General features: G+C 31.9%; 3 protein-coding genes and 1 long non-coding RNA gene across 4 annotated transcripts; 1 reads left to right on the top strand and 3 right to left on the bottom strand.

The window, feature by feature from the left end:
* Window positions 1-20,472: 20,472 nt before the first annotated feature.
* Window positions 20,473-22,104, bottom strand: LOC139494976 (uncharacterized). The gene is made up of 3 exons (XR_011657226.1): window positions 21,999-22,104; window positions 21,111-21,148; window positions 20,473-20,542 (listed from the first exon to the last, which is right to left on the bottom strand). It is a non-coding gene; the product is annotated as an uncharacterized lncRNA (long non-coding RNA).
* A 21,935-nt stretch (window positions 22,105-44,039) lies between these two features.
* Window positions 44,040-59,812, bottom strand: LOC139496225 (uncharacterized). Its single transcript, XM_071284705.1, has 6 exons — window positions 59,347-59,812; window positions 57,278-57,421; window positions 49,211-49,358; window positions 47,750-47,962; window positions 44,878-45,064; window positions 44,040-44,425 (listed from the first exon to the last, which is right to left on the bottom strand). Exons 1-6 carry the CDS (start codon window positions 59,787-59,789, stop codon window positions 44,409-44,411), a joined length of 1,152 nt encoding a protein of 383 aa, XP_071140806.1. The 5' UTR covers window positions 59,790-59,812; the 3' UTR covers window positions 44,040-44,408.
* A 6,524-nt stretch (window positions 59,813-66,336) lies between these two features.
* Window positions 66,337-76,478, bottom strand: LOC139496224 (sulfotransferase 1C4-like). Its single transcript, XM_071284704.1, has 6 exons — window positions 76,258-76,478; window positions 71,324-71,484; window positions 70,457-70,780; window positions 69,917-70,020; window positions 68,448-68,616; window positions 66,337-66,658 (listed from the first exon to the last, which is right to left on the bottom strand). Exons 1-6 carry the CDS (start codon window positions 76,263-76,265, stop codon window positions 66,534-66,536), a joined length of 891 nt encoding a protein of 296 aa, XP_071140805.1. The 5' UTR covers window positions 76,266-76,478; the 3' UTR covers window positions 66,337-66,533.
* Window positions 76,479-93,749: 17,271 nt separating this feature from the next.
* Window positions 93,750-100,570, top strand: LOC139496223 (uncharacterized). Its single transcript, XM_071284703.1, has 3 exons — window positions 93,750-95,250; window positions 96,896-97,099; window positions 99,171-100,570. Exons 1-3 carry the CDS (start codon window positions 94,104-94,106, stop codon window positions 100,394-100,396), a joined length of 2,577 nt encoding a protein of 858 aa, XP_071140804.1. The 5' UTR covers window positions 93,750-94,103; the 3' UTR covers window positions 100,397-100,570.
* Window positions 100,571-109,731: the final 9,161 nt, after the last annotated feature.

Raw genomic sequence — 109,731 nt, 5'->3', positions numbered from 1 at the left:
TATTTTTAAAGATTAATTTATATATGCAACAGTAATCATTGAATTTATTCAAAAGTATAAATAAACAAGAGGCTCTCAAGAGCCTGAATCGCTCACCTTAATTCTTTTGGTTAAATCTCTCATCAATGATTATTTTGGCTTTTCAATTTATTTAAATGTTTTTTGGATCGTCCTATTTTCTTCAAAAGCCAAAAAAAATAATCATTTTTTCCTATGTTCTATTTTAGCCATAGGAGCTATGTTTCTTGACATACAAGGAAATAAAATATAAAATTTATACTAGATACTCTGAAACTCATTTAGCCTAAGTTTGGCTGAAATTGATACAGCAGTTTCAAAGGAGAAGATTTTTTAAAGTAAGTCAATATGATGAACAAATTGTGAAAAAAGTCTTTAAAGGGCAATAACTCCTTAAGTGGTCAATTGACAATTTTGGTCAATTTGACTTAATTGAAGATCTTACTTTGCTGAACATTATTGCTGTTTACAGTTTATTTCTATCTATAATCATATTCAAGATAATAAACAAAAACAGCAAAATTTCCTTAAAATTATCAATTCAGGGGCAGCAACCCAACAACAGGTTGTCTGATTCATCTGAAAATTTCAGGGCAGATAGATCTTGACCTGATAAACAATATTACCCACGTCAGATTTGCTCTAAATGCTTTGGTTTTTGAGTTATAAGCCAAAAACTGCATTTGACCCCTATGTTCTATTTTTAGCAATGGCGACCATGTTTGTTGATAGATCATAACTTCGGATACAATTTACAAACTAGATACCCTAAGGAACATTCAGTTAAAGTTTGGAAGTATTTGGCCCAGTAGTTTCAGAGGAGAAGATTTTTGTAAAAGATTACTAAGATTTACGAAAAATGGTTAAAAATTGACTATAAAGGGCAATAACTCCTAAAGGGGTCAACTGACCATTTCCGTCATGTTGACTTATTTGTAAATCTTACTTTGCTGAACATTATTGCTGTTTACAGTTTATCTCTATCTATAATAATATTCAAGATAATAACCAAAAACAGCAAAATTTCTTTAAAATTACCAATTCAGGGGCAGAACCCAACAACAGGTTGTCTGATTCATCTGAAAATTTCAGGGCAGATAGATCTTGACCTGATAAACAATATTATTCCTGTCAGATTTGCTCTAAATGCTTTGGTTTTTGAGTTATAAGCCAAAAACTGCATTTGACCCCTATGTTCTATTTTTAGCAATGGCGACCATGTTTGTTGATAGATCACAACTTCGGATACAATTTACAAACTAGATACCCTAAGGAACATTCAGTTAAAGTTTGGAAGTATTTGGCCCAGTAGTTTCAGAGGAGAAGATTTTTGTAAAAGATTACTAAGATTTACGAAAAATGGTTAAAAATTGACTATAAAGGGCAATAACTCCTAAAGGGGTCAACTGACCATTTCCGTCATGTTGACTTATTTGTAAATCTTACTTTGCTGAACATTATTCCTGTTTACAGTTTATCTCTATCTATAATAATATTCAAGATAATAACCAAAAACAGCACAATTTCCTTAAAATTACCAATTCAGGGGCAGCAACCCAACAACAGGTTGTCTGATTCATCTGAAAATTTCAGGGCAGATAGATCTTGACCTGATAAACAATATTACCCCGTCAGATTTGCTCTAAATGCTTTGGGTTTTGAGTTATAAGCCAAAAACTGCATTTGACCCCTATGTTCTATTTTTAGCAATAACGACCATGTTTGTTGATAGATCATAACTTCGGATACAATTTACAAACTAGATACCCTAAGGAACATTCAATTAAAGTTTGGAAGTATTTGGCCCAGTAGTTTCAGAGGAGAAGATTTTTGTAAAAGATTACTAAGATTTACGAAAAATGGTTAAAAATTGACTATAAAGGGCAATAACTCCTAAAGGGATCAACTGACCATTTCCGTCATGTTGACTTATTTGTAAATCTTACTTTGCTGAACATTATTCCTGTTTACAGTTTATCTCTATCTATAATAATATTCAAGATAATAACCAAAAACAGCAAAATTTCCTTAAAATTACCAATTTAGGGGCAGCAACCCAACAACGGGTTGTCTGATTTATCTCAAAATTTCAGGGCAGATAGATCTTGACCTGATAAACAATATTACCCCGTCAGATTTGCTCTAAATGCTTTGGTTTTTGAGTTATAAGCCAAAAACTGCATTTGACCCCTATGTTCTATTTTTAGCAATGGCGACCATGTTTGTTGATAGATCAAAACTTCGGATACAATTTATAAATTAGATACCCTAAGGAACATTCAGTTAAAGTTTGAAAGTATTTGGCCCAGTAGTTTCAGAGGAGAAGATTCTTGAAATAGTTTACGACGACAGACGACGACAGACGACGACAGACGACGGACGACAGACGACGGACGACGACGGACGCCAAGTGATGGCATAAGCTCACTTGTCCCTTCGGGACAGGTGAGCTAAAAAGTGATTATTTCAGCAAAAAGGACTATACAAAGTTGGTTCAAACGCATCTTGACTAAAATTTTGGTCGACACTTAAAGTCATCAACCATAATTTAACCTTTTATCAACGTTATATTTTCAACCAATTAAAGCATTGAAAGCATCAACTCAAATTCAATGTTGATTCAACGTTGATATTTTTAACCACAAATCCGAGCAAATCAACGTTGATTCAACAACGTATTTTAAACGTTGATAGGATTGACGTTGTTACAACGTTGATTTTACGTTGATCACCGTACAACCAAATTTCATCATATTTTCAACGTTGGTTCAACGTTGTGTGTCTGCTGGGATATTTCCTCATATTTACAAGTTTATTAAACAGTATCGATTTTCTCCGTTATGGGTCAAGGCATGGATGCATGGGATTGTACATTTATAGTCAAAGTAACCATTTCTATCTCACTGATAACGTCTTATACATAAAATATGTGGGAAACATTTATTTAAGGTAGCACAATACAAAGATTTTTAACTCCAACTCCCAAGTTTTAAAATGCTGTAACTTTCTTAATAATGCTTGCAAATTTATAAAAGTGGTAGTTTTGGATAGCTAACAGATTATTCTTTCAAATAAATGCAATGTTAGTATTATGCAACCAATTATGTAACCAATTATAATGTTAACTGTGTCTAAAATATTTTTCACCAAATTTCCACTTTCAAATGAAATTAGCTTCTGCATAGTTATCCCTAGAGGGTTGATTTTATTATATGTTGTTCCTATGGCCATTATCTACAAAAGAGTGTCTCAGATTTCAAATAGAATGTATAGAACAAATTTTACACCTAATTAAACATTATCTTCTTTTATGTGGTTAGGATGTTTACACTAATTAGAGATTTATGAGAGAATGGAATACCATAGAAACAATCTGAGACACCCTTTTGAAGCCCATGATGTGTTGATAAAGCTTCCGTTAAAATTTTCTGTATAGTTAAAGAGATGATAGAGCTAAATTCATTCAAGTTAACTTACCCAGATTTTGTCACTAATTACATAATAATTGATTACATAATGATTGCACAATAAAAATATTGCATTCATTTAAAAGATTAATCTTTTATCTATCTATGTATACCTCTTTTATTATTTTCTATGCATTCAAAAGAAAGTTACAACATTTCAAAGGTTAGTGATTGGAAGTAAAACAATCTTTGTATTGTGCTACCTTAAAACCGTGAACTTGATATAAAACTGTGTGAACATTAAAGATCGATGACTTTCTTTTTAAAAATACAAATGAAAGAATGATATTATGCAATATCGTATTACGAAATACACCATTCGTCTTTTGTATTAGTGGGTAGAGGGGTACATGTTTGTTTACTCTACAATATCATATTACGAAATACACCATTCCTCTTTTGTATTAGTGGGCAGAGGGACACCGGTTTGTTTACTCGAACGCTATTTTCTTTTCGATAACATACTTGTCTGATTATGAGACCTGATATGGGTCATTATAAAAAAAAGTGCAAATTTCGACGAAGTTATATTTTGAAAAATGATGTCATTGTTTAAAACACTTAAATGTGTCCCGCTATTCCATAGTGTGGTAGCTACGATATTCAGAAATATGCAATGGGAAAAATGAAGAGTTTCTTCAATTTTAACAATTTTAGGTAATCCTTTGATAGAATCGTGTCAATGGTGTTACCAATTTAAAGATACATTTAGGTACTAAATATTATTGTTTAACATCAAACAAATGTTCCAATTTGTTGTTTAGGTTTAAATTACGACTTATTGACATTATTCATATAGCTGTGCATTCTATTTAAACATAAATTTCAGAATACATTGTCGTAAAAAAGTTGGCTGTCCTTATTATGGTCGTTGTAAATACTAAAAAATACACTCAAACTAAATATATGTGAATTGTATAAGATTAAATGATTTTTGAAAACTGTGTATATGTAATGCATCATATTGTTGAAACTTTGTTAAATAAGTATTGTTTTACATAAATAATATGATGTTTCGCTTGTTCAACATGAAAGAAACACAAATCAATGCTGATTGTCATGATATATTCAGTGGTGTTACTGGTGTTATTTTATCAAAATGGTCTCACCATTCAATTTGACAGTAACACCAATGATTTAAGATGTATTTTAAGATTCAGTTACGAAACAAGTGCTCCATTCCCCTATTCTATATGCTGTTACTGGTGCATGTTTCTATAATCAATATACTTCATTATTCATTATGTCGGTTATTGATTTGGGGATGTACGTCGGCCGGCCGGTCGGGCGGTCGGTCGGGCGGGCGGGCGGTCGGCAATCAAATGTTGTCCGTGCATTAACTCATGAACCGTTTAACCAAAGGTTTTAATGATATGTTGTTACTGACAACTAAATGATGGTCAAGTTCAATAATGACGGTTTTGACTTTGACCGTTCAGGAGTTATGGTTCTTGAAAGATTGAAAAATGGAGTTTTCAGTCGTGTCCGTGCATTTACGCATGAACTGTTCTACCAAAGCTTTCCAAATTTTCATATGTTGTAACTGATGACTAAATGGAGGTCAAGTTCAATAATGACGATTTTGACTTTTACCGTTCAGGAGTTATGGTTCTTGAAAGATTGAAAAATGGTGTTTCCAGTCGTGTCCGTGCATTTACGCATGAACTGTTCTTCCAAAGCTTCCCTAATTTTAATATGTTGTCACTGATGACAAAATGGAGGTCAAGTTCAATAATGACGATTTTGACTTTTACCGTTCAGGAGTTATGGTTCTTGAAAGATTGAAAAATGGTGTTTCCAGTCGTGTCCGTGCATTTTCTCATGAACCATTCAACCAAAGCTTTTGAAATTTTTATATGTTGTTACTGATGACAAAATAAAGGTCAAGTTCAATAATGACGATTCTGACTTTTACCGTTCAGGAGTTATGGTTCTTGAAAGATCGTAAAATGGCGTTTCCATTCACGCTGTTGCATTTACTCATGAACCATTCAATCTAAGCTTTTCAAATTTTTATATGTTGATACTGATGACAAAATGGAGGTCAAACTTGATATTGACGATTTTCACTTTCACCATTCATCAGTAATGGTTCTTGTGATATTGCCAGGACACAAATAAATGTTAATAAATCCGGTTTGCTGTCGTTGTGACAGCCTCTTGTTTCACTTAATCTTCAACATAATTGTTTGTTTTCTTTTGCATAACATGCTTACAGGTAACATTGCTAAGGGAGAAACTGTTGTAAATGCACAAATTTTGCGAAAGATAACTCTTATCCTACTAATTTGTCCTTTGGTTACACCATTGACTTAAAAAATGTTACATTTCTTTTGGTGAAAATGTTTATCATAAAACCAACATACACCTCCTAAATCATTAACAAATGTTTGTATACATCAAAATGCAATAAAAAGTGATAAATCATAATAACAAATGATATGAATAATATTCCTATTTCAAGTTTGAAAGGATATATAGTAAAAAGTAACAGTTAATTCTGGCTATCTTCAAGGTTTTAAGAAAACATTAAGGATGTTTTTATAAAATTTCATACAGTAAACTGTATATTGTGTATCACAAAACATTTATATCTAACATATGCAAGTTTTATTTTGATATATTTTCATGTCTGTGTCTTAAAAAGACCCAATAACATAGTTTTGCATGATTTTTTTTATAATGACCCATATACTGAACTCTTTAATCTTAAGCTTATTTTCCTCTTTTCTCCAACCCTTCGTATCTTTTTCTTATTTTAGGACCTCGTTGCTCTCTCTCTCTTACCCTTCCAGTGTATCATTTTCTTATATTTAAGCTCCTCGTTGCTCTCTTTATTCTTTACTTGACTTTTTTCTTATTTCTTTTACCAATTCATTTTGTATTCTGTATAAATCCAACCTAGCCCCTCATTGTAAGACCCGGAAGTGTAGTCCCTCATTGTAAGACCCGGAGGTGTAGCCCCTCATAGTAAGACCCGGAGGTGTAGCCCCTCATAGTAAAACCCGGAAGTGTAGTCCCTCATAGTAATAACATTGACCTGTCCAATAGTATGTGTATGGTCTAAATCTATTGATTATAAAATTGAGAATAGAAATGGGGAATATGTCAAAGAGTCAATAACCCGACCAAAGAGCAGACAACAGCTGAAGACCAAAAATGGGTCTTCAACGCAGCGAGAAAATCCCTCACCCGGAGGTGGTCCTCAGCTGGCCTCTATATTATATTGTGTACTAGTTTAAAGAAAATGTTTACTTGCGTATATTTTCTTTATATTTCAATAGTTAATTGTTTTCCAATACGTCCAGTATCATATATCTCAAGAACTTTTATACAAGATGATAGATGTGATAAGATATTGTTTTGCATTGCGTCCAGTAACAAATATTACATGCACTTTAGGAGAATCAGCAATACGTCTACGTTCAGGGTAATTCCATGCATAAGAGAACTGACGATTGTCTCACACTTTTGCTTCAAATCCTCTCTAGATAATAAGATCTAATAAGACATCCGAAATTATTATTTTAGATATGATTTAAGAGAATCAGCAATATATCGAAGTTCCGGCCAATTCCAGGCATAAGAATTGTCGATTTTTTTCACATTTCAGAAATACCATGTGTCACTTAATTTTGCTTCAAATCGTTACTACAGGAGGACATCCGACATATACACAAATCCGGGGACTTATATCCGACATTTCCGGATACTATAGCTTATTAATTTTTAAATACAGCTTTCTATAAATATTGACTATTAGCAAGAACAACAATCATGCATTGCTCATAGATTTTCATTTGTAACTATAATAAGTTGAAAACACAAGCTTGAATATATATAAAGCTGATACATATTTATCCGACTGACTTGTCAATACTATAAAATTATAATTATAATTATAGATCATGCATATTAATAATTTAATATACTCATTCTGTGATACTGTACATATTTTACTATTTGAGTATTTTTATTGATTTTCTAATAAAATATTAATCAGTTCATAATGTAGTTGTTATATTTTCATTTAACATAATTATATTCAAGAAATATTGTGGAAAAAATTGTAGGTATTGATTCAAGTTGGAAGTTCTCTGTGTGGATTTAAAAAAAGAAATATTCATGTTTTTTGTATTTTACGAAATGTGATATTTGTAGGATAGGCTGAATCAATAGTAATTACCCATCTACACTAGAAGTGTAATACTTGGAAACATCATATTTAAAGATTGTGGTTATACTATAAAAACAATTTATATCAGGTTTTGAGATAAAACAATTGTTCCAATTTAGACAGGAGAGATCTCATGTTGACCTTTACGTTCGTAGCATGCAGTGTCTTACATATTTATAGCCTGTCCCAAGTCAGGAGCCTGTATATTCAGCGGTTGTCGTTTGTTTATGTGTTACATATTTGTTTTTCGTTCATTTTTTTTATATAAATAAGGCCGTTAGTTTTCTCGTTGATTTGTTTTACATTGTCATATCAGGGCCTTTTATAGCTGACTATGCGGTATGGGCTTTGCACATTGTTGAAGGTCGTACGGTGACCTATAGTTGTTAATGTCCGTGTCATTTTGGTCTTTTGTGGACAGTTGTCTCATTGGCAATTATAGCACATCTTCTTTTTTATATAGTAAGTGTCGAAGAACACAACTTGTACTGGAACTCCTGTTCTGAGGTCAGTAATTAAATTCAAATGAGGTAAATGTATATAAATATGTATATTTGTATTTTTGAAAGTATTTGTATACTGTTATACCATATGCATGCTCATACATTTCTTGCATTACTATTATTACTATACTTAATCCATAAATTTCATAGTGTTAGCCCAATGCTTATTGTGCCTACTTATTTCACTTGCTTGATTATTGTGCCGCAAGGCAATATTTGTTAAGACCAGTAAATTCACGAAGAAAATAATATATAAAAAAACAGACTTTCTGGATTAAGTGTAACAAACATTCAATCAATTATTCATTTAACCTACCAAGAAATTTTGTAGTTCTTTTATCAACTGGTATGTCAAATGAAATAACAATGATTTCTGATTAATAAAACAGATAGGAATGTATCCCAATTTAAAATACTGTGTATTTTATTAACTATATCTAGCACAGACTTGATTTATTATTCTGAAATATTCAATCCGAGAATAATAACAAAATATAACTCTATAACGTTTTCAATATGTAACATTGTTCTAGGAATGACCATTCATATGATCATTCCACTTCACTATAATCATGAAAATACAAAGGCCATACATACTTTATATTTTACATCATATCATATGGAATCTGTTATAGATTCGAGGTTAGCTGTATTGGACCCGAGACTCGAAGAGTCAATGTTTCAAGTCAATATCATCAATTAAAACAGAGCCAAACTAAAGGTTTGTATGGCACACTCAAAAGGATGAGTTCATCAACATTATCAAGATACCACATACTAATGTTTGCAAAAGAGGGTGTCAATCTTTGCTAGTATCGCCAACTTGTACAGAGTGATTGTTATCAAATAAAGTTGTTATTTTCAAGCACTAGCTTAATTAACAGAACTAAACAGTCAATAGGGGAATGTGTATCATTTTCGAGTGATCCATTCTTTTTTACATGCACTTACTCCTTCCTTTTTGAGTGTAAAGAAACATGTTATTGACAGTTGCTAGAAATTATTTACATAGTAAATAAATGGAAATAAAATAAATTACGCTCAAACAGATACATGTAAATGTCAGGAACATATATATGCATATATGACATACAATAAATGTATATATCAATATTCGTCTAAGGTTAACTGTGGTATGTGGAACTTTATAATAAAAGAATAAGGACTTAGTTTATGAATGGGGAAAAAGTTATGTTATAAGTATGTCAATCCCCCAAAAAAACACTGTCAACAGGACTGATGATTCCAACTAGGAATAACAGTCCACTAGCAGTAGTATCAACTTTACTAATGACAAATTCACAATTATTTAGGTTTCAAACATAGTTTATTAAAAAAATATATATATCTATGCATGTATACATATAGTCGTAACTTAACTTTACTACGTTGAAGTACGTTACTTTGTTATGTTTCAAACGGGTTTTTCTGTTTATGTTGAGCGTTTCATTTTCTATAGATAGATATAGGAAGATGTGGTGTGAGTGCCAATGAGACAACTCTCCATACAAATAACAATTTAAAAAGGAAACCATTATAGGTTAAAGTACGGCCTTCAACACGGAGCCTTGGCTCACACCGAACAACAAGCTATAAAGGGCCCCAAAATTACTAGTGTAAAACCATTCAAACGGGAAAACCAACGGTCTAATCTGTATAAACAAAACGAGAAACGAGAAACACGTATATATTACATAAACAAACGACAACTACTGTACATCAGATTCCTCAGATATACTCATTTCACACATGTTGTAATGTGCTTCAGTGAAACATGTTCGTTCTTTTAAATGATTACATCATGGACATGATGTTTGATTTCCTGAGTTCAAGATGTTAACAAATGCATAATGCCAAAAAAGACAGGCGTTATAGATGTTTACCAACTCAAATGGATTGGTATAAAAAAAAAATGGATAAGTATTGTTGAGAATCCAAACCTAAGTATCCCACCTGAAACGAGATACAAAAACAATTAAAATATAATTCTTTTGGTTCAATCCCTAATTAAATTACAAAAGTAAAATAAAATAATATTGCGCTTTGAGTAGCAATATACACATATTATGATATGCATAAAGAATTTATAACTATTACACACCTTTACAGTAATAATAAATGCTTCCTGTCTTCTTTTGAGCATTATTATTTGGAATAGTACATTGAAAAAAGTGTTCACAAATATTCCTATAATATGCTACACTTCTGTTCGATGAATCGTATTCGAAAGCTGGACATTCTTGGTCGTTATACAATATATCTTTAATCTGAAGGACACTCTTTGCTGGGCAAGTGATGATGGTTGGGTAACCACTATACATTGGCAAACAGTCTAAAAAAACATTGATATAGTAGTTTGTTCTGATCAGAGTGAAACATTATTATGACTACAGTAGCATTTTTTGAAATAGTATATGCATAATTCATATGTATGGAATTTTAGTACATTGTTATCTATGAGTATAAGATGCAACGTTTCGCTTAGAACATTTGTAGAAATGTATATGCCGGATATTGTTCATAATTTTGTATTTAATTCATATTGATGCAATAAAACAAAACAAAAAGAAAATACAAGTAGCACATGGGTTTTTTCACCCATAATTAAACTATAAGTGATATTCATAAATTCAGTACGACGGCTTGTATAAATTTTAAGTGTGTTCAATATTTAAATGCTGCATTTTAATGACAATCGCCTAAATGTGTATTTAGTATCGTTAATTAAAATTATCAGCCTGGTACCTTTGAAAGCTATTTACATCTGAACTGAATTAGTTATAGTTACTGTATATTTCAAAAGTTTTCTTGTCGTATAGCACATCGAGCAGGATCATGGATTGTTCAATAAACAAACCGACCATAATAAGGACTTTCATTTGACATTTCATATATCTCAAGATTTAACATAGGACAAGACAAAGTAAACATATGTTTTATCTGACTAACATACTGTCATTAAATCATATTTTCTGCAATGATTGAAAATGTATTCCATTTTACTGATCTCATTAATGAGAGATACTCTTTAAAAGGTGAAACTAATTATTTATCTAGAAAAAAATGTTTGTAGTCACTGTTCAGTTAAACATCACGGCAAACGTTAATTTTCTTATGACGCAAGAAAAGTAAAAAAAAAAAATGTCTTGGTGTATAAACGAAATTATATGTTATAATACCGTTATAAGAAAGGGGATTATGCAATTTCTATCCCGATGTCTTAAAATGACGAGTTACTGTGTATAAGGAAGCTTCAAAACCAAACATTTGGTAATGATGAAATTCTTTATAAGAACATTGTACAGACGAAATCACAAGTAGGCTGACCGTTATATAATATCTGCCTTGCTATACACTACAGAGAAAGGGAAATCGGATATAGACATATTTTAAATTCGTAAGATGACATATATCCTATATACAGCAATTGTTAAATTAAAGGATAATGACAGCTTTTTATGGTTAAAAACACATCGGGTTTTAATATAACTACTACTGTAGGTGACAGATTTTGACATCTTTTTTTCTTTGAAACCTTTGCAGGGAAATGGGTGTTCTCTAAAAGATGGTTGTATGAATTGACTAAAAAAAAAGAGGTGTACATAATATATGTCATGATAGATATTTTCCCACATTTAATAAGTGATAAAAGAAAAGAAAAAGTTCCTGTCTGGAGTCTCTCTTGCTAAAAACAAACCCGTATGAATGATTCATTCTCTTTCCTATTTCTGTCTTCCATAACCATTTTCAAATCTATTAATTCATTTATTTATTCGTGTGTGCATATTCATCATTGTGTTTAGTCTTTCCGTTGTATTCTTCTTACATGCATGTGTCAATATATGTTCGTAAGCATCTCATTTGTTTGTTTTTAATTTGACATTCACTCAGATCAATGTCTTTGCTCAATGGTTGTGTCTTGACTAGATCATGAAAATCATTTTTCCGTAACAGTTTGACTCAAGTATGTTAAAAATAAAACTAGACTGATTGACATCGCGCAATAATGTACTTTATGATGATCGATGGTTGCTGTTGCATTTGGAATACATTTTGTAGGTTCAAAATGTACCATACATTCCATAAGCATAACCAAATATGTAGTTGTCATAAAATAAAATTGATTGATGATTTTGAGTGAAACGTTTTTGTTTGTTCCTTTGGGTTTTATTTTGAATAATCAAACGACATCACCTTAAAAAAAGTTTATCAAATAGTGAGGCATACACAACGTATCATAAGCGATAAGAAGATGTCCGAAAAAAGAAAAGATTGTAATCAACCAAGTTGCCTACTAATTTAGGAAAATAAGTAAGTACACTGGGAAAAGATCAATAAAAAACGAATAGATGCATCACAATCACTTCTTTACGATAATATGTATTTATGTTCATACGGATGAGATACTACGTTAGTCCGTTCAGTCTAGGTTCAAATATTCGTTTTTGATGCGTTTAATTATTTGATTTTGCCATGTGATTATGGACTTTCCGAATTGATTTACCTCTGAGTTCAGTATTTTTGTGATTTTACTTTTTTCTAAATTGTATCTTCTTTTGAGGCGGGATGTATATAGACACACACACGTCTAAAGAAGTCGCTCTTCACTACCATACTACCTGCCGATACATTTATTTTTGGCATTGAACAAGTCATGTCTTCTCTGACTGTTCATGACGTTAAAATACTAAATCCCTGGGATGTGTTTTAGTTGATTTTAGTATCTGGTGGATTTTTTATTACTAATTATTTTGGGCTTTTAACTAGCTGTCAGCAACTGCGAGTACTCTCAAATCGTATTTTGTTGTAAATTCGACCTGTTGATACTGTTTATATTGTTTTTTTGTTATTTTATATTAATATGTCTATATACCAGCTTTGATTATTTGGAATATCTACTGATTTTCACTTCTTTGTACTACATTTGTATGAACATCAAGATTATTCTCCTTTTATCTGTACAGGGAAATTTAGAACACCGGCTCAGCGTATTGGTCTTGTACGAATCAGGGTTAATATTATATTACATTAACATGTTTCGTCCTGAATACTCATATTTATTTGCAGCTGGACGGTCAGCAGCCATTTATCATCATCATTTGTTTACCGATGATGAAGCCTAATTTGAAATCAATTACGAAGATAAGAACAATGTGACAAAATACACTTGAGTGGCACTGAATATCTCGACAAAATAAGCGTCTCTTGTTTTTGCTTCATCACTCATAATATGAATGAAACATACCAATCAGTAATAAGACATGATTGGTATTCTATTCTAGATTCTTAAACTAATCTTGCATCAAAAGTCCTAGCTAGTACTGAATTTAATAGATCAGGCACTAGAGGCCTTCAACTTACCACGATATAAGAGGAACGATAGTAGCTAAGGATTGTCGAACTTTAACTTCCAACAAATAAATCCAGCTTATATTTAAGTAGGTGTGTACATATAGGTTGTAATTATTTGTTATCTTGCCATTTTGTTCAGAAACTACAGGACTGACTTTGTTAACAAAACTGTTAAACCTCAAAATAAATCACGACGACTAATGCCTATAAAATGCTCATGACTGATGAAAAAAGCCTTTATGAACTATGAAACATGTGAAAGGTAACTAAGTAAGCGTTATTTATTTATAAAAACATTTTTATCTAAATTACAGAATCTGTAGTAAGAGCTTTTTGCCTGTTTACCACCACACTCTTGTTATTTGTCCAGTTCATTTCTAATGTTGGAAATTCACTCAACGTCAAGGTGCCAGTGCTAAATGTAAAAAAAAAAAAAAACGAATAGGAATATTATTGTCTAGAATATAGTATTCTATGAGCATAATGTTGAAATAGTATAAGATTTACGGATAGTGTCGTTATGTATTTAAAACCATATTTTGTGATGTCAGCCTATTCATTAACAGGGAATTCTTTTTTTCTAGAATTAATTCTTCAAAAAACTGTCGTCTAAATGGGCTGACCAAATTATATCAAGTTGTTTCTGTGTGTGCTTAATAACACTAAGTTTCAATTCGCCGTTTCAGAATCTAATGCATTCTGGGTAATATTTTCAAAAGTGTACACCAAAACGTCGTGATTGGTTAAAATCGTCCTAAACAATGGAAGTTCAACCAATGACGTGACGTTATTTTCATTTCTGGGTGCGAACAATGAAATTACCCATAGTCCTTTAGATTCTGAAACGGCCAATTAGTCAATTAGTCAATTGACTGATTTCTACTCATTATTGGAACTTATTTAAAAGATTGTCCTTGTTTTTTTTGTATTTCTTTTTCTATTCCTGAACTGGTACCTTTCCTTTAACAATAAAAAGCATCAAGCATAAAAGATTTATTTACAGTCGGTTATACATATTACAATACAACATAAGCTCTGTAGAGTTTTGTTCGACATACATATAAGACAAGCACAATACATAAAACATAAAGCACATCATGCAAAATAAATAATGTTATCAAGCACAGCAATTCATACGCACAATTAAAGCATATAAGCAAACATAAAATGCAGATAAACTATCATTCATGCAATAGCTATTATAAAGCACTAAAAGTAATTCAAGCATTAAGAACACAAATAAAAAATTATGCCTAAAAATTTAAAAGCCCGAGTATACAAGATAAATAAATAAACTGATCTACAGCTCACTGAGATCTGCAGGAGGAACACTGACACGAACTGCCCTCCCAATTACCAACCAAACTTTTAAACTGACCCAATGGCACTTCTCCCCTCATCTTATTTGGCAGTTCGTTCCAAAGTTTGGCTCCAGCATATCTAAATGAGTGTAGCCCATGGGTAGTTGTTTTTACTCTGGGAACATCTGCTATGTTGTTGTTTCTTAAAGAGTAATTACATTTTTTAATTTCCATTAGTTCATGTAGATATAATGGACATTGTTTATTAAAAAATTTATATACCTCTATTGCTATCATTCTAATTCTCCTGATTTCTAAGGTTGGTAATTTTGATTTAATTAACAGTTGTTGATAAATACTACAATAGTCTTCATATATAAATCTTAGGGCACGCTCCTGTATTTTCTCTATTTTTCTGGTGTAACAATCACAACAGAAGTGCCATATCACAGGACAATAATTAAAATTTGACATTATAAATGAATAATATATAGTAAGTCTACCTAATTTTGTAAAATGTTTACCAATACGTTTAAGTACATGTAATTGTCTTGAAACCTTTTTACAAATGTAGGAATTATGGGCATCAAACTTAAGTTGATAATCAATTGTTACACCCAATAATTTTACTTCTTTTTCACAATGTATAATATTACCATTTATATTTAATCAAATGTTTTTATTCTAAGTTTTCTTGCCTATGGCAATTGCCTGAAATTTGTTAGGGTTGGCCTTCATAATTTAGACTGAACCAATTTATTAGCTCTAAGCTTTTTTTTCTAGAATATTTACCACAGTGTCTATATCAGAGTGTGAATATGACAAAGTATTGTCCTCTTCATAATTATACAATGAACTACTCGAAACAAAATGAAAAATGTCATTCAAGAAAATGTTAAAAAGTACAGGTCCTAATATAGAGCCTTGCGGCACACCTTTATCATGTTTATATATATATCTTTCCAGGTACTAATATCTATACGAACTTTTACACATTGTTTTCCTTTACTTTAATAGCTGTCTATCAAGCTTAAAGCTGTTTCAGATAAACCATATGCCTTTAGTTTTAAAATTAATAAATTATGAGGAAGGCAATCAAAGGCTTTCGAGAGGTCAATCAACACAGCAGCAATATATTGATTATCATCAATAGCTTTCTTCCAATCCTCAATGATTTTCAAAAGTGCGGTCTGGCAGCCGTACCATGCTCTAAACAATGTTTACAATATGTTATCCTGTCCCAAGTCTGGAGCCTCTGGCCTTTGTTAGTCATGTATGATTTTTAATTTTTGTGTCTTGAGTATAATTAGGAGTTTAGTATGACGTCCATAATCACTGAACTAGTAAACATATTTGTACAAGGGCAAGCTGAAGGACGCTTCCGGGTGCGGAAGTTTCTCGTTGCATTGACAACCCATTGGTGTCCTTCGGCTGTGTCTGCTTTATGGTCGGGTTGTTGTCTCTTTGACACATTTCCCATTTCCATTCTCAATTTTATCCTTATTTATTTCTTTTTCTCAATTATTGGGTCATTAATAAACACATATCTTCGCAAACGTGCAAAACCCATATACGAGTAAATTGTAATGTCCAAAGATTATGCTTCTGGATGCATTTGCGGTAGCATGCTTATTATATATTCTTAGAAATAAGTTCGAATATGTCTTATTTGTTAATTATGAATAATATGCAGATGAATACACAGTAATGTATATTCACAACTTTCATAAACAAGACACTTTATTTTATGAATGGTTTATGTTTTACAGTTTTCTAATTAACAGAAGATTTAAAACTAAATACAATATAACAAAAATATACTATCAGTTACTGTTTACAAATTTCTGGATGCATTTGCGGTAGCATGCTTATTATATATTCTTAGAAATAAGTTCGAATATGTCTTATTTGTTAATTATGAATGATATGCAGATGAATACACAGTAATGTATATTCACAACTTTCATAAACAAGACACTTTATTTTATGAATGGTTTATGTTTTACAGTTTTCTAATTAACAGAAGATTTAAAACTAAATACAATAAACAAAAATATACTATCAGTTACTGTTTACAAATTTTTGAATTTTTTGAAATACTAAGGCTTTTCTACCTTAGGCATAGATTTCCTTAGCTGTATTTGGAAAAACTTTTAGGAATTTTTGTTCTCAATGCTCGTCAACTGTGTACTTTATTTGGCCTTTTTAACTTTTTTTTAAGTCTTTTGTAGACGAAACGTGCGTGTCTGGCGTATATACTAAATTTAATCCTGGTATCTATGATGAGTTTATTTATAAACATTTATTTATAATATTAAACTTTGTGAATGAGATCAATATAACATTGCTAGAATCTTCCATTAACATAACATGTAAACACTGGTGGCAGAGTTGTCTCATTGTCAATTATACTTATCTTCTTATTTGTAAATGAAAATAGTATTTAACAACTTATACAATTTTGTCTAACTTACACATCATTTGATTAACTTACGTGGTAGTGTTGTTGGTGTGGTGGTGTCAGGAATAACTATGATAATAATCATATAAATTCATAAATAAGGTTAATAATAATAAAATATTTTCTTAAACAAGCCAATTTTATGCCTGTCAATCTGGATATCATTTAATTGTATTTGAATTTAAAATGACTTAAAACTCTAGAAATGAAACACTTTTACTATTTTGAACATGTATTTTCGTCATAAAAAAAACGTAAATAATATAAAGTTAGTCTATGAGTTTTATATGTTAATTGAAGTCAAATAGAAATAAAAATAAAAACTAAAACATACTTTCGTGTCGAATGTCAACAATTGAAAGCTTATAATGGTGTTTTGTGTTTGTCTCATTGGATTATACCATACCCACTTATGTATTAATATCTGTCATATATTCCAAATTATTTAAGGAATGACTGTCTATGAAGAAATATCATAAAAAATTTGGTGCACACTGAATAACGCACGTAATGGGTTATTTAACAATGAGCACCACATTGTTTATGTTATTTCGAATAGATCGAAAAAAATAGTACAGTCATTTCTTATAATTTAATTCTAAATTCCATTTTAAACCGTAGAAAACCATGAAAAAACGTTGTAAATTATGTCTATGGGCTGATAACAAAATAACGTCAGGCAATCAGAAGACGCGTTACATCCACAATTAAATTATTACCAGTTGTATAATGATCCTTAATTTGACACATGCAATATACAACTATATTTGAAATTGGAGTTGTATTCCTTTGCTCGGTGTTACGATATTTGATTTAAGGAGTATAATCAAAAATAAATTTACTATATGATGTATGCGATGTAGGACATTTAATAAAAATAGTAGAAGTATTGCTTCATTGAAACTGTATATAATGCATTTTTAGATGACAACCAATGATTTCACTATCAAGAATTAAAAAAAAAAGTTGCTAGTTCACAAACACTGGTAATTGAGCTGGTGATGCGAAGTTTTAAAATCGTCGAATGAAGGTTAAAGTTGTGTCAGATAAATCACATAGTATATTTAAAAAATGTTCCAGCCATATACAGAAACGGGTGTCATACAAAGTTCCATATATTGTTCCTAATCAACAAAGACCATTTACAACTATTCGCCATTAACATGATGAGTTAATTGTTGACGGGTGATGTTCAACTGTTTTTGCACCATTTTCTACACAAGAAAATGCCTGTACCAAGTCAGGAATATGACAATTGTTGTCTATTCGTTTGATGTTTTTTATCACTGATTTTGCCATTTGATTAGGGACTTTCTGTTTTTAATTGTCCTCGGAGTTTAGTATTTTTGTGATTTTACTTTTTTGTAGCTATTTTCCTCCCCTGTCGTTCTTGAAACTAATATTTACATCTCTATGACACATGACATGTCTAGTATATTAAAAATTGTAAGAAGAAACTAACCTGGCTGCGACTTGTAATATTTGTTATTACAGTTGACACAGAGATTGACGTCGACTGTTGCAACAAAATATTTTAAACTTTCAGTAACATATAGAAAGAAATGTTTAAAATTAGATTGAAATGATAAAATTCATATACAAACTATTCTGAAGTAATTGCTCTGAATATACATGATATATTAAGGATAATAAAAAAAAAGATTTATTTGTACAGTATAATTTTAAGCGGAAACATATATAATTTATTCATGAGGGGTCAGTGGCTTTCAATTTTTTTTATGTTATTGCTCGAAGTCTTGGAACGATAAACGTTAGCAGTTTGTTATTCAGTAGTTGGTGTTGATTGTTGTCTGATATATTTGTTTTCGTTCATTAATGGAGCATAAACCAAAATAGCGGTCGAACTGTTGCTCTTTTTTGCATGCCGGGGACTTGATTAACTTATTATTAAAGATGTGTTTTGGTCATTAATTTAGACCAACAATGATGCAAGTACTGTAAACCAACTAATTTTCCCGAGCGATTTATTTTCGCGACATTCGCGAGTACAAAAATAACGCGAATATAAATAGTCGCGAATATGTACAATTTGGATCTTTTCCTATTTAACTACAAAAATGTACATCAACATGATCAAGCAAATTTAAAAATCGCGAAATTAAATCGCCGCGAAAAGTGTTAGTAAGGAGTAAACGCGAAATAAAGTATCCGCGAAAATAAATTCGTTTACAGTATGTTGTAGTGGTTTCAGGAAATTACAACACGGTTAATATTTTTTAAATGATATACGTTTGAATATCTCTAGACTGATGAAAGCAAAGTTAACAAATTTATTAAAACGAAACACCACATTGTACATTCAAATAATGAAAGCAGATAAAAAAAATACATAATCAATTATCTATCAAATTGTACATTTTTTCATAAATTGCGTAGTATGTAATAAAACAGATGTATCAGATACCAAAATGATACTCAATCTCATAAGTTAAAAAACTGAACTGACATAACTGTCAAACATACAAATAACGACCTGACGAACAACAGTTGTTGAACGAGGAATACTGCTTTCTCAAAAGTTGCTAAGACAGGGCTTTGAATCAATCAAATTAAGGTCATCACTCAAGAAATTTTACGGTCGCCATCATGAGCTGATTGGCCATTTTGACAAAAGTGTGTCAGAAATCATATCTGATATTCTTCCTCAGTCATAATAACCTTCCATCATCACCGAACTGAACAAATAACACGACGGGTGCCGTATACGGTGCGGAAAATGCTTATCCTTCCGGAGCACCTGATTTCACTCCTGGTTTTTAGTGGAGTTCGTGCTGTTTCTTGATGATTATTTATAACTGTTGATGTAAATGTCCTTTGGTTTTGTGAGTCTTTGTTTACTCCTTGGTTTTGATTGTTAGTGTCTCTTTACAAACACAATATATGGTAAGAACATACTGATCAACATGTGGTACCCGTTGTGGTACTCATGTGCGTTCAAAACACTGTTTTCGTCGGTAGGATTAGAAATTTACGGAATAATGGTAATAGCAATAAGTATATATATGTCGATTAGATAAAATTGTACGTTTAGCAAAAGAAAATTTCAATTCGTTTAAATTGATTTTTCATTACTTTTTTCAATTCTGCAAGTCGTTGATGACGAATATAGTTTTACTAATGTATCCCTATGAAAGACCTTACAACTTCCATTATATATTTGACTAATACGTACCACTGTGACTACCACTGTAACTCGGCATCTTATATTTCCTACCATAGCGTTTTAATCGAAGAAGATTTTTCTAAAAGAGGAACAATACAAATACTCTTCGTTACCCTCCGAAATTACCATGCAGAAATCCACGGAATTTAGTTTACTCTTTCGTTATATGTAAGCTTGTTAGCTAGAATCATATACAAGTACTTAGGAATAATTACAGTTAGTTTAGAATTCAATTGAAACAAAATGAAATCTGTATCTTTTGTATTGCACCTATACATGTCCCAAGTCAGGAATCTGATGTACAGTAGTTGTCGTTTGTTTATGTAATTTAAACGTGTTTTTCTCTTCTCGTTTTTTAAATAGATTAGACCGTTGGTTTTCCCGTTTGAATGGTTTTTCACAAGTAATTTTGGGGCCCTTTATAGCTTGTTGTTCGATGTGAGCCAAGGCTCCGTGTTGAAGGCCGTACATTAGACTATAATGGTTTACTTTTATAAATTGTTATTTGGATGGAGAGTTGTCTCATTGGCACCCACACCACATCTTCCTATATCTATATAACAATTTTGTAAGAAACTTAAACGCATTTCTTTTTACAATTTAACGATTTGGTTGCAATTATCTACAATAACAAACTATGATATTACCTGCAATTCACTGCCGTCAATTGGACTTGTTTGAAGATCTAAAAAATAAAATAAAAAAATAAGCACAAGTAGTAGCTTAACATTTAGGGTCCGTTTCATATATATATTGCTTTATAAATTAGAGTCTTTTGTTAGGTTCTTGTCGATGTTATTTAATTATTGTTTCTAACTTCTATCAACATTTTATTCAGCGTGTACCAAAGCGCAAATGGAACACACATACATGCGATGAGTATAACATGTTTAAAACAGAAAAGCAACAAATATATCTATATAACCAGTAAAACTTTGCAAATATGCATTTCAAATTAAAATCTTGTTTGGTCTATTTACCTCTTATTCGAGCGTCTTAGATGAGTCTTTTGTAGACAAAACACGCGTCTGTCGCACTGGATTGTTAGCTCAAGTGAGTTTTCTTTTAGCGATTACAAACCTATACAGTATTTACTTAGTTAAGTAAACAAGCATTGCCTCTTGAAATTCTGTTTCTTGTCAAAGCAAACGTTGACATTCATATGCTTTCTTAAAATGTTTCTTGATTTAAATCTTTGTCATTGCAATTCTAATTTTCTGAGAATTGAACTTTTGCAAATTAATTTCTTAATAGTTAACTATCTAGTAAAAATGGGGAATCAAATAGTATATTAGCATATCAATAGTTCGAAACATCTTCACAACACGAGGATCCCTCTGCAGGGTATAACTTGTTTTCTTGTATGAAATTTCTTTAGTATGCATTGCATGAAGATAGCTTATAAAACAATCGTTGAGTATATTCTATTCAAAACCGTGACGATTTAAGCGGGGGGGAATGTCATTTTGTTGTCGTGTATCATTTTAATTTTTCTAATTACAGAAATATATCAAAGACATATTAGTTCTACTTACCACCAACAACCAATAGAAGTATCAAGAGAAATATCGGTATTCGAATCATTTTGTCAACTACAGTTTTCTGGTGCAGTATTTGGGAAAGATTATTTTTGGAAAAAAAAGCTTATCGCAATAAAAAAAATTATAACAACGCCGTGCTTTTATACTAAACATGCAATAATATTGACGTTATATAAGAAATATTATTTGAATAAACCTGATCAAAGATAAGTTAGTGCCCGATGAAAAAGAAGAAAAATACACCATCTGCCGTTCCGAGTATGACATTTTATCGGAAATGAATATTTCATACCTTGTTTACTGATGAATTTCACATTACCATGATTACTGCATTGAACAATGTGATAGCAGTAATATAAAAGAAATTAGCATTCAATTGTATAAGATAAGTATAAGAGTACACATACCAAAAATAACGAACTTTTGCCTGAGAGAAAAGCATAGACAAAACGATAGATCAATTTACAAGAAACACTACGACACCAATAACCAAAAGCTATTACAAATCATCATATAGTTGTCTACATTTACAGGTGCATGCGTTTAAAACAATCGTAAACTTTAGACAATAACTGATGAAATTGCATAATTATTCTTCATAGATCTCAACACTCCCCTTTTTCATTGTGATTAGTAGATGAACAAGCAGAAAAAAAAGAAGAAAGAAAGTCACATTCAATAAGTCAAGGACTAAAAAATGACTAATCAAAATATTCACAATTCTGTTTTGAAATTTAATATTTTTTGGAATTAAAAAAAAACCAGACAGACAGACAGACAGTCAGACAGACAGACACACTTTTTATTTGCCAATCACGACACCAAAAATGATATTCAAACATAATATAAATTATAGTAAAATTAAAATACGTTAAACAAAGTACACATTTTAATTTAATTGATTAATATTGAAAATTAATGTAAAAGAAAACAACGGTTGTGCAGCGATCTGGAGATGACAGTAAACAAGGTCTTTGTATTCTGCACAATACAAAGCATTCTTTAAATGAATGTCGAGCGTTCAATAGAGGAACGCAAAGGTCTTTTGAAACAAAACAATGTCTGTTACAAGTATTGCGATTTTGCGTCACACAAAAGTCGGGAATGCAATGCACGTACAAGTTGTAAAAAATGTGGCAGTACGCAACATACAACCGCACACTTCATATAACTAGAAAACGTACAGCAACGTGCAAGTTCCCAGTCTAGCTTGTCAATACAGATCTTTAGAAGAGGGACCAACATAATCGACTGAAACTAAGTCAACCTCAGTTATTTCTACCTGCACCGAAATATGGATACATATAACGGGTAATATTGTAAATGAAACTTGAAACTATTACTAATTGATAATTCTGTATTGATGTAATTTAAGCCATAAACGTAAAGAAGATTTGTTCTTTACACTTGTGTACTTCTCACATTTCGATACTAAATGATGTCGAACCTACTTTCTCATATCATGCAAATTCTGTGTCGGTGTTCTTCGCGATGAACATGAAATAAATCGTAGGCTTTTAAGAAATCTAAGATTGAAAGAAAATAAAATGTTGATCATATAAATACAAAGGTTAGTCTCGAATATTTTTTATTTTGATAATGCAAATGTTGAAATTAAAAAAAGCAAAACTTTGATATGTAAGTTATGCAAATATTCAAAGTCATAAACTATGGTTGAAGGTAGTGAGCTAAACAATTTTCATAGAAATCAGAAGTGCCAATGCTAATTTCATTGCAAAAAAAAAATATCATTGACTCTTACTAAGTCGTTCCCCTCACTCAAACCTAAACACACACATTATGATGTTTCAAAGTCAATGCACCATGATGAGATGGATGAGGGAATGGAACTTTATAATCTCAATGGAAATACAACTTGCAAATCCCTAAAATATTTGCATAATTAATTAATTATTAATTAGTCGTTAATCTAACATTTACCGAGACAAGTACATGTGTTTGAGGAATAGAAATTCATACATTTATGTGTACCTGCTATTACATTTGTAAACTAAGCCTATGCAACCTATAGTTTGGATTATTTTCAATTCCGTAATTCATCAAATTAACACATCTTCAAACTGTAAAATAAAAATTGATACTAAAAACTCTGGGCGTTTGCTTGTCTCATACACGTCTCCAGGTAAACTAGCTATTGTATATTTGTATTTCATATTTGATGAGGTGGCCCATTATTAGCCTGTGAAAATCAACGTGCTTACATGTACCTACTTAATAAATAAGTGTGATAATTGCATATCAAAATTAATGTTTTTGTTTTGTAGATGAATATTGGCTAACATCTTACTTTGTATCAAAATGAAAATAAAAAAACGTAAAAGGTCATGAGGGACTAAAATACTTAAAGATTTAATATTCGAAGTACAAAAATAGATAAACAAATAGATACATTAGAACAAAAAGTAAGAATCTGAACAGTGACCAAAAGGAAAAACACGATAAGAAGAAACTACAGTAAAACCAAACGCTCAGCGTTTCTTTGAATTCATCAATCAACAAAATAATAGAATGGACTTTATCACTTACACTTACTTTGTCGTGGCAAATAAATTACTAGAACAACGATCAGTATCATCAGTGTACATTCCTTTTTGCACAAACACATCAAACAAAAACACAAACTGGTCGGGGCAGGGTTCTTATACATCCCCGCATAAAAAACAACACTAATTACAGATCGCAGAGTACAACATGTTCTAGATAGGGTATTTCGTTTATTTCGTTGTCGGGATCCTCTTTTGTTTTAATAAACTGTAAAACGAAAAGTGAATGTTGGATCTAAAATGAACAAGAGATAGCTACATGCCTTACTATTCATGATTCACTTAATTTTGATATTTCTAACGATAAAGTTTTACATAAACTTAATAACCTCAATGATCCATGAAAATGAGGTCAAGGTCAAATAAACCAAACAGACATATACACCTTACAATCAATGCAAATACCACATATAGTTGACCATTTGGTAGACTTTAAAAATAAGTCCAAGCATCTTCTCATTTATAAAATGAGGTCAAGGTCAAGAAAACTCTGTCTGACAGACACGTTAACCTTACAAGGAACCCGTATACCAATATTGAAGTTAGACAAAGTATGATTAAGGCAACAGACGTTTTTATCTGAACATTCTAATATCGAGACAAATAGATTATTAAACAAATACTAAGGCAATTGCATGACCAGTGAACTCCTACATTTTGCTTGCGTCGCCGAAGTGTAATAAATACCGATTTTTAAATATTTGAACTATGACATGATAGGTTACACATATACTAGAAAAGATTGTTCATATTCTTTTGTATCGAGAATCTATGTGCATTAGACTTTCATGTTTTATCTCAATACAAGAATATAAGTTTCAGAAATGAGCTCTTACTGATTCCTGATGATAAACTAAAAACACACATGTATACCACAACCTCGGTGGTCTCGTGGCAGAGTGTTCTCCTCGAGTTAAGAAGGTCGTTTGTTTGAACCCCGTCTCTGCGTGTCGGTCTTTAACAAATCAAGGTTAATATTCATATTACATTAACATGTTCTCTTCCTGAATACTGATATTTATTTGCAGCTGGACGGTCAGCAGCCATTTATCATCATCATTTGTTTACCGATGATCAAACCTAATTTGAAATCAATTACGAGGATAAGAACAAGGTGACAACATACACTTGAGTGGCACTGAATACCTCGACAAAATAAGCGTCTCTTTTTTTTTGCTTCATCACTCATAATATGAAAGAAAAATACCAATCAGTAATAAGACATGATTGGTATTCTATTCTAGATTCTTAAACTAATCTTGCATCAAAAGACCTCGCTAGTATTGAATTTAATAGCTCAGACACTGGAGGCCTTCAACTTACCACGATATCAGAGGAACGATAGTAGCTAAGGATTGTCGAATTTTAACTTCCAACCAATAAATCCAGCTTATATTTAAGTAGGTGTGTACATATAGGTTGTAATTATTTGTTATCTTGCCATTTTGTTCAGAAACTACAGGACTGACTTTGTTAACAAAACTGTTAAACCTCAAAATAAATCACGACGACTTATGCCTATAAAATGCTAATGACTGATAAAAAAAAGCCTTTATGAACTATGAAAGGTAACTAACAAGTCGTTATTTATTTATAAAAACATTTTTATTCTAAATTACAGAATCTGTAGCAAGATCTTCTTGTCTGTTTACCACCACACTCATGTTATTCGTCCAGTCCATTGCTAATGTTGGAAATTCACTCAACGTCAAGGTACCGGTGCTAAATGTAAAAAAAACCGAATAGGAATATAAATGTCTAGAATACAGTATTCTATGAGCATAATGTTGAAATAGTATAAGGTTTATGGATAGTGTCGTTATGTGTTTTAAACCATATTTAGTGATGTCTGCCTATTCATTAACAGGGAATTTTTTTTCTAGAATTAAGGCCTCAAAAAAACTGTCGTCTAAATGTGCTGACCAAATTATATTCAGCTGTTTCTTTGTGTGCTTAATTTCACTAAGTTTCAATTCGCCGTTTCAGAATCTAATGCATTCTGGGTAATATTTTCAAAAGTGTACACCAAAACGTCGTGTTTGGTTAAAATCGTCCTAAACAATGGAAGTTCAACCAATGACGTGACGTTATTTTCATTTGGGGGTGCGAACAATTAAATTACCCATAGTCCTTTAGATTTTGAAACGGCCAATTAGTCAATTAGTCAATTGACTGATTTCTACTTATTATTTGAACTTATTTAAAAGATTGTGCTTGGTTTTTTTTGTATTTCTTTTTATATTCCTGAACTGGTACCTTTCCTTTAACAATAAAAAGCATAAAGCATAACAGATTTATTTAAAGCCGGTTATACATAAAACAATACAACATAAGCTCTGTAGAGCTTTTATCCGACATACATATAATACAAGCACAATACATAAAACACATAAAACATAAAGCACATCATGCAAAATAAATAATGTTATCAAGCACAGCAATTAATAAGCACAATTAAAGCATATAAGCAAACATAAAATGCAGGCAAATTATCATGCATGCAATAGCTATTATAAATTACTAAAAGTAATTCAAGCATTAAGAACACAAAATAAAAAATTATGCCTAATAATTTAAAAGCCAGAGTATTCAAGATAAATAAATAAACTGATCTACAGCTCACTGAGATCTGCAGGAGGAACACTGACACGAACTGCCCTCCCAATTACCAACCAAACTTTTAAACTGACCCAATGGCACTTCTCCCCTCATCTTATTTGGCAGTTCGTTCCAGAGTTTGGCTCCAGCATATCTAAATGAGTGTAGCCCATGGGTAGTTGTTTTTACTCTGGGAACATCTGCTATGTTGTTGTTTCTTAAAGAGTAATTACATTTTTTAATTTCAATAAGTTCATGTAGATATAATGGACATTGTTTATTAATAATTTTATATACCTCTATTGTTATCATTCTAATTCTCCTGATTTCTAAGCTTGGTAATTTTGATTTAATTAACAGTTGTTGATAAATACTACAATAGTCTTCATATATAAATCTAAGGGCACGCTCCTGTATTTTCTCTATTTTTCTGGTGTAACAATCACCACAGAAGTACCATATCACAGGACAATAATTAAAATTTGACATAATAAATGAATAATATATAGTAAGTCTACCTAATTTTGTTAAATGTTTACCAATACGTTTAAGTACATGTAATTGTCTTGATGCCTTTTTACAAATGTTGGAATTATGGGCATCAAACTTAAGTTGATAATCAATTGTTACACCCAATAATTTTACTTCTTTTTCACAATGTATAATATTACCATTTATATTAAATCAAATTAGTTTTCAAAAAGTTTTCTTGCCTATGGCAATTGCCTGAAATTTGTTAGGGTTGGCCTTCATAATTTAGACTGAACCAATTTATTAGCTCTAAGCTTTCTTTTTCTGGAATATTTACCACAGTGTCTATATAAGAGTGTGAATATGACAAAGTATTGTCATCTGCATAATTATACAATGAACTGCTTGAAACAAAATGAAAAATGTCATTCAAGAAAATGTTAAAAAGTACAGGTCCTAATATAGAGCATTGCGGCACACCTTTATCATGTTTATATATATCTTTCCAGGTACTAATATCTATACGAACGTTTACACATTGTTTTTCCTTTACTTTAATAGCTGTCTATCAAGCTTAAAGCTGTTTCAGATAACCCATAGGCCTTTAGTTTTAAAATTAATAAATTATGAGGAAGGCAATCAAAGGTTTTCGAGAGGTCAATCAACACAGCAGCAATATATTGATTATCATCAATAGCTTTCTTCCAATCCTCAATGATTCCTCAAGTGCTGTCTGGCAGCCGTATCCTGCTCTAAACAATGTTTACAATATGTTATCCTGTCCCAAGTCTGGAGCCTCTGGCCTTTGTTAGTCATGTATAATTTTTAATTTTTGTGTCTTGAGTATAATTCGGAGTTTAGTATGACGTCCATAATCACTGAAATAGTAAACATATTTGTACAGGGGCAAGCTGAAGGACGCCTCCGGGTGCGGAAGTTTCTCGTTGCATTGGAAAACCATTGGTGTCCTTCGGCTGTGTCTGCTTTATGGTCGGGTTGTAGTCTCTTTGACACATTTCCCATTTCCATTCTCAATTTTATCCTTATTTATTTCTTTTTCTCAATTATTGGGTCATTAATAAACACATATCTTCTCAAACGTGCAAAACCCTTATACGAGTAAATTGTAATGTCGAAAGATTTATATGCTTCTGGATGCATTTGCGGTAGCATGCTTATTATATATTCTTAGAAATTTGTTAATTATGAATGATATGCAGATGAATACACAGTAATGTATATTCACAACATTCATAAACAAGACACTTTATTTTATGAATGGTTTATGTTTTACAGTTTTCTAATTAACAGAAGATTTAAAACTAAATACAATATAACAAAAATATACTATCAGTTACTGTTTACAAATTTTTGAATTTTTTGAAATACTAAGGCTTTTCTACCTTAGGCATAGATTTCCTTAGCTGTATTTGGCAAAACTTTTAGGCATTTTTGTTCTCAATGCTCGTCAACTGCGTACTTTATTTGGCCTTTTTAACTTTTTTGGATTCGAGCGTCACTGATAAGTCTTTTGTAGACGAAACGCGCGTCTGGCGTATATACTAAATTTAATCCTGGTATGAATATTAAACTTTGTGAATGAGATCAATATAACATTGCTAGAATCTTCCATTATCATAACATGTAAACACTGGTGGCAAGTTGTCTCATTGTCAATTATACTTATCTTCTTATTTGTAAATGAAAATAGCATTTAACTTATACAATTTTGTCTAACTTACACATCATTTGATTAACCTCCTGGTGCTGGTGGTGGTGTTGTTGGTGTGGTAGTGTCAGGAATAACTAATGATAATAATCATATAAATTCATAAATAAGGTTAATAATAATAAAATATTTTCTTTTACAAACCAATTTTATGCCTATCAATCTGGATATCATTTAATTGTATTTGAATTTAAAATGACTTAACACTCTAGAAATGAAATATTTTACTATTTTGAACATGTATTATAAAAAAAACGTAAATAATATAAAATTAGTCTATGAGTTTTATATGTTAATTGAAGTCAAATAGAAATAAAAACTGAAACAAACTTTCGTGTCGAATGTCAACAATTGAAAGCTTATAATGGTGTTTTGCTGCTATCTATATGTCGTTTTGTGTTTGTCTCATTGGATTATACCATACCAACTTATGTATTAATATCTGTCATATATTCCAAATTATTTAAGGAATGACTGTCTATGAAGAAATATCAATAAAAAATTTGGTGCACACTGAATAACGCACGTAGTGGGTTATTTAACAATGAGCACCACATTGTTTATGTTATTTCGAATAGACCGAAAAAATATTACAGTCATTTCTTATAATTTAATTCAGAAGACGCGTTACATCCACAATTAAATTATTACCAGTGTATAATGATCCTTAATTTGACACATGCAATATACAACTATATTTGAAATTGGAGTTGTATTCCTTTACTCGGTGTTACGATATTTGATTTAAGGAGTATAATAAAAAATAAATTTACTATATGATGTATTCGATGTAGGACATTTAATAAAAATAGTAGAAATATTGCTTCATTGAAACTGTATATAATGCATTTTTAGATGACAACCAATGATTTCACTATCAAGTATTAAAAAAAAATATTCTAGTTCACAAGCACTGGAAATTGAGCTGGTGATGTGAAGTTTTAAAATCGTCGAATGAAGGTTTAAGTGGTGTCAGATAAATCACATAGTGTATTTAAAAAATATTCCAGCCATATACAGAAACGGGTGTCATACAAAGTTCCATATATTGTTCCTAATCAACAAAGACCATTTACAACTATTTGCCATTAACATGATGAGTTAATTGTTGGCGAGTGATGTTCAACTGTTTTCCCACCATTTTCTACACAAGAAAATGCCTGTACCAAGTCAGTAATATGACAATTGTTGTCCATCCGTTTGATGTGTTTTATCACTAATTTTGCCATTTGATTAGGGACTTTCTGTTTTTAATTGTCCTCGGAGTTCAGTATTTTAGTGATTTTACTTTTTTGTAGCTATTTTCCTCCCCTGTCGTTCTTGAAACTAATATATTTACATCTCTATGTCACATTACATGTCTAGTATACCAACAATGATATTAAGAAACTAACCTGGCTGCGACTTGTAATATTTGTTATTGCAGTTGACACACAGATTGACGTCAACTGTTGATACAAAATATTTTGAACTTTCAGTAACATATAGAAAGAAATGTTTGAAATGGGATTGCAATGATCAAATTCATATACAAAATATCCTGAAGTAATTGCTCTGAATATACATGATATATTAAAGATAATAAACAATTAGATTTATTTGTACAGTGTAGTTTTAAGCGGAAACATATATAATTTATTTATGAGGGGTCAGTGGCTTTCAATTTTTTAAAAGTTATTTTTCGAACTCTTGAAACGATAAACGTTAGCGGTTTGTAATTCAGTAGTTGGTGGTGATTGTTGTCTAATATATTTGTTTTCGTTCATTAATTGAGCATGAACCAACATAGTGGTTGAAGTGTTGCTCCTTTTTGCATGCCGGGGACTTGTTTAACTTATTATTAGAGATGTGTTTTGGTCATTAATTTAGGCCGACAATGATGCAAGTATGTGCCAACAATATTTACATCAATTAGACACATGTTATAGTAAATCACAACACAGTTAATATTTTTTAAATGATATACATTTGAATATCTCTAGACTGTTAAAATAAAAGTAAACAAATTTATTAAAACGAGACACCACATTGTACATTCAAATAATGAAAGCAGATAAAAAATACATAATCAATTATCTATCAAATTGTACATTTTTCATAAACTGGATACTATGTAATAAAACAGATGTATCAGATACCAAAGTGATACTCAATCTCATAAGTTAAAAGATTGAACTGACATAACTGTCAAACATACAAATTACGACCTGACGAACAACAGTTGTTGAACGAGGAATACTGCTTTCTTAAAAGTTGATAAGACAGGGCTTTGAATCAATCAAATTAAGGTCATCACTCAAGAAATTTTACGGTCGCCATCATGAGCTGATTGGCTATTTTGACAAAAGTGTGTCAGAAATCATATCTGATATTCTTCCTCAGTCATAATAACCTTCCATCATCACCGAACTGAACAAAGAAATAACACGACGGATGCCGTATACGGTGCAGGAAATGCTTACCCTTCCGGTGCACCTGATTTCACTCCAGGTTTTTAGTGGAGTTCGTGCTGTTTCTTGATGATTTATAACTGTTTATGTAAATGTCCTTTGGTTTTGTGAGTCTTTGTTTATTCCTTGGTTTTGATTGTTAGTGTCTCTTTACAGGTTACAATGTACCAAATAAAATTACATGGGCGCAGCCATTTTATGAAGGGAACATGACATAGAGCTAAAAATAGATGGCTCTCTGTGATTGGTTGTTATATCATTTATATTTTTTTTTCTTGAAAGCATTATGAATGAAGTTTCATGCAGGCACAAGTTTGTCCTTAAATGTATATGATGAAGGGCCGGAAACATTTTTTTATGTTAATAAAAATTAGGGAAAATTTTCTGCGAAATCGTAAGGTACGTAAAACCCCCCAAATTTCACCAAGAAAAGCCATGGGACCATATATATTTGAGTGGGGTAAAATCACAAATAGATATCGAGCTTCAATTAGACAACAGCAGTTTTTCCATAATTAGTTTATTAAAAACGCCTTTTAAGGAGATAATTGCTAAAAATAGCATTGTCGGCAATGGGGCCACCATTTAGTACTTTATATTCTACAAACACAATATATGGTAAGAACATACTGTTCAACATGTGGTACCCGTTGTGTTGCTCATGTGAGTTCAAAACACTGTTTTCATCGGTAGGATTAGAAATTTACGGAATAATGGTAATAGCAATAAGTATATATATGTCGACATGTGTGGAATAGATAAAAGGGTACATTTAGCAGAAGAAAATTTCAATTCGTTTAAATTGATTTTTCATTACTTTTTTCACTTCTGATTTAAGACTTATTTTTTATACGGCGGCCATTATCTACGAATCACTGTTTCTAAAAATCTGTGTCCAAGTCGTTGATGACGAATATAGTTTTACTAATGTATCCCTATGAAAGACCTTACAACTTCCATTATATATTTGACTAATACGTACCACTTTGACTACCACTGTAACTCGGTATCTTATATTTCCTACCATAGCGTTTTAATCGAAGAAGATTTTTCTAAAAGAAGAACAATACAATTACTTTTCATTACCCTCCAAAATTACCATGCAGAAATCAACGGAATTTAGTTTACTCTTTAGTTATATGTAAGCTTGTTAGCTAAAATCATATACAAGTACTTAGGAATAATTACAGTTAGTTTAGAATTCAATTGAAACAAAATGAAATCTTTTTGTATTGCACCTGTCCTAAGTCAGTAATCTGATGTACAGTAGTTGTCGTTTGTTTATGTAATTTATACGTGTTTCTCGTTTCTCGTTTTTTATATAGATTAGACGGTTGGTTTTTCCCGATTGAATGGTTTTACACAAGTAATTTTGGGGCTTTTTATAGCTTGTTGTTCGCTGTGAACCAAGGCTCCGTGTTGAAGGCCGTAAATTGAACTATAATGGTTTACTTTTATAAATTGTTAATTGGATGGAGAGTTGTCTCATTGGCACTCACACCACATCTTCCTATATCTATATAACAATTTTGGAAAGAAACTTAAACGCATTTCTTTTTACAATTTAACGATTTGGTTGCAATAATCTACAATAACAAACTATGATATTACCTGCAATTCATTGCCGTCAATTGGACTTGCTTGAAGATCTAAACAAAAACAAAAACTAAGCACATGTAGTAGCTTAACATTTAGGGTCCGTGTCATATATATATTGCTTTATAATTAGAGTTCTTTGCTAGGTTCCTGTCGATGTTATTCAATTATTGTTTTTAACGTCTATCAACATTTTATTCAGCGTGTATTAAACATTGAAAGCTACCAAAGCGCAAATGGAACACACAGATGCGATAAGTATAACATGTTTATAACAAAAAATCAGCAAATATATCTATATAACCAGTATTACCTTGGAAAAATGCACATAAAATTTATGTTTGGATTATTTACTTCTTTATTCGAGCGTCATAGATGAGTCTTTTGTAGACAAAACACGCGTCTGTTGCACTGGATTGTTACCTTAAGTGAGTTTTCTTTTAGCAATTACAAACCTATGCAGTATTTGCATACTTATTTAAGTAAACAAACATTGCCTCTTGACATTCTGTTTCTTGTCAAAGCAAACGTTGACATTCATATGCATTCTTATAATATTTTTTGGTTTAAATCTTTGTCATTGCAATGCTAATTTTCTGAGAATTGAACTCTTGCAAATTAATTTCTAAATAGTTAACTATCTAGTAAAAATGGGGAATCAAATAATATATTAACATTCAGAATTATGTCAATAGTTTGAAACATCTTCACAACACTAGGATACCTCTGTAGGGTATAACTTGTTTTCTTGTATGAAATTCCTTTAGTATGCATTGCATGAACTTAGCTTACAAAACAATCGTTGATTATATTCTATTCAAAACCGTGACGATTTAAGCGGGGAAAAATGTCATTTTGTTGTCGTGTATCATTTTTATTTTTCTACGAGTCTTTGTTAAACAAGTACAGAAATATATCAAAAACATATATTAGTTCTACTTACCACCAACAACCAATAGAAGTATCAAGAGAAATATCGGTATTCGAATCATTTTGTCAACTACAGTTTTCTGGTGCAGTATTTGGGTAAGATTACTTTTGGAAAAAAAAGCTTATCGCAATAAAAAAATTATAACAACGCCGTGCTTTTATACTATACATGCAATAATATTGACGTTATATTAGAAATATTTTATGAATAAACCTGATCAAAGATAATTTAGTGCCCGATGAAAAAGAAGAAAAATACACCATATGCCGTTCCGAGTATGACATTTTAATGGAAATGAATATTTCATATATTGTTTATTGATGAATTGCACATTACCATGATTACTGCATTGAACAATTTGAATGCAGTTATATAAAAGAAACTACCATTCACTTGTAAAACATACGTATAAGAGTACACATACAACAAATAACGAACTTTTGTCGTATAGCGTAAACATAGACAAACCGATATATCAATGAACTAGAAACACGACGACATAAATAACCCAAAGCTATCACAAATCATCATATAGTTTTCTTCATTTAAAGGTGCATGCGTCCAAAAGCAACCGTAAACTTTAGACAATCACTGATGAAATTACATTTACATAATTATTCTTCATAGATCTCAACACTCCCCTTTTTCATTGTGATCAGTAGATGAACAAGCAGAAAACCAAATAAAAACAAAAAAGTCACATTCAATAAGTCAAGGAATAAAAAATTACTAGTCAAAATATTCATAATTCTGTTTTGAAATTTAATATTTGTTTGAATAAAAAAACAAACAAACAAACAGACGCACAAACACACTTTTTATTTGCCAATCACGACGCCAAAAATGAGCAGAATAATTACGATATAATTTTCAAACATAATATAAATTAAAGTAAAATTAAAATAGGTTAAACAAAGTACATAATATGACACATTTTAATTTAATTGATTAATAATGAAAATTAAAGTAAAAGAAAACAGCGGTTGTGCAGCAATTTGGAGATGACAGTAAGCAGGGTCTTTGTATTCTGCACAATACAAAGCATTCTTTAAATGAATGTCGAGCGCTCAATAGAGGAACGCAAAGGTCTTTTGAAACAAAACAATGTCTTTTACAAGTATTGCGATTTTGCGTCACAAAAAATTCGGGAATGCAATGTACTCGCAAGCTGTAAAAAATACAACCGCACACTTCATAAAACTAGAAAACAGCAACGTGCAAGTTCCCAGTCTAGATGGTCAATACAAATCTTTAGAAGTGGGACCAACAGAATCGACTGAAACTAAGTCAACCTCAGTTATTTCTACCTGCACCGAGATATGGGATACATATAACGGGAAATATTGTGCTAAGATACTAGTTGTGAATTTGTATCACAAGGTTAAAGTCATCCGTATGTACTCCATCATGGGTGACCAAAGCAACTGGTCACTAGCATCGACCGAATTCCTCAATGTTCTCGACATAAAAGATAAATTATACCTTATCAACTTTTCACTGTAGAGGTTTTGTCATGGAATCAGTAAATGAAAATGACAAATTTGACATGCCTGTTCTTAATGAATGTGATAATATTCCCAATAATAGGGACGAAATTCCTACTCCTGGAGTCACAATGCATCACCCTCATTTAAAAGAACTCATAGGAAGCATTTCACCAAAAGAGGAACATTGCATAATTCTTTTCTTAATGTCCTTGACCAGGGAACAGGTCCACTAAGAACTCCGACCTCAATTGGGGCAATCGACGATTTACAGATTGGATATCTAATCCGCTACATGCGTTCCACATGGATGTAGCCTGAAGATAATTGTTTGTATCTCCAGGAGAATACTTGATTATATGCTTTTAAATATATCAGGAAGAAGCCTAACGCACGACTTTTATATATAAATTTTGGACCTTCTGGTTATCGGGACTGTCTCACTGTATCTCTTACGTTTGAAAATGTGGTACATTTTTTAGCTATTTACTATTACGTTAGTTGTCGTCTGCTAGTGCAGTAGCATGGCCTTGTAATAAGAGTTTATTGAAGTAAAGTGTGGAATACAGTTTATTATTTGACTCGTTACTTGGTTTTTACCATAAGCCCCCAGCCAAGTACACGATTTGCGAAAGATACCGGGATCGATGCCCGGGTCCATAATGGAAAGGAAGTACCTTTAATTCAAGTTATATTTTGCGACAAAAATCATAAACCATATGACGCCGACACTGATGAGTCTACTGGAAAAGAAATACCGATGGTTCAACTAATTTTTTGCGACAAAAATCAGGACCTAATACGAGAGGCAGTTCTGAAATCGCAATTTCTGCGGAGTCAACAAATGAGGAAAAAATGACCATGGTCCGCGAAAGTATAGACATAGTGACGTCACGTACGGTGTTGGTGATATTACGACGTTTTTTTTTCTTGTTCGCCTTTATTTCATTTGTTCGAAGTTTTGGTTTTGATAAATACATAAATGTATATATCAAAATGTACGTATTAGTAATTAAAAGTATGAATGGAATATGTCTTTAAACTATACTTTTTTCGATTGATCCCTCATAACACTGACATTGCGCGTGATGCAAGAATAATGACGTAAAACCAAAAATCATTTATGAAAAAAGACCAATCAAATGATGCTTTAGTTTCTCGCTAAACGAAAAACAAACCAACATCTGCCGTTCCGAATATTACTTTATCCCTTAGATGATATTTGATATCTCGTTTACAGACGAATTTCTGATTTACAAATTCTTACAAAATACTTAACATTCCTTTTTTTTAGGAATTAATTAAAATAATAGAAAAATAATAAAATACAAAATAGACAGCACATTGTTCATAAATATAAGAGTACATTAGACCACATCTACCTGAGACAAACGACTCCTCCGCAGTTATAAACATAAATATAAGAGTACATTAGACCACATCTACCTGAGACAAACGACTCCTCCGCAGTTATAAACATAAATATAAGAGTACATTAGACCACATCTACCTGAGACAACGACTCCTCCGCAGTTATACACATAAATATAAGAGTACATTAGACCACATCTACCTGAGACAAACGACCCCTCCGCAGTTATAAACATAAATATAAGAGTACATTAGACCACATCTACCTGAGACAAACGACTCCTCCGCAGTTATAAACATAAATATAAGAGAACATTAGACCACATCTACCTGAGACAAACGACTCCTCCGCAGTTATACACATAAATATAAGAGTACATTAGACCACATCTACCTGAGACAACGACTCCTCCGCAGTTATACACATAAATATAAGAGTACATTAGACCACATCTACCTGCGACAAACGACCCCTCCGCAGTTATAAACATATAAATATAAGAGTACATTAGATCACATCTACCTGAGACAAACGACCCCTCCGCAGTTATAAACATATAAATATAAGAGTACATTAGACCACATCTAGCTGAGACAAACGACTCCTCTGCAGTTATAAACATATAAAGAAGACAACTCAATAACAAATAATTGTATAAGAAACAATATCTGCTCCATATATACGATTGCAAATGAACTGATGAGCCACAAACTCTTCTACAAAATCAACCAGCACCAACTAATCAGTATCGTTTTTGTAATAGTTGCGCTCCTAATATTTAAGTCGGTATCTTTATATTTTCGGGAATAAACTACAAGCTATTCATCATGTGTCAATCACCCAGGTTCATGTGCATCCATTCGCTAGTTGGCTAGAATATAAGTTATAACAAAAATCACTTCTTTCTTATCTGAAAAAATATGTCTATACAACGATTATCAATTTTATATGAGTATTCGATGTAACTATTAAGGATTCTTATACCACTAAGACATTAGGTGAGATTCAAATGTCCCCTCAATAAAAAATGAGTAACAATTTAGTGAAAATGGTCGTTATACTCAACTCCAAAAAAATATTAATGAATTAAAATTTAAAAAAACCAAGATTAAAAAAAGGTCAGAGGCTCCTGACATGTGTTTTGCAGTAATAAATAATTAGATAAAATTGATACTAGTAATGAAAACAATAACGATAATAAATATCATTTCAATAATTCTATTTTGAAAGAAAAAATAAATTATATGTCTTTGAAAAATCATTTAAGTACATGTAGCTAGACATGACATTTGGTGGTTTAATTCATTTAGCGATCAAAAACATGTATATTAGTTATAAAGTTATATAAAATAATGATATAGATAATGATATAATTGTGTTTTATTGGTGTGATTAAACGTACATTAGGAAGTAATTACACAATAACAAAAGTGTGAACTCTAATACTATAAAGGGACCTTTAAACAATCATCATGGCTGCCTTGAATGGCGGTTACTACATTATTGAAGTATGGATAAAATGCTAAGGTTTGTTTCCTCGAACTTATAGTCTGGAGTAGGATTTTAAATGAATCAAGAAATTATTTTTATATATGAATATTTTTTTGTATCTATAAAAATTCTTGAATTGGTCAGTAACTGTTGTCATATTTTTTCGTCTCTTGTTTACTCTGAAATGTATTTAGCACTTCTTTCCTTACTGTACAGTGGCGGATCCAGAAGTGTTCCTAAAGGGGGAGGGCGTTGACTGACCTAAAGGGAGGGGGAGCTCCAGTGATTCCCTATATAATTAACTAAATTGTTCCCACGAAAAAGGGGGGGGGTCTATGTTACATATATAAACTCTTTATTGATATAGCTAGGTTATAGTCCTGTGTAAGACACATAAATCAAATCCAATGATTCTAAGAATATCGAATTTAAATTGAAAGAAAGGCCGAAAACAATAAGAAGATGTGGTGTGAATGTCAATGTGGCAACTCTCCATCCAGGTCACAATTTATAAAAGAATACCATTTTAGGTTAAAGTACGGTCTCAACACAGAGCCTTGGCTCACACCGAGAACCAAGACCAGAATAGCCCCAAACAGTTCTAGTGTAACACTATTGAACGATCTACTCTACATGTATAGAAAACACGAGGAACGAGAAAAACTTATGAACCACATAAACAAACGACAACTACTAAACATCAGATTCCATGCTTATGTGTTAACATAAAAAATCAAACTCGTTTTTTTACGAGATCATATGCACTGATTGCTGTTCCAGTTTATAGACATATATATGACCACAACCTTCAACATTTCCAAGCCATAACTAGCTCCCACTCCCGCTGCGATGTAGAGAAACCATACGTATTTAGAGACTCGCCACTCATGTAATTACGAGTTCCACCTCTACTTCTATTGACGCAGCCTTATCTTGTGACCACTCAAAAACTTCAAAACAATTTTCCAAGCCTAAGACTGATTGAAATGAATAGTTTAATACAACATGTTATCTTTCAACTTTCAAAATTTGACTCAGATAACAGAGAAGACACATATTGGTCTGCAGTTACATGTACAGCAATGACCAATACGATTACAAAAACAGTACTAATAAATCCTCTGCTAACCAATTTCTAGAGAAATATGCTGTACACATACTCCAATACAGATAGTTGAGTCCACTAGGGTTAAGATACACATGTCATCGATTACGTGACACCTCAACACTATTATATTTACTCACCATAAAGAGTAATTCAGACTATAAAATTGAGAATGGAAATGGGGAATGTGCCAAAGAGACAACAACCCGACCATAGAGCAGACAATAGCAGAAGGTCACCAACAGGTCTTCAATGCAACGAGAAATTGTCGCACCCGGAGGCTGGCCCTAAACAAATATATACTGATATATGCATGCTACAAGCTCAAACAAGACGATGACTTGTTACATTTTTACCTCCAGTAGAGAATGTTTTAACCAATTGGTAGACTTGGTCAGTTTAGTGTCCTTTGGTTGGGTTGTTATCCCCGTATCCATTCTCAATCTTATTGGTGAAGACAACTGTGAAGAACTACATATTGCATACAACAAATACTGTGATATTAGTGCAATTGGCAATCTTTTTACTGATTACAATATTGAGGGTTGAACCTAACTTAGTTTTTTGCATTCAGTGCAAAATGACATATTTTTACATGTATTAATATATCATTTATGTTTTAATCTGTATTATTATTACGCATTGGTTATATATTCTGTAAAATGATAATAAAATGTTTCAGTCTTTAATTTCTGATGTTGTGTTTTGTATGCTGTTCCTTGACTTTTGGTCTTTTTTTACCTCATTTTGAAGTTTTTTGATTTTGTTTCATTAATTAGGCTGTTAGTTTTCTCATTTGAATTGTTTTACATTTGTCATTTCAGGGTCTTTTATAGCCGACTGTGCGGTATGGGTTTTGCTCATTGTTGAAGGCCTATACGGTGACCCATAGTTGTCATCTTTGTTTTTAATTTTTAAAATCAGCGGAGGTCAAGCTTTTTTTTATTATGTATTTTTGTTAGGTCAGGTTTCTTTCAATCCTTTAAGGGTGGATTTTACATAGATAAATAAAATAGTATAATAAAAGTAGAGGCTCTAAAGAACCTGTGTCGCTCACCTTGGTATATGTGAATATTAAACAAAAGCAGCAGATAGATTCATGACAAAATTGTGTTTTGGTGATGGTGATGTGTTTGTACATCTTACTTTACTGAACATCCTTGCTGCTTACAATTATCTCTATCTATAATGAACTTGACCCAGTGGTTTTAGTGGAAAATGTTAGTAAGAATTTACAAATTTTATGAAAATTGTTAAAAATTGACTATAAAGGACAATAACTCCTTAGGGGGTCAATTGACCATTTCAGCCACGTTGACTTATTTGTAAATCTTACTTTTCTGAACATTACTGCTGTTTCATCTGACAATTTAAGGGCAGATAGATCTTGACCTGATAAACAATTTTACCCTCAGTCAGATTTGCTCTAAATGCTTTGGTTTTTGAGTTATAAGCCAAAAACTGCATTTAACCCCTATGTTCTATTTTAGCCATGGCGGCCATCTTGGTTGGATGGCCGGGTCACTGGACACCTTTTTAAAACTAAATACCCCAAAAATTATTGTGGCCAAGATTGGATTAATTTAACCCAGTAGTTTCAGAGGAGAAGATTTTTTGTAAAAGATTACTAAGATTTACGAAAAATGGTTAAAAATTGACTATAAAGGGCAATAACTCCTAAAAGGGTCAACTGACCATTTTGGTCATGTTGACTTATTTGCAAATCTTACTTTGCTGAACATTATTGCTGTTTACAGTTTATCTCTATCTATAATAATATTCAAGATAATAAACCAAAACAGTAAAATTTCCATAAAAATACCAATTCAGGGGCAGCAACCCAACAACGGGTTGTCCGATTCATCTGAAAAATTCAGGGCAGATACATCTTGACCTGATAAACAATTTTATCCCGGTCAGATTTGCTCTAAATGCTTTGGTTTTTGAGTTATAAGCCAAAAACTGCATTTTACCCCTATGTTCTATTTTTAAACTCGATACCCCAATGATGACTGTGGCCAAGTTTGGTTTAATTTTGCCCAGTAGTTTCTGAGGAGAAGATTTTTGTAAAAGTTAACGACGCCGGACGCCGGACGCAAAGTAATGGGAAAAGCTCACTTGGCCCTTTGGGCCAGGTGAGCTAAAAAGCAATGAACGAGGTCGTTTAATTTGATGCATGCCTTCCTGTGCTTCTGTGTTACATTAAATTTTGTTCTTTTTATAGTGACTACGATTATAACACAATGTTCACTGCTGTACCCCTATGTTTGACATTTTTACCTATTGTTTCTGGGGTTTTTTTCATGCATTGTTGTCAACAAATTGGAATTTGATGCGACTTTCATACAAGTGAGAGGTTTAGCTAGATAGTTTAGCTAGATATAATAAAACCAGGTTCAATCCACCAATTTCTACATAGGAAAAATGCCTGTACCAAGTCAAGAAAATGACAGTTGTTATCCATTCGTTTGATGTGTTTAAGCTTTTGATTTTGCCATTTAATTAGGTACTTTTACTTTTTGAATATTTCTCAGGAGTTCACTATTTTTTTGTGATTTCTCTTTTTACCTTGTGTATCTTTTCACTGCATCATGTACATAGCTCAAATATTTTTTAGTATACAATTTTGAGGCAACAAAAAGTTATATAAACATAATAAAGAGCTGCTTTATAAGAGCATGATATACTGTTTCACTTTTAGCTTGTCTTTAAGCATTAAATGATTTTTTTTGTGCATTAATTAAGCTGTTAGTTTTCTCATTTGAATTGTTTTACATTTGTCATTTCAGGGTCTTTTATAGCTGACTGTGCAATATGGGATTTGCTCATTGTTGAAGGCCGTACGGTCACCCATAGTTGTTATCTTTTTTTTAAAAATATTTTCAGCTTTGAAATTAGCTGAGGTCAACAAATATAAACAATTCACAAAAGTTTTATAAAATTTTGTGAAAGTGTTTATGACCCTTTTTTAAGCATAACAAGTGAAACTGCGAGCTACTGCTCACTGATGATACCCCCGCCGCAAGTGGATAATATTAATAGTGTAAAAATATGCAAGTGTTGGGTAAACAGGAAGTTGTCGAGTGATGAATCTGAAAACGCATCACACGGTATAGCTGACTTATAAAAATCCTGAAACCAAATTTCAGAAATCCTTGTATTGTAGTTCCTGAGAAAAATGTGACGAAAGTTTTTAACTTGGTTATCATGTGTAAAATCATACAAGTGTTCGGTAAACAGGAAGTAGTCGAGTGATGAATCTGAAAACGCATCACACGGTATAGCTGACTTATATAAATCCTGAAACCAAATTTCAGAAATCCTTGTATTGTAGTTCCTGAGAAAAATGTGACGAAAATTTTCAACTTGGCTATCATGTGTATAATCATACAAGTGTTCGGTAAACAGGAAGTTGTCGAGTGATGAATCTGAAAACGCATCACACGGTATAGCTGACTTATATAAATCCTGAAACCAAATTTCAGAAATCCTTGTATTGTAGTTCCTGAGAAAAATGTGACGAAAATTTTCAACTTGGCTATCATGTGTAAAATCAGACAAGTGTTCGGTAAACAGGAAGTTGTCAAGTGATGAATCTGAAAACGCATCACACGGTGTGGCTGACATATATAAATGTTGATACCAAATTACAGAAAGGGTGGATGTGTAGTTCCTGAGAAAAATGTGACGAAAGTTTCATGGGACGGACTGACTGACGGACGGACTGACAGACAGAGGTAAAACAGTATACCCCCCTTTTTTAAAGCGGGGGTATAAAAATTCATAACACATAAACGTAAAATCTTAAATTTATAAAAATCGAAAGGGAGCATATATACATCAATAGATATAAACAATTCACCAAAGTTTCATTAAAGTTGATGGAAGCATATTTGACTCATTGTCCGAAAACTGGAAAATCCCACTTTTTTAAGGAAAAAAATTATTATAGATATAAACAATTCAACAAAGCTTCATAAAAGTTGGTGAAAGTGTTTTAAAGTAATTGACCGAAGTGTGGAGCATGGATGGACGGACAGACAGACCTATGGATGGACAGATAACGGTATACCATAATACATCCTGTCTAAGACTGACGGACGGACAACAGAATACCCTAAGTCCCATCTTTAAACGAACGAACAACAGAATACCATAATATGTCCCGTCTTAGACGGACGGACAGACAACAGAATACCATAATATATCCCGTCTTAGACGGGCGTATAAAAACACTCATATCGAACGTTCTTCAATGTATTCTGTATAAATAAGATAGATGCTGTGACAATACATATAAATCAAACTAACATCTATATACATGCATCAACAAAAAAGTGTCCAGTATACATCATATTTTTGTCATGTAATGTTTTTCACTATCTATTAAATCATAGGATGAAGTGACAATATTTTGGTTTTCACATCAAGGTAAAAATCCCCCATGTAGGATTTCAAAAGTTGGATTGTCTACACTTGGCGTTAATATAGAAACGAAGGCAATTATATCCACTGTGGGGAATACATCAATTTCTAGTCCAAGCTTGATGTGAGTTTAACATTTCCTATTCAACATCTTACTCTTCCATTTCTTTAATTTCTTGGAAATCCACTCAGCCTGGAAACCAATCTAAAATGAAGAACAAGTAATAAATTTAATGTCAATAAAAAAAAAAATATTATAATATAACAATGACCATATTTCTGACTTGGTACAGGATATTTTTTATAAGAAAAAAATGGTGGACTGAACCTGGTTTTGTGGCATGCCAAACCTCCCTCTTTTATGCCCATGTTAAATATAACATTAAAATGTTATGTGTAACATATTTGTTTTTCATTCATTTTTGTAAATAAACTAGGCCTTTAGTTTTCATTTTTGAATTGTTTCACATTGTCATTTCGGGTACTTTTATCGTTGTGTTGACTTTACGGTATGGGCTTTGCTCATTGATGAAGGTTGTACGTTGACCTATATAGTTGTTAATTTCTGTGTCATTTTGGTCTCTTGTGGATAGTTGTTTCATTGGCAATCAAACACCTTCTTTTTTTATATATATACAATATCAGGATTGATCTTACCAATGTTTCTATTCATAAGACTGAGCTTAAACAATGTCTCCAGTAAGATATCTCTATCTTCCTTTACCAACAGATCTAGTGGTTTCCCGTAATGAATTGTTGCTTTGTCTTCATCTGGCACAAGATCCCAACCATTCTTAAGTCTATTAACATGATCTTGTGTTATATGAAGTAGTGTCATAACAACCTACAAAATATCAAGAAATAAGTTACACAAGTAAATAGTAAACCAAACAAAAACCAAACAAGAATGTGTCCATACTACACAGATGCTTCACCCGCACTATCGTTTTCAATGTTCCCTAGACTATGTGGACCATGAAAATTGGAGTTACAACTCTTAGAAATATCAACATGTGGACTCAGTTTCAACATGTTGATTGGAGTTTAACTTTATCAAAACTATGGACAGACAGACAAAAGAAAGATGGACAAACAACAAATGAACAAATGAACAATTAAACAAATGGACCCATAGACCAAAAAAAAATACCCCTAGATGGAGCATAAAAAATGAATATTTTATTCTGCAAGTAGATGATGACAACTCTCAATCCAAGTCACAATTTGTAAAGGTAAAATAGATTGTCTAAGTACGATCTTCAACACTGTGTCCTTGATCTCACAGCAAGCTATAAATGTCCCCGAAAATGATTAGTGCAAAACCATTCAATCGGGATAACCAACTGTCTAATCTATATAAAAAAAAAAGAAACAAAAATTATTATGAATCACATCAACAAACGACAACTACTAAATATCAAATTCCTGAGAATTAGGAGAGATGCATTCAAATGCAGTGGATTTGAACTCTTTAATAGGTACCAACCTTCATCCTTATCTGATACAATAGTGTAACATCACTACATAATAAGACACACTAAAAAACATATACCTTGTGTTCAAATTACCGTGGCATGTAGAATATGAAGTGAACCATGAAATCAGCCAAGAATCGTATTTATGCCTAGGCCTAAATTAAAATATTGTTTGTTTGCCCTTTTCCGACCCTATGTTTTGAAACAGGGTAGGTAGGTAGGTAAAATATTTTATTTTTCTTTCCCAAAAAATAACTTAGCTCGGAACATTTTTTGTCATGGGTAGGCAGGTAGGTATAATATTTTATTTTATAGATACTAAATCTGCATTTATTTTTATTTTTGTATTCTTTTTATGTAAGTATACATGCTTTTACTTATATACTAATAAGTTTCTGGGACTATTAGTATTTAACATTCCCAGGAAATTTGAAAAAATTTATCATGAAGAATGTGAAGTTAATTTATATCAACTACTATTTTGAAAACAAATATCAAAATATAGGGTTGTGCAGTATATTTTCAACTTTTATATGCCTGGAACTTTTCATGTTTTTCAGAGTTTAAACTTACACTTATATTCTGTACAATGTACATTGTACGCTCACCTCGACCTTAAGTTTTTCTGTAAGAGATAACTTTGTCCTGATAAAGTATGTCCGGGCAGACATACATTACTAGTAGAAAAAGTCCCTAAAGTGTTCAAATTTTTCGTGTTTGCCTGTGTTTCCAATAAAAATGCTTCAAGACTTGAAACTCAATTGTCACGTATTTTACATCGCATTTATAAATGATCTGTATGGAAAATAATGGTGATTTTACTGCCAAATATTCTCCACTTTACAGACCTTTGGTTCATGTCAGATATAAACAATATATCAATGCTGGTTGAAAGCATCGTTAACATAATCATCCTGATCTATGGATCACAAAAGGCCATCCCTACATAGGATACAGCGTCCATTTACAAAATATTTTGTATACAAACGTTGAAAACTTTGTATTGGACGAAGTTTGTTTGAATGAACCCTGCTCTTCGAGTATAAAGACACAGAGTAACGTTCGTCATATTATGATTTCAAGCTTTCAACATCGATTTCAAACAAATGCTTTGAAACTCGAAATGCAAGTGTTCATGTCAAACGTGATAGCAAATGACAAGACCTTATGCGGGAAAGATAAAACATGAGGATTCCGGTAAAAAAGTTTTGAGCGGGAAATACAAAAATAAGATTTTTGGTAGGAACGAAAAAATAAAATAAAATAAAATCTTGCTGGTAAATACAAATAAAAGATTTTCAGGCGGAACGAATTTACAGGGTCAGTAGGTAAAGGGCAAACAAACAATATTTTAATTTAAGCCCTATCTTTTAAAAAAGAGGGACGAAAGATACTAAAAAGACTGTCAAATTCATAAATCTAAAACAAACTGACAACGCCATGGCTAAAAATGAAAAAGACAAACAAACAACAGCACACATGACACAACATAGAAAACTAAAGAATAAACAACACGAACCCAAGGTAGACTTATAATACATATGTCATGTATGAATACTTAGTTATAAGTTGATTAACTACAAATGCATGGTTATACTAACTTTAACCTGAGAATGTACTGGTTGCACAATACCACATGTAAATGTTCAGTGAATCAAGATATAGGTGTCAAAATTACACAGTAAAATATTCATATCATACTGTAAGAGGTTTACATCATAACCAGCATGTGTATTAGAAGTTGATGTGACTTATATGCATATGAAACATTGAAAGAAATTTTAATTTCAGGTGAAAATCAATTATGCCTTGTTGCTACGGTGTAAATTTAAGGTGCTGCCACCACTAGCCATGTAATGATAGCTACATACAGTGTAACCTGTGTTATTCAACACACTGGCAGATCTGAAAAAAATGTCTGATTAAGCAGGGTGTCAGAAAACTCAGGTGTCGAAATAGGCAGGTTGCACTGTCCATGCTGTCCATGTATACTGTTATTTATAATGACATCTTCCCAAATCAAAGTTTTATAAAAATAAGTAATACAATCTTACTTTTGTTCCAGAGACAATCATCCCTGGCATGTATGGGTTAAAACAGGAATCTTGCCACTCTAAAAGTAGTTCTCCTGCATGCTGTCCTAAGGCTGCAGAATGTAGGAAGGACAGTTGATGAATGGCGATATCCTCATTTGTATCTGAGCATCCATTTTCAGATCTTGTCTTATGTTTATATACTGGTTCCTTACTGTCAGAATTGTGTTTAAGCTGAAAGATTTGAAAAACATATCTGTCATGTTTGTAAATAAATGGCTTCCGACTTAGGTACAAAATAATACTGGCATGTTGAAGATGTTAAAAAGTATATACAAGAGTATATTGTAAGATAGCCTAAACACTACTTTCTATTTTTTTACTTCTAAATGGCTATTACTGTGGGTTCATTATTATTCGTTGGATACTAATTTTCATTTATACAGGTAAAAATGCAGGTGAACCACTAAATCATATGTTTAATGAATAAAATATAGTCTAAAGGCTGGTATGTTGACCTCAGCAAAATCAGGAAATTAAAGATCCACGAACACACAAGTTATCTTTTATCCAAAAAAATTGGTAGCCACGAAAATAACTGAATCCACAGTAGTCTGTTTTGTTTCTGCTTATAAAAAAGAAGATTTGGTATGATTGCCAATGAGGCAACTGTCCACAAAAGACCAAAATGACACAGACATTAACAACTATAGGTCACTGTACGGCCTTCAACAATGAGCAAAGCCCATACCCAATAGTCAGCTTTAAAAGGCCCCAATAAGACAATGTAAAACAATTCATTGAGGAAACTAATGGCCTTATTTATGTAAAAAAATGAACGAAAAACTGTTGTTGGTTGCTAACTCATTTACATGTACTCCATGTCTGCTTTCATGCATAGGCAAAAAAAATAAAGTAAAATCAGTGACAAAACAAATCTTAAGCTTATTAAATCTTAACCTATTGTCCAATCTTCATAGTCAGTGCATGGGTTGTCCAATTGACAGTCACGGGAATAACATAACTAGATGACCAATACTTTTTAATTTTTTTTTTAAAAACCATAACAAGCATATTATTTCAAAAATCTATGGATTTGAATTTAAACCCCATACTACCTAAATCAATAAATTTTTGGAGACTTTTTGTTAATTTTGTTTAGTGACAAGAAGGCTATCTAATAGAAGATATAGAGTGGACATGATCTTTTCCATAGGACATGGGGTGGTCAACTGAGTTTTTTTACCATGACTGTTAACCTAGGAAGTTGTGCATACATTATGACCCTGTCTCTGGTGATGCTTAATATGCATGTCAAGTATAAACTTTGAAATCATAGTGGCTTTCTAGATATAGCCGGGAAACAATTTGTTATGGGTAGACTGACTATTGGGTGAGGAGGGGCCCCAATTATCTTCCTTGTATAAGCCTTGTATCAAAATCTGGCATTTTAACGTAAAGTATAATAATATATTTATTTACCTCAATAACAGATACGACTAAATGGGATATCTGTTGTGATAAATCCTCTTCTTCAGTATTAAGTAATGTTCCTTTTAGTCGTAGGTCTGGACTTGATATTACATCAACATTATTAATGCGCATCTCACTTTGATAAACACTTCCTAACCTTAAAAAAAAATAATCATGATCAAAGATCTTAATAATGAAGTCATCTTAAAAAAAAGTTAATATACAGAACTTCATAAAACAAATATTCTCAAAATAATAAGTAGTATTTAACATGTTTAATCTAGATCTACATGTACAGTATGTAAGTTATTTGTCCTTTATATACACAGATATGTATATCAGTATATATATATATATAATTCAAAATTTTAAAAATGACTTTCGTCAATTGAGATCTCGAAAGGAAATTTGTTCTATACATTCTATCTGAAATCTGAGACACCCTTTTGGAGATAATGGCCATACGAACAACATGTAATAAAATCAACCCTCTAGGGATACCTATGCGAAAGCTAATTTCATTTGAAAGTGGAAATTTGGTGAAAAATATTTTAGACACAGTTAACATTATAATTGGTTACAAAATTGTTGTATAATACTAACATGACTAACATTGCATTAATTTAAAAGATTAATCTGTCAGCTATCCAAAACTATCACTTTTATAAATTTTCAAGCATTATTAAGAAAGTTACAGCATTTTAAAACTTGGGAGTTGGAGTTATAAAATCTTTGTATTGTGCTACCTTAAATATTAAAAAATCTATAAAATATGCCATTTTAACGTCACTTTTTAAATGGTTATTGTTGAAAATGGAATTATATAGCCTCATTCGTATTCACTACCAACATTTATATATCATGTATATATGTTATGTATTATCATGAAATACAACATATATTTGAATACTTAGACTGAACACATGTGCAGCCACTTCCATTTTAGACAAAAACCGTCCTTAAAATTAGCACAAATGGACAAATTATGAAATACCTTTGCATGGAATAATGATGCTAGTACCTGATGCATGTCAATTGTATTGTCAAAAACAGCCTTTATTTCTACTTTCCAATAAATAAAAAGATAAAATTAAGAATGGAGTTTAAAATTTTACAACTTTGTAAAAATGCTATATTCATGATATTTTGGGGCTACTCCTATTACAAAATTTGAAAAACTAGATATGTTGAAACAACATAATTCCCTGCCGCCTTATCACAAAAATATTAATTATAAATCAGGTTGTCAGTTTTCTTGTTTAACTGTTTTACATTTGTCTTTTGAGGGACTTTTTAGCTTGAGGGACTTTTTAGCTAAATCAGTCACATATGTTTTGCTCATTATTAAAGGCTTTTCATGACCTACAGTTGTTAACTGATCATTAAGACATGTGCCACATGTGGAGAAGGAATCTGCTTACCCTTCTGGAGCACCTGATATAACCCCCAGTTTTTGGTTGGGTTTGTGTTGCTAAGTCTTTAGATGTTCTTTGTTGTGTCTTGTGTGTACTTTTTGTTGTTGTTTGTCTTTTTCTTTTTTAGCTATATATACAATGTATATGGTGTTGTCAATTTATTTTCGATCTATGCCGTTTGAATATTCCTCTGGTATCTTTCACTTAGACTCTTTTCTATCATAGTTGGTTTCTGGTAGAGTCATGAGAGTGTTTTATAATCTTCATTGATCATTATCAGTCAGGGGACTTACTGATATAAGTGATTTTTAAATCACTTATTTGAGTAGCAAATTCAAAGTTTTGTCACAAATTGGGATTTTGTAGTTTTTTTCAAAATCTTAAACACATAGGTTTGAATAATTTCTTTTAATTAGTAAAATTAAAAAAAAAACTTTTTGCTTCTTTTAAGTAGCAAGGTTTATGACTCTGATGCTATCATTTAGCTGAAAATTCTATTTTAGTTGAAAAAATGCTATAATAATGGCTTTACATAATGAACTGATACTTTCTTAAAAGATTTTTCCCAGCAGTGGGGGTATTTTTCCTGTGAAGTTCAAGGTTTCATCTTTTAGATTATGTAATAAAATTCTACTGTTCGGCGATAAAAATTTCACTGTTCGGGGGTGTTGAAATTAGTGGGGGTTATTAAAAGAATGATACTTAAAGAAGTGATTTTTGGGAAAGAAATTGAGGTCTGATACTTAAACAAGTGATTTTTATGTCATTATCCTAGATTCAGTACAAGGTCATCACCTGAAATGACCTGGTCATCCTAGACAACACAGATGTTGGTTCTGATCAGTTTAGAAACATAATTAGTCCCTGGATCATTAGTATTTAAAGCTACAATAAAATTAAATCACTTCTTCCAGTGATTAATTTGTACTACTTAAATAGGTGATCATTAAAGAAAGACAACTCTAACTTCCAACCTTTATGGAAATAATGTTACTTGAAGAAAAACATCATCACGAAATTTCTGATAGAATGCGAGTGGTAGAAAACTATACACAAGATATAGAAATTGATTCAAACAATGTCAGGGAAGATTTCTTAAAACTTCAGAGTCACTCTATGAAGTATAACCTTATTTTTGGCGGAATTCAACAGACCCTTGATGATGATCACGAAGACACAGAAGCAGTGATTAAAAACTTTATAGAAAAAGAACTGGAAATCCCAAATGCAGATGCTATTCAATTTCAAAACGTGCACAGACTAAGAAAACGTCGTGATGGAAAACCTCGCAATATTATCGCTAGATTTACAAATTATCGTGACCACGAACGTGTACGTAAATCTGTGCCCAATAAACTTAAAACAAAACCACAATTCTCAGTGAACCAACAGTATCCAACCGAAATTAGCAATCGCCGTAAAGCGTTGATCCCTAAACTTAAAGAACTCCAGCGCCGAGGTACAAAAGCTTCCTTAATTTACGACCAAATAATGGTAGACGGACAACCTTATAATCCATCCCGTGACGAGCCTCCTAATCCAATACACAACGGTAGAGGAAATTTCTGTTAGGACAACACATCAGACAATCATGGACCTTTAAATTGGACAGTTGACAATTTAAAATTTACCTATCTTAACGTTTGTGGTATTAATTCTAAATTGCTGAATCCAGATTTTGCTACATTAATAAAGAGTTATGACATTCTTATATTTACTGAAACTAAAACTGATGATCTAGATGACTTGAAATTACCACACGATTATACTTTTTATGCAAAACATAGAAAAAAATGTAAAAAGAAATCAGGTGGTATTGTTGTTGTTTATAGAAAACACCTGACGAAATTTTTAAATTTTATAAATTCTGAATCTGAATTTGTTCAGTGGGTAGAAATTTCAAAGAATTTATCAAACTTGCGAGAAAACATTTTGCTAGGTTGTATTTATATACCCCCCGAAAATACACGATATACTTCTGAAGAGTCGTTTTTGGAAATTGAAGATGAATTAATTAAATACTCAACTGATACAAAAAATATTGCATTAATTGGTGATTTTAACGCCAGAACTTCTACTGTCTCAGATTACATTATTCCTGACGAAAACTTATTAGAAATTTTAGATGTCAATGATTTTTATGATAATGATGATAATATTTTTTCATACCTTCATCTTAAAGATAAAGATATCCCTCTTGAGAGGTGTAGTAAAGATCGTGGTAGAGTAAATAAATATGGTAATATGTTAATAGAACTTTGTAAAAGAAGTGGTATTTATATTTGTAATGGCAGATTATTTGCTGATAAACATATTGGTTGTACAACTTGTAAAGATGCAAGTTTAGTAGATTATTTAATTATGTCTCCATGTATGTTTGATATAACATCAGATTTCGGTATTGTTGATTTTAAACCTATGTTTTCTGATGTTCACAATAGATTATATTTTTCATTTTCGTTTCCCTCGAGCAATTCATTAAACAATTCGCATAATCATACAATAAACAGTAATACTTACATCAGGTGGGACAGTACAAAAACAGACGATTTCACTCAGGTGTTGACAAACGATACAAGTAGCTCATTACAACAGTTAAATGATATTTTGAATAGTATTGAAATTGACACAGCCACCAGTGAAAGTGTTAACGGTCTAGTAAATGACCTAGGTCGTGTACTTTTAGACACGGCTGAGACTGTATTTGGTAAATCAAAAAAGAAACTACACAACCCCGACCATGAAAACAAACCATGGTTCAATAAAGAATGTCGAATCAAACGAGATGCATTTCATAAAAGCAAAAGTACATACAATAAAGCAAAATCAGATGCAAACAAAACCGCATTAAATCACACAGCTCGAGAATATAAAAAAATTCTACAAGTTAATTATCACAAATATAAAGACAAATGTTCAAATGAGCTGAGAACATTGTCAAAGCATGACACCAAAGGATTTTGGAAAACACTAAAAAAAATGTCTTACACTAAAAAAGAATCTCCACCAATAGATATAAATACATTTTACGATTATTTTAAGGATTTAAACGCGGGCGAAGAAGATGATATACATGCACCCAATCTTGACATTAATCAGATATCTAGTAACCCCATTTATGATGAAATATTGAATGGAAGTATTACTGAACTGGAAGTCTTGGAAGCCATGAAAAATTTAAAAAATAACAAGGCACCTGGTTCTGATAAAATACTTAATGAATTTTTGAAAAATTCACCACCTTTTTTTATGTCATTGTATTGTAAATTATTTAATATTGTATTAGATACTGGAATTATTCCAGACTCTTGGACAAATGGCATTATTAAACCTGTGTTCAAAAATAAAGGCAATCCTACAGATCCTGATAATTTTAGAGCTATTACTCTTATCAGCTGTTTGGGAAAATTATTCACTTCTATTATTAATACTAGACTAAATTTTTTTGCGAATGAAATTTCGCTTATATCAGAAAATCAAGCTGGTTTTAGAAAAGGATATGCAACAACAGATAATATTTTTGTGTTACATGCACTTGTAGAATTATATTTTTCATTTGGAAAAAAACTTTTTTGTACATTTATTGACTTTAGAAAAGCTTTTGACACTGTTTTAAGAACTGGATTATGGCAAAAACTACATCTTAGTGAAATCAAGGGGAAATGTTTCAAAGTTATCTTTAATATGTATCAAGGTATTAAATCTTGTGTTCAATATAATGGTGAACAATCAGAATTTTTTCCATGTCTGATTGGTGTTAGGCAAGGGGAAAACTTGTCTCCTTTTTTATTTTCTATTTTCTTGAACGATTTGGAACAATATTTTAGAAATTTAGATGGTATTCCTTTAGAACTTTTAAAGGACAAATTTGAAAACGAACTTCATATATTTTTTGAATTGTTCGTAATTCTGTATGCTGATGATACAGTAATCTTTTCAGAAACTAAAGAAGGCTTGCAACATTCCTTAGATATTTTCCAGTTGTACTGTGAAAATTGGAAATTGAAGGTGAATGTTAAGAAAACCAAAGTTATGGTATTTAGCAAGAGGAAACCTAAAGAAAATCTGAAATTTACACTGCAGAATGATTTACTTGAAATTGTTGATACATATTCGTATTTGGGTGTAATTTTTAAATATAATGGTACATTTTTTGATACCAAGAAGAAACTTGTAGATCAAGCCCAAAAGGCACTGTTTTATATTTACAAAATTATACGGAATGAATCTTTACCAATTGATCTACAATTTAAACTCTTTGATTCTATGATAGAACCTATCTTACTGTATGGTTCTGAAGTTTGGGGCTTTGAAAACCTGAAAATTATCGAAAAAACTCACTTGAAATTCTGCAAAAGGGCGCTGAAAGTTAGAAACACTACGCCTAATTTTATGGTGTACGGAGAATTGGGTAGATTTCCTCTTGAAATAAAGGTGAAAAGTAGAATGATTATATATTGGTGTAAAATTGTAAATAATGAATCAAAACTATGCAGTTTATTGTATAGACTGATGCTTGGTTTAAGGCCTAAATCTAAATACACCTTTAAATGGGTAAATTGTATAGAAGCAATATTAAACGATACTGGCATTGGATATATTTTTGCCAATCAAATAGGCTACTGTGATAAAATGTACTTAAAACAGATACTTTGTGATCAATTTGTACAACAGTGGTTTAGTAATATTGAAAATTCATCACGAGGTCAATTCTACTCAATATTTAAAAAAGATTTTACTTTAGAAACATATCTGCTAAAACTTCCCGAATATTGCAGGCTTTGGATCACACACTTTAGGTGTTCAAATCTGCGTCTGCCTATAGAAACAGGCAGATGGCAAAATATCCCGAGGCATGATAGAATATGTACTTTGTGTAAGAGTAATATTGGTGATGAATTTCATTTGCTATTTAAGTGTACTTATCAAAATATTGTTGTATTAAGGGAAAAGTTTCTGCCAAGCTATTACACAGTGAACCCTAATTATAAAAAAATGGAAGGTCTTCTTTCAATATGTAATGTACAACTGTATAAACGTCTTTCTGTATTTATCAAAAACATTGCAAATATGTTCTGAAAATGTTAAAAAAAACCATGTTGTATGTTATTGTTATATCTTTATACTATGTCATTGATACCACATAATTACTTCGTCATGTTTATATAATGCTATTATGTATGACCTCATGTTACACATGTATCTGTGTCTGAGTGTTCAAATAAAATCTTATAATCTTATAAATCAGTGATTTAGAAAATCACTTATTTAAGTAAGTCCCCTGACTGATTATACCACATCTACTTATTTTATAGCTAATTTTGTGAAAGTAATATAAATGCATGACATGAATGAACCTGAATAAAACACAATTAAGGAATGACTGTAATATTTTTTCTGTCTATGAAGAAATAACATAAAAAATTTGGTGCACACTGAATAACGCGCGTAGCGGGTTATTTACAGTGTGCACCACATTTTTTTATGTTATTTCGAATAGACAGAAAAATTATTACAGTCATTTCTTATAATTTAATTCTAAATTCCATTTTAAACCGTAGAAAACCATGAAAAAACATTGATGGTCACATGACTAAATTATGTCTATGGGCTCATAACAAAATAATGTCAGCCAATCAGAAGACGTGTTACATCCAAAATTAAATTATTTGTATTTAGACTCATGTAACCAAAATCAGCTCTAGATCTATAGGCATTAAATGAATGAGTCAGAACAAGAGAAAAGTTTCATGAAATTGTCATGTCCAGGGGCCAAGGTTCGACCATAATTCTGTTTACCAGAGCATATCACAAACTTGATTTGTAAGTCACTATTGTACACTCAAGCAGTAAAAAAGAACATGTATGCAACTATATAACTACAATGATTGATTTGAAACTCTACATAAATTTATATTTTATGGTCTTTTGTTAAACATGTAAAAGTGCTTTTTGGTGTGAGCCATGGCTCCTTGTTGAAGGCCATACAATGGTTTTTACTTTTACAAATTGTGACTTGGTTGGAAAGTTGTCTCATTGGCACTCATACCACATCATGACTTTTTATTTATTTTTACATGTATATCAATGTATATAGTATGAACAAAGCTTATAACAGATAGTCAGACAACACTAGAATAATTTTCTCCAAGTCTGGTTTTAAATTTACTAGTATGTAGTGGAAGCTATCTGGGACCCTGTTTAATCAATGCATCATGCATGATACTTTTCAATGAGACTTGTTTAAACCATCGTAAATCATGTAAATACTTCTAATAATTTATTTTTTTACTATAATTTGAGTTTTGAAAAAGTGGATCATAATCTATCAAAGATTTTTAGTAATTGCTTTCTAATTTTTGTCTTCCCTCAGCTTGTTACTGATGACCTTTGCTTTTTTGCCTGTTGACCCAACAGAAAGTTGTCTTAACATACATGACATACTAATGACTGTTTATTCCCTATTGGACAAAATAGCGATAAGGTGTATTGTACATGTGCTACTTACTCGTCCTGTAGACAAAATAGCGATAAGGTGTATTGTACATGTGCTACTTACTCGTCCTGTAGACAAAATAGCGATAAGGTGTATTGTACATGTGCTACTTACTCGTCCTGTAGACAAAATAGTGATAAGGTGTATTGTACATGTGCTACTTACTCGTCCTGTAAATAACACATTCTTGCCAATGCTCCAACCATCCCAGTATATAAGTGCTTTGATGTTGGTTTCTTTCTGTACAGTCTTTCTAACATAAACGCTATACGCTGAGTGAAATCAATAGCATAACTCAAAGATATATTCCTGAAATTGGATAAATACAAATTTTTAAAATCTTTCAAATAATACATTTTTTAGATAAGAGATCTAGATTAATTGACATTTCAGTCGTACTGATTTATCTGTAAGTCTTACTTTGCTGAATGTTTTTGCCATGTTTCTATAAAAATAGGGAAATTAGATATGATTGCTGACGAGACAACTCATGAGTCAAAATGAAAAAAAAAATTACAACTATAGGGTGTCTACAATCTTCACCAAAGCCCAAACTGCAACCAAATTAAAAACCATTAGAAACTGGCAATACAGAACACATGTATTCCCGATTCATTATAACTTTATTCTTTTAATGTACATTGTTTGTACATTTACATTTAATTTCTATTTTCTATCATGTTTTCCTTTACAGGAACTGTACAGTTTTTTTTATATAGCATGTATAGTGTGCATATCTAATTTGCAATGTTGGTCATGTATTTTTAATTAATAAATTAAAAACAAATTTAAAAAGTATCATTTGCCATATTCTATTTGCAATTCTAATATGACGTGCTTCTTTCGCTTTGTGAATAAACTCATGCTGTTAATCCAAAAAAATTTGTTAGTACATGTGTATATTGACTACAGCCATGACAGCAGAATAATGAATTTTATCAAATTGGTATGCATTTACATTATTTTATTAACTTAAAACACTTCCAAACTCTCAAATGATGCACATGTTCTTACTAATTCATTTATTATGGATGTCATGTGCTGAAATTCAAAATTGAAATATTTGACCTAATGTAGATACGACAACTGTTCATGTAGGCTGTTCAAAACTCATCCCTCTGAAAAATCACATTGCCAGTCTTTGTTTTTTTTCAAACAAAAAAGGGTCTCAGGTTCATGGAAGAGCCTTACACAATTGCTCTATACTTATACATGTTATACATATCCGACATAGAAATTACATTAAGTGTCCTAATCAGAATCAAAATAATTGATGCAAGCTATTCTTTATTGTAGTTTTATCATGGGTAGGCATTATATTCGTGTTATTTTAGCCCTCACTATCACTAGGGCAAAAATAATCTCGAATAAAATGCCTACCCATGTTAAAACTACATTATATTTCATGTTTCATTTCCAATCCTTTGACAGTTTGTTATAAAATCAGATGCAGGTACGCATAGCCTACATACGTGTAAGTCAATTTTGCTATGAGTTACTTCATGCAATAATGCACAGACAATGCCTATTCTCTGACATCTAATTATCAAACGCAAAGCAGGTACATTGTACATGTAGTGCACAAATACAAATTTGCTAACTTTTCCACACATACTGCCTTCTGTAATAGACCTTATCGCTAATCCCAGCTGACCATTGTCAATTTGTGGCGTCAGATATTTTGTTTTATGACGTCAAAATTTTACGGGAACCTGTGTGATATCCAGTAATAGCAGTTATTATGTATATATCAGTTATTATGTATATATATGCAACCCGACTTTAAATAAAGATTACTTTACTTTTTACTTTACTTTAAATAGCGATAAGCCATTAAGGTGTATTAGTTTCAGATGACAGAAGTACATACATTGTAATATAGTGTTATTGCATGAATATTGGGGAATATTGTCCCGAGTAGAATTTTATATTGCACGAGCTTGCGAGTGCAATATATGTTCTACAAGGGACAATATTCCCCAATATTCATGCAATAACCCTTTTATTGTATAGCAATATAATATTTGAAAGTAAAAATTGGTTTAAACTAAGATTTTGTCATTGATGACGTCATGAATTTTGAAGATTCTAGTGCAATATTAGAATTTATTGCACGCTAAGTTTTGGTTACTTTCTGTGGGAAATATTTTATTGCTATGCAATAATAACAATTATTTCTTCTTTTGTTAATATTTGTGGATTATTATCATCAATGCTTTGTTATAAATACTTACAGCATATTGTCAGTTGTTGACAGTGACTGTCTCAACAAAGCCGTGTTATTGTATAGCTGGTTGATGAGAGAACTAGCGTAACTCATTGACCATCTTGGAAGTCCATCCAATGGAGGTAAATCAAAAGTCAGTTTGCTTTTCAATTCATCTAGGGTTTGCTGCACCAGTGGGTTTGCTTCAAATGGTTGTTCACTTTTGGCTAAAACGTCAAACATACCAGTCGTGTCATCTTCAAATGTTCTGTTGAAGTGTATGCCTAAAGGATATAAATCAGAAATATACCACCTACTAATGTTGTGGGGTATGCCCTCATCTCCAGAGGAGGAATCTGATTCATAGTCCAAATGCTTCCTCTTTCTACCCATATATGTTGTGTCTCTCTCGCTATTCGTGCTTTTCTCTGAGATCGAAAAGCCACCCGGGCTACAGGGAACAGCAGCCATTGAATTGTTGTCAGTCTTCTTCTTCTTGGTATAAGCCTCCTTTAATTAGGAGCACCTCCAAATATATATGGAGTTTTCCCTTAACTTAAATTTTTGTTTAAAATGATAAAACAAAATTTCCAACATATGTACAGCACATATAAATAAACAATAAACAATAGAAATGTCATGCAAGGCATATTTACATGGACCTTTTTATTACAAACTATTCTACCATACAAGTATATTCACTTAAGTATGTGACTTAGTTTTATTTATATTTAAACTTATGTTTCATTTGAATTTGCTTTTTAATATGCATAAAATGTACATTAAAAGGTTTCATTTAATAAGATCTATGTATTAAAATAATAATAGTTTAAGATGTAAGAATTTAATAAAATCTAAAAAGGCAGATTTTCTCAGTGGAATGTTATATGTACTTCATGATCAATTGTATATTAAAATCTTTAAAAAGTTATAAAAACTTGTTTTGTCACCATCAATAGATTTTAAAAGGTTATATAAATGATAAGCACCATATAATAGATGTATAAGGCTGTTGAGGATAGGAGTGATCTTTAAATATTTAAGATTCTTACAATTATTATTAAATTAAATGACAGACTCTGTGTTGGTACTATATATATGTTACTTATTATAATCAATGTTCTCATTTGGTTGTCAGTTCTTCCACTTTATGATATATGTATCTTTATATAACTATATATATATATGCACATTATGTGTTTCTATTTGTTGTCTAAAATTTTCAGTCTCTCTATGTGCATTTGAAATAGCATGTTTCTAGTTTTGTTTTCAATGTTTTCCATGAATTTTTCACAGCTATCTAACAACTCCTTGTAGTTTATTCTCTTTCTGTGTATTAAACTCCAGTAGGTAGGAGCACCAGTACACGGAGTTTTACTAATTTAAGATTATAAAGTGGTACATGTACATCTTAAAATTAGGTGGGGCAATGTACATCGCGAATATGAATTTACAAGAATAAATCTTTTTTTGACCTATCTTATTAAAAAAATAGCAATTTCTGTTTTGAATTGATTCGAATTTTGTTTTCCTAAAAATTGATGATCTTTTAAAAATCAGTTTATTAACATTTTTGGAATATGATCTTTAAAATTATGAAATAGTTTTTGTTTTTGCCACGGTCTCATTTAATTTTAAGGAAGACTATTAAAAGATTAACAGCCTATATCTCTTGATCCGGATCCGATGATATGAGTGTGATACCGTTTTTAGTCTGTACCTAAATAAAATGTTCTAGATGGCACAGGAAAAATGAGCCACAAGTTAAAATATATAAAGATGAAGTTATTCCTCTTTGTACTGACTTTCTCCCATCATGTATGTTCTTAAAATCATATTTAATTATCAATTTTTTTCTTTTTTGCTGAATGGTTGACGTTTTCCTTGTTAAAGGGAAGACGATATTGTGCAATGGACAAGTTAAGTGTTATTATTGTAAAGAGGGACAGGTATGAATGCGTACAGATATTTTTAGAACTGGGCATGCCCAAAAAGACAAAGTATCGATTAATCGGGAATGCACAATTCAGCCAGTTTTATAAGTTCCGAGCACTGTTAGCAAAATGCTGCATGCATCGTAATACAAGATTAATTTTAGCAAACACGGCAAAATTATTGAAATTCAAATGCATTATTTTACAACTACTTGCCTGATTATGCATGGCTTTAATTCAAGTGCACAGTTTTACAAGTTCGTGCACGATTATGCCTGGCTTTATTTCAAGTGCACAGTTTTACAGCCTCTGGCATGATTATGCCTGGCTTTATTTTATGTGCACAGTTTTACAACTTCTTGCATGATCATTCATGGCTTAAATTCAAGTGCACAGTTTTACAACTTATTGCATGCTTATTCGTAGCTTAAATTCAAGTGCATAGTTTTACAACTTCTTGTATGATTATGCATGGCTTTAATTCAAGTGCATAGTTTTACAACTTCTTGCATGATTACTGATAACCTAAATTCAAGTGAATAGTTTTACAACTTCTTGCATGATTATTCAAGGCTTTAATTCAAGTACACAGTTTTACAATTTCTTGCATGATTATGCATGGCTTTAATTTAAGTGCATAGTTTTACAATTACTCATAGCCTAAATTCAAGTGTATAGTTTAACAACTTCTTGCATGATTATTCAAGGCTTAAATTCAAGTGCACAGTTTTACAACTTATTGCATGCTTATTCGTAGCTTAAATTCAAGTGCATAGTTTTACAACTTCTTGTATGATTATGCATGGCTTTAATTCATGTGCATAGTTTTACAACTTCTTGCATGATTACTGATAACCTAAATTCAAGTGCATAGTTTTACAACTTCTTGCATGATTATTCAAGGCTTTAATTCAAGTGCACAGTTTTACAATTTATTGCATGATTATGCATGGCTTTAATTTAAGTGCATAGTTTTACAATTACTCATAGCCTAAATTCAAGTGCATAGTTTAACAACTTCTTGCATGATTATTCAAGGCTGAAATTCAAGTGCATAAATTTACAATTTCTTGCATGATTATGCATGGCTTTAATTTAAGTGCATAGTTTTACAGCTTCTTGCATGATTACGCATGGCCTAAATTCAAGTACACAGTTTTACAACTTCTTGCATGATTATGCATGGCTTTTAATTAAGTGCGCAGTTTTACAACTCTTTGCATGATTATTCATGGCTTAAGTTCAAGTACACCGTTTTACAACTCCTTGCATGATTATTCATGGCTTAAGTTCAAGTACACAGTTTTACAACTCCTTGCATGATTATTCATGGCTTAAGTTCAAGTACATAGTTTTACAACTTCTTGCATGATTTTTCGTGGTCACGAATATTTAAGGCTTTAATTCAAGTGCACAGTTTTACCATTGTTTGCATAATTCTGCAACAACTTACTTTGAATTCATAATTTATTCAAATGTTTAATTCAAAACAGTTTTGTTTCTATGAATATCAACTAAAACAAATTCACGTGCATGTTTCTACAATTGTTTTCATTATTCTGCATAATGATCAGTGGCGGATACAGACATTTTCATAAGTGGGGGCCCACTGACTGACCTAAGAGGGGGCCCGCTCCAGTCACGATTCCAGTTCAAGAGGATACCGGTATATTAAAGGGACCAAATCAGAAATGAAATTGAGATTGGAAATGGGGAACATGCCAAAGAGACAAAAAAAAAAAACGACCAACGAGCAGACAACAACCGAAGGTCTTCAACGCAGCGAGAGAAAAAAACCCGCACCCGGAGGTGGTCCTCAGTCGGTAGGCAAATCTCTTTAGTGTACATGTACATACTGAAGTCGTCATTATTGAAAGCCAATATATTATCTGAATAAAAAGTGTTATTGAATTTTAAATCAGATGTTGTTTCGATGGGTCTTTGCTGATTTTAGTCATAAATTGTAACTCGTAACAATACAGAAACAGATCCCCAATAAGTGGTGCACAGTTAGTTCCCACGAAAATTCCGATAATTTTACATTTTACGGAATCTCCATAGAGAACAAAAATGTTTATAATAAAAATTCAAAGGCAGTTATAGTGTCAAAACAGGTCCAATTGACATAGTTCTTTTGTTTGTTGTTACTAAAAAATCATCTAAAAGAGATTGAACATGTGTATTCGCATTTCGACTTTTTAAATGCCCATTTAATCAGGTGTGTGAATTATTTTAGGCAAAGTGGTCCATAGGGTAAGGAAATCAAAATTTGAACAGATTCGAAATCACTTATATAAGTATGCAATTTATCAAGTACTTCCACAACGATTACTTTTCTTTTACACTCCTAAAGTAAATAATTTCACTATTTTCAAAGGCCATATTTGAAAAAAAATATTACCAAGTATGTGATTGAACCAAGTGTACTAGCTATAAGTATAATAGATAGTTTAGTAGTGGAACAATTTCTTGATGACGAAATAAATCTATATTTGTAAGGAGTTCTGTGCAGCTTCGGAAGCCAGTACATATAGTTGGAACTGTCATTGTAGTTAGTTCTGCTTGTAAAGAGGTAGCTAAAAGTGTATGTTTGTTACTGTAACAGATGTCATTTTCCTAAAATGGAGTCGATTGGAATGTTGGTGGATTGGTGACCTCCTTTTTAAGTACCTCAATGTAAAATTTACGTCAAACAATAATGATATTTCTAGCAGCCTTATCAGTCCGGACACATAATACTTATATCATCCATGTTCCTTACCGAATAAAAAAGAAAGAATCTAAAGATTTCTATTCAACTTTTTTTCGTTGTATCCATTTAAAGCAGTAAGGATGGAGTGAGTCGTGGATGATGTTACGACACTCACTCCATTTAAGAATTGACTGAGGACGATATTTAGGTTCTTGAAGCCCCGGTCACACCTTAACGTTTCATGTCCGTTCAGTGTCCATCTTATCCGTTGACGTCTGTTCTGTCCGATGGAAAATTTTGAGCATGTTAAAAATTTTGAAAGGACGTTCAACGAATGTAGTGTCCATTGTACATCCGGTACGTTTAATGGATAAAACGGGTTTTAACCGTTTGTGAAACGGACTTCTACCGGACGTATAATGGATACAACAGACGATGAACGGATGTGAAACGGATACATGCCAATCAAAAATTTCGAGTCAGAAATGCCAATAATTGGCATGTTAGATTTTTGAGTGTCATGAATGCTCATCATTCATTATTGATCTCAGAATAAGAACACGTCTTCACTATCAATCAGCTCTTATTCAGGCCAGAACATACCCATATAGGCGGAATTTTGAAGAACAAACCAAAACCAGTTACATGGAAACTTTTTGAATATTTCTGCGATTTACATGTATAATCATTGTCGCCTTTAATCTTTCCGCACATCTTGTTTATCCGTTTCATCCGGTAGGCCTCCGTTAGATGTCCGTTTTATGCGGTACTTGTCCGTTGGATGTACGTTCAGCCTCCGTTCTGTCCGGTACGTTTCCGTTTTTTGTACTTTGCATATCCTGTGTGTGCCCGTTATTTATTCGTTTCGCAACCGTTTTATTTGGTCAGTACATCAACGGACTCCTAACAGATAACAGTTTTGTCAACGGAAAACTTATTTTTTCCTCCGTTTGGTGTCCGTTCGTGCTACCGCTAAAAATAATTTTATCTCTCGGTCACGAACGATGTTGAGGTCTCCTGATATAACATGGGAACAGAAAGGTTTAAAGAATTAGTAAAGGAAAGAACATGATCAATATATATGTACTAGTATGTGAAATTAACCGATCTAGCTACTTTGATCTGTTTGGTATTAACATATATTTAAAGAAACATTGCTGTTACAAGAATAAGAAAAGTTCAGTAATAAGTTGAAACGAGATGATTTCAATTTTGAAATTCAACATTTCATCACCTAGCAACAATGCTTCAACAGGTCCCGCATATTGAATGTCTATTGTTCAACTGTAACGGTATTGAAGCGTCAGTGCACGTGCTGTTTCCAATTTTTTTATTTAACGTCCTCGCTTTCTGATAACAGAAAAAAAGTAAAATCACAAAAATACTGAACGTAGGGGAAAATCATTTCGGAAAGTCCATAATCACATGGCAAGATCAAATAACAAAACGCATCAAAAACGAATGAACAAGAACTGTCATATTCCTGACTTGGTACAGGCATTTTCAAATGTAGAAAATGGTGGATTGAACCTGGTTTTATAGTGATAAACCTCTCACTTGTACGACAGTCGAATCAAATTTAATAATATTGATAATGATGTGTGAACAAAACAAACAGACATAATAGGTAAAAATGTCACAAATAAAGGTACAAAGTCTTAATTGACCCAAGGTTATATCAAAGAACGTCTCGTCTTTTTGCGATGTACTACCTGGTATGACTCAGTATTTTATTATCCAGTGAAAGGGTTTTCGGTCTTGGGCGTTCCTGTTGCAGGTGGGTCCTGCGATTCCTAAAAGATCCTAACAGTGGTGTTTCATTTCACTACCTTTGTATTTATAGTTTTAATTTGTACTTGATCGAAAAAATTGCACACTATATAGTGCATGTACTATAAAAAAATTAGATTTTTTTGAAATACTAAGGCTTTTCTACCTCAGGCATAGATCACCTTAGCTGTATTTGGCAAAACTTTTAGGAATTTTGGTTCTCAATGCCCTTCAACTTCGTATTTTATTTGGCTTTTTTAACTTTTTTGGATTCGAGCGTCACTGATGAGTCTTTTGTAGACGAAACGCGCGTCTGGCATATATACTAAATTAAGTCCTGGTATCTATGATGAGTTTATCTACACAATCAATAAAACAACAAAGTTTATGTTGGCGCATTTGTGAAATTAAAATCAACTACAACATTTTTCATGCTGGCGTCATATGAATTTACGCTTCAAAACAGAACACAAACTAACGAAAATTAAGTTTTAACAATGAAGTTTCAATGTTTCTTGCTCTTTGGTCGGATTGTTGTCACTTTGACATATTCAACGGTTCAACTTTCAATTCTATTTTCTATGTACGACTTAAATATTCAAATCAAGAAAAACAGTATTGCTATACCTATATGATTTATTATAACAAAAAGGATTATTTGGATAAACTCCCCCCAGTATATATATGATATAAAAAAAAAAAAGAAGATGTGGTACGATTGCCAATGAAACAACAGTCCATAAGAGACCAAAATGACACAGAAATTAACAACCATAGGCCACCGTATATATGATGTTGGTTATATTTAATTAAGACAAATCAAATTTGACCAGAAGGTTCAAAAACAAAGTTAACATCTACGTTCTTCATTTCTTTTTCATATAATGCATCAAATTGTTCATTCTGCGAGACCGTAAACCAGTTTTTCCAGTCACCGAGTTTTCCTGAAAAAAAGATGTTATACTAGAATGATAAAAAATAGATAGTTTTACTGTCGCCAATATCCATTTACCGGTATCCGATACGCATCAGTAAATCTACAGGTAGACGTCCGCAAAGCTTCAAATACAATACACGTATCTTTTAATTCATCTCATTCAAAACGACTCAATTAAATTAGAATAAGGCCGCATTTCCTTCTAACCAAAATTTTGTAAACGTCGTGTCGCGTTTGTTGTTGTTTTCTAAACTCTACAAAAGTAGAAACAAATGCATCGTTTAATACGTCTTTTCTAACCCTGTTTGAACTTTCAATAATGCATGCAAATGTTGTTGGTAAACAGACTTTTTACAAATACTTCGTTTAATTAGGTTGAAGTAAGAAACAAATATAGCGTTCGTACTAACAAACGACAAACGACAAACTGCAGACGCACTTTTATTGTTTGCATAGTTGGTCAACGTTTATTTAAACTTTGCAAACGTATGTTTGAAAGAAATGATCAAAACATGTGCGCGCTTAGCCGTTTGCATCGTTTGTATTAGAAAGAAATGCACTCTTAAGTTAGGTTGTATATCCCAAAAGAATGAAGTATACGAATTATGATAAACTTCAATGACATATGGGAAATATACAATGATAATGTGAACAAATGGTCGGTATTTTGATCAGATTGTAAATAAATAAAGACATGTCCAATGTTTGGACTTTATTTCAATAAAATTACTTACTTATACAAAATGCATTTACTAAGGCTTTTCTTCCTCAGGAATAGATTGCCTCAGCTGTATTTGGCAAAACTTTTAGGAATTTTTGGTCCTCAATGCTCTTCAACTTCGTACTTTATTTGGCCTTTCATATCATTTTTGATTGAGCGTCACTGATGAGTCTTTTGTAGACGAAACGCGCGTCTAGCGTAATTTTATTTCTGGTATCTATGATGAGTTTATTTGATAGAAAATACAATTTAAAAAACTCCTGCAGCATTGTAGAAAGTAAAATCACAAAAATACTGAACATCGAGGAAAACTCAAAACGGAAAGTCTCTAATCAAATGGCAAAATCAAAAGCGCATACACATTAAACGTATGGACAACAACTGTCTTATTCCTGTTACAAAACTAAAAAGACTAAGGTTTTTCTTATCCTATGAATAGATTACTTTCGCCTTATTTGGCACAACTTTTTGAAATTTTTGATCCTCAATGCTCTTCAACTTTATTATTTGTACTTGTTTGGGTTTTTAACTATTTTGATCTGAGTGTCACTGATGAGTCTTTTGTAGACGAAATGCGTGTCTGGCGTATTAAATTATAATCATGGTACCTTTAATAACTATTGTTACAGGTATTTTCTTAAGTACAAAAATGTGGATTAAACCTACTTTTATGTAGCTTGCTTAACATTCTACTTTTGTATATTACCTTTTCGGAACAATGTAGACTTTCCCTCTGGATGCATTGTAATTGTATATTACCTTTTCGGAACAATGTAGACTTTCCCTCTGGATGTATTGTAATTGTATATTATCTTTTCGGAACAATGTAGACTTTCCCTCTGGATGTATTGTAATTGTATATTACCTTTTCGGAACAATGTAGACTTTCCCTCTGGATGTATATTACCTTTTCGGAACAATGTAGACTTTCCCTCTGGATGTATATTGCCTTTTCGGAACAATGTAGACTTTCCTTCTGGATGTATATTACCTTTTCGGAACAATGTAGACTTTCCCTCTGGATGTATATTACCTTTTCGGAACAATGTAGACTTTCCCTCTGGATGTATATTACCTTTTCGGAACAATGTAGACTTTCCCTCTGGATGTATTGTAACTGTTATATCGATCTTCTTATTCTTCAATTCATGAAATGAACATTTCTTTACCACTTCTTTTATGAAGGTATCGTCATATGGAACCTCTAGAAAATCTGCGAGTCTAGTGGTATGTTTTATTGGATCCTGGAATACATATATTACAAGTTATGTTATATATTTGAGCCTTGAAGATTCAATGTAAAAAGTAGAGTTGGTTTTAGTGAACATCATTCGTGCGTTTAGGGGTGGCGTCACTTCCGTTCCTTTGTTAAGCGATTGGTTGGAAAATTGAGAATGCTATATTGCACGAATTATTCGGCAAATTTAATTCTTGAAATTAATATTCAACACTGCTTTCATAAGGGAATTGTGATTAGGTACCTACAGAACAAATATTATTTCTAGTTTATTGTGCACAATGACGATCACTAAGACGCTTGATGAACGTTCATGGTGCACGGATACAGGCAATCCCCTCTATCTGATAAATGCCGTCAGAAAGGTGCGCATAATTGACGTGTGGTCTATTGCACTCAGTTACGATTTACTTCAAGTGTTTTATTACTCGTTTTCTATATTTCTACATATACATTTTGAAAGAAGGAAAACGACTGAGTATCGGCAGGTCAGTGTCAATACGAAACGAATAAAGGCTCTTAAAGGGTCTGTGTTGCTCATTTTGATCTATGTTAATCAAAAATAACCACTCACGAATATTCTAAACTAACATGTTATTTGTGACCTTATGTATAGCTTTTACAGTTTCTATGTACTTGTCTATCTATTATAGGAGAAGACTTTACCAAGTCGAAACACTTGTTTCTAATCCATTTGTCATTTTTTAACATTAAAATATGTTTAAACTATCTATTCTAGTTTTCGAAATAATTATTGGTAAACGTTCTCAAATACGTCATTTTAAAAGTTGTATACCTATCTATGTATAATTGACTCTATGCAATAATGCTGCAATACATGTATTATGTAATAAATGATAACCCCGTTTATGTACAAGATTATACTTTGTAATAACATTAACGGTACCAATTTTTCTGCACCAAATGCGCATTTCGACAATACATGTCTCTTCAGTGTTGCTTGTGGCCAAAATATGTAAAATCCAAAGCTTATATAAAAGATGAAGAGCTATAATCCAAAAGTTCCAAAAATTATAGCAAAATCCGTGAAAGGAATCAGAGCTTTGCATGAGGAAGATACATTCCTTAATTTTTAATAATTTTTAACATTTTGTAACAGCAAATTTAATAAAACAAAAAAATCCGTATTTTCATGCCAGTACCGAAGTACTGGCTACTGGGCTGGTGAAACCCTCGTAAGTATTGTGTTAAAGAAAAAACCCACTAGTGTACTAAATAAGCACGCGAGTTTACTTTTATTGTGTTTATCAAATTAAGATCTTACACAGAAAAAAAGAAATACTTACCAACCACATATCCTCGTAAAGAACTTGGCATATGTTTGCTTTTTTATGTTTAATTGCATCTATATATTGCTTAGCATGATTAAACCAACCTCCATATATATCATCTGGAAAATAAGATTAAACATATTGCAATGTACGGTACGACATGACCAACTAGTTTAGCTGAAAATAAATAACTTATCATGGAAACTACCTTACTATTTTAGAGTTCCTTCGAGTTGTGACTTTTCTTTACTATTGTTGCCTCTATTTATCCTAGTGTTTATTTGGTTATGTTCATATATGTAAATAAACATTAAAAATATGATGGATTTGCGTTTTTGAACATGTTAATTTTTAACTGGAATGACAGTTTTATTACCGTCGATATATACAAAGTATCCTTTTTTTAATCTCCAATCTTCGTTATGTTCGCTGCATCTGTTACTTTTTTATAGTTTGTATGCTGACCAAAATCAGTGATAGCAAATACTAAAATATGATTTGTCCGTTTAAAACTTAGGGAAATTAAATAACAAAGAGATATTTAAAACAAAATACCATTTAAAACAAATTTGTCGAAGTATTCATTCCATGTCATGTCAGGCCATCCTATTTTTCCATGTAGAAAATTGTACATGGACACATCTCTGTCTTTTGGGTTTCGACTCACGTAAATAATTTTGGCGCCTTTGTTAATATGTGCTGTTGGCAGACATTCAAATGGTAGATGAGTCTGTAGAAGTCTTTGTTCCGACATTGCTTCTGCGAATTTGTAATCTTCTGGCCATTCTAACTGTAGATTTAGAGATGTCCAGTGCTTTGTGTTGTACTCTGTTGTCTGATTTAAAAGCATCGAAGTTATTTCATGTATCCAATGTGTTCCTGCAAATAAATGTATAACAATTATAAATGCTACAATAACCTATGTTAACAGTTTTCAAATCACAGGGTAAATATCTTCTAATCATCATTCCACAATTTTATCATTTTGTTTCTTAGCAGCATTCCAGAATATCAAAATTTGAAACTCAAAACGTTTAAAATTTGCAAGCACCAACAAAAACGTCCTCAACGACATTACACATTAAGATATATGTTGACATATCCATTGACATGATTCGAGACTCCGTTCAGGCACATGGCGGTATTCAGCTATTAAATTTGACTAACATACTTACAGGTTTTATGATATTGTAATGCATGACATTTCTTATTATGTATAATTTTATATCAGTCCACATTGTTTGTGTGATTGCAAACGTGAGTTTTTTCTACTTTAATTCTATAAATTATAATAATTACAATGCATGTATGTTTCATTATTATACGTTATTTTGATAGGCTAACAGCAATCTAGCTATTTCTTTTAAAGAACACATCTAATTATGCCATGCATCGGTTTGTTAAGTCTTAAAGATTTTTAACCTGCTTTATAACAGGAAGCAAGGATGACGTCATCATCTCTTGAATTAAAATCTTTCATCTGCTGTAACCTTTTACCAACATCTCCAACCATACTAGGAAGAGGGAAATATCTCCATCCATTGTACTCTATAAGTGGCCATATACCAAATTTATCATCCAAACTACAAGTGAAAACAATAACCTGATTTCATATCATTGTGCTCTATACTGCTATAAGTGGCCATATACCAAATTTATCATTCAAACTAAAAGTAAAAACAATAACATGATATCATATCATTGTGCTCTATAAGTGGCCATGGTGTCTTCCTCGAATGCCAACATTTTATATGTTACCTATTCCTGGAACGCCAACAAAAATATTTTAATAAATGTTTATATAAGAACAATAGGTGTTTTCATAACTATTTAAATCATTTTATAAGTATTTAAATGTAAAAAATAATTAGAGAAATTGATAAAATCTTATCACTTTTTGACAAGAAGAAAGTAAATTTTGAGGTTAAAATTATCATGAATTTTCAAAAAATAATAAAGAAATAAAAACATTTTTTATTACTTTTTATTAAAAAAAAATCATTTAGGAAATGAAAGGTTTATTAACATAAGACATGTTTTATAAAAAATCAAAAAAATCGAGTTAAATACAATTATTTCAAACTAAAAAGGATATTAAATATTTATTTAAATCCATATCATTTTAAATATTTTATTAGTTAGTATGTACTATAAGTTAAACTTTACTCTTAAATGTGGAAATATTCAACAATAATTATCAGATCACATATGAAGATTTGTGCTTTTTGTCAATGTTTACTTAGTAGGTTATATGTATTGTTTTCTGTATTTAAAAAATAGAAGATGTGGTATGATTGCCAATGAGACCACTCTCCACAAGAGACCAAAATGACACAGAAATAAACAACTATAGGTCATCGTTCTCTGTCTACAAACAAATAAATACTGTTCGAAATTTTCTTCTTTTTATGCTATGAAAAAGTATGAGAATATCCTCCATATAACTCTACAAAATTTCAAGTCCATAAGTAGGTTATATGTATTGTTTTCTGTATTTAAAAAATAGAAGATGTGGTATGATTGCCAATGAGACCACTCTCCACAAGAGACCAAAATGACACAGAAATAAACAACTATAGGTCATCGTTCTCTGTCTACAAACAAATAAATACTGTTCGAAATTTTCTTCTTTTTATGCTATGAAAAAGTATGAGAATATCCTCCATATAACTCTACAAAATTTCAAGTCCATAAAATAGGGTAACAAGAATTCTGATGAATTGCCAACATAACAAACACCTGAACAATATATTATAAATGACTTACAATAAATAAAAAAAGGTGTATTATTATACCCAAGAAAAATATCCTGAACAACTGAACAAAATAAAACATAGTAATCTAACATTCATACAAAGTTTTGAGAAATTCAACATAAGGATATGACACCAAACACAACTATAGAAAAATTGGAAAAAAGTATCCAAGTCCAAAGACATTGTAATGCAATAAATTTCGAAGTTTTATTTTTAGAGAAGAGCATACTGGTTTAAGCAGATACAGCAAAAAATGATTTTCAACAATTTTACAATATGAATGTGATTTAGCTACCTAGAATTTACCTTAAAGTTTCTGTTTAATTAGTATAATTGTTTTGATAAGCATGCACTTTTGTTGTGATAACTACTTGCACCTATTCCTCGAACGCCAACATAATTTTACAGGTAAATTGTCGGTAGATCAAAGGATGTTGGCATTGAAGGAATAAACCGTGGCCATATACCAAATTTATCATCCAAACTACAAGTGAAAACAATAACTTGATATCATGTCAGTCTGTCCTAAAATAACATCACTGTTAACGGTACCATCTGATAATTGTGTACGTCAGACGCTTTTTCCGTCTAACAAGGCTCATGAGAGATGCTCAAATAAAAAAGTTCAAAGGCCGTATAAACTTGATAAAGTTCTAAATAGAAGTTCTATAATGTAACTTGGCTACGAGCATGCGTTAAATATTTTTTATATATTTTTTTAAATATATTTTAAATATATTTTTTTTTATTCGCTAATATATATTTTTTCAAAGGCTAGCAATGCTAACACACATCACTATTATTAAGTTTCATCAATTCTTATCGAGGGAGTGTCAACTTTATCATTTATCAGTAGAAAATGTGTTGTTTTTATTTCAAATGCAAACTTATGTCTCAAACTTGTTGCATTAATTAGTGTACTCGCCCACATATCAACCAAATTGCATCACACACACACACCTTCCAATTAAATTAAAGTGTTCCGAAATGTATTGTTTTTAGTTTAATGAGCTTTTCGGTATTGTATTTAGTTTCTCCGTAAAATGCATGTACAAATTAGCTGTTTGCAATGTTAAGTATCCATCCATGATACATAATTTGATAACAGCACGTTTTACTTACATACTTCGAACATATAAAAGAAAACAGTATCTTCAGAATGATATTGGTTAGACACCGCACATTAAACTTTTCTACATTATAGATTTGCTATTTTACTTACTTTAAAGGACTTTGATCATCTCAGGTCTGTTGCATTTTGTGTTGTCTTTGATAAAATGTTGCATTTAATTTAGTGGATATAAAACCGATCTTTAAAAATGTCTTTTGAATAGTTTAATGTGTATACTGCAATAAGTTTAATTTGTACTTGTGTGAGCTTATGAATATACAAGTATAAAATATAGAATTGTGATCACTAATAAGACAACCTAATAACGCGTCATCATGCCTTCAGTGATGTACAAAATCGTCACCACATTGAAAACTCTAAAATGGCCCAGACATAACAATATATAAAAGAGGGTAGAAATGCCCTTTAATTTCATGCGTCAAACAGTCATTTTTGGCTACCGTTAGCGTCAAATTAGTTAAATTTTACCGTGATTCGTCAAAATTTCCTGATCGTGATTCGACAGAGGTCTCAAATAATTATCATTACTGTCATTTTTGGAAAAAAATTGACGTGATTCGTTAAAATCATTCGCTGTTTTTATCGCCACAAAAGTGTATATTTTTCGTTATACACCAAAAATTACCGTTTGTCATTTGGCAAGAAGTTTTACCGTTATTCGTTAGGAAGGTACCCCCATTACGACCCTCATAAAGCAATTCAAATGAAAAGAAAATGAACGGCCTGATGTATTTATAAAACAGCAACCAAAAACAAGTATGATGTAAATTGACAATTTCAAATTGAAACAAGAAGCACTGCATTAAGGGCAAACCAATTTGAGTGAGGCAGAACAAAACAGAATGTATCAGGAAGAAGCCGTTGTTTGAAAATCTCACTTTCCTGAAAAAGTGGATTATAAGAACAGGTTAACTATTAAACACAGTTGAAAAGGGATAGACAATTCAGATTGATAAAAAGCAAAACATACCAAAGCATTGGTGCATGCAGTTCACATTATAGCGCAAACAGTTCTAACCTATAAACGTTTCTGATAGTCTTGCTGTAAAAAAAAACTGATTTTAATAGTTCTACCCTTTGTTACTGGACCTGAACGATCTTTTTTTCATTTTACAGATTCTCACCGTTCTACTGTAAAACTGATTCTGATAGTTCTACCTTAAATAAAATTGAGAATGGAAATGGGGAATGTGTCAAAGAGACAACAACCCGACCAACTAAAAAACAACAGCAGAGGGTCACCAACAGGTCTTCAATGTAGCGAGAAATTCCCGCACCCGGAGGCGTCCTTCAGCTGGCCCCTCAACAAATATATACTAGTCCAGTGATAATGAACGCCATACTAATTTCCAAATTGTACACAAGAAACTAAAATTAAAATAATACAAGACTAACAAAGGCCAGAGGCTCCTGACTTGGGACAGGCGCAAAAATGCGGCGGGGTTAAACATGTTTGTGAGATCTCAACCCTCCCCCTATACCTCTAACCAATGTAGAAAAGTAAACGCATAACAATACGCACATTAAAATTCAGTTCAAGAGAAGTCCGAGTCTGATGTCAGAAGATGTAGCCAAAGAAAATAAACAAAATGACAATAATACATAAATAACAACAGACTACTCTTTAATGACTTGACAACAGTATCGTAATTATATCCCTTCTTAATAAGTCTATTCAATGGTTTTGTAAGTTTCTGAGGTGAATACTGACACCTTTGTGCTTTATAAAGAATATTTCCATAAAAAATTGGATGTGAAATACCTGAACGTATTAGAAGTCTGCATGTTGAGCTATATTTACGAATGATGTCTGTATACCGATGATAAAATTTAGTAAATGTTTTGACTAGTTTGTGATATCGAAAACCCTGGTGTAATAATTTTTCAGTAATACATAAATTTCTCTCGTTAAAATCTAAAACATTGTTACATACACGAGCGAATCGTACAAGTTGAGATATATAAACACCGTAAGATGGTGACAAGGGAACGTCACCATCTAAAAACAGATAATTAACGATAGGAAATGAAAAATCATCCCTTTTATCATAAATTTTAGTATTCAGCTTTCCATTAGTGATATAGATATCAACAGGTTTATACAGTTCTATCCAATATATGAGTCTTATAGTTATACGGTAGAACTTATCCCGATAGTTCAATCTATTTAATTGGAACCCCCCTGATTTCTCCTTGACCAATGCTTTATAAGTGAGCCTATAGATTCGATAGGTCTGAATGAAATAAGCTGTTCTCAAATGTGGATTAATTAAAAGAAATTTGTGTTTAATTAGTGAAACAAAAATGTAAAACAATATATCTTACTGTAAATAATGTTAGCAAGGTTGTGTTTTAAAAGAAGGTGACGCTGACTAATACTGTCATTCGATGTAAGCGACACATTTTTGTGTTTCAAATAATTGATACTATACGTACCGTACCCCCATTTAAAATACTAAGTGACTTACCTTGTCATTATACTACGAGATAATTAATGAAATTCAATTATGTACTTTAAAGTGAACACTATCTGCGGAATATTATAAAAATATAAACATTTGAATAATATCACTTCTTCAATGTGAACGGATTAATATCTTATATTTGTCAAATCCAGTAGTGTATTTGTTTTTATCGAGAATACGTTTGAATATTTATAACGTAGAAAATGGTGAAACAGATATGTGTCAATCTATTAAAAGAAGCGGGTTGATTGACCGGGTTACCGTTTCCCCCCTTACAATATGACAGCCGGGTTGTTTCCCTCATGATATTAAAGTATTTGTTACTGCAATAATACATTCAAAGGAATTTAAATCTTTGATTATTTTCAAACAAAGCCTCGCTTGATAATTAAAATTATGGAATTTCTATTTATTAAACGTGAACAGATGTTTAAACATAGACGATTGTAATAATGTCAAGGTTGGGGACTTACATTACAAAATCTATATTTAAAAGCTACAGGTGAAACAAAATTAATGTGCTTTATAGTAGAAGCAAATTGATTAAATATCAAAGTATTTAAAAACGAAACAAATTTGGTATTATACCTGTTATACTAGTGAGTGATAACATGTGTGTTTGTTGCACATTGCAGGTGAATTAGAATATTACATAATCCTTTCTAATCTTTCATATTTGCTAAATATTTGTCTATATGTCCTATGGTTTTTCTTTGATACACATATATATATATATTTACGTGGCCCCTTTTTTAGAAGATATACACAAAAGGCATATGGAAAAGCGGCAAGAGGACTAGGTAAACTTCTAATTTACAGTCTGCAGAGGATATACCTAGAAAACTATAGACTATATTATTTTCATACTTTGAACGACAAAATTATTTTATGTCTGTACCCCTGTGACGTTTACATTCTGACGTCAAACGTGCGATTATACGTCAGACTTAATGTTAATCTAAACCATTCGGTCCAAGTACTTAAAATCTTTCAATCCTTTATGCTTATGGGTTGATTTAACATACATAAATAAAATTTTAAAAATACGAAAGCAATGAATGAGGTTGTTAAATTTGATATAATGACTTTTTGTGCTTCTTTGTTAACTATTTTTTCGTTTTATTGTGATTAAGATTATAACACAATGTTGACTGCTGTACCCCTAATTTTGACATTTATACCCATTATGTGAGTTTGTTTTGTTCACGCATCGTTGTCAATATAATGGAATTTGATGCGACTGTCGTAGAAGTGATTAAGCGCTATAAAGCCAGATTCAATCCGCCATTTTCTACATAAAAAAATGTCAGTACCAAGTCAGGAATACATTGTATGACAGTTTTTATCAATTCGTTTGATGTGTTTGAGCTTTTGATTTTGCCATTTGATTTAGACTTATATCTAGAAATTGGCTATGAGGGTCGGTAAAAACCAAAACTGTACGACAACAGTGGTGATGATTTCAGCTTCCCAATTGTGACCTTTTCATTTTTAAACCAATATTTCCAAATGATAAAGTTAAAAATCATAACTTCCTAAATTTTACGGACGCCACCACGAGTTGGTTGACCGTTATGGAATATACCCTTCAACGGCACTTGAGATCACCCACATGTTTTTGTAGGTTTGTTTTGCTTACATTATGTAGTCTTTTTTTTCGATGCTGTTTTTTGTGTGTATTATTGTTTGTCAGTTTGTCATTTTCTTCATAATCCATCATGGCGTTGTCAGTTTTTTTTTATTTATGAGTTTTAATGTGCCTTTGGTATCTTACTTCCCTCTACAAGTATGGTCAAACCTAAAAGAATGGGAATCTGCTAAAAATACAAATACTTACATCAGATAAAAAGAAACCCCGCCTGTATATACTAAGGTCTTATTCTAAATGTAAATGAGACATTATGTAGCAGCTGCTACATCCCATATGCGAAATATCGATCGTTGTATCTTAAATTTAAGCCTGTTTTTCTCTAAAAGAATTACGAATCTTACAATGCTGAAAATACTCCGCGATTATTATAACTCCATTTATCGTTATCTTACGAATTTTCCTTTTATCTTTCTGATTGATTATTTCCTTTCTCAGTACAGAAGAGTTTTATAAAAAAAAAATATCGCTAGAAACTTAGAGCGCACAAGTCGTTATCAATGAAATTAACATCGTCGTCATAAGTAAAATAGCGATACACAGATTATCATTGGTCATCTTCATTCGATTGTTTTTCTCTTCTCCGATGTCCCCGCTCAAGCTAGAAAATCAATCTCGTTGAGATGACCAATGACAATTTATAAGCACAGGATACAAACAAATGTTATGAAATTTTACTCCAGGATACATGATATTATAAAGATCGCAATGATTTCCTTTTATAAATGAGAAAAGATTGTTTTTAAAAGTCGCAGTATTATTATTATGGGTTACTTATTTGGATTTAACTTATAATGTACATGTTTAGCGTAAAAATACATTTGAATATGAATAATATTAAAAAAGACTAAATTACCTAGAAGAGAAACAAAAAATGTCCTTTAATTTATAACTTAATCTTTGGTCTGGGTAATAAAAATTAAGACAAATAAGGCCGTGTTCACACCAAAAGCCGTGTACAGTAATCATGTTTGAATTTGGTTTAATGTAATGTACTAAAAGAGGGACGAACGATACCAAAGGGACAGTCAAACTCATAAATCTAAAACAAACTGACAACACCATGGCTAAAAATGAAAAAGACAAACAAACAACAGCACACACGACACAACATAGAAGACTAAAGAATAAACAACACGAACCCCACCAAAAAACTAGGGGTGATCTCAGGTGCTCCGGAAGGGTAAGCAGATCCTGCTCCACATGCGGCACCCGTCGTGTTGCTTATGTGATAACAAATCCGGTAAATAGTCTTATTCGGTAGGTCACATTCAGGAAAGGGAAGGGTTTGTAGTTACGACGTAAGGAACATATCCGATATCATTTGTGATACGGTTATTCCATAACGATCAACCAACTCGTGATGGCGTCCGTAAAATTTACGAAGGGATGATTTCAACTTCACCATTTGGAACTCTTGGTTTAATAGCTTCCTTGTGAGCAGCAACCCTCTATCAAGAAAGTTATGATAGGAAATGCAAGCACGGGAATATCGTATCAATTGGGAGATATATACCCCGTATGCAGGTGCTGCTGGAATGTTGCTACTTAGAAATGGAAAGTTCACAATTGGAAAGCTGAAATCATCCCTTTTGTCGTAAAGTTTTGTTTTCAACCGACCCTCATTGTCAATTTCTAGATGTAAGTCAAGATATGAGGCCGACTTAACTGTATCTGTAGTATCCTTTATCTCTAGCTCGATTGGATAGATGCGTTCCACATAGTCACCAAATTTTGAATTATTTAGTGAAAGAACATCATCTATATAGCGAAAAGTAGAGTTAAAGGATAGTGCTAACTTCTTATCTTTCTTCCTAAGAAGTTCCTGCATGAAGTCAGCCTCATAATAATAAAGAAACAAGTCGGCAAGTAGAGGGGCACAGTTTGTTCCCATTGGAATGCCGACAGTCTGTTGAAAAACACGTCCTCCAAACGTAACACATATGTTGTCAATCAAGAAATCAAGCATCTTGATAATATCAGTTTCAGAGAATTTTTTGTTCGAATCAGAGTGATCCTTTACAAAGTAGGATTTATCCCTCCCTAAGACAAGATACTTGTATCTACGTTGGCCATTCTTTTTTACGAAGCAAAGCAATACCAACTCTTTCAATTTGTCTTTTAGTTTGGAATGTGGAATACTAGTGTACAGAGTAGAAAAGTCAAATGTTTTAATACTGTAACAAGATGAAAGAGAGTTAGATTGTATGTACTCTAAAAGATCTTTGGAATTTTTAAGTATCCACAACTGATTCACGCCCCCTCTAGAATAGGCAGTTTCACAATAACTTTGAAGCCCGTCTTTGATTGCTGATAAAATAGATGTTAATAATTTTGAAAGAGGTTTCGTGGAGCACTTGGAAGACCCAGCAATATACCGTTGTTTGTAAGGACACTTATGTAGTTTAGGTATCCAATACAGTGATGGCAGATCCAGTTCTTCATCTTTGGTTGAAATTCCAAAGGAACACATAACAGACCTATGATTATCCAGGATTTCCTCTTTGGTAAGTGTCGTGAGGGTATATGTTGAGTTTCCAAGTGAATTGTCAATACCTAATTCGTTTATCAAGCAGTTAATGTAATGAATTTTACATACAAAAACGATGTTGTTTGGGGCTTTATCTGTGGGGACAACAACATATTTGTCATGGAGGTAGGATAGGTGTTTTGCAACATTTGGGTCTTTAAAGATTGACGTAGCATGGGCATTGATAGACCCATTCAGTTTCTTAATTCTAATTTGTATCAACGACCTCACTGCCTTAATCCATTAGGAAAGAGTGTCTACGTCTTTCTCTCGCGCTTAGCCCATTGCCTGGCATAATCCTCAACTGAATCCATCAAAATTTTAAAGTTGAATTTCCAATTGATGGATTTAGGCTCACGATATTTCGGACCTTTCGATAACACATTTCGTAGAGAAGTGTTATTAACAATGTTGAGGTCACCGGTAATAACGTGGCCAGCGGGATTATATGTGAATTGGGAACTAGCACAAGTGCAATCGGGAGGTTTAGACTTGAAGTCGTCAATATCGAGATCCTGCAAAACGTGTTTGTAATTGAAAATTTTAGTTGCAATAGGTTTGGTATAGGTATAAGAAATGATTGGTACAGACTGGTCTTTGAAATAATTTAATTTTCTGAATCCAAAGCTTCCCCATACATTATAGTATAAAATATTGAATAGGTACCATCGAAAAAAAACCTAAATATAAACTTTCGTGCGGGAAACAATCTGACTCAGAACCGCCCCCCCCCCCCCTTTTCCACCCTTTAAAAATAAGTCAAGTGGTTGCTTCTTTAAGGAAGTCATTTTGGATGATTTGCAGTAGTTTAAAGATGTCTCGATTATGCATTAAATAGTTATCAAAGGTACCAGGATTATAATTTAGTACTAAGTTTCACATTAAATTTGTGCACATCTATACACCTTGTTTAGCTACCTGTACATAAGATTTGTTCACACTTGTGTAAAATGTATGTCATTTAAATGTTCATTATGTAGAACCGAATTCAAATTTTCAAACAACTTTTCTAGCAGTTAGGGAACGACAATTTGACTTTAAAAAAAGGGAGGAATGGATTTTTACACAATTTTGATTTTTTTTAAATCGGGTCACACAGATAATTAGAATGAACAAATTTTCTGAATCCAAAGCTTCCCCATACATTATAGTATAAAATATTGAATAGGTACCATCGAAAAAAAACCTAAATATAAACTTTCGTGCGAGAAAACAATCTGACTCAGACCCCCCCCCCCCCCCTTCCCCATTCCCCCCCCCCCCTTTAAAAATAAGTCAAGTGGTTGCTTCTTTAAGGAAGTCATTTTGGATGATTTGCAGTAGTTTAAAGATGTCTCGATTATGCATTAAATAGTTATCAAAGGTACCAGGATTATAATTTAGTACGCCAGACGGGCGTTTCGTCTAGATAAGACTCATCAGTGACGCTCATATCAAAATATTTAAAAAGCCAAACAGTCACAAAGTTGAAGAGCATTGAGGACTGAAAATTCCCAAATGGTATACCAAATACGGCTAAGGTAATCTGTGCTTGGGATAAGAAAATCCTTAGTTTTCAAAAAAAGTCTTTTAAACAGAAAATTTATAAAAATGACCACATTATTGATATTCATGTCAACACCGAAGTGTTGACTACTGGACTGCTGATACACTCGTGGACGAAACGTCCACCAGCAATGGCATCGACCCAGTGGTGTAAATAGTTATCAAAGGTACCAGGAATATAGTTTAGTACGCCAGACTCGCGTTTCGTCAACATAAGACTCATCAGTGACGCTAGGCTGCATCAGCGTGCTTTCAGACGAAGAAAAAGAATTGTAACCAGTGTCAAATATTTCTATCAGTGTGTACGTCCAGTCGACTCGGGAAGACCTTTTCAAATGAATTATGTGTTCGGCAATGATGATGGATGAATCTTGATAAGAGGTTAATAAGGCTACGTAAAGTGTTTTTATAACAAATCAATATATCAAGTTTAGACAAATATTTCTGTAAAAACCTTTATTAATAAGTGTTAAAAGTATCACTTTTATATAAAAATCGTTTCTTTTTAAAATAAACATGGGAAAATTAAAGTTCTGAATGCCTAGTTTTGTTTACACTCAACCTACAGAAGACCTGCATCGACTATCGACTGCCTTGTAGACAAAACATGATTCAAACTACATTTAAACATTGAGTTTTATCAATGGGAACGTAATTATGTTTAGTTTATGTGTCAGTTACACTAACAAAACACCGCGTTGTGAACAAGGCCTAAATCCTACACTTCTACCTGGATTGACTGGTCGATACACTGTGTATTTCTTATTTTCTCGAGACATTAAAAGGTATGTTTCATTTCTATTATTTTTGTCACATTTAAAAAAAAAAATATCCGAATACAAAAAAATGATTATATGAGTAATTGTACTGTAATGTGTGAGTAGGCTATAGACATATAAGACATTATTATAATGTCTAGTTTATCGTGATCATTGGCGGATCCAGGGGGGTCCGGGGTTGGAACCCCTCTCCCCTTTTTGGCCGATTAATGCATTTGAATGGGTACATATAGTTGGAACACCCCCTTTGTCCTGGGTTTGGAACCCCTTTTTAAAATGGCTTGATCCACCACTGGTGATCGAGGCTGATAAATGGGGATAATTGGCATCTTTGATCATAAATGTGTAAAATAGTATCTTTATTGGATTAATGACTTAATGAGGTACATGTCTTAATATTGAATATGATAAATGATCTGCTTTGACACTTACACAGACAGGAAGTAAATCCATGCACATTTACAACATCTCCATATTGTTGTCGATTGTAACTTTTATCGAATTGCATATATTTGCATATTGAGCATTACTCTTGGGCTGGTGTTGTGGTATATTGTGACAGTTGTAACTAGTGTTGATAAGTTACATGTTACATAACATTTATGTCGGATCTTTTATCTATACAGCACAATATGTTATATCTAATAAATATTGGTGACGTCGTTAGTTGAACTTTTATATTCCATGAGATTAATAATGAATTGAGCACGATTCTCTAAACTATAAAATGGAGCACTACTTCTGCTTATCTCTACGATAATTGTTTTTATTGCATATTATAATATAGGCCAAGAATTGGTACCAGGACCATACATGTAAGTGATTTGTTATTAACTTAAAACTTTGGCGATGATTCCAGATTTTGCTATTAAATATAACAGTTTGTAACAGAAAGATAAGTCTAGATATCAAGACGACAAAATAAACATAATGACATAGACATAAATAGATTTTGGCAAAATTTCAAAATAATTTCAAAGTGCTGCTGTTATACTGGTCAGATATTCAATCTTTGTACAAGACATTTTTGGCAAACTGTCTTTATTGTAGGGTCTTAATCAATAAGCAAGAATTTAAATCAATTAAGAGTATTAAGTGTGATAAAAACCTGCATAGTTCCTTTATTGTCGTACATATATAACGTTTAAACTAATTGTAAAATCGTTTAAAGCTTTTTTCTGCGTAAGAAAATGTCTGTAGCTAGTTAGGAATACAACAGTTGTTATCTATTTGTTTGATGTGTTTGAGATTTTGATTTCTTCATTTGGTTACAGACTTTCCGTTTTGAAATTTCCTCGGAGTTCGGAATTTTTTTTTTTTTTTTTACTTATTAATTATCTTAAATCATGGATTAAAATTTCCCTAAATAAAATGCCCGCCCATATATTTATTTTTTCCGATAAATTATTCATATTGTGTTGTGTTGAAATTCTGATCGGATATTGTAAAATGTCGTATCGGTTTTTTTTTGGTAATGTTATTTTTTGTGTAATTTTATATTCGTATGTAAAAGTAAAGATACTTTTTTTTTCAACAACAATAAATCACATGCTGTTAACAGATTTCTTCACTGGTAGAGCCTTTTCAGTGTAGATCCCTGTATGTTAGTACCTTAAGACCAGGGTATCTTCAGGTATATATATTTATAATTTTGTAAGTTTGTATATTACATGTCATAAATACATTGTTTACCATTAATACACTATTTCTCTATAACTTTACTATTATAACTCTTATTATGAACTTTATATATATATATATATGGCGAGGGAAGAACCAAAAATTTGCGAAAGCAAATTTACAGATCTAACATTGTTGGGTTGATGTTTAGACGAGTTGTATATATATATATATATATCTATATATATATATATTGATATATATATATTACTATCTGATAGATGTTGAGAAAACCGAATAACGGGTTATCTAGGCGTGTTCCGAATTTGATTTGTGGTGTAACAGTGGCGGATCCAGAAAAAAATTTGGGGGTGGTCCCAAATGTGGTCCCAAATGAATATTGAATGGTATGAAAAGGTTAAAAAATACATTCGACATTATGGAAGATCATGAATTTGGACAACACCATGCAATGCACATATTCCTAGGTAAAGGAATTTAAAGACATGTAAAACTGATTTTTATTTAAGACTCTATACAATATCTTGCAATCTAAAATAGCACAACATACAACTGTCATCTGAATTAGGCAAGCTGTAAACAAAGTTTAGCTAAAATGTTCCGAATCGGTAAAAATAGTTCTACGTAAAATTGTTCAAAATTTACTAATGAAAGCGTCGTTTATCAGGCCATTCAACATCATGCGTCGCGGGTGTTTCCTTGCAAAGTTATCTATAATTTGTTTTATGTTTAGTTCCAAACTGTAGTGCACATGCATCAACGCAAGTTCGTTTAAACGTGATTGTCCCATAGTTGTTCTCAGGTAGGTTTTTAAAAGTGATAACTCACTGTTGGATCGCTCACATTCGCAACTCGTCACCCTTATGGTAGCTATGATTTTTAAGATAACAGAAATATTTGGAAAGTCTGTTTTACAAAATACTTTCAGAGCACCGGCTACAAGTTCTGGTTTTGAAAGCATTGACTCGCAAGTCTTTTGCTGCAAACGCAGTTCGGACGGCATTGTAGATGGACTCGGCAAATCAGTATGGTAAAAGTCTACAAAATGTTTAATTTCATCAAATATTGCGCTTTGTACAAATGCCGGTACCAACTTCAGTGCTTGAATTGCTGTTGATGTTGTGGGAAAGGGGGGTGGGGACTCAAAGAGATTAATAAACAAATTTAATTTAAATCATTCATAATGATTGTTTTTTTTCAAAATGTACATAAATGAAATCTAAAACCGAGACTCCGTTAGTTGGACAATGCAATTATATATGTATTTCTCTATTGTCCGGTATAACGGTTATTCATGTTGTTTTTTGTGTGGATTGACAATCTCCGGCGCAGAGCTCACATCCGTTCCGTACTTACTTCGTTTCACTACACGTAATATGACGAGGCAATGTATTGTAGTGTAGTAAGTATACGGAAAGGAAACGAACACTGTACGTAGATTGGTGGATTAATTGCTTTCACCACGTGTTTGCCAAATATAAATGAATTAGCCACGGAATGTTGCAGTATATAAATTTTAGGAAGAAATAAGAAGTACTTTTACTTTCAAAACTCATTGAAATAATTTGTAAAATAAAAAAATCATCTATCAAAAAATTTAAATGCATGGAGTTCTGTAAAATACACATATTATAACAATATTGACAATAACAACAATGTTAAATATCAGAATATATCTTTTTTAGTATCCCTTTTCCTTCAATGTTAATATATATATGTATTTTTAATAATAATCCTTTTTTCAAATTCTGACATAAAAACAATATATAGATTTATATGTTTTGTCCTATATTCTGACAAATAGTGTATTTTGTGTATAGGGAACACAATAACTGTAAGAAAAAAGTTTATTTCATAAAAATGTTCATCATTAATTTTATATCCCTATATTAATTTTTTTCAGTGTGTGTACCAATCTTAGATATTTCAAAGATCTTGTATATATCCTCCAAATTCCTTTAAAAAGTTGCACGTTACAAAAAATGTTCATAGTCTTCTGTAACATTACACAAGTTACAAGTAGAGTTATGGCTTATTTTCGAATGTTTTAACAAAACTTTGTTTGGAAGAATAAAGTGCAATAGTTTGCATCTGTACATTTTCAGTTTATTATCTTTTAAAATTTATGAATAAATTCTTGCATATATTGAGCTTTAATTTGTATGTTTTTACATTTTAATATTCTATTCCACTTTTGATACCCTATTGGAACTTCTTTATCATATTCTGTTTAAATTGTATAAATTTTCTTCTAATCTAATCTAGTGCAATTTTGTTTTCACTAATATATAGTGAGTTATTTGTTAAAACACTAGTTTTTATTGAACTTTCTTCATCTAATATTTTTAAACCTTCTTTTGGAATTGCTTTTCTTAATTTTGAGAATTCAGCTATCCAATTTCATTTATTTTTTAGTTTTAAACTTATAAATTTTTCTGAAAAAACTCCATTTTCATCAATAATATCATTTATATGAATGATGTTGCTGTCTATCCAATTTTGGAAAAGAAGTGTTTTCTTTTGAAATTTGATCAATAAAATAGTTATCAAAGGTACTATCAATTGCTTTCCCCAAATGACTTCTTTGCGGATAAGTGTGTAATTACTCGGATTTATTTTTAACCATACTTTAATCATATCAAGATAAAATTCTTGAAGCTTTTTAGTACCAGGTAGAGAGTATATAATATTAGTATTCATTCTTAAGATATGTGGATTGCTACCAAATTTATTAAGATAATATTTTTGTATAACCATCCAATAAAGACAGCAGTTAATCTTTTTATCCAACCTATCTTAATAGATTCTATATATTTATCTATATTTACCATGTTATACGCCATCTAGTTGGTTGTAGCTTAATACAGTGCGTTTAACTTTTTCTGTCTTATTGTTCCATAGAAATTCATATATATATATATATCTTTTAATTTATTTAAATACTCTTTGTCCAAGGTTGAGACTGTAGCCAAATAAGTGATTATAGGAATAAATAAAAATTTAATAACTGTTATTCTTCCTATCATAGTTTAGTTTCTTTTTTTTAGTTAGATATAATGTTTACATACTTTTCTAGCTGTTTATCAAAATTTAGTTTTTGACACTCTTTGTTATGCCCAAAATATATTCTCAGACTTTTAACTGGTTTATCTATAAAGTTACTATTTGCATATTTTTCTTTACAATGTTTTTGTTTCCTTAGCCAAATACCCTCTGTTTTAGATCTGTTAAAGGGGCACTAGCTTTTAAATTCATGTTCACCGATTCTAATCAAATTCTCACATTTGATTTATAACATGTTAAACATGTATCTAAACTATCAAAAGTCTAAATAAACCAATAAACAAGGCACAGGCATGAAAATACGTAGCTTCGTTTCGTGTGTATTTGAGTCTAGACGCTATCTAATTATTTATCGAGTTGACCTCTACAGTCACACGATGACCATATAAGCGATGTAAACATAAATATAGATATGAATATATTAAGCAAACACGTGCTGTTGAATTATTCTAGATCTATTTAATTTCATAATACAGATAAAAAATGAATGTTTATCATCGTCTCACCCGTATTAGAATGTTTATTTGTGGATCGAATCAGTCAATCAAATGATTTACCTTTGTTCTACTTTCAATGTTGATATTCTCTTCCGTTAAATAACTTTACACATATAATTCACGTGTTATCAATCTCAAGCTAAGGGGTAAAGTTAAAACTCACATGAATATGGATTTAAGAGGTCGAATTATTCACTTGCAAGTGAATCAGTCATAATCAATGTTTTTTTGCTTTTTTTGACAAAATTGAACCTTATTGGTTACTAAAAAGGAATTGCTATTTCACTATTTGTATTTCTTTACTGATTGAGCCAAACAAAATAATATATTAGGTTTTTATATATCTCGTAGCTAGTGCCCCTTTAAGTTTTAATCCTGACAGTGTCCCATTCATGTTAAGAGCTTTTGAAATATTTTGTTTTGATAATAAAGATAATTAATCTCCCAGTCATTTATATGATTTTAGTTTAAGCCAGCATATGAACATGATTAATTTGTTTTATAGTTTGATTTAGAAAAAAAATACCGACATAGCTAGATAATACAATTAATTATCTAATATAGCATTAACGGTACCAATTTTCCTGCACCAGATGCGCATTTCGACAATACATGTCTCTTCAGTGATGCTCGTGGCCAAAATATTTGAAATCCAAAAGCTTATATAAAAGACGAAGAGCTATAATCCAAAAGGTCCAAAAAGTATAGCCAAATCCGTGAAAGAAATGAGAGCTTTGTATGAGGGAGATACATTCCTTAATTTATAATAATTTCTAACATTTTGTAACAGCAAATTTTAATAACACAAAAAATCCGTATTTTCATGCCAGTACCGAAGTACTGGCTACTGGGCTGGTGATACCCTCGGGAACTAACAGTCCACCAGCAGAGGAATCTAATATCTAACACAACTCTGTATTGAAATTTGTGTAATTGTTATTAATGAATGAAATAACATAATGACACTCATACTGAATTGTATTCAATTTAAAGAAATTTACCTGTGACGTCACTTATTTTGGTGTTGACACAGTCGTTTGACAAACAGTTCGTGGTTCTGTTGTGCTGTTTGTATGTGCTGTCCTAGGTTGTTTTACGTGTTCATTGTTATTTTGTGGTTAGCATGCAGAAATGTACTATTGTATTGATTCTTTGTGTATTTCTCTGTCCTGAATGTTCTTGCATTTTATTTTACAGTATACAACATTCCTGTCATTTAAATTTGTCATTTTAGTGGTTTATTTAACATTGCCACACAAATCGATGTTTGGCTAGCAACGAAACCAGGTACAACCCAGTTCCTTGAAATGTCTTGTACCAATTCTGGAACATGGCTGTTGCTATCGTATAGTTTGTTTCTGTGTGTGTTGCATTGTCGTTTGTTTTTGTTGCACTTTACAGTTTCTATTGTTTCTATGTTTTCTATAATTGGTGTGTTTCCCTCGTTTTAGTTTGTAACCCGGATTTGTTTTCTCTCAATCGATTCATGACTTTTGAACATTGATATACTACTGTTGCCTTTATTAACATGTATGCAAAACAATGATTAAACATTGACCAGAATGATAACACAATTAGAGATTCTTTCATGTCGTGTTCTATAGTCTAATTTTATCTCGAAACGGGTAGTGAATATATTATACAAATATAGCCTTTGTATGAGGTCGATACAAGGATATATTGACCTGAAAGAAGTATATTGACTCAGGACGAAGTCGATATATCCTGTATTGACCTCATACAAAGGCTATATTTGTTATATTATTAATTTCCGACCATGTTTGTATCAAAATCGTCATTTAGGTTTGTTGGAACTTTATAGATATTACATTGTCTCCTTGACAATAACAACATATTAGTAGTTTTTTCATTTACTTTTTTTTGGACATCTTATGTATTTGAAGATTTTATTTCGTCAAATAATCGATCACAGATATCATTTGTTTCAAAACGATAAACAATATCCTGAAATTCATTACATGACGTCACAAAGTATATCGGTTTTTAGATATTCTAAAAATAACCGTGCAATATGCTTTTTGCCGGTCAATATGCTTTTTGCTATCCGCCGTTTTCTCTCTACCTTCGAAAATATAGTTTAACATGTGACTATCCCTAAACGAATCAAATTTGTTAAAATATACGAATTAATAATATTCTAAAATATCGTTAAACCGAGGGGTAATATATTGACAAAAAATAATCTTATGCATGTAAAAACAAATAGTATATAGTTTATTCTTATGCTTTAAACAAGTCAGTTGTTCGTGCAGTTGTTGAAGTTTTATTTAATGGTTTAGTTAATTCGCATGTCTAATTTATGTAGTTTTTGTAACCTTTATTGTTGAAATGGGGAATCGTGTGTACTGAAACAGTAATAGACATTTGTGTAAACTAGATACATACATAGGATAACACTTTAGACTTACGATTACTGGTGACAAAAACAAGGGGTCATAGAAAATACAAAAGCAAATCAACAGTACGGATACAAAATAGCAAATGTTGTCTTCTATATAAAAAAAAAGGTGTAAGCGACACGTTAAAATTTTATGTGTCCAAAGCGCTTTTCTGGATTTACCATCACGAACGAAAAAAAGCCGAATTATTGAAGAAAAGGATTTATTAGGACCGAAGGTGTAGATAGATGTATGATATATATATATATATATTCAGCAGGAGCGGGGTATTTTCAATGCAATAGTTAGTCTAAGATAAGATAAGATAATATAGGATATTTTTTTCGAATTAAAGGGCCCATGAAGAGCAAAGTAATTTACAACAATAATTTTTATAATTGTTACAATAATGTTGACATAAATCATAAATAAGAATTTAACTATTTCGTAGATGTTAATCTACATACAGATCAGAGCCATATACATAAAAAGGCATAACAAATTCAATGTATCTATTATTAACAGGCAAATATTCTCAACGTCTTAAATAAAACAATATCTTTACTATACTGTTAGTTTTCTTAGTTCCAAACATTTATTAATATAAATGGCAATATTTTTCAGTAGATCTCAGTTTTCTTGAATAAAAAGCCAATTATGTTTTTATTAGTTCGATATTTATGGAAGTTAAAAAACATATATTTCAGAAAAACAATTGTCTATAATTTTTCACTAAAATAGGGGGCCAATTAGATAGCTTATCATACCTTCTCCTTTGGCTTAACTTTTAAAAATTTTTACAACCTATTGAGATATTATCATGAAATTCTTTTCTTAAACAGTTATAAAGGGGACACTGACATATAAAATGTTCTTCGTCTTTAACTTTATCTAAGGTGCATTTTTTACATAATGTTTGTGATTTATCTGTATAGGTTTTAGCATATCTATCTCTCTCTACTTTTAGGGGATGTGCACTTATTCTGATCTTGCACAGCGCTTGTCTATCTTTAAATTCTTTTAATTGCAGATATTTTTCTGTACCAAAAAAATGTTTAATTGAAAAATAGGTCAAGAGTTTACCTCTACCTGATTTGACAGTATTTTCTCTAAATTCTTTCCAATGATTATGAAAACTTGTACATAATTTATTCTTAACTATAGTACATAAACGGCCAACACTTACATTTAAGTTTGGTAAGTCTAGTTCTTTCATTAAATAGTCAATACTAGATAACCATATAGTGTTATTGTTTGCATGTTATTTTTTATTACAAATATCTGCATCATGAAATAAACCATCCTTTGTGTTCTCTAACCTATGAACATATTATAACACTGCCAATAAAACTGAAAAATATACAGGAAATTTTCCTAATTAACACATAACAGCAAAATTACCTTCTTTTCTGTTAACCCCAAGAATATATGTCATGAAGTTTGTGTGCGACTTTTCAGATATGTCTTTTGAATAAACCTTTTCTGAAATATAATCGTTACTCTCCTTACATGCCACTGAAGTGGTTGAAAACATTCCCCATATTTCACTGCCATACATTAAAATAGGTTTAATTGTATGGTCATAAAGGTGCATTAAAGTTGAGACGCTAGGATTTGATGATGCTAGGCATTGTTGTAATCCAAAACAAGCTTCCATAGATTTCTTGTATAGCTCATCTTTACAATGTGTAAATTTACCACTAGATACAAAAGTAATTCCTAGGTACTTATAACATTTTACATTTTGAAGATGTTGCCCATTAAAATACACTGAGCAATCAAAATGTTTTCCGGTTTTGTTAAACATTAAAACTTTTGTTTTATTAAGGTTTGCATTTAACACCATTTTGAGCAATACAATTGTAACTTATCAATTCTCTCTTGTAAACCAGGTTGTGTTTCAGAAAAAATCACAATGCCATCTGCATACATAAGACAATCAAGTCTGTTGTCATTTAGGTCAACATGGTCAGTATATGATGAAAAAGTTTCTGGCATATCACTTATAAACAATTTGAAAATATCTGGGCTTAATACGCCCTGTCTAACTCCTATAAAAGATCTAAAGATAGGGGTTATTTCATTTTTTATTTTTACACATAGTTTATTTTTACTATACATATGTTTGAAAATAGAATAAAATGTGCCTGTTATATTTAGATTTTAAAGTTTATATTTTATGCCTGCATGAATAACAGTACTAAATGCTTTGTTAAGGTCGACAAAGCAATCAAATAGTTTCCACCTTTCTTTTTGTTAATGTATCTTTCGATTAGGATTTTTAAAACAAACATATGATCAGAAGTTCTTGATTTTTTTCAAACCCAATTTGTGATTTACTTATTATCTTTTTTTCTTCTAAAAATTTATCTAACTTTTTATTCAAAATAGAGTTGAATAATTTACCAAGGCAGGAATTAATTGCAAAATCACGGTGATTTTCTGGTTTGCAGGGGTTACCGCTTTTTAAAATTGCTGACAAATATGCGGATGACCACTGTGTATGGTATTGACCTGAAGACAGCACTACATTTAAGAGTCTTTGAAGCAGAGGATTTAATATAGAGGAACCAGCTTTCAACATTTCAACAGGAATTTCATCTAGTCCACATGCTTTTCCACTTTTTAATTTAAATATTGAATCTGATTTTTCTTTCACTAAAATTATGTAATCTAAGTAACAGAAACTTTTATTTTTTTCCATAGTATTTTATAGATTCAAACGTCTGAGTATTAACTAGCTGCGATTATAAATATGTGAGTATAAGACATTTTAATTGTTCCAAATGTTGTTGATATCATTAGTATCAAATTGTGTCTTCAACGGTGGACTACATATAGAATATGACAGTTATCCATTCGTTTGATGTCTTTGAGCGTTTGGTTTTGCCTTTTGATAAGGCACTTTTTGTTTTGAAATTTCCTTGAAGTTCATTATTTTTGTGATTTTACTATTCCACCATTCGTCCATTTAGGATATATGATACCCTGTTTGGTATCATCTATTATTGCTTCATGTACCATGCGATTGCTTAGCTTATGATATAATAAATCTCAAAACAAACGTGTACGTCTCCTACGGTTGATCGTTGATTAAATTACTGGCATTAAGACAGTTTATATTTTGCGATAAGACGTATTAAAACATTGATCTATTTTCATTTCAGTTAGACTTAAATAGAGAGGTTATAGTGTGTATTTAGGCTTAAAATTTGTTTATAAGTAAACATTTTGGAGCATCAAATCAAATTTAAAAAAAAAACAAACGTGCATGTTCAAACTCATTTTTGATTTAAAATATTAATAACTACCAGGACAATCATTTAAGAAATAAATAAAACAAATTCGACATATTGATATATTTTGTTTTGTTTGGTGCACATTTTATATCAATGTCTTTTTCTTAAATTTTTGAATATGGATGGTTTTCCTCGACTGACAGAAAAACGTACTGTGATGCCTTAAAATTGTTTGTAACATGTTTTCCAACATAAAAGCTACCCAAAACATAGCACTATATTCATAATGATTTTTGATTTTGAAATCACACGAATTCGGGACAATATCTACAAGTAGGTAACGTTTCGCCAGTTAACTTAATTTGTGACAATCAAATCACCAATTGATGTCGTTGGAGCTAAAAAATAAATAAAACAGTAATCTCCTCCTTCAGAACTTTATAATTATATACTGTAAATCTATCCGACGAAATCGACAATATGTGCTTATTTTTTAAACTATTAAAACATGATGAAAATGCAAATTATAATTCCAAAATACTTAATTGTAGATAAGATTGAAAAAATGTCTGATAAAAATGGAGGTGAACTTATCACTGAATTGCAACAAAGATATTTGGAATGTGGGATATGTACCGAGGCGTTCGACGAAGATAATCATATTCCAAAACTTTTACCTTGTCTTCATACATTTTGCTTAAAGTGTATTTCATCACTTCATAACAGAAATACTTTGACGTGTCCTTTATGCAAAAAGACACATGACATTAAAACGAATGATTTCTCCTGCTTACCAAAAGATAATACCAGAAGAGATTTAACTGCTTTTCTTGAAAAATTCGCGAAACATTCTTCCAAAAGGTGTAACATCTGTATGGAAATAACTAAGATAGTATGTAAATGTGAAAACTGTAGTGTAAATATTTGTTCCCAATGCAAAAGCAGACACAAACGTGAAAAGCCAATGCATACATTGACAAAGATTGCACATAACCTAGAAACGGTTAAAGATGACGAAATTTGCAAAAAGAAAGGCCATGAAAATGGATGCTTAAAATTTTTCTGTCGGAGCTCTAAATGCCAGAAAATCTTATGTGCGATATGTGCTATCACAGAACACTGGTCCCACGAGGTAGAAGATATCAATTTGACGTTTAACCACCGTAGAGAATCAGTCCAAAAATTACTCGCTGATTTAAAGAAAAGAGTGGTTACCGTTAAAGTACTTGAACACAGATCGAAAATGAAAATTGACCATTTCTTGAATCAGTCTCATAGATACAATGAAAAGGTTCAACTTGTATCCTCAAAGGGTATACAGAGCGTTTACGACAAAGCCCAACGTATTATTGAACGTGTTAGAACATCAGAGAAAGAAAATATGATACATCTTCATAAGGACAAGGAAACATATTCTGTGTATTTACAAAATGCAACTGAATGTTGTAATACTATTGAACAGTTACTGCAGACTGCAAGTGCAATTTCCTTTATTACGCTTGAACCGGTTGTTATAGAAAATTTGCACCATTTGCTAAACATCGAGTTAGAAAAAATAGAAATCCAAGGAACTAACCAAACAGGGGAACTGGACGTACTTGTTACTGCTTACGAAAATATTATAGAAAGATTTCATGAAACTACATTAGACCCAGGTAGGTAATTTACATATATCGGAAAACACATAATTTATTTTCTAAACTTGGTGATAAAACTGTCTTTTCATAATTTAATTTGACAGATGATAGTTCTGTTCCATGCTTGACCTAATACACTGTCTCCGCTGTTTTTGTCAAAACGGCGTTATTAAGTCAAAAAAAAAAATGTTTGCTAAGAACAGCATGAGTCGCATGAGAATAACATCGAAATTTCAATTATATATCACGTATTTTTCACGTGAAATTCACTTACAATTAACATTGAACTTTTCGCGTGAGTCTTTCATGGACGAAACACGTTTTTCTAATTTCTGTGCTATTTTCACATTTCCTGACCGGTGTGAGAAAAATGTTTCTACTCACTTCTGAATTTTTTTATTGTGAGGTCATGTACACAGGCGCTCATGCCTAATGACGTCACATCAAAAGTACACAACTTTCCACAAATCTTTGAAAAGGAAAGATAAAAACCATAAGAGAAACAGATTCCACCACTGTAACTCGTGTATTAAGATATTTTTCCACTCTCGACAGTTAAATTTTAATTATTTAAAAGTTCGGCAAGCCTCGCGCTTTAAATAATAAAATTTAACTGTCTGGAGTTGAGAAATATCGTACTACACTTGTTGCAGTGTATAAATCTATATGTCTGGTATAGAAACTATTTAGCCTGTTGCATTTAACACATTTTTATATAGCATCTTTGCATCGGATCTAAACACACTTATTAAAAAAATACAGTTGTTGGCATGACACGGGTTATGTTCTTCTCATATATTTTATGATAGTATGATACTAAACCCCTAACGGGAGGGATTGTGCCTGATATTCATATGATGAAGACATAATCTTTCAATCAGTTTAATTAAGATCTGGAGTTGGCATATCAGTTAACTGGTAGTAGTCTGTTGTTATTTATGTATTATTGTCATTTTATTTATTTTCTTTTGTTACATCTTCTGACATCGGACTTCTCCTGAACTGAATTTTAATGTGCGTATTGTTATGCGTTTACTTTTCTACATTGGCTAGAGTTATAGGAGGAGGGTTGAGATCTCATGAACATGTTTAACCCCGCCGCAATTTTGCGCCTGTCCCAGGTCAGGAGCCTCTGGCCTTTGTCAGTCTTGTATGATTTTTAATTTTAGTTTCTTGTGTATAATTCGGAGTTTAGTATGATGTCCATTATCACTGTACTAGTATACATATTTTTTAAGGGGCCAACTGAAGGACGCCTTCGAGTGTGGGAGTTTCTCGCTACATTGAAGACCCATAGGTGGCCTTCGGCTGTTGTCTGCTCTGCTCGGGTTGTTGTCGCTTTGACACATTCCTCATTTCCTTTTGCAATTTTATGTTATTTTGTTTTTACTTATATTACCCTTAATGTTGCCTTATATAACATGATTTGCTCGAAAGGTTATTCTTGTTACAATTAAATGAATCGGCACATGGGTTGAAGGTTTCTGAAAAATAAGTCACGAGTGTAAGGAGTGTTAAGGATACAAAATAAAATGTGGTTAAAGAACAAACCAAGTGCATACCGTCACATCAAAAAGACGATTATGATTAAGAGAGAAGCTAGTTTTTAATTGGAAAATTTACACAGCCTTTCTTATCTTAATCTTTTATATTTCTGTTTTAGGCCTAACTGATGGTGTAAGTTGCATACAAACCCCAATTCCATTATACAATCCATCACGTGTATCAGTTCTTTATGATACATTTTCCACATTCGCTGACTATTGTTGTAAAGGAGCATTTGGAATGTTTATGCTGATAATTATGATTTTGTTTACTCTTTATCATTTTTATGATAAACACATACCGCTTTGGTATACAGATGAAGGTATGTTATCTTTTATGAAAACTGTATGTTTATAACGTCTTTAGACTATACACCTAATCTATTGACTGAATACAACTTGATATTTTGTCTTTGAAATATAACTTTTGTATGTGTTGTTATTGGCTTGAACTAGTTTATAGTAGCTGATTTAGCTACACAAACAATATTTTGTGTCTTTAGTGTTTTGTTAGTTTCTTTTGTGCCTTGAATCAATTTGATGTTTCCATTCGTATTCTACTGATTTGTGTTCTTATATTGAGATGTTACGCAACTAACGACATGAACTGAGAGGGTAGGAGCACGTAAACATATGTATCACCCCGCCACGCATCCGTATCGATACATCGGGGTAAACCATTGACGTTTGTTGCTATGTTTTTCGTGGTATTGTATTTGTTTGTACATAGGTCCGACTGATTGTTTTCTTGCTTGAATTCGGAGTTTAGTATGACGTCCATTATCACTGAAGTAGTATACATATTTTAAGGGATTTCAAATATTTTGGCCACGAGCATCAATGAAGAGACATGTATTGTCGAAATGCGCATCTGGTGTAAGAAAATTGGTACCGTTAATTTTATAAATACCACTGGGTCGATGCCTCTGCTGGTGGACTATTAGTCCCCGAGATTATCACAAGCCCAGTAGCCAGTACTTCGGTACTGGCATGCAAATACGGATTTTTTGTGTTATTAAAAGGAGTAGGTCCGGTAAGGACTCATTTTGGCCTCAAATTTCAGTTTCATCTGACGAAAGATTTTGACCACTTTTTAAACACTTAAATGTCTATTTCACTTGATTCAATTAGTTTATGTGAAAGATTTTAACTGATTTAGTCATTAAAAACGATCCGATTCCAGCTCAAATATAAAAAAAAATCTACCAAATATGCTGAAAAATGTCACTTTACAGATGGTTTTTGTCAAAAATGAAAGTGGCCGCATCCGTGTTCATCCACAACCTTTATATATGTTATGTAGTATCATAAAATACAACTTACATTTCAATATTAAGGATGAACACGAATGCGGCCACTTTCGTTTTACACGGAAACCGTCTAAAATTTAACTAAAATGCTAGAATTTTGAAGATTTCAGTAATTTAGCACGACTTAATGGCGCTACAACCCGATATATGTGCATTGTATTGTCAAAAACAGCCCATATTTATGTAGCAGAAGCATTCAACTGTCCAATAAATAACTAAAAGTTTTCATTTTAACAATTTTGTAAAACTGTTATATTTTGGGGCCAAAAAGGGGTCTTACCGGACCTACTCCTTTGCTGTTACAAACTGATAGAAATTATTATGATTAAGGAATGTATCTCTCTCATGCAAAGCTCTGATTCCTTCCACGGATTTGGCTATACCTTTTGGACCTTTTGGATTATAGCTCTTCATCTTTTATATAAGCTTTGGATTTCAAATATTTTGGCCACGAGCATCACTGAATAAACATGTATTGTCGAAATGCGCATCTGGTGCAAGAACATTGGTACCGTTAATTTTAGTAAGGGGACAGCTGATGGACGCCTCCGGGTGCGGGAGTTTCTTGCTACATTGCAGACCCATTGGTGGCCTTTGGTTGCTGACTGCTCTATGGTCGTGTTGTTGTCGTTTTGACACATTCCCTATTTCCTTTCTCAATTTTATTGTTTACAACCTTAAGTTTGTCCAATTTCGTTTTTTAACAATGTAACACAGTATAATAATCTTTAGAATTATAAGGGTGGTGCCATGGGATGGGCATAAAAGACACAAATAGTTTGATACGTGGTTGCATGCTTTGGGCACGTTAAAAATTGTTAACTTGTTCAGTAAGTTATTTAAAATTCACATGTTGAAAGACCATGACTTTTCGTACATAGTCACAGCGTTCCCGGTAAGCATGGCACATATTCAACAATTAAAGCACTATATTTGAAAAATATTTCCGGGTAAGAAAGTTTTAAAATTTAAGATACTAGTGGGTTCATTGAGATGAATCTTACTTTTTTTACAGTACACATACACAATTTATTGACGAAAACGCGAGGATTATCAAATTTTTACTTATTATTTAATATTTCAGTTCCGGAGATGCATTTTGTTTTTGATACCAGTGATTATATGTTTCCATGTAGATCTTATGATAGTAGAACCGTTTCTACTCGACCTTATAGCGGGCTAGTATGCAAGGAAAGACGTTTTAAAAATCAGGGAATTTATGGAAAATTTCCTTTTAAAAATGATCAGGAGTACAAAATAGATCTTGCAGTCCGGATTGAAGATTTGGAACTTGGAAATGATGAACACGATGGAGATGACGAGGCAGTCCTTTTTGAAATTGGATTAACTGACAAGAATATTCATATGTCCTATTTGTGTGATAATAAGGAACATGCATGGGTAGTGTATGGTACACACTGTGGCGATGGGGTATGTGTAAGATATAACGATCGAATCGCGCCTCCAGATTTTTTTCTGAAAGAGGACAATAGCAGTGGTTTATGGGAAGTTCACTTCAGTTTATGGTTCCAACCTGAAAAGGAAAACTTGCTTATAATTTCTAATTTCTCCACACACTCGTTTACAAACATATCAGGCAATAATCTATTGTGGCCAGTGTACGCAATATATTATAACAACAGTTTAACTTCGATATCCATAATTACATCATCACCCAGCTCTCAGTCATTCCAGAAGTCTACGTTATCTGAAGGTTTATATATTTCGTTCGATAGCAAAACGCTGGCTAACAGAAAAAAACTAAACTCACAAAATATTACATTACTTAATGCGAAATCTACATATATTTTTACAAAAAGTGTGAATATGAACCGTTTTAAAAGTTCTATGTCTGCTCTTGAAATAAGATTTGATGAAAATAGATATCTACCAAATAACACCATTCTCTTTGAAATGGGATTGTTGTACAATGATTTAATGCACGAAGAAGGTGGGAACATAATTTTCGTAAACTATAATTATAAACAAAATACATCGACATATAATATTGGTTGTACAGATGGATCAAGTGCTATATTCAAAAACGTTGAAGGTGTGTCTTCGATTTTAATAAGAGTTATTTTGCATTTCCATGTAACTGCGAGTGAAAGTCAAGGTCGTATGAAACTCGTTAGTGGCAATGGAATACAATTAACATATATTTCAACTTTCAAACATAGCGGTCTGAGTACATTTCCACAATTTTTCATTCGAAAACGGTGCACATTTTGCACACCAATAATTCGAGCAGATATAAAGCAATTTACGTTGTTTGATTTGATAGTTATTTTGCCTCACTTATTTGTTTGAAGGGAGTCAAAACTTGAATTACCACACGATAGAGAGGACATATTATTAAAAAATGTCCGTGTATCAAAACTGTTCTTTAATGAGTGAAAAAACAATCGAAACAAAAAAAAAAGATGTATGCCTCAACTTGTCTGTACAAAACGAAGTTTTCCAATGTACTTTAAATAATGTAAAATATAATTCATGACATAAAACTGATTTATTGTATTATCAAAAAATAAATACCAAATATATGTGTTTTTAGAATCAATTGATCAACCAAGTCATTATATGGAGGTGACTCTAATAGTAAATGTCTCGAACCGAAATTAATTTAATTATAATTTTACTTTGAGCAAGAAAAAGATTCTGTGACATAGTTTGATCTTTTTATTTTCTTAAAGCATACTATAAATAGTTATCAAAGGTACCAGGATTATAATCCAGTACGCCAGACGTTCGTTTCGTCCACATTAGACTCATTAAAATATTCATAAAGCCAAACAACAAAAAAGTTGAAGACAATAGTAGAGGGGCATTATGTTTTCTGTTTTTTGCGTTCGTTCGTTCGTCCGTCTGTCCCGCTTCAGGTTTAAGTTTTTGGTCAAGGTAGTTTTTGATGAAGCTCAGGTCCAATCAACTTGCAACTTAGTACACACGTTGTTTATGATATGACCATTCCAATTTAAAGCCAAATTAGACTTTTGACCCCAATTGCACGGTCCACTGAAAATAGAAAATGAAAGTGCGAGTTTCAGATTAAAGTTTTTGGTCAAGGTAGTTTTTGATGACGTTGAGGTCCAATCAAGTTAAAACTTAGCACACATGTTCCCTATGGCATGATATTTCTAATTTTAATGCCAAATTAGATATTTTATCCTAATGTCATGGTTCATTTAACATGGAAAATGATAGTGCCAGTGGGGCATCCGTGTACTTTTGACACATTCTTATTTTACATAAATCGATACATAATGCCATTTTGCACGACTTCTGACTTGGAAACTAATATCGGTAAAACAAAGAAAAATATACATCTAAATTAATAATAAAACAAGAATGGGTCCACAGTAGACGGATGCCCCATCCGCACTATCATTTTCTTTGTTCAGTGGACCGTGAAAATGGAATAAAATCTCAAATTTGGCATTAAAATTAGAGAGATCATATCATAGGGAACATGTTTACTAAGTGTCAAGTTGATTGGAATTCAATTTCATCTAAAACTGCCTTCATCTAAAACTTTGACCTGAAGCGGGACGAACGGACGCACAGACCAGAAAACATAATGCCCATAAATGGGGCATAAAAATATCAAAATGGTTCTAATGGTTCCCATTAGAAAAACAGCACATAACTGAGTTATTTTAATTATGTTGTTTTTCATAACAAATTAGTGACTGCACTTAACACACGATAAAACTGAGAGAAAAACATGATCTTGTTTAATGCCAAAAAGAAATATCTACAAAATTGCTCATATAATACACTAAAGTATATGTGTTACAGCTGCAAACTACAAATTAGCAGCTAAAGTATACTTCTCCAAAATTACAAACGCAATAAGTAAAAGTAACAGTGTGACAAAAATTGTTATCAACGTTCAATACCGCAACAAGATATATCTAAAGGACATAAAAACATAAAAGGAGCGCAATGATTGATAAGATCTTGTATAAAAAATGAACAGTTTCGATATTCAGTTAAGATGAGCTAATTTGTCTTAAATACTGTCAAAATAAGATAATTAGACTGTTTTAAACATGTCTCATTGTCCTATCATTGGCAGAAAAGGGATGTGTAAGGAACACCATGAATATTCAAAAACATTATTCGATGACAAACTGCCTTAGAAAAAAAAACACGATCAAAACACTAACATCAGTGCAAAGAACACAAAAACAAATTGATTATGCAACACGAACTCCTACAAAGATTGAAAGTACTCCGGAAGGGTAATCAATTTAGATCCTGCTCAATATGCAACGACTTCCATGTTACTTTTTCAACACACATATTGATTAGATATATCAAATAATTAGCCATCACACAATGACGAACTGGTAATCGACGCCTTATCTAACAAAAATATCACCAATTCGATAAATCATTTGTAATTTACATCAGAATTGTCAACAGTTATCTAATCTTATGTTAAACAGGTTGAGAGGAATAATTTCTAAGAGGAAACTGTCTCAGTCATTGTTAGGCTTAAACAGAACTTAATAATTGTAATTCCAAGCTTAAGTTGGATTGTCCCTGCAAGTTCTATGATTACATTGTGTGACAAGGGTTTATCTAAGATGTGTTTTACTTCTGTAACATGTATTATTTCATATCAGTTAAGAATGTGCTTCTCTTATTGGATAGCATGTAGCCAAATGACATTCTTAGTATTCTTTAGTAAATGCCCGAAAACCGATCGTTAAGGATTATGTACCCTTGTGTTGATTCAATGTTAAACATATGGAAATTTTATAGAAAATCCACAGCTCTTATCCTTGTACTCTCATATTTGGCAATTTCATGACTAATAGATATATGATTATTGCATGCAGTGCTAGCATTGATTTTCTTAAAACAAGTTTATTAGTGTAGTTATTGGTTAAAACAAATAAAAATATGTACCAAATCAAGTACACCTTTTAGGCTTTTTAGCACGAGGTATTTTGGAATTTACAAGTTGGTTTCAACTTTTTGTAAAAAATAAACACTAGCACATCATAGAAAAGCAAGTGAGTAATCTATGTTTTAAATTTTATTACAAAAATCTCTGTATTAAAGGCTGTGGATTTTCTATAAAAATCTTGGTTTATTTCCCACAAAGTTCTCTTTTTCTATTAAATGAAATGAAACAGTAAATAATAATGCATCAAGTTTCCCCTTGGTGTATGTACAAAATGGCCTATCTCTATTATTCGTTATATCTGTAGTTTTGATACAATTGAAGTTTGAAAAAATCGTACAAAAATGGCTACAGAAGGGGTCATAAACCTTAATCGACTTTCACATGATAATGTCCAGTAGAGCGTTGTTTCTGTCTTTAGCGGGGTGTCACTTTAATAAAACGAAATCGCAATTCGTTAATTATCAAATATAAAATGGTAGAAAACAATAATATGTACTTACATACTGAAAAATTACACTTTAATGACGACAGAGCTCTGTTGTTATCTCTATGATTGGTCCTCACTCTTTCCTAAAGAAATCGATAATAAGTTGAGTTTTCTTTGAACAATTTGAATTGCATGATGAGAATTTTGTAAAGCATGATTCTTCAATGAAATACACATAATAGTTATCGAAAAACTGGTCATAATCTTGATGCATGACTGCCGTAGGACGGTAGTTTTGAGTGCAACAGCGATAATGACCTCGCCTACGATTAAGTCATTATCGCTTTCTTATTCATTACCACTGTCCTGTAGGCAGTCCATTTATGGGTCATTTTCAAAACAATGTTGAATTTGAAATTGAAACAATGATTAAAAGTTACTTATTCAAACAACCGTCTACATAAGAAAATAAAAACAAACAGTACTTTCAGAACAACATATTAAAAGATGCAATCTTAATGATGTCATACAAGAATATCTTGAAACATTTTTTGATCGGTGGTACAATATTTTGTGTATCCTGTTAAGGTTTAGATAAAATGTTAAGCTTGTCTATCCTGTTACCTTTTTGTCTATCCTGTTACCGATATCAGTATTTCACCTGCAAATGCTTAATTGGGAAGATAAAGACGTTATAACCTTATGATGAGTTCAAACAACAAAATATTTTATTCGTTTTGCACCTTTATGTTAAGATAAAAAAAAATTAACGACGTTTTTGTCTACAATTGTCTATCCTGTTATTGTAACCATAGCAACCATAGTAACAGAATAGACATAATAGGATAGCCAAATTTCTTTTTTGATTGCTGTTGTGAAATAACTACAGTAACTCCCTTTGGTGAAGTGATGATGGTTTTCTATTGTGAATTTGGTTTCGAACACGTTATTGCACGTTTTACATGCATACTGTTGGTGTACTTAATCAAAATTGTTGGTAACAGCATAGACATGAAAAAAGTACACTCTATTTTTTTCACTAAATGTCTTGAAATTTCTTTTTAAAGTAAAGATTACTTTGCACTTTTGAAATCAACACTGACTGATTCAAAATTGATAGGGAGAATAATTTAACGGCTGATTTAAGTAGCGGTAACAGGATTGACATGATCTCCCGTACGCTGATTGAATTTAGTTTGTAGATAATATTATGTTGCATACAATGATAAAGAAGCTACGATTTTTCGTTAGAGTAATAATTAACGTTCTTAAAAGTCGCCTTTGCAGATATCAAGGCAATCAGAAAATTGGACAAAAATCATTTGAATTGTGTTTTCCTGACTCTGTACGCACACACATACCCCAAAATAGGACATAAATGCAGTTTAATTCTTATCAAAATAGATGTAAGGTGTGTTTACTTTTAATGTTCTGAATCACAAATTCGACAAGCTTTCATTTAAACCATTACAACTGAAAATTCCATGAGAAATAAAAAGTTTAGCATGGGTGTACTGAAAATTCGACATTTTTTGAAAATGACCCATATCACGATAATGACCAGTTTTTCACTAACTATTATATAATTTCATCATCCTTATCAACAAGTTATACTAAAAGGAATGTTTTCATTTTAAATAATATGATAAGGCAGTGAGGTAATACATTTCAAATATTTCATAATACTAGTAATGTATTTCTTTAGAAAGACATATACCCATGTGAATAATATGATAAGGCAGTGAGGTAATACATTTCAAATATTTCATAATATTAGTAATGTATTTCTTTAGAAAGACATATATCCATGTGGATGCACACATGTGGTTCAGAATATCATAACAATATATCAAATGAGTATCAACTTGACTTAATATTCTATAGAACTTATTCGCCAGTACAATAACTATCATTCGGTTTATCGTGAAAACACTTTTGGTTCATTGATAAGATAATCATTTGTATTAGAAAATTATCATGTACATCAAAGTCACCATACGGTGTCATTTGGTCTCTTGTGGAGTATTGTCTTGTTGGCAATCATTTCACATCCTCTTTTTGTTGTTTAGATCAGAATATTGTGCAGCATTGTTTGTAGAATCGACTCTACGTTAAAACTAACGTAGACATCTAGAATTTTCCAATTCGATGATAAACACAGGTCAGCTAGATGCGGTTGTGTAGTGTGTGAAATTACGGAGTCATGTCCTGTTAGACTTGACATATCTCACCTGATGCGGGCATGACTCCTTTGTACTTCTTTATTGATAGTGCCATGTTCACTGCACGTCCAAGAAGCGTTCAAACAACTCTTCCAGGCCGTCGTTTGCAATCGGCCTGCTTTCAGACAGACTTTAGTCTCTCTATGGTATACCTATTTTAAATAACACAAGAACGAACTATAAAAATCAGTTAAAAAAGGCTTAACTCATCAGATGGAAAAAAATTACAATTGGACGTGGCCGGGTATTTGTATATCCCGACAACAATAAGACACTAGGAACAGAACTGAGAGTACTCGCAGATATCTGACAGCTAGTTCAAAGCCTCTAATAACTTATAAATAAATCCGTACACATCAAATATCCAATGGATTTATTGTAAAGAAGTCATAAACAGTCAGAGAAAAACATGACCTTGTGCAATGCCAATTTACAGGTAACGACAGATTGTAGATATCAATAAATGTGTCTATGTATAGTTTGCTTTTAACTTACTGATAACAAAATCAATATTTATACCAATAAAAACAATATTCAATAAAAACGTCACAACAGACACGAGCATAGCGAACGAGCTGCGAAATATAAACACCGTAAGATGGTGCTAAAGGAACATCACCATCTAAAAATGGAAAATTAACAATAGGGAACGAAAAATCGTCTTATTTGTCGTACATTTTAATGTGGAGTTTCCCGTTTGAAATCGAAATATCTTAATTCAGGAAAGGACAGTTATTACCGTATAAATTTGATTTATTTAAAGTAAGTTCCTAGGGGTAAATTTTAGCAGTATATTGAGAAAATTCTTGATTTTTTAACGACAAAATACCATCAAGATAACGGTAAGTGTTGTTGAATTTATCAATTAAATGCAATTTTGACGGATCCTTACTGGGTTTAGTCATACACTGTGATTCGTAACAGTACAAAAACAAGTCTGCTATTAAAGGGGCACACTTAGTGCCCATGGGGATACCTACAACCTGTCGATAAACTTTTTTGCCGAAACGTACATAGATATTATCAAGGAGAAAATTATTAGCTTCAATCATCTCGTCACACCTCCAGTAAGTATATCTAGCATATTTACCTTTCTCATTAGAGAAGAAGGCTTTAAATGAGTTGCAGCAAATATATTTGCATTCAGCTTTACCAAACGACCATTTAATTGAATAGGAAAACCTTTGTTTAATAAGATAGTGTGGAAGTGTAGTGTAAAGAGTAGATAAATCAAAACTGTCAACAGAATCTAAAGGACCATCAAAAGTACGTAATTTATCTAAAACATCCAAAGATTTTTTACACTCAAAAAATGGTTTATACCCCTATGTTCACATATTTTATTACAATAGTTTATGATAAGCTCTTTAATAGAAGTTAATGAACTTGTTAAAAGCACTGATTAGTTATAGAACACTTACTAGAGGCCTAGATGAAACAATATTTTTTTTTGTGTAGTTGAGGTAGCCAATACATAGTAGGGTCCTTCAAATGTTCAGAAGAAGCCTTAAGCTTTGATGTGTTTGTGCTATGTTTGTTAAATATATGACTCTCTGTAGAGCGGATGGACTTGAATGTAGATGAATTTAAATTTCAATCTTAAGAACGTCCGTGTAGTATTTACCACCACATTGTTGGCTGCTTTGTCGGCCGGTACAAACACTAACCGCTTAGAAAAGAGTTCTTGAAGCTTATTTCTTATTCTGGAAATAGGTGTACATGTATTATGTACTCTATTGTTTACTTCTAAATCATTTTCAAAATGTGATGTTCTCTTATCTACCACATTCATACATTTATTTAGATAAGAGTCAATAGATTTTTTATCAGATTTTTCCCGTTTACATCACTTTTTTACAAAACGAGGAAAGAGCATCTTTGGTGATTTGATGACACTCTTTTTAATCTATTATAGATGGCCGACGATATTTTGGTCCTTTTTTCAAAAGTTTTTAACCTCTCTGTCCTGGACGATATTGAGGTCCCTTGTAATAACATGGACATACTGGAACATATATCTAAACTTCGACAATTCACAGTTTCAGGTTAAGGGAGTATCATTATCTATATTCACGTCTGATGTAACCGACGTATAATTAAAAATAATAAACTTCTGCTGTTTTGTTTTGTATGTGTATTAAATTATAGGTGGTTCTATGTTATCAAAATAGGGAGGTATAAAGTTTTGAACGAAAGAGTCATCAAATATACTAGATAAGTTGATTAAATCAATATCTCTGCTAATATATTTAAATAGATAAGTTGATAAAATCAAGATCTCTGCTAAATATTTAATTTTCAGAAAATAACGTTTAAGATCTTTAGATTTGGGAACAGCCTATGGTGGCAAAAAGCTGTAATTATACGAGAATATTCATACAGTGGGCTGAAGAAAGAGATGGTGTCACACTCTTTGAAAATATCGTGTAATTTACTAATGGGTATTTGACCCGAATTACAGTTGATGCCTACCATTGTTTTTAAATATAGATAGGAGATTACCAAGCGTATAATTTATACTATGTTTAACTCGTTGATTTAGATTGATATGTTTCCCATAAGACCTATTATTTCGTTTTCCTCGGTTCGTTGAGGCTTTCCCATTTTAGATCTAGAGCTTTTACAAAATTTGTGACACAGCAAGGTGTTCAGTCTGTATAGTTGTTGTTTACAAATCGTGCTGCACTTTTCTGTATCTGTTATATTGCATTAATCTTATTTTGAGTTGTTGGGTCTCCTACTGTGCATGCATATGTCACTGTAGGTCTTACCATAGAAACATTTGCAGCTGCCTTTACAGGTTTGGTACAGTCTTTGTGATTTCTGCGTAAAACCACTATATGTTCTACAGTTATATTACTTTTGCCAAGTGAATTATCTTTGTGTTTATCCCAGGTTCGGTTTAGTGCGAATGGTTACTCCTAGGTATTTGCTAGTTACAACTAAGTCCAGAGTATGCCCCTGTAGTTTGTATGTTGTTTGTTTCACTTGTCAATTGTTTGGTGATATACAAGTCATGTACTAATGACAAGGCATTATTTGGCATTGACACGCATCTGCTTTTTGTTTTCCAAGTTTTCCAATGCTGAAAAGTCTTTCTGAAGAACTGCATTGTCTGTTTGTTTGGTGATGGAACGAAAGAGTAGGCTGTCATCCGCGAAAAATTTGGTCTTTAAAGTAGATGCTGTTTCTGACGTGTGGTTAATTTAGGTCAGGAACAGTAATCGTCAAAGAACTGTTTCTTGGTGTATACCAGAGAGTACTACTATTTGCATTAAGACAGCTTGGTTGGTTTTGGGGTGGACGCCATAGAATTTCAACTTGTGTAGTAGGCGGTGATGTGGTACCTTGATGGATGAGTGTTTTTGCAAAGTCTATTTAATTAGATGCCAAGTCGTTGATGGCTATGATGAGTTTAGAAAAGCAAGATCACCTTTTGCGGTATCCGTCTTGTGCATCATTACGTATTTTATTTCTGACAAAGTGGTCCATGATGTTTCTATATACAATATTTTCGTAGACCTTGCATGTAATGGAAGTCTGAGATTGGATTTAAGTGTCTTTCGTCTTTTTTTAAAAGAGGAACTGCATGGGCACCTCTCCAATCTTTCGGGACTTCGCCGGTGTTCAGTGATGGTTGGTATAGGTCTGTAAGTATAGGAGCAAGTTGTTTTTGCTGCTGCTTTCAGTATATAGCTCACTTCTTATATGTAATTATATTACTTGTTGGCATGCTTAATTTCCCATCGTACTTCTTGAATTTTCAGTTTTTCGAGCTTTCTTGTGTGCTTTTTGTTTCTGGTTTATTTTGCGTCTATTTGTTGTATTAGTCCATGGATGGGTGTTTCATCCTTGAGACACATTACATTTATAAGATTACTCAAATAATACGACACAAATTGTGTGTTATACACAACATAATAATAAAACAATAATTTCTTTGTTTGGTTAATTAGTAGTCAGATTTTAAAAATGCATTGTTCATAGAGGAAGAGCACTGCTATCCCGCAAAACGATTTTACCAATCTTTTAGATTTTACTGACAAAAAATAAACATGCACGATGCATTTGAAACAGA

This window comes from Mytilus edulis, chromosome 11, assembly GCF_963676685.1.
Source record: "Mytilus edulis chromosome 11, xbMytEdul2.2, whole genome shotgun sequence".
Taxonomy (NCBI): domain Eukaryota; kingdom Metazoa; phylum Mollusca; class Bivalvia; order Mytilida; family Mytilidae; genus Mytilus; species Mytilus edulis.
This window is presented reverse-complemented; position numbering and strand designations above follow the sequence as displayed.

Bases quoted from the DNA above. Each gene is read 5' to 3' on its own strand.
- LOC139496225 (XM_071284705.1), bottom strand. From the start codon at position 59,789: ATGGCTGCTGTTCCCTGTAGCCCGGGTGGCTTTTCGATCTCAGAGAAA. The intron at 49,359-57,277 runs GTAAGTAGCACA...TTTTTTTTTAAG, and splicing joins ATGTGTTATTTACAGGACGA to GTTAGGAAGTGTTTATCAAA. The intron at 47,963-49,210 runs GTAAATAAATAT...CAAATCTTTCAG, and splicing joins TAGTCGTATCTGTTATTGAG to CTTAAACACAATTCTGACAG.
- LOC139496224 (XM_071284704.1), bottom strand. The intron at 70,781-71,323 runs GTTAAAAATCTT...ATTTATTTGCAG, and splicing joins TGCTTCCTGTTATAAAGCAG to GAACACATTGGATACATGAA. The intron at 70,021-70,456 runs GTATTTTGTTTT...CTTATTTTCCAG, and splicing joins CGACAAATTTGTTTTAAATG to ATGATATATATGGAGGTTGG.
- LOC139496223 (XM_071284703.1), top strand. From the start codon at position 94,104: ATGATGAAAATGCAAATTATAATTCCAAAATACTTAATTGTAGATAAG. The intron at 95,251-96,895 runs GTAGGTAATTTA...TTTCTGTTTTAG, and splicing joins TGAAACTACATTAGACCCAG to GCCTAACTGATGGTGTAAGT. The intron at 97,100-99,170 runs GTATGTTATCTT...TTAATATTTCAG, and splicing joins GCTTTGGTATACAGATGAAG to TTCCGGAGATGCATTTTGTT.